This window comes from Bufo bufo, chromosome 2 (assembly GCF_905171765.1).
Source record: "Bufo bufo chromosome 2, aBufBuf1.1, whole genome shotgun sequence".
Classification (NCBI taxonomy): domain Eukaryota; kingdom Metazoa; phylum Chordata; class Amphibia; order Anura; family Bufonidae; genus Bufo; species Bufo bufo.
Genome location: NC_053390.1, coordinates 633,658,610 through 633,802,788, shown reverse-complemented (window position 1 = coordinate 633,802,788; position 144,179 = coordinate 633,658,610). Strand labels below are relative to the sequence as shown.

At 45.1% G+C, this 144,179-nt stretch overlaps 1 protein-coding gene and 2 long non-coding RNA genes across 4 annotated transcripts in view; 1 reads left to right on the top strand and 2 right to left on the bottom strand.

Annotated features, from left to right (window-relative positions):
* NOCT (nocturnin) overlaps positions 1–15,426 on the bottom strand; it is a 17,742-nt gene extending 2,316 nt beyond the window's left edge. Inside the window, exons 1-3 of one of the 2 annotated variants that reach the window (XM_040418453.1) lie at positions 15,025–15,426; positions 4,591–4,854; positions 1–599 (exon numbers count right to left, since the gene is read on the bottom strand). The exon at positions 1–599 is cut by the window's left edge and continues 263 nt beyond it. In XM_040418453.1, coding sequence (XP_040274387.1) covers positions 1–599; positions 4,591–4,854; positions 15,025–15,301 — 1,140 coding nt within the window. In that variant the 5' untranslated portion in view covers positions 15,302–15,426. Of the gene's footprint in view, positions 600–4,590; positions 4,855–11,742; positions 11,870–15,024 lie in introns of those variants that run through there. The other variant, XM_040418454.1, reaches the window with a different exon arrangement.
* A 41,659-nt stretch (positions 15,427–57,085) lies between these two features.
* On the top strand, positions 57,086–72,358 carry LOC120989973. The gene is made up of 3 exons (XR_005776348.1): positions 57,086–57,098; positions 64,399–64,404; positions 72,235–72,358. It is a non-coding gene; the product is annotated as an uncharacterized LOC120989973 (long non-coding RNA).
* On the bottom strand, positions 72,267–95,915 carry LOC120989974. Its single transcript, XR_005776349.1, has 3 exons — positions 95,904–95,915; positions 81,151–81,161; positions 72,267–72,388 (listed from the first exon to the last, which is right to left on the bottom strand). It is a non-coding gene; the product is annotated as an uncharacterized LOC120989974 (long non-coding RNA).
* Between the last annotated feature and the right edge of the window lie 48,264 nt (positions 95,916–144,179).

Here is a 144,179-nt window from a genome sequence, read left to right as displayed (position 1 = left end):
ATCACTAAGCACCTTATAGGCACTGTTGAGATTAAGACTGGACGAGGCAAAGCGCTTGTACACTTCCTCAGTAGGCTCTGCATTGAAGTCCCCACAAACAACTAGAGGAATCTTGGCACCTTGGGTGACGGACTCAAGATTCCGCAGAAGATCTGTGCCCTGTGCAAGTCTGAACCTCTCCCATCCAGTGCGGGCCTTTAGGTGGGTGACAGCAAAGCACAGCAACCTGCCAGTTTTCTTACACTGCAGCACCTCAGCAATGGCTACTTGGTTGGTTTTTAATGTCCGAGCTGACAGCCTGAATTTGGCACTGCTGACAAACTGAAAGCGGTCCTGAAGGAAAAAGAAGGCGCAGCCATCTGGCCCATTATTATGTTCCACATCTAAGCAGGGAGACCACGGCTTAGCCAAAAAAGTGCAGTGATAGCCCAACCTACTAAGGATTGGTTGGAACGTATCAAAGTAGTGATCTACCTCTTGCAGGCACAAGACATCAGGACGATACATGAGGATCTCTTCAAGGATCAAGTACTTTCGTTCATCCCATTTCAGTGCCTCCATTGGACAATTAATGAAATTGTCTTTTCCTTCTCCGAGAGCTGCAAACAGAGACAAACCATGATGTAGACACCAATGTTAAAATGGATAACAGGCAAATATAAGCGGCCCATCACTCTGACGCTCAATCTACGGAAGCTCTTGGAAGGTACTAGTTGTCCTTGACTAGATCCAGCTGGTGTAGGTGGTCTTACAGGCAATACTCCACTCTTTCAGGATGCCTACAACTATATATAGTGCTACCTATAGGTAGTTACCTTGCAAGTAAAAGCCTGGCCCATGGACTCATTCCCTGCCAATGATGTATTTCATACGGCCTAGCAAGATGGCAATTCATTAGCCGAGGACATACCTGGTACATCCTGGCTACTGATGGCTGGATTTCTGTCTGTGGAAGGCTACTTTTACATCTGCGTTTTGCTGAACCATTTTGAGATCGGTCACAGGATCTCAAAACCGCAGCAAAATTCATTTGTTTTCTCCCCATTCATTTTCAATGGGGACAAAACTGAAAGCACTTGAATAGAGTGCATCAGAATGAACTCTGTTCCGTTTTGTAGCGTTCACATGTCGCACACAAAAATACTACAAGCAGCGTCTTTGTGTGCCATCATAGGATACCGAGCAAGACAGATGAAACACAATGTAAGTCAATAGAGACAGATCTGTCTTTTCGGACACAAATGTTTCCCCCCCCTGTTATGGCGTTCACCGGAGATATTTTAATAGTACGTACTTTTTCGGACGTGGCAATACCTAATATATTCTTTTTTTTTTTGTGTTTATATTTTTAAATGTAAAATTGGGAAAGTGGAAGATTTAAACTTAATTGGGGGGGGGGGGGGGGGGGGGCGGGGGGGTGGGGGGGTGTCACCAATGAAAATAATTAACCCCTTAATACAAATGTTGGCAGCAGGTGTATCACAGCTGGCACCCGGCCTCAATGACAGGGAACGGCAATCCCACTGAACCCAGTCAATTAACCCATCAGGTGCAGTACCTGAGGGATTGGCGCAGTTCAGCAGTACCCCTGGCATTGAGGCAGGATGCGTACTTTTGTATTTAGGGGTTAATTATATTCATTGGTGGCGCAGTGGCCAACAGGCCCTCCTCAGTATCATCTTCAACGGCAGCTTCACAGCCATTCCCCTTAATCTTTTCATTGGTGGCAGTGGCGGCCACGTCACAGTGTGGAGGGAAAGACTCCTTCACTGTGCCGCCTCAGTAGAACATGCTTACGTGCTGAGGGCACCATGCATGTTCTCTAAAAGATACTAAGCTGCGCAGTAGCGCAAGCCTAGTATCAGATAATAGCAAATCCCAGTATCATATCGATCCGGGTGCAAAAGTATCAATTGGGTATTGACCGTTCGATACCCGGTGCAACCCTAGTATCTACAGACTGTTGCTTACTGCCTCAAAGTGCATCTGTGAGAGCTCAGACGGGTTAACCTGTAGCCATTATCTGTACTTTCCTAATAGCTCAAAAACATTTATCTGTCTGAGCTATAATGTGTTCATAAGCAGTCAGGAGTTCAGAGATAAAGGCTACATATCAAGCCATCAGAGCAGCTCTGACAGACTCAGAGATGGGGATGCAATATTCTGTAGATAAAGCTTTCATTTTCAGTATCTGTAGACTATTGCCTTCCACAATTTCAGTGAATCTGACAAAGCTGCTCTGACAGCTTGATATGTAGCCCTCATCTCTGAACTCCTCACAGCACATACACACCTATTAAAGTGATAAGAGTTTCAAGGGAATCTGTTTTTGTTGATCTGAGGCTCCTTTCCTGAGTCATGACACTTTTTCTTAACATGCAAATTAGACCATGGGTGCAATTAGGGCGTCACCATTGCTCATGTTGCACCTAAGCTCCACTGATTTCTGTGGCCAGCCCTCCCTGGCTGCTTTGATTGACAGGGCCAGGCAGTGATGGAGGTGCTGACCACAGAAAGGCAAACAGTTGGTGAGATTCCCTATAACTATAATGAGGGTTTATGAGTCATTAGGAATGTACAGACAGTCAACAGATCAATCTGTGAAGCAGAAAGCAAGAGGAGTCAGATACACAAAGTGAAAGCTGGAGAGAAACTATTTTTTGAATGGGCATCTGTCAGCAGATCTGTACCTATGAATCTGACTGACCTGTTACATGTGCACTTGGCAACTGAAGGCATCTATGTTGGTCCCATGTTCTTATGTGCCCGCATTTCTGGGAACAATTATGTTTTAATATATGCAAATTAACCTCTAGGAGCAATGAGGGCCTTGCTGTTACACCTGGAGGCTCAGCTCTCTGCAAATGCGGCGTCCTCTGCACTTTGACTTTAGGAAACGTCAGGGCCAGGTGTGATCACATTTTCACTGTATGACCCTGTCAAAGAGCAGAAGGTGTGACAGTTGCAAAGAGCAGAGCCTCTAGGTGTAAATAGGGATAGAAAGAGTTAATGTTAGGCACAATAACAGTAGGGGCTCATGCACACGAACGTATGTATTTTGCAGTCTGTAAAACACAGATCCGCAAAAAATATGGAGGACGTCTGTGTGACATCAGTATTGCATCAGTTTTTTTTGCAGATCTATTGTAAGGCTACATTCACACGTCAGTATTTTTCTATATCCCGATTTTCAGTCCGTTTTTTGTGGATCAGTTGTTCCTGAAAATGTTTCCGTATGTCATCCGTTTTTTGCGGATCGGCAAAAAACTGAAACATGTATAAATTTCAATAAGCAAATAAAGTTGTTTGGATTTCTTTGAAAAAAAAAAATTGAAAAAAAAAAAAAAAGTGAATAAAAGTTTAAGAAAAATTTAATTTCCAGGAACGGAATCCGCATAAAACGGATGACATACGTAATGACATACGAATGTCTTCCGTTTTTTGCGGATCCATTGACTTTGTATTGTACCAGGATTCGATTTTTGCGGAAAAGAATAGGACAAGTTTAATATTTTTTCGGACATGCGGAACGGAACAACGGAAACGGACAGCACACATTGTGCTGTCCGATTTTTTTTCCAGGACCCATTGAAAATGAATGGGTACAGAACTGGTCCAGATCTGTTCCGCATAAAACGGAACAGATTAGGAAAGAAAAAACGGACATGTGAATGGACCCTAACACTGCCTATCCTTTTCCTCAAAACGGACAAGAGTAGGACATGTTCTTTTTTTGTGGAACGGCCACAAGGACATACAGCAACTGAATGAACACCATTTTTTTGCGGACCCATTGAAGTGAATGGTTCCGCATACAAACCGCAAAAAATAAATAAATAAACGGACACAGGGAAAAAAAAAAAAAAAAAAAAAAAAAGTTTGTGTGCACGAGCCCTAAGTGATACGATAGTTTTCTATGGACAATACTGAGCCTCGTGGGACTTCTGGAGGTAGGACTGAAATATCCAACACCTAAATAGATGCAGGTCTGAACACAATTCCTACTAAAATTGCTGTAAACACCTAAGGCTACTTTCACACTGGCGTTTTGGTCTCAGTTTGCGATATCTGTTCAGGGCTGTTCACAAGCGGTCCAAAACGGATCAGTTTTGCCCTAATGCTCAGAATGCATCAGTTTGCCTCTGTTCAGTCTCCATTCCGCTTTGGAGCGTTTTGGTGTCCGTTGGATGAAACTGAGCCAAACGGATCCGTCCTGGCACACAACATAAGTCAGTGGGGACGGATCCGTTTTCTCTGACACAATCTGGCAGAATAGAAAACGTATCCATCCCCCCATTGACTTTCAGTAGAGTTCATGACGGACCCGTGTTGGCTAGGTTACAGATAATACAAATGGATCTGTTAATGACGGATGCATGCGGTTGTATTATTGTAACGGATCTGTTTTTGCAGATCCATGACGGATCCACCCAAAACGCGAGTGTAAAAGTAGCCTAACTCTTCACTTGGAGACTGTAAAAAAATTCAGTTTCATTTTAGGCAATAAAAGTAATACTCTGGATGCAAGATGTGGTAAATCTTTGGGGCAGTAAACAAAACCATGCTGGACTAGTAGTAAAGTAAGTATACCTTGAGCCAAGATATTCCACTGCATCACTCGGAAGGTGTGTGGGCTGCTGAGATCATCTGTCCGGCCAACAAACAGCCTATGGAGCCTGGCGGGCCGGTCCTGCAGAGCCACCTGGCATTCTTCCAGAAGATCTTTGGGGTCCAGCGGATCCAGCTGTTCAGATTCTTCAGGGTAATCCTGGTGCTGGGAAATGGCAGCTGTACTGCTGAGCGTCTTGGCAAGAGCACTGTACAAGCGGCTGGTGCTGTTTCCCATGGAACACACTATAGGGGATTAACACACAAATTAAAGCTTTTCAACTTCTGTAACTGGGAAGAGTTGTATACATGTGACACCGAATTATCGGCCAGCAAGGCCTGCACTAGGTGTAACATGGGGGTTAGGTGGGTGCTACATAACACCAAACACTGGCGACCTTCTTATATGGAAAAATACCATAGACATGTCATCTCAGGAGAGAACCACTTGGTAGAAATTGACACCTTTCTATTCAGATGGTAGGTTACACAGATAAGTACAGGAATGTGAGTAGGGGGTATCAGTGATGAATGAATTAATTTATACACATCAAATTCGTTCAACAATGAACCACCTTGAGCAGTGAAGGTCCAGTCCCGCTGCCTAAGAGACTCACCCCACCCCCTTGACAGGGCCCGACATCTCAACCGGCCCTGTCAATCTTGCAGTTGTGCCATTGCTACAAGTAGTGGCGCAAGCCTTGAGGATCTGCTGCTACTACCCGATGTCTACTGTGCATGGGCTGCTCCACTTCTCGGTGTGCCCACCATGCACAGTGGCCATTGCTTCTTTATCTGGCGGTTTAATAGACGAGTCTGTGTTTGGCAGATGCCAGGAGAATGTTACCTGCCTGACTGCACTTAATACGATGGGGTTGATTTTCAGAGGTTGGGCTAGGCCCCGTAGTTCGAGTGAATGGAAATATTAAAGTTTCCGCATATCAAGACATTTTGGACAACTTTATGCTTCCAACTTTTTGGTAACAGTTGGGGGAAGGCCCTTTTCTGTTCCAGTGCCACTGTACCCCAGTGCACAAAGCAAGGTCCGTAAAGGCACTGTTGGACGAGTTTGACCTCAACCCCTTTAAACGCCTTTGAGATTAACTAGACTGCAGTTTGCAAGCCCAGCCAAATGTTCTTCTGGATAAACAGTCAAAAATTACCACAGGCACACTTCAAAACCTTACAGAAAGTCTTTTCAGAAGACTGGAAGCTGTTTTAGCTTCAAGGAGGAGACCAAGTCCATATTAATGCCTATGGATTTGGAATGGAAGGTTATAAAAGTTCCTGAAGATGCTCTATATAGTATAAATTAGTTCACCGACGCCACAGAAGAAAACTTCACAGTCCAGTAGAAAACAAATCTAAAGTAATCTGCAAGGGCAATGGACTACAAGTGTGGTAGAGGTGTCCTACCTTGCACGGACAGGCCGTGATATCCTTGCGTGGCGGGCATGGTGACTGAGAAGCGTACATCCATCCTGTCTGAAAGGGTCTTCTCGACTGCACGGGACCAGAGCTCTGTCTGATCCACATAAAGCAGGGCTTATATCACCTTGCTCACTTAGTCTGTCTAAACCCATCAGTAGATAAGAGATGTTAAGCAAGTCAGACAATAAGCCACGTCACTGACATTCAAGGGCAGCTGCGGCAGAGAGTACAGACAGACTTCCTGAGGAGCGGTCAAGGCTTACACAAGAATACTTCACCCCACAAGAAACTCTCCTTCAAGTGAGCCTATCTTCTTATTAACCATTTAGCTCCTGTCCATTCCCTACATCAAGGTCATCACATCCAGCCAGTGACCAAAGATCCAGTTTGATGTCACTTTTTAACACATATTCGTTCCTGGCTTTGGCTTCAAAAACTGCATTTTACAAAATTGGAGTGTAGAAGCATAGCCTAAGGTCCAAGTTGTCACAAGGACCGAATGTCAAGAATCTAAAGTAAATTCCATCCAACAACTAAAAAGCAGTTGTGAAGGTTATGGAAATTGGGGAAAATTCATCATAACTGACAAGTGCAGCATGTGCTATATTCATCAACAGGGTGCACATACTTATTCCCGAATATGGCTCAAAGTCAGGGAAGTTCACATTACATTTTTGGCCCATCTTTAACATATACGTTGGGGAATAGAAAATAAAGGATGCAAGAACCTTAAGGTGACGGATGCCACTGTATGTAATGTATGGGACAGCCTAACTCATTTACCTAGATCATGGCAGCTCATCTATGTTTGCTGCCCCTTTAAGATTTGACGTTCAGTCTTTGAAGTAACATCTTGTACACAATGTAAGGAACATTGAGCTTGGAGGAGACCGTGTCCCAGTGACACTCCCCGTTCTGGTACATTACAGAACAATCTGTACAGGGTTACAAAATACACGATAAAACGGCGAACAGAACGTCCGGCATCAATGTGTGCATTACAGACAAATCTCCGCTGGTCATAATCGGTAGTAATGAAGGTCATCTTCTCTACTTCCAGGGCCGACGGCAGCATCATTACACACCAGCTTCATTTACCTCAAAGGACTGCTCTCTGTAGTTCTACTCTACACATACATTTTTCTGGTCCCTATACTTGAAAGGCCATGACCACCTTTTTTATCATTGCATTTTACTCATTTAGGCTAAAAATAATTTTTACAATTGGTCTTTATTAACCTCGTGCCAATTTCAAGAAGCGTAACTTTTTAAACTTTCCACACACACACACACACCACTTAAGGTTTTTTTTTTTGTGGGATAAGTTGTATTTTTTAATAGCACCATTCAATTCAACATATGTTGTATTGACAAAAAACAAAAAGTGAAATTAAAAAAAGAAAAAAAAAAAAATTCTGCCATGGTTTTTCAGGTATTGTTTATAAGGCATTCACTATACGGTAAAAATGACTCGACAAGCTTAGGCTACATGCACACCAACATTAGGGCTCCGTGCCCGTGCTGCGGACCGCAAATTGCGGTCCGCAATGCATGGGCACAGACCTTGGGGCAGCCGCATGCAGATCGATTCACTTGAATGGGGTCCACGATCCACATCAGACAGTCCGCACCGCAAAAAAATAAAATGAAAATAGCGCATGCACTACTTTTTTGCCATGCGGAGGCACGGCCAGAAACACCACGGAAGCACTCCGTATTGCTTCCGTGGGCTTCCGATCCGTGCCTCATCTCCGTGATGCAGAATGCACACGGCCGGTGCCCGTGTATTGCAGACACGCTGTATGCGGGCCGCAATACGGCCACGGGGGCACACGGTCGTGTGCATGTAGCCTTATTCTGTGGATCAGTACAATTACAGTGATAACACATTTATATTGTTTCTATTATGTTTTACCACTTTAACCCTTTCAGGACCTCAAGTTTAACCCCTGACCTTCCCGTAGCAATAACTTTTTCTTATTTTTCCGCTCATATAGCTGTATAAGGGCTTGTTTTACACAGGACAAGTTGTACTTTCTAATGACACAATTTACTGTTGCATACAATGTAGTGTGAACCTGGGAAAAAAAAAAAAATATATATATCCAAATCGGGTGAAATTTGAAAACAAAAAGAAAAACAGTTTTATGGGTTTTGTTAACCTGTGCCCTTTGTTCTATGGGTCAGTAAGATTACAATGATAACATATTTATGTATTTTTTTGTGTGTTTTATTACTGAAGAAAAAACTTTGGGAAAAATACATTTTCTTTGCATCGCTATATTCTGACCTCCATAACTTTAGTTAGGTCTACAGAGCTGTGCGAGATCTTTTTTGTGTGGAGCAATTGGTACTTTTAATTGATAACAATTTGGAGTGTGTGTGAAGTTTTGATAACTTTTAATTGCATTTGGGGGGGGGGGGGGGGGGGAATGGGAAATAAAAAAAAAGTGAATTAGCCATTTAGATTTTTTTTTCTGTTATGCTTTTTGCCGTATGGGATAATTATTTTATTTTAATAATATGAGCATTACAGGATGAGGCAATGTCGATGATGTTTATATTCCAATGAAGTGCCAGGCCAGCATTGGAATATACTAGCAATCGGCCTAGAAGCCTTTTATGGGCTCAGGCCTAATACTACCGTCCTTCCCCGATCTCAGCCAGGGGAATGTGTCCGGGGCTGGGAATAGATTGGTTCCCGGTTTTAGCACATTTGACTCCTGTAACATTTTTAAAAATCTGATCTATACAGCTTATTTTTGGTCAGTTGTAGCTTTTATTGGTACAAATTTAGGGTTACATACAACTTTCAAATCACTTTTTATAAAAAAAATTTGGGAGGGGCAAGGTGACCCAAAAAAAAAAAAATATACAGAAACTGGATTTTTTTTCCCTCCCATTACACCGTTCACTGCAAAGGAAAAAACTTTTTTTTATGTTACTAGATCGCACATTTTCTGACAGTGATACTGTTACGGGGGCTCTGATAAGAGGACCGAGGGAGCCTTCTCCCCCTGTCTAACCGCTCAGATGCTACGGTTGCTGCTGACTGTGGCATCTGAGGGGTTAAATGACAGGGAATAGAGTCATCTCCGATCCTGGGCATCGTGACCAGGTGCCATCCGTAATATACAGCTGGCACCTACCATGTATGGAATAAGGATCAGCTGAGGACACCACTTCATACACCTCTTGCGCCCCACTGACATTACATATTCAGGCGCAAGGCGTTAACATTTTTCAAGTTTTTGTTCTACAGCCTTCACTTTCAATGTACCTGCAGACTACCAATTTCCACAGAATCCATGAAGGCGCTGCTTTGAGGCCCGAATCCCTCTGCATCTTCACTTTCCTGATAGTTTATAAACATTCATTATGGCCAACTTCTTAAACTGAAAATACACAGTAGCTTAAAGAGCGTTCATGAGCTGTCAGGAGTTCAGATAAGGGCCGCACATTGAGCCGTCAGAGCAGCTACCTGACAGACTCAGTATTAGGCCTCATGTGCACGACAGTGTTTTTTCACTGTCAGTGATTTGGCTTCAGTGGTCCGTGTCTGATTTTGCCTCAGTTGTGTTTCCTTGTGTCTTCCTGTTTTTTGTCTGACAGGGAAAAAAAAAGGAAGGGTAATGAAAAGTGTAATTTTATTGCACCAAGGTCTTGTAGAAAAAACGGACACGGACAACATACCAGTTGTGCATCAGTTTTTTTTTTGGACAGACCTATTGACTTGAATGGGTCCATCCTCAGTTTTCCACTGACAAGAATAGGACAGGTTATATTTTTTTTGACGGACTGGAATCACGGATGCGGAGAAAAAAAACCGGAGGACTATCACAGCTCCATAGAAATGAATGGGACCTCCGTTAAACTGTAAAAATGACGGAACGGACGCACACAACAGTTGCGTGCATGAGGCCTAAGGCCTAGTTCACACGATCGTTTTTTTTGCGAGTGTACAAGCTGTTTTTTTGCGTTCCGTATACGGTACCATTCATTTCAATGGTTCCGTATTAAAAACGGAATGTGTTCCGTAAGCATTCCGTTTCTGTATTTCCGTTTTTCCGCTCCGTTGAAAGATAGAACATGTACTATTATTGCCCGCAAATCACGTTTCGTGGCTCCATTCAAGTCAATGGGTCAGCAAAAAAAAAAAAAAAAACGGAACACATACGGAAATGCATCCGTATGTCTTCCGTATCAGTTCCGTTTTTGCAGAACCATCTATTGAAAATGTTATGCCCAGCCCAATTTTTTCTATGTAATTACTGTATACGCCATACGGAAAAACGGAACAGAAACACAACGGAAACAAAACACGGAACGGATCCGTGAAAAACGGACCGCAAAAAAACTATAAAAGCCATACGTTCGTGTGAACTAGGCCTAAGGCCTCTTGCACATGACTATGTATTTTGCGGTCTACAAAAAATATGGATGACATCCGTGTGCATTCCGTATTTTGCAGAACAGAACAGCTGGCCCCTAATAGAACAGTCCTATCCTTGTCTGTAATGCGGACTATTTTTGTGCGGAACGGAAATACGGAAACTGAAAGCACACTGTCTCCTGTTTTTTTTGCGGACCCATTGAAATGAATGGTTCCGTATACGGTCCGCAAAAACACAATGAAAGGGCTGTAGAACAAAAACTGCTGAAAATTTGATCTATTTAAAAAATTATTTTTTAACCAAAAGAGTAAGACTTTCAAACTCGCGTTTGGTGCGGATCCATTCAGATATTACAACCGTCTGCATCCGTTCAGAACGTATCCGTTTGTATCATCTTTAACATAACCAAGACGGATCCATCTTGAACACCACTGAAAGTCAATGGCGGACGGATCCGTTTTCTATTGTGCCAGATTGTGTCATAGATAACAGATCCATCCCCATTGACTTACATTGTGTGCCAGGACGGATCCGTTTGGCTCAGTTTCGTCAAGCAGTGTTTTGGTGTCCGCCTCCAAAGCGGAATGGAGACAGAACGGAGGCAAACTGATGCATCCCGAGCGGATCCTTTTCCATTCAGAATGCATTAGGGCAAAACTGATCCGTTTTGGACCGCTTGTGAGAGCCCTGAACGGATCTCACAAACGGAAACCAAAACGCCAGTGTGAAAGTAGCCTAAAATGCAATGCTAGGAGGTATGCATAGCCTGATATCTCCAGCCACACACGGCTGACCACAGGGTTCAATACATTGAATTACACTGAAGATCAAATGGAAACAGGACAGAGAGCTTTGTGTAGCGTCCCTTTAATGCACATGGTCACATCTTCCGTACCGAGTGTAGAACTGAGGGGGGGGAAGTAGCAGTCAGAAGGGACAGATATCAGCAGCTAGAGCACTGATGATACTATTCTGCCCCATGAGTCCATGGCTTAGTATTAAGTGCAAGTGTGGAAACCGTGTCAGCAAGACAGTCAGGGGTTACATTACATGAGTCAGCGCCAAGGCCCCTCCGAGAGTCTGCTCCGAGTGACCTCTCTGACCTTGGGTCCACTGGTAAAGCAGACATTTCCATTACACAGGGACAACGTGGATGTAGCTCTTGGAAGAAGAACTCCGTCCCCCATATTACCAAAAGAAAAAGCAAGATCCGGCACTCACTGTTCAGTCGGGCAGCTGCCGTCACCCCTGCTGTAAATGAGCCAAGGGAAGCGAATCATGACGGGAAGGAAGAGGCCGCAATACGCACCTAAGAGAAGCTGTACAATTACGAAACCACACAGCTCTGGCCGTTCACACCAGGGACATCCGAACTTCACCGTCACACGGGCAGGACAAAAAGGGGAAGTGCACAGCGACATCTAGTGGATGTCACTGGAAAGTACAAGAATAGCTGTGCCATGCTTCTGTCATGTGTTAGATCCATGCAGGTTTTTTAGATTGTGACAGACCTGAGGCTTGGATCAGAGCTTAGGCTACTTTCACACTGGCGTTTTGGTTTCCGTTTGCGAGATCCATCATGGCCTCTAACAAGCGGTCCAAAACAGAACAGTTTTGCCCTAATGCATTCTGATTGGAAAAGGATCCGCTCAGAATGCATCAATTTTCCTCCGTTCCGTCTCCATTCCGCTCTGGTGGCGGACACCAAAACGCCGCCTGCATCGTTTTGTTCTCCGCCTGACGAAGAGGAGCCAAACTGATCCGTTCTGACACACAATTTGAGTCAATGGGGATGGATTTTCTCGGACACAATAGAAAACAAATCGGTCCCCCGTTGACTTTCAATGGAGTTCAAGATGGATCCGTCATGGCTATATAAGACATAATACAACCGGATCCGTGCAGTTGTATTATTGTAATGGAAGCGTTTTTTCGGATCCGCAAAAAACGCTAGTGTGAAAGTAGCCTTAGAGACGCTCTCTTATCACTAAAACCACCTGGATGTGGAAAATACAGCAGTGCCTTTTAAAAAGAGCCAACCAGTGTTACCCCTAACAGAAGCAGCACCCCCAAATTGTGAGCCTTACAGCAGCTCCGTGTGTATGACTGATGGCATAGTGAAGACTATGGGTTAACTCAATCAGCAAATGTAAAAAAAAGAAATAATAAATCAGCTGTAAATTAGAATCAGGTTTAGGTTGCGCCCTGCTCCTCCATTGTTATTACAGGGGTTGTCTATAGTGTCGAGCGAACTTCTGAATAGGTCTGCATCCTGTCCGCAAAAAAAACAGAACGGACACGGAAACAAACAACGTCCGTGTGCATGTAGCCTAATAGTGATCTATCAGGGTAAATAGGACGTCCCACTCCCTGCTGCCCTGTGCTTTGTGCACACGGCAGCGGGGAGCTTACCATGGCAACCAGGGCTTCAGCAGCATCCTGGCTGCCATGGTAACCAATCGGAGCCCCAGGATTACACTGCTGGGGCTCCAATCGGAACTGCCACTGCCACCAATGAGGAGGGGACCCCCTGTGGCCACTGCCACCAATGATTTAAATACTGGGGGGGTGCATTGCACCACCATTGTTTTTAATACACTCCGCCACCAATGAAGATATGTAGGTTGTGCAGCGGGTGGCAGTGGCATACAGTCCTATAGACGTCACCGCTGTAGGTTGTGCAGTGGCATACAGTCCTATAGACGTCAGCGATGTAGGTTGTGCAGTGGCATACAGTCCTATAGACGTCACCGCTGTAGGTTGTGCAGTGGCATACAGTCCTATAGACGTCACCGCTGTAGGTTGTGCAGTGGCATACAGTCCTATAGACGTCACCGCTGTAGGTTGAGCAGTGGCATACAGTCCTATAGACGTCACCGCTGTAGGTTGTGCAGTGGCATACAGTCCTATAGACGTCACCGCTGTAAGTTGTACCGTGGCATACAGTCCTATAGACGTCACGGCTGTAGGTTGTGCTGTGGGTGGCAGTGGCATACAGTCCTATAGACGTCACCGCTGTAGGTTGTGCAGTGGCATACAGTCCTATAGACGTCACCGCTGTAGGTTGTGCAGAGGCATACAGTCCTATAGACGTCACCGCTGTAGGTTGTGCAGAGGCACACAGTCCTATAGACGTCACCGCTGTAGGTTGTGCAGAGGCATACAGTCCTATAGAAGTCACCGCTGTAGGTTGTGCAGTGGCATACAGTCCTATAGCCGTCCCCGCTGTAGGTTGTGCAGTGGGTGGCAGACATACAGTCCTATAGACGTCACCGCTGTAGGTTGTGCAGTGGGTGGCAGAGGCATACAGTCCTATAGATGTTACTGCTGTAGGTTGTGCAGTGGGTGGCAGAGGCATACAGTCCTATAGAAGTCACCGCTGTAGGTTGTGCAGTGGGTGGCAGTGGCATACAGTCCTATAGCCGTCACCGCTGTAGGTTGTGCAGTGGGTGGCAGACATACAGTCCTATAGACGTCACCGCTGTAGGTTGTGCAGTGGCATACAGTCCTATAGACGTCACCGCTGTAGGTTGTGCAGTGGCATACAGTCCTATAGACGTCACCGCTGTAGGTTGTGCAGTGGGTGGCAGAGGCATACAGTCCTATAGATGTTACTGCTGTAGGTTGTGCAGTGGGTGGCAGAGGCATACAGTCCTATAGACGTCACCGCTGTAGGTTGTGCAGTGGCATACAGTCCTATAGACGTCACCGCTGTAGGTTGTGCAGTGGCATACAGTCCTATAGACGTCACCGCTGTAGGTTGTGCTGTGGGTGGCAGACATACAGTCCTATAGACGTCACCGCTGTAGGTTGTGCAGTGGCATACAGTCCTATAGACGTCACCGCTGTAGGTTGTGCAGTGGCATACAGTCCTATAGATGTTACTGCTGTAGGTTGTGCAGTGGGTGGCAGAGGCATACAGCCCTATAGAAGTCACCGCTGTAGGTTGTGCAGTGGGTGGCAGTGGCATACAGTCCTATAGCCGTCACCGCTGTAGGTTGTGCAGTGGGTGGCAGACATACAGTCCTATAGCCGTCACCGCTGTAGGTTGTGCAGTGGGTGGCAGACATACAGTCCTATAGACGTCACCGCTGTAGGTTGTGCTGTGGGTGGCAGTGGCATACAGTCCTATAGACGTCACCGCTGTAGGTTGTGCTGTGGGTGGCAGTGGCATACAGTCCTATAGACGTCACCGCTGTAGGTTGTGCAGTGGGTGGCAGTGGCATACAGTCCTATAGACGTCACCGCTGTAGGTTGTGCTGTGGGTGGCAGTGGCATACAGTCCTATAGACGTCACTGCCACACGAGGACACACATACATGAAACAAGCTCAGGTATGTACTTCTGGCCATATACCCTCATACACAGCAGTGACTGCTGTCAGACAACCAGGGAAGGAGGTCACCCGCTGGTGACCCATGTGGCATCGCCGCACTACATGATGGAGGAGAGGGCAGTACCAACCATCACACAGTGCCATGCTGTAGTAACCATGGCCTCTTCTTGGCACAGGATGGGCCCCAGACACCGCACACAGCCGCACTATTACATAACGCCGCACAGCGCCCCCTACCGTCACACTGACACTCACCTGATCGAGAAGCTGCCCGGCCAGAGCTCCCGGCCGCTCCGCCTGCCGGCACTGGAGGGGATGATGTGCCCGCGGTAGACGCTGCTTTCACCGGTCCGTCTCCGATCCAGCCGGCCAGACTATGACAGCAACCAAAGCCGGCCAGGGAACCCAGGACGGGCGGCGAGAGGGCTCGCTTCACCGGGGAGTGCTGTGGCTGCTGCCGCAGAGAGGAGGCGCACAGCGCAGGCACGTCTCTCAGCGCCGAGCACAGCCGACCTGCCGGACTCTGATACATCCCGTGCCCCGGACTCTCTGGAGCTCGCTGTCCCCGCGTCTCTGCCTCACAATGGGAAGCCTGGTGCTCCCCGTGACAGACAGATACCGGCTTCTCAGCATGTGGGCCACGCCCTGGTGTGACGTCAGACTAGCGCACGTCATCCTGGACTGCTTCACTCTCTGTTGGGGGGGTGCTGTCCTCTTCCTATAGTTCATACTAGTGGCAACAGGAAGAGCCCTTTGTACATTTCCATTGAGAGGTTATATGTTCTCTGGCAGATTCATAAGACCACCAAACAAATGCTGACAGAGCTGTGTGTTGACATTCCCCTCCGATGATGCAGAGTGGTACAGCCCATTCCAGGGTTTCCCTGAATTGAGGGAGGGGGAGGTAAGCGGCTCTCAGCGACTATTGGGAAGTGGGTGAAAGGTTGTACCAGAATGGAGACCTGCAGTGCCAAGTCTGCAGCTCGTATAAACAAATACAAACAGCCCGTGAGGGGAAAGGTGCATGTCATGGACGGGCGGTCACCACACAGGCTCCCTATAAAGTGCAACTTTGTTTTATCACCTTTCCGAAATTCACAGTTCAAACAACTCTCTGGACAAAAAACCACTCCCTAGCCTAGAGGCATGATTATGCGTGTGGTAACAACTGAATGCATTGCCTAAACACATCATGACCACATTACGACCGCGCTTTGTGGTCGCGCCCTGTTAAAAAAATCAGTCTAGGTGTAGCCGCAGCCTTAGGGCTCGGTAACACGACTGTTGCCCCTCCGTGCCCGTGCTGTGGACCGCAAATTGGGGTCCGCAGTGCACGGGCACCGACCGCGGGCCAGCCGCATGCCGATCGCTAACCCATTCACTTGAATAGGTACGCAATCCGTCTGTTCCGCAAAAAGATAGAGCAAGTTCTATCTTTTTGCGGTGCGGAGGCATGGAACGGAACCCCAGGAAGCACTCCGTGGGGTTCCGTTCTGTGCTTTCGTTCCGTACCGCACGTCCGGATTTGCGGACCCGTTGAAATGAATGGGTGCACTGTGTATTGAGAACCCGCCGTACGCGGGCCGCAATACGGCAACGGTCGTGTGAACGAGCCCCTAGGGTTACATGGCTGTCATCTGAGCTCCCTTAATGCCCTGCTGTCTGGGGGAAACCTACAGAATTCTGAGTCTGGGCACTTAGCCTATGGTCTCATGCACGCAGCATGTCCGTATTTCAGCCCACAAAAAAAATCGAATCTACAAAGTACAGATAACTTCAGTATGTATTCCAGATTTTTCCCACACCCTTCAATACAAAGGGCTATTCTCATCTGCAAGTACGGACAAGAACAGGACCTGCGGTGAGATTTGCATCTCAGGCATATGAATCCATACAAGAAAGGATGCGTGCATAGCCCACAGAAATGCAAAGGTCAAAAAAGGAAAAAAACGGATAATGCGAGACAAATCCAGTCATGTTCATGAGCCCTAGCATGTACTGTAGGTGGGGGCATTTCCATGGACCTCCATTCACCAGACTGGCATGGCCAGTGGGCAGATCCACGCTTAAAATCTAGCTTAAAGTGGTTGTCCACCATAAATAAAACATAAATGGCAGGCAGGAGAGTTAAAAAAAATGTAAAAAAAACAAAAACCTCTCCTTTCCAACACCACCGGTGGTCTCTGGAATGGAAGTGATGTTCTTGGCCTCCACAGTGACGTGCCGTTCTTCCACATGTTGCGATTTTCACGCAACGCACAAGTGATGCGTGAAAACCAACGCTCATGTACACAGACCCATTAAAATGAATGGGTCCGGATTCCGTGCGGGTGCAATGTGTTCACCTCACGCATTGTACCCGCACGGAATACTCGCTCGTCTGAAGGGGCCTAAGTCTCTCTCTATGTAATATTTCTTTTTGTTCCGCTGTAACCCCATGCTCATCAATAATAATACTGAAATATCAATTTTCCACACTATACAATATATCTTTTTTTAATATGTTCACTCTTGTGTCTCATTTATTGCACCCAACCTCGAATCAGACCCAGTAAGAGGTGTATTGTATATCGTATATATTTATATGTAATAATTTCTTACAACGTCACTTCTGGTCCAGCGATAACCACTGTACAGAGGGCATTTTAAAAGGTTGAGGTTTTTTTAATAACATTTTTCTAACACACTCATGCCTGCCATTTATATTTGACTTACATTATGTTGGACAACACTGCATACAACTCCATTGACATGCAACATCCTAGTTTCCAGCTCCTTAGAGGTCACATGCTATGTCAATGACTACTTCACATGAACATTTCAGCCAGTCAGTGGCCCTAGCGCAGTGAGGAAGCTTTCTTTTTTATTCTAATACTTTCCCAGCATTTAGCAGCATTATTGGGGGTTATAAAGAGGTTGTGCACTTTTTTTTTTTTTTGGGGGGGGGGGGGAGGTGGCAAAACCCCCTCTTGGACAGACCTGAGGAAGGAAGCATACTTACCTGCTTCCTGGAGCTGGCTCCTGGCTCCTTCTCTTCCCGGCCTAAGCTCCTCCCCTTCCCGGCCTAAGCTCCTCCCCTTGGCTCACTGGACGTAAACTTCAGTTTTGACGTTGCTGCAGCCAATCGCTGACTGTATCAATGACTTGCTATCTTTGCGTCATGTCAAATGGTCACATGACATGATGCCAAACCCCCTCCCCAGAGGTGCACAACCCCTTTAAAAAAAAAAAGCGCCAGTTATATGATTGCAGTGTCAGTACACCCTAAGTTATATAAACCGTTAAACCTACAACAACCCACAATTGCAACACATCAATCCTCAGAAAAAAACATAAATAAACACCAAAAAAGGAGGCTGCTGTTTATATAAAAATAAATACTTTTATTGAATTACATAGAACAATAAATATCACTGTTAGTCAAAAGGGATAGGACATGAAGAAGCGAGCCTCTAAAAAATGGGCTCAACAATGCGGAGAATCGCATTTGAGGAAAATTGCACCTTGAGCAGCCACAGTTGCCAAAATAATGAAGAGTCAGGTGACAGTGAAATAAGTGATGGATAGCAATAACATCTCACATCTAACATAACTATCCAAAATGTCCTTACACCCTCCTCAATCTAGGACTCAGATTGAATGTCAGACTGCGGCATTGTATAATAATATAACTGATGGATAATAACTGCTAAACACTGAATAGTTCCGTCAGTCCAAACAACAAATGAGTCTCACATTACATACCCATATTGCTGCTGCTCGCGGTGACAATGGATTGCCAAATGCCTCAACCTCGACACGTATTTCGCCACGTAGGCTTCGTCAGGAGGTACATTTAACACTAAGACACATTGGGCATATATAGACCAAAGAGGAGGGATCAATTATTTAGCTATCGCAATCACCTGCATTGGGGGAAGTTCTGGCGCGGTCCCGTCCATGATGTGGGACTGCTTCCTTCAGCGCCTCCCCGTCGCCCAAACCAAGCGACATGATTGGAGCACGTCCGGACAGCAGCCACACTTATCACTGAACAACAGAACGCTTGTGTATTTGTATACTTAAAATGTTGAACTTTATTAGTATACCTTAAAAAATTGGAACGAGAGTGAATTCCTATGTAAACTAATGTTCACAATAGGGGTTATCCCTTGTATAGCAATATATGCAAAAATTAGCACAAATTCTGGCCATCACTTTGTATGGGGTACATAAAGGGAATATCTCTGCCATAAATAAGCTTGCAAGGTGATAAACCCCTATCAATTGCGGAGCATCCACCAATTTGGTGATGTGATGCTTCCACAAATAAAGAAAGAAAAACCGAGCACAGAGGGGACACCACTATTTACAGGGAGAGGAGTGGGCAAAAATGCTATGTACAGTGTTCAAATGAAAGCGTTATTGCACGCTCACACTGCATAGCCTCTAAATAGCCCCCAAATCCTCCTATTGACTCCCCCAGTAATGTCACCCTCACAAAGGTAATTTAGTGCCCGGGACGGCACAGCGCCCTACACCTAGCAGCTACAGTCTGTATATGCCTATATACCGCCCATTATCTGCTCAACGCGTTTCTTAAGATAAATCATCAGGAGCTGGGGCTTATCAGACAACACTGACAAACAGACAAACAGCGCTGCCCCTCTCACATGTGGAGGCGGCAACGTCGGCGCTAGGATGGCCGTGGCTCGCTAGACGTGAATATACATGGAATGATTGATGTTATATTACATTACACTGACACCCCTGCACCCACAGACCAAATGGCAGTGGGAGGGCCGTCAGAGATTGTATATATGATAAAAGGGGGGACATGTTAAGATAAATCAATAAACCCTATACAGGTTGGTGTTTATTCAAATTTATGGATTAGACGAAACTACACAGAAGCACTTCCCAGATATCCATCTATAAAGCGCACCCTTCACAGTGGGTCTATTATAACCATATCAAATAAAGCAGGCAAAATAAATAAATTCATTGAGCCCCTTAGGACGCACTGTCCGTAGTCGGAAGGTCCATTGTGCTTTCTTCTGTAGTACTCTTTTATCAAAGTCGCCACCTCTCACAGATCTCCTCACTACTTCAATCCCCTGAAAGTGAATTGAATTCAAATCACTGTCATGGGTTGAGGCAACGTGACGTGCAATGGGAGTATCTGCACCCTTTCGAATGTCATTTAAGTGCTCACCGATCCGTCTCCGAAATTCTTGGATCGTTTTTCCCACATACTGCGGTCCGATTGCAAAATTCCCCAAAATTGGGTAAGAGTAGCCCGAACTGCCTCATGGGCATCATCAAAAGTTGCAATGATGCGAATTTTCTCATCATTCATTGATTTTGTCCGTGGAACCAGTAAGGTGCTGATGTGCCCTTGCCAGCACATGTCGTGGGTATCCTCTCCTCCGAAATCTCTGTTGTAAATCTTTGGCTGCCACCAAATAGTCCGAGAGCCTGGAACAATTGCGCCGTAACCGCAAATATTGTCCCTTAGGGATGCCTTTTTTAAGGGGCCCCGGATGGTGACTGTCCCATTGGAGCAGACTATTTGTGGCAGTCTTCTTACGGAAGAGACGGGTCCCCAAACAGCCCTCCTGGTCTTTGAAAACTGTCAGGTCCAGGAAATCAATCTTATCATGGATCTCAGAGGTGAAGAAAAGTCCCATCTCGTTTTTGTTTAATACCTGTACAAAATCGTCAAACTCTGACTTAGTCCCTGACCATAAGATGAACACGTTGTCAATGAAACGTAGCCATAAATTGACGTATCGTGTCCATCTGCCATTATCATCCGTGAAAACAACCTCTCGCTCCCACCAGCCCAGGTAGAGGTTAGCGAACGTGGGGGCACAAGGGCTCCCCATCACCACCCCCCTGAGCTGGTGGTAGATCCGGCGATCAAAGAGAAATATATTGTTTTCAAGGATGAACTGGAGTAGCTGTAAAATGAACTCATTGTGTGGCCACAGATGTATTCCTCGCTGTTTGAGGAAATCACCCACAGCTCTACAGCCCTTATCATGGGGTATAGAGCTGTAGAGTGCCTCCACATCCAAGCTGGCCAACAGAATATGCCCATCAGTTTGAATACCCTCCATTGAGTCACGTATGTAAGATGGAAGAGAGAGTGCAAACGGACGCAAGACCATATCAACATATGTGCTGATGCCATGTGTCAGGCTGTCAATGCCTTACACTATAGGTCTTCCTTTTAGGGGGGAGCACCCTTTATGGACCTTTGGGAGGCTGTAGAAACAGGGCATCTGTGGATGTTTAGGGAGCAAATACGCAAATTCAGTTTTACTGATTAGCCTCTCTTCATATGCTTTCAGCAGAATGTGTTTCAACTTTATATGGAGAACCTCCATGGGGTTCTCATCCAATACACGATAACAGTACTTATCCTTTAAGATCTTTAAACACATCTCGCTGTATTGCTCCGCCCCCAAAACAACCACATTTCCCCCCTTATCCGAGGGTTTAATCACTATAGAAGGATCCCCCTCTAAGGATAATAATGCCTCTGTCTCTGCCTTGGATAGATTATGATTCATCCTTCTCCCCCCCTCAATTGAACTAAGTTGGTCCGTCACTATCTTCAAAAATATATCCATCGCTGTGTGATCTCCCAATGGAAGATTCTTTGTAGATGGAGATTTTAGTTCTGTAAAAGGGCCCTCCCCCATTTGTCTATCACCCTCCTCCATCATTGTCGCTAACAGACGCACGTTGGGTAGTTCGTCAATATCAATCCCTAACTCGACGCATTGTTGTCTGTCATGGGTGGAGAAGAATTTTTTCCATTTCCGTTTCCTGACAAATAGGGTCAGGTACTTCACCCATCTAAATTCATCAAAGGAGCATGTAGGGACAAATGAAAGGCCCCTTTTAAGCACCTGCATCTCAGTTGCACTAAGGGGTCGCTGTGAGAGTTTTATAATTTGTAAATCATCCGTATGACTGACAGATTGAGTTGTCACCGGACATATACCAGAGACTTTTATCATGGGAGATTGCCTTATTTGTTTTTTCTCTATTGTTTTTTTCTGTCGCTTAGACCATAAGATGGTGGTCCCTGAGGGGTCCCTAAAAAATTCCCTCGATTACGGAGTCTCCTACTCCTACCTTCTCTTCCCCTACTCCTTCCTCTACCTAATGAAAAAATAGGGAACTGTTGAGGGGGATATGGGATACTTTCACCCTCGGCTTCACCCTCTGAGGATGACGGCTCAGTCTCCACCTCTAATGTTCTCGTTGTTCTAGCCCCAAATTCCAGAATACGACCCTCCTTGAAGTCTGCAGTGTCTCTAAGGAATTGAGTATGTTTCCTCTCCTTGAGCTGCGCCGTGAAGCGCTCAATATTCTGTTGGAGGATCAGTTCCTTACGAGCAAAGTCCGTGTTTCCTGAGAATTTGTTGGTCGCCACTATCTGCTCCTGGAGGGCCTGTGTATTTTTATTGTACACTGTTTTTTCACCTTCCAGTAGTAATGTCATCAGACGCAGTGAGCTTTCGATAGATTCTGTTTCCCACTTTTTATAAAATTCTGGTAGTAAAGGGATCCTAAGGCCTCTGGGCACTATTTTGTTTCTGATATATGTCTCTAACGTCTGGATCTCCCACCACCCTCTAACATGATCCTTGTATATCCTTGTAAGTTGCTTGAACGATCCTGATATACTCAATGTGCTAGTCTCTAGTGGTAAATCTGCATCTGAAAAAACTAGTTTGGCTTCATCACTCCACTTATCAGTACTGATGCCTCCTGCCAGAAAACCTGCCATTCCTGAATGCACGTGCTTAATTAACAATTCACTGATTGAGATATGATTGGATTACGTTCACCTCTAAACACTTATCACTGAACAACAGAACGTTTGTGTATTTGTATACTTAAAATGTTGAACTTTATTAGTACACCTTAAAAAATTGGAACAAGAGTGAATTCCTATGTAAACTAATGTTCACAATAAAGGTTAGCAAAAATGCTATGTACAGTGTTCAAATGATGGGCGGTATATAAGCATATACAGACTGTAGCTGCTAGGTGTAGGGCGCTGTGCCATCCCGTGTACTAAATTACCTTTGTGAGGGTGACATTACTGGGGGAGTCAATATGAGGATTTGGGGGCTATTTAGAGGCTATGCAGTGTGAGCGTGCAATAACGCTTTCATTTGAACACTGTACATAGCATTTTTGCCCACTCCTCTCCCTGTAAATAGTGGTGTCCCCTCTGTGCTCGGTTTTTCTTTCTTTATTTGTGGAAGCATCACATCACCAAATTGGTGGATGCTCCGCAATTGATAGGGGTTTATCACCTTGCAAGCTTATTTATGGCAGAGATATTCCCTTTATGTACCCCATACAAAGTGAAAGGGGTGGTAGTATTTACTGTCCAGAATTAGTGCTAATTTTTGCATATATTGCTATACAAGGGATAACCCCTATTGTGAACATCAGTTTACATAGGAATTCACTCTCGTTCCAATTTTTTAAGGTGTACTAATAAAGTTCAACATTTTAAGTATACAAATACACAAACGTTCTGTTGTTTAGTGATAAGTGTTTAGAGGTGAATGTAATCCAATCATATCTCAATCAGTGAATTGTTAATTAAGCACGTGCATTCAGGAATGGCAGGTTTTCTGGCAGGAGGCATCAGTACTGATAAGTGGAGTGATGAAGCCAAACTAGTTTTTTCAGATGCAGATTTACCACTAGAGACTAGCACATTGAGTATATCAGGATCGTTCAAGCAACTTACAAGGATATACAAGGATCATGTTAGAGGGTGGTGGGAGATCCAGACGTTAGAGACATATATCAGAAACAAAATAGTGCCCAGAGGCCTTAGGATCCCTTTCCTACCAGCAGTTAGGATTAGAACCCCAGAATTTTATAAAAAGTGGGAAACAGAATCTATCGAAAGCTCACTGCGTCTGATGACATTACTACTGGAAGGTGAAAAAACTGTGTACAATAAAAATACACAGGCCCTCCAGGAGCAGATAGTGGTGACCAACAAATTCTAAGGAAACACGGACTTTGCTCGTAAGGAACTGATCCTCCAACAGAATATTGAGCGCTTCACGGCGCAGCTCAAGGAGAGGAAACATACTCAGTTCCTTAGAGACACTGCAGACTTCAAGGAGGGTCGTATTCTGGAATTTGGGGCTAGAACAACCAGAACATTAGAGGTGGAGACTGAGCCGTCATCCTGAGAGGGTGAAGCTGAGGGTGAAAGTATCCCATATCCCCCTCAACAGTTCCCTATTTTTTCATCAGGTAGAGGAAGGAGTAGGGGAAGAGGAGGTAGGAGTAGGAGACCCCGTAATCGAGGGAATTTTTTAGGGACCCCTCAGGGACCACCATCTTATGGTCTAAGGGACAGAAAAAAACTATAGAGAAAAAACGAAAAAGGCAATCTCCCATAATAAAAGTCTCTGGTATATGTCCGGTGACAACTCAATCTGTCAGTCATACGGATGATTTACAAATTATGAATCTCTCACAGCGACCCCTTAGTGCAACTGAGATGCAGGTGCTTAAAAGGGGCCTTTCATTTGTCCCTACATGCTCCTTTAATGAATTTAGATGGGTGAAGTACCTGACCCTATTTGTCAGGAAACGGAAATGGAAAAAATTCTTCTCCACCCATGACAGACAGCAATGCGTCGAGTTAGGGATTGATATTGACGAACTACCCGACGTGCGTCTGTTAGCGACAATGATGGAGGAGGGTGATAGACAAATGGGGGAGGGCCCTTTTACAGACCTAAAATCTCTATCTACAAAGAATCCTCCATTGGGAAATCACACAGCGATGGATATATTTTTGAAGATAGTGACGGACCAACCTAGTTCAATTGAGTGGGGGAGAAGGATGAATCATAATCTATCCAAGGCAGAGACGTTGGCATTATTATCCTTAGAGGGGGATCCTTCTATAGTGATTAAACCCTCGGATAAGGGGGGAAATGTGGTTGTTTTAGGGGCGGAGCAATACAGCGAGATGTGTTTAAAGATCTTAAAGGATAAGCACTGTTATCGTGTATTGGATGAGAACCCCATGGAGGTTCTCCATATAAAGTTGAAACACATTCTGCTGAAAGCATATGAAGAGAGGCTAATCAGTAAAAATGAATTTGCGTATTTGCTCCCTAAACATCCACAGATGCCCTGTTTCTACAGCTTCCCAAAGGTCCATAAAGGGTGCTCCCCCCTAAAAGGAAGACCCATAGTGTCAGGCATTGACAGCCTGACACATGGCATCAGCACATATGTTGATATGGTCTTGCGTCCGTTTGCACTCTCTCTTCCATCTTACATACGTGACTCAATGGAGGTGATTCAGAAACTGGAGGGTATTCAAACTGATGGACATATTCTGTTGGCCAGCTTGGATGTGGAGGCACTCTACAGCTCTATACCCCATGATAAGGGGTGTAGAGCTGTGGGTGATTTCCTCAAACAGCGAGGAATACATCTGTGGCCACACAATGAGTTCATTTTACAGCTACTCCAGTTCATCCTTGAAAACAATATATTTCTCTTTGATCGCCGGATCTACCACCAGCTCAGGGGGGTGGTGATGGGGAGCCCTTGTGCCCCCACTTTCGCTAACCTCTACCTGGGCTGGTGGGAGCGAGAGGTTGTTTTCACGGATGATAATGGCAGATGGACACGATACGTCAATTTATGGCTACGTTTCATTGACGACGTGTTCATCTTATGGTCAGGGACTAAGTCAGAGTTTGACGATTTTGTACAGGTATTAAACAAAAACGAGATGGGACTTTTCTTCACCTCTGAGATCCATGATAAGATTGATTTCCTGGACCTGACAGTTTTCAAAGACCAGGAGGGCTGTTTGGGGACCCGTCTCTTCCGTAAGAAGACTGCCACAAATAGTCTGCTCCAATGGGACAGTCACCATCCGGGGCCCCTTAAAAAAGGCATCCCTAAGGGACAATATTTGCAGTTACGGCACAATTGTTCCAGGGTGTCGGACTATTTGGTGGCAGCCAAAGATATACAACAGAGATTTCGGAGGAGAGGATACCCACGACATGTGCTGGCAAGGGCACATCAGCACTCGCTGGCGGCTGACCGTAACACCTTACTGGTTCCACGGACTAAATCAATGGATGATGAGAAAATTCGCATCATTTCAACTTTTGATGATGCCCATGAGGCAGTTCGGGCTACTCTTACCCAATTTTGGGGAATTTTGCAATCGGACCTGGATGTGGGTCACCTGGTGGGTGATGAGCCAAGTATCACATATCGCAGGGGGAGGAACCTGCGTGATAGGTTGGTGCATGGTCTATATCAATCCCCTGTTGCATCTACCTGGCTAGGGACTAGACCTATTGGCACATTTTGTTGCAGTGGTTGCGTTGCGTGTAATGCCATTCAGACTGGGAGCAGTTTTACCAGTACGGTCACGCAAAAAACAATATATGATCAGGTCATTTATCAATTGCAAGACCCGAGGCATCGTGTATTTGGCAACCTGTAAATGCGGGATGCAGTATGTGGGAAAAACGATCCGAGAATTTCGGAGACGGATCGGTGAGCACTTAAATGACATTCGAAAAGGTGCAGATACTCCCATTGCACGTCACGTTGCCTCAACACATGACAGTGATTTGAATTCAATTCACTTTCAGGGGATTGAAGTAGTGAGGAGATCTGTGAGAGGTGGCGACTTTGATAAAAGAGTACTACAGAAGGAAGCACAATGGACCTTCCGACTACGGACAGTGCGTCCTAAGGGGCTCAATGAATTTATTTATTTTGCCTGCTTTATTTGATATGGTCATAATAGACCCACTGTGAAGGGTGCGCTTTATAGATGGATATCAGGGAAGTGCTTCTGTGTAGTTTTGTCTAATCCATAAATTTGAATAAACACCAACCTGTATAGGGTTTATTGATTTTATCATATATACAATCTCTGACGGCCCTCCCACTGCCGTTTGGTCTGTGGGTGCAGGGGTGTCAGTGTAATGACATCCTCCATTGTATGCATATTTTGCAGGGGATAGTCGATTACTGCGGTCTACATGCGGTCGGGCTGCTCCCCCAATAAAAGACACGCCACAGTGTTAGGGGCTGAGCAGCTCCTCCAGAATTGCCACTATATTTCTGTGTTTTTGTCTTGTTAGATTTGAGTGTGTTTCAACACTCTTCTGCACCTGGTAACCTCTATCACATGGTCTGGTATGGGTGTGGCTCACAGTCTGGCCTCATTCACATTTTACTACCGCAGTATTCATGCTGGGCTTTTGTGTGGAAGCTTGGCTGTGAGATGAATTATATCACCCCCAGACCCTGTTCACACCATAGTTAGAGCAGCGGTTAGGACCCTCTGCCATGCTGAGTGACCGTGACGTGGTGCATGATGGGCTCCGATATTTTCCTGACTGGAATATATTGGCGAAAGTCTCAGCTTTTAATACCTGCATTTATGACTTCCCAGTATAGTCAGTAGCATTTCTGTTTGGTGCATTCGCTCTCTGTGTTTTATGTAATGTAATATAACATCAATCATTCCATGTATATTCACGTCTAGTGAGTTTAGATTCAGTATCTGATGCTTACCTGCTTTGTTATTAATCGCCGATATATTCCTGTTTATCTTCACTGTTTTGACACTCAGTATGGTCCGTCCCTGGAGTGGGCGGCTGTCATAGGGGCGGTGGTTTGCTATGCAACCGCATGTCTAGCCCCTTGATTGGCCGCCTGGGGGATGAGCTCCACCTTTGATGAGAGTGGCCTAAGTGACTTAATTAGCTGTTCCTGGCGCCCGCGTCACGGCCATCGTAGCGCCGACGTTGCCGCCTCCACATGTGAGAGGGGAAGCGCTGTTTGTCTGTGTTGTCTGTCTAAGCCCCAGCTCCTGATGATTTATCTTAAGAAACGCGTTGAGCAGATAATGGGCGGTATATAGGCATATACAGACTGTAGCTGCTAGGTGTAGGGCGCGGTGCCGTCCCGGGCACTAAATTACCTTTGTGAGGGTGACATTACTGGGGGAGTCAATAGGAGGATTTGGGGGCTATTTAGAGGCTATGCAGTGTGAGCGTGCAATAACGCTTTCATTTGAACACTGTACATAGCATTTTTGCCCACTCCTCTCCCTGTAAATAGTGGTGTCCCCTCTGTGCTCGGTTTTTCTTTCTTTATTTGTGGAAGCATCACATCACCAAATTGGTGGATGCTCCGCAATTGATAGGGGTTTATCACCTTGCAAGCTTATTTATGGCAGAGATATTCCCTTTATGTACCCCATACAAAGTGATAGAGGTGGGAGTATTTACTGGCCAGAATTTGTGCTAATTTTTGCATATATTGCTATACAAGGGATAACCCCTATTGTGAACATTAGTTTACATAGGAATTCACTCTCGTTCCAATTTTTTAAGGTATACTAATAAAGTTCAACATTTTAAGTATACAAATACACAAACGTTCTGTTGTTCAGTGATAAGTACATAATCCTTTGACCCCATACATTTTCGATATAATATCACCAGACATGCCCCAAGGATCAAAAACATCACATAATACAATCTTCAAGAGGAAAATTCATAATAAAAAATATAAAAAGATATTGTTGTATATAAAAAGCTCATACAAAAACTTATATCCCTTTATCCCTTATCTCTTACACCCCCTTTGTAGCTCTTATCATTCTACTTTGCTAGTCTATTTGATAAGACATTAAATTGAAGACCCTCATTATACAAGGGACAAAGTGCATAGACTAAAAAAAAACACAATTCATGAATCAATGTGCAATCAGTTGTGCCCAATTCTATCACATAAAAGTGCCATCAGTGAAAGAAAGAAATAACTAATTCCGGCAACCCCGCCCGCCAGTGACAGGTAGCAGAGACACCATCCACGGTAATTACACAGATATCAGCCCTCCGCTGCTGCCAATGGCAAGTCGGCGCCGCACAAAGACAAAAATAGAAAAAAGATCCGCTGTCCAAGCAAACGGTAGCATGGGAAACCACATGCGCGATTATCCAGTCCACCGGCGCAAGGACAAGCATGCCCCACAATCTAGTGTATGTAGTATACAATTAAGTACATAAATAATTAGGTGACCACCGATAACACACTATTTTATAATTAATTAGGTGACCACCGATAACACACTATTTTCCCCCCTAGGTCCCTATGTCCAGTGGTGGATATCTTTACTAAATTGGTGAAGCAAGATTTTAAGAAAATTATATCGAGAAAAAATAGAGATAATCTGACTTCATCACAAAGGAAAGCATTGAGGGAATAAAAATCTCTCAAAAATGTGGTAATAAAACAAGCGGACAAGGGGGGTAACGTGGTGATCTGGCCGGTGCAATTATATGAGCAGGAGGCGTTCAGGCAACTTAATGACAGATCCTGTTATAGGCGCCTGGATGGGAACCCTTCGGTCAAGTTCAAGGTAGAACTACAAATACTGCTGCATGAGGCAGTGGAAAAAAACATCATTAGCCCCAAAATGATGGAGGGATTGATGGTGGAGTCTCCAGTCAGCCCTACACTGTATTTGTTGCCAAAGGTACACAAAAATTCCACCAATCATCCGGGACGACCCATCGTCTCGGGGATTGGTGGATTGTGTGCCAATATTGGCAAGTTTATTGATTTTTATCTCAAGGGCTGTGTGGAGACGCTGCCATCATTTGTGCAAGATACGTCAGATATGTTAAGGCGATTGAATGGATTGCACTTGGAGAATGACATGCTTTTGGTCACCTGCGACGTGGAGTCCCTGTACACGTCGATATGCCACGACCAGGGTTTGAGAGCGTCAAGACATTTTCTTTCCATGACGAATCTGGACGACGAGCTTATTGAACTGATCCTGATATTATTCGAATTTTTGTTAACCCATAATTATTTTCTTTTCAAGGATCGCTTCTTCCTACAGCTCCGGGGAACTGCTATGGAGGCGCCATGTGCGCCCTCATATGCTAATTTGTTCCTGGGGCTGTGGGAGGGAGACATCGTCCAGAATTCGGTGGGATTCTACGCTGCTCTGCTCTGGTCGAGGTATATCGACAATGTGTTTTTCATCTGGCAGGGCTCCACGTCGCAGTTGGATGACTTTTTAGTGGGCCTTAATTCCAAAGATTGTAATATCAAATTAACCTGGAAGTACAGTCCATTGGAGGTGGATTTTTTGGATATAATGATCAAGAAGGATAGAGGGGGTATGATCATGACGGACGTACACAGGAAGCCCACGTCGGTGAATGCATTATTGCATGCCACTTCATCACATTATCCCAAGGTAATTCAAGCCATACCTAAGGGTCAATTTATGAGGATGAGGCGTATCTGTTCTGAAGATGAGAGGTTTGAACAACAATCCTTGGACTTGACCGAACGATTCCTGGACAGAGGGTATCAGATGGGAGTCGTCCAAAGAGGCTATGAGATGGCTAAAACTAAGACGAGAGATGCACTTCTATCTAGGAAAAAACAATCACAACAACACAAAGATAGTACGGTAAGATTCATTACCCCATTTAATAGTGAATGGCGTACAATGCAGGAGATAATGAAGAGACATTGGTCGGTGCTGTTGACAGATAAGGATCTGCGGTCGTCTCTACCCAACTATCCACAAATTACATGGAGGAAGTCGAAAACGTTACGGGACATTTTGACTAGAAGTCATTATGTAGCGGATATTCCAAGAGGAATTTTTGGGAGTAAGGGCCCCCCGTGGGGTTCGAGAGCTTGTGGCAAGTGTGCTGCGTGTATCTATATGGAACGTTCCACCACTTTCTATGACGCCTCCGGGGAGACGGAGTTTAAGAATGTACACCATATAACCTGTACCACAGAAAGAGTTGTGTATTGGTTGACTTGTCTATGCCGATTGATTTATATCGGCATGAAAACTAGAACCTTGAAAACTCGGATATTGGAACATGCTAGCAAAATCCGTACAGCCTCACAATGTGAAGATCAGGACGTGGAAGAGTTACAATCTGTGCCACGACACTTTTTTAAGTGCCATAATAGTGATCCCAGCGTCCTGAGGGTAAGAGGGATAGATAAAGTGAGGTTCGGAGTGAGAGGAGGTGATGTAAAAAGAGCATTTCTACAAAAAGAAACTAAGTGGATTACTTTGCTAGATACTATGGTTCAGGGTGGATTAAACGAATATAGTAGCTTCAAACCCTTTTTTATAAGACGTGAATTTTATGTGTGGGCATATAGGATTTTTAATATATGTGTTTCATTTGTATTTTGTTTAGGCCTTAGATGGAGGGGGATATGACTGTATGGCAGGCATAAGAGAACCTGTCAAATTACGTGAATCGAGATGAAGACATGGACTGTGCCCCTATGATGGATTTCACCAGAAACCAGTGATTCAAGAATTGATGTAATTGGAGAAGAGGAAGGCCTAAATGCCTTTAATATCTTATGAAATTTTGCAATGAAATGTTGTTTTGTTTTTGTTTTTTTCTCTCACAGCGCCGCTGTCCACCGGTGGTGGCGGAGTGCTGATATTATATCAGGATTTCTGCCTCCGGCCGCTGGACGGCGACTCTGTCAAAATAGTGTGTTATCGGTGGTCACCTAATTAATTATGTACTTAATTGTATACTACATGCACTGTATACACTAGATTGTGGGGCATGCTTGTCCTTGCGCCGGTGGACTGGGTAATTGCGCATGTGGTTTCCCATGCTACCGTTTGCTTGGACAGCGGATCTTTTTTCTATTTTTGTCTTTGTGCGGCGCCGACTTGCCATTGGCAGCAGCGGAGGGCTGACATCTGTGTAATTACGGTGGTCGGTGTCTCTGCTGCCTGTCACTGGCGGGCGGGGTTGCCGGAATTAGTTATTTCTTTCTTTCACTGATGGCACTTTTATGTGATAGAATTGGGCACAACTGATTGCACATTGATTCATGAGTTGTGTTTTTTTTAGTCTATGCATGTATGCACTTTGTGCCTTGTATAATGAGGGTCTTCAATTTAATGTCTTATCAAATAGACTAGCAAAGTAGAATGATAAGAGCTACAAAGGGGGTGTAAGAGATAAAGGGATATAAGTTTTTGTATGCACTTTTTATATACAACAAAATCTTATTATATTTTTTATTATGAATTTTCCTCTTGAAGATTGTATTATGTGATGTTTTTGATCCTTGGGGCATGTCTGGTGATATTATATCGAAAATGTATGGGGTCAAAGGATTATGTACCTGAGGGTCTTGTAATAGGGACTGAAGGACCTCTCGAAATGATCGCGTGATGTTGACGTCATGATCAGCTGACTAGCTGATGATCACATGGTCTTCCTATGATTGTACAAGGTCCTAGGATGTATGATTTGAGGATATTTAAAATGGGGATTGAAGGACCTTCAAGGCGATCATGTGATGGCGACGTCAAGATCAGGTGATTATCTTGTGATCACGTGGTTGGGGGTGACGCGGCCGGCGCATGCGCTGTGTGGCTGCCGTCCGGACGTGCTCCAATCATGTCGCTTGGTTTGGGCGACGGGGAGGCGCTGAAGGAAGCAGTCACACATCATGGACGGGACCGCGCCAGAACTTCCCCCAATGCAGGTGATTGCGATAGCTAAATAATTGATCCCTCCTCTTTGGCCTATATATGCCCAATGTGTCTTAGTGTTAAATGTACCTCCTGACGAAGCCTACGTGGCGAAATACGTGTCGAGGTTGAGGCATTTGGCAATCCATTGTCACCGCGAGCAGCAGCAATATGGGTATGTAATGTGAGACTCATTTGTTGTTTGGACTGACGGAACTATTCAGTGTTTAGTAGTTATTATCCATCAGTTATATTATTATACAATGCCGCAGTCTGACATTCAATCTGAGTCCTAGATTGAGGAGGGTGTAAGGACATTTTGGATAGTTATGTTAGATGTGAGATGTTATTGCTATTACTATCCATCACTTATTTCACTGTCACCTGACTTCATTATTTTGGCAACTGTGGCTGCTCAAGGTGCAATTTTCCTCAAATGCGATTCTCCGCATTGTTGAGCCCATTTTTTAGAGGCTCGCTTCTTCATGTCCTATCCCTTTTGAATAACAGTGATATTTATTGTTCTATGTAATTCAATAAAAGTATTTATTTTTATATAAACAGCATCCTCGTTTTTTGGTGTTCACCCTAAGTTATATGACATAATAGGCATTGTGCCTTCTTTTCAATCACTGATGGATAGGCAAAAATTAAAGACAATAAGGTCCTAATTGTAAATGCTTACTGAGTAAATATTTTGCAGTATGGACGAATGAGAGAATGAATGGGCAGTGCGCTTGGCTGGAATAACGTTTAATTCTTGGGATTACGATTAAATCACAATTCTTTTAACTTCTTTAGCGTAAGGTCTCACTGCAGCGGGGCAGATTGGCCATAGACCCTACAGGGAGATTTCACGTTGGGCTGATGCCCAAGGGGCCTTCTTAGCCTTTTTCATTGCCTCCAGCATTAACTGGCATCAGGTACTTATCTACTTGCCCGGCATCCACAGGTGCCCTCCTGAATTAAACTGTATTGCCGTCCTCAGGACAGTGATTCAGTTAAATACTGTATTTTGTGCTGCACTGTGGTATATGGTTCTGCTGGGGCAGTATTTTGTGCTGTACTACAGTCATGTGAAAAAATTAGGACACCCTTTGAAAGCATGTGGTTTTTTGTAACATTTTTAATAAATGGTTATTTCATCTCCGTTTCAACAATACAGAGAGATTAAAGTAATCCAACTAAACAAAGAAAACTGAAGAAAAGTCTTTTCAAGATCTTCTGTAAATGTCATTCTACAAAAATGCCTATTCTAACTGAGGAAAAAGATAGGACACCCTCACATGTATTCCCTCTTAAATTGGCTCAGATCTCACACAGGTATATCACACCAGGTGCACATAATTAGTAGATCGTTACTCTGCATGTTGAATGAGGCTTGCCCTATTTAAACCTCAGACATTTAGTTTGGTGTGCTCCTGACTGTTGAAGTGAGAGTGAGCACCATGGTGAGAGCAAAAGAGCTGTCAGAGGACTTCAGAAAAAAGATTGTAGCAGCCTATGAGTCTGGGAAGGGATTTAAAAAGATCTCAAAAGATTTTGAAATCAGCCATTCCACTGTCCGGAAGATAGTCTACAAGTGGAGGGCTTTCAAAACAACTGCCAACATGCCCAGGACTGGTCGCCCCAGCAAGTTCACCCCAAGAGCAGACCGCAAGATGCTAAAAGAGGTATCCAAAAACCCTAAAGTGTCATCTCGAGAACTACAGCAGGCTCTGGCTACTGTTGATGTAGAAGTACATGCCTCTACAATCAGAAAGAGACTGTACAAGTTTAACTTGCATGGGAGGTGTGCAAGGAGGAAACCTTTGCTTTCCAAGAGAAACATCGAGGCCAGACTGACATTTGCCAGCGATAAAGTTGACAAAGACCAGGACTTCTGGAATAATGTTCTTTGGACAGATGAGTCCAAAATTGAATTATTTGGACACAACAGCAGAGGACATGTTTGGCGTAAACCAAACACAGCATTCCAAGAAAAGAACCTCATACCAACTGTGAAGCATGGAGGTGGAAGTGTCATGGTTTGGGGCTGCTTTGCTGCAGCAGGACCTGGTCAGCTCACCATCATAGAATCCACGATGAATTCTACTGTGTATCAGAAGGTGCTTGAAGAACATGTGAGACCATCAGTTAGAAAATTAAAGCTGAAGCGGAACTGGACCATGCAACATGACAATGACCCAAAACATACTAGTAAATCAACCAAAGATTGGCTGAAAAAGAAGAAATGGAGAGTCCTGGAATGGCCAAGTCAAAGTCCAGATTTGAATCCCATTGAGATGCTGTGGGGTGACTTGAAAAGGGCTGTACGTGCAAGAAACCCCTCAAACATCTCACAGCTGAAAAAGTTCTGCATTGAGGAGTGGGGTAAAATTTCCTCAGACCGATGTCGAAGACTGGTAGATGGCTACAAGAACCGTCTCACTGCAGTTATTTCAGCCAAAGGAGGTAACACTCGCTATTAGGGGCAAGGGTGTCCTATCTTTTTCCTCAGTTAGAATAGGCATTTTTGTAGAATGACATTTACAGAAGATCTTGAAAAGACTTTTCTTCAGTTTTCTTTGTTTAGTCGGATTACTTTAATCTCTCTGTATTGTTGAAACGGAGATGAAATAACCATTTATTAAAAATGTTACAAAAAACCACATGCTTTCAAAGGGTGTCCTAATTTTTTCACATGACTGTACATTATTGCAGGCCCCGCCTACTTCTGTTACCCTGCCTATGCCTGTTGCCCCACTTTCTGTCAATTTGAACCTACCTACAACATGGGGTCACTTTTAGTTTTTTTCCAGGGCCACTTTAAAGGGATTCTGTCATGACATTTTAGGCCTATAACCTAAACATATGGGCACACTGTATGAAGCGACGTCCCCTTGGGCACCTTAGGTAGGTGAATGACAGGTAATAAAAACCTGTTTTATGTGCTAATAAAGCCATAGGCAGATTTAATAAGGACAGTTTCGGATTCAGGTTATTAGTTCGGACCTGGCGATAGGTTATAGGCCTAAAATGTCATGACAGAATCCCTTTAAGTTCCCAATCCGTTCCTGCCCAGCATGTCAGTGCTAGGTGTGCGGAAGATTCCTAAAGTGTGTTGTTTACCCCACTGTGGAACCAGAAATCAAAATGTCCAAATTGCCTATTTTTGGTCTCTTTACTTCCCCCCAAAAATTTAATGAAAAGTGGTCAAAAGTCATCCATACTCCAAAATGGAATGATATCAATAAAAACTACGTGCCACATAAAAGAGCCCCAGCACAGCTGCTTGACAGAAAAATCAAAAGGTTACAGGTGTCAGAATATGATCATGCAAAGAAAAAAAAAGGGTGAACACATTAGAAAACTGATACAAATTTGGTATCACTGTACTCAGCTATCTCTGGCAGTCCCATAGATGAGATAGCAGGGCACATGCCCGACCTGCTGCTCCATCAGATCGGGGGAACGGGATCCCAGCTTTCGGACTCCCAGCGATCAGTTAGTTATCACTAATCCTGTGGATAGGGGATAACTTCAAAACTTGCCACAGTTTATTATTTATAGTATCACATTCTGTTAGGCGCTGTACACATGCCGACTGAAATCTTTTAGGATCCGTTCTTGTCAATGGTGAAAGAAATGCTTTCAGTTAGGTATGTTTTTTTTTGTTGCAGTGAACAAAAGTGCAGGAGGCTGAACATTTCTTTCCGGCAAAATGGCAGCTTCTACCTGAACAGATGCAAACTGCTGATTTTATACTATACATTGAAATAAATGGCCACTTTATCGGATCCTTCAAATAAATTTTTTCTGTTTTGCAAACAGTACATTTACATATATTATAGGACTGCAACGATTAATCGATGTTATCGATAATATTTGATAACGGGATTCGTTGTCGACGAATCCCGTTATCGAATAATCGGCCGATTCTTTGCTATGCTGGCGGGAGCGGGCGGTCAAGCGCTATGCCTGCGGGTCCCGTAAATCCTGCACGCTCCCGCACCGCCGCAGTCACGCCCCCTGTGACGGAGCCCAGCACCGCCTGCATCCAGGAATCTCTTCCTTGCTCACAAAGTTACAGTGCCGTAATCTCGCTATGCGGGAGCTAGCGCATGCACAGTGCAGGCAAAGTGTTCGTTCCCTTTGCTGGCATCAGCCTCAGCTCCTTTTTTTTATAAAACCACACAGAGCTATGGGACAGGTATATTGCGGACATGCTAGCGGAGATCTATCCGTGCATGTCTGCAGCTCTATAGGGTAAAACTATACAGTTGCCCGCTGTATAATGTGCCCTGCTCAGGGCTCATGCTGCCACTGTTACTGCCGCATTGCCACAGTGTCCCAGGCCTTTGCACATTGCTATACACATGGGGGTATGTGCAAAGCATTGCACCCTAGTGTCTGTAGTACAGACACTATGATGCAATGCTCTTCCCAGTCTGCACATACCTCCATGTGTATAGTAGGAGTGTACATACTAGGGTATACAGACAGACTAGTTTTATTAAAATGTAAATAAGCCCCTCCCTCAATAAAAATTAGTCCCCCTTTTCTTATTGTATTTCTATATAATTAATGTAATTTTTATAATTATGTAACTCCTGAAATTGTTTTAATATGGCCTTTGTACATAATTTTTCAAGTAAAATCATATAAACCCCTTTTTTTGTCATTTTGGTGTTTTTCCCGATTAATCGTTTATTCAAATAATCGTTAGCTGCAGCCTTAATATATTATATATTCTAAATATATAATAATATATGTAAATATATTATGGCTAAAAACTTATATATATGTTTAAATTTAATTTAGCCTCTATTTCTGAAAAGTTTCTGCCGGGATTTGAACTCACAGCCTTGTACATTAGAGCCAAGAACCTTAACCACTACACTATACAGCTACATGTTAACCTGCAGTGAAATATGAAATGATACTTCTGCTGTATAGGAATACATACTATATGACAAACTACTAGGATGTTTTTCTGACAGTTTATCATTCAGCTTTATAGCTGAGTGGTTAAAGTCCTTGCCTCTAATGTAGAAGGTTGTGAGTTCAAATCCCAGTAAAAACTTTTCAGAAATAGAGGCTAAATTGGATTTAAATACACTGACTCGCACATGAGGTATTTGGCCGAGCATCGCGATGTTCGAGCCAAACTAGTGTTCGGCCGAGCATGCTCGCTCAACACTACTGATTGCTAATTTAATCCAGATTGAACTTAAAAATTAACTGGATCCTTATACTCCCCAGTCCATTTTTGGGTGCCACCGCACACAGGGTCCTGACACTTAGAGCAGAAAAGGAGAGGTTTGAGTAACAGTGTTAGGCCTCATGCACACGACCGTTTTTTTTTTTTGCGGTCCGCAAAAACGGGGTCCGTAGGTCCGTGATCCGTGTCCGTTTTTTCTTCCGTGGGTCTTCCTTGATTTTTGGAGGATCCACGGACATGAAGGAAAAAGTCGTTTTGGTGTCCGCCTGGCCATGCGGAGCCAAACGGATCCGTCCTGACTTACAATGCAAGTCAATGGGAACGGATCTGTTTGACGTTGACACAGTATGGTGCAATTGCAAACGGATCCGTCCCCCATTGACTTTCAATGTAAAGTCAGGAGTCCCTATTATACCATCGGATCGGAGTTTTCTCCAATCCGATAGTATATTTTAACTTGAAGCGTCCCCATCACCATGGGAACGCCTCTATGTTAAAATATACCATCGGATTTGAGTTATATCGTGAAAACTCATATCCGACAGTATATTTTAACACAGAGGCGTTCCCATAGTGATGGGGACGCTTCAAGTTAGAATATACTAAGAACTTTGTACATGACTGCCCCCTGCTGCCTGGCAGCACCCGATCTCTTACAGGGGGCTGTGATCCGCACAATTAACCCCTCAGGTGCCAGGAAAGCCGAATTATATAGACTTTTAATCACCGAGTCTACAGCTTCAGCCGGGGAACAAGTATCAATGTCCACAATCCAGCTCTCCCTGATGCAATTGCATGCCACGATAAATAATATCTACACTACAGTTTTGGATATGCAGTCTAGGCTGCTTGAGGTGGAATCCCGAGTTTCCACAACCAGCCAACCAGGCCCACAGTTGTCAGTTCCCTCCACTCCTCGTGGCCTTCACCAGGTAGGGTTGTAAGTTCACCTGACATAGCGCCTTCTCAGTTTGTTCCCGATAACATCAAAAAGGACATCCTGGTTGGGAAGGATGTCAATTTGGCCTCCATTCTTATTGCCACACATGATTCCCTAGAAAATAAGACAATCGCCCGCGGCGACATAGCCATCATCCTAAAATCCAAAGATGCCCGCCTCAATAAGAAATTGTCCATTTCAGAGTTTGTCCTGGGTTTCAGCCTATTCAGGGACATTATATGCTCTGCTCAGCCAGGGAGACGCGAGGAATTAGACACGTACCTCTACAGGGTTACCGATCTGGGGCACAAATACGGTGGTTTCGCATTCTATGATTATCATCGTTCCTTTTCAACGAATGCAGCTGCTTCCCTAGCCCAGTTCCAGTATGTGACAAATTGGGCTGTTCTTGACATGGAACTCTTTTGCCGTCATATTGCAGGGCTTAAGGCTCTAACCTGCGCTTCATGCTAATCCATTCTTCACTCCTCTGAATGGTGCCCTAATCCAGCTCCCATTCCCCACGACAGGTATCTTTCCGGTCTATCCGGCATACAAAAACAGGTCCCGACGGTAGATAAATTATGTAGGCCCATAGTTCTCTTGGGTAAGAGCCAAGTTTGCAAAAATTACTACATGGCTGTTTGCAATTATAATAAGTGCAGAGCTCTTCACATTTGCTCGTTATGCTTCAGAGCCCACCCTCGGTCCACTTGCCCTCAAAGGTCGTCAAAACACTCCTGACTAGCCGGGATCAACGCTGATCTACTGGCTACCCTTCTGCAAGATCATCACCAACGCCAGTTCGTTCAGTTTCTAATCTCCGGGTTCACAGAGGGTTTCCATACAGGTCTAGTTGCCCTACCACAGTCCACCTGGGAGGGCAAAAATCTCCTGTCAGCTCTCAGGGATCCTGATTTGGTCGATGCTCTGATTTGTCCGAGTGTCATAAGGGTTTTTTAATTGGTCCTTTTGTTACAGTTCCTTTTGATTCCTGGAGAGTTAGTCTCATTTTGATTCCTGGAGTGGGGTCCAAAAATGTTTCTAATAAAAAACGTCTAATCTATGATCTTTCAGCTCCTCATGGTTCATGCTTACCTAGTTTAAACTCCTTGATTCCCTCCGAAGAGTTTTCCATGCGCTATTCTTCGGTAGATGAAGCTATTCAGCTCATCCTTCGGGCAGGTACAGGGGCATGGTTGGCTAAAGCTGACATTGCAGATGCTTTTAAGCTGTTGCCGTTTCAGGCACAGCTTTGGAAATCTTACGTGATCAAATGGAGGGATGTGTATTATTTCGCGAATAGACTAACATTCGGATCTAAAAGCAGTCCCTGGCTGTTTGATCAATTCGCACAAGCACTACATTGGATCTTGGTCAACCATTGTGCCTGCCGGATGGTCATCCATTATCTGGATCATTTCCTCTTAATAGAAGAACCAGGTTGTAAACCTGAAAAGCTTGCAAATCTCCTTGCAACGTTTGCAGCACTCAACGTTCCTGTCGCAACTTCAAAAACAGAAGGGCCTTCAACTACGGTCACTTTTTTGGGCATAGTACTAGATTCTGTCAGAATGGAAGCCAGACTTCCAGAAGAAAAATTGGCAAAGATCAAAGAGACCATCTCCAAGACAGTGACCTCCAGTGTAATTACCAAGGTAGAGCTCCAGTCCCTACTAGGAATGCTAAATTTTGCCAAGAGGGTTATGCCTCAGGGCCGGGCCTTCATATCCAGATTGCTCCAGCTACTTCCCGCGGCTCCCGAACAGGATTCTCTCATCCATTTGGATTCCCAGGCCATTGCTGACCTCGTGATGTGGAAGGTGTTAGGTCTTATCCAAGGGGAATGGTATTTCCTTGTTCGTTCCTCAATGGAGCCCCGCATCACCTACAGTTATTTCTGATGCGGCCGCTACAGGTGGGCTTGCGGCAATTTTCGATAAACAATGGTTCGCGGGTCCGTGGCCACCAGAAATCTCTTTGGCCAGAGAAGCTCTGAAATCTTCTCCCCTGTTAGAAATGTATCCAATTGTAGCAGCCGCCCAAGTCTGGGGTAGGCACTGGGTTAACTCCCCAGTGGCCTTTATCACCGACAATCAGTCAGTAGTCGAGATACTCGAGAAGGGCAGATCAAAATCCCCCCAAATCATGTCTCTCCTTCGCAAGTTGGTTTTGCTTTCCATGCATTTTAATTTTCACTTTTTCTGCAGTCACATCCAGGGTTCTAAGAACCTCGTGGCTGACGCCCTGTCACATTTTTACTGCCCTGCTTTTTTTCAGATTATGCCAGATGCAGACCACATAGGAGTTGCTCCGCCTGTCTTTCGCTCCCTGATAATAGATTCAAATCGCACATTGCCTATGCCAAATCTCTCATTCGCAAGTCGTTATCTACAAATACGGCCAGAAACTACAAAACCGGCTGGAACACCTTCAAAATTTTTCGCGCTTGCATCCCAGGGACGGCACCGACAAAATCACATACATGATGACCTTCCTAGCCTACTGTCATACGAAGCTTGAACTTTCCTATAACACCATAAGGTTGTATTTAGCGGGGGTCCAGCATTTTTTCATGCTAAAACATTCAGATTCCAAATCAATTTTTGACTCCCCTATAGGTTTACAATAATAGTGATAATGTGGTGCATTGTAACAAACATAAATTGTGATAATGTTACTGTGTAAAGTTGCTGAGGAGACCGGCCTATGGTACATCAGTAGGGATGCACTTGCTTAACCCCAAAAAGAATGACACCCGAGACTATGACCCCAACTCTACCAAGCCTCACCCATCTCAGCCAAGCCACGTTCTCTCTCCACGTAACGGTGCCCGGCAAGAAAAATAAAAGAGGGAGACCTTAACCACTTCCAGACCGGGCCATTTACCCCCTTCCTGACCAGGCTTAAATTTGCAAATCTGACATGTGTCACTTTATGTGGTAATAACTTTGGAACGCTTTTAGTTATCCAAAGCCATTCAGAGATTGTTTTCTCGTGACACATTGTACTTCACATACATGATGGTATTCCTAGCCTACTATCATACGAAGCTTGAACTTTCCTATAACACCATTAGGTTGTACTCAGCGGGGGTCCAGAATTTTTTCATGCTAAAACGTTCAAATTCCAAATAAATGTTTGCGTCCCAGGCGATCAAAGCAACCCTTAGTGGCATTCAAAAGAGTGGCAAAGGGTCTACCTCAACCAGGCAGCCGGTTTCAGGAGAAACTATCCAGCTCGTTAGACGGGAATCCTTTTGGGCCCTATGATAGCACTACCATCAAACCTGCCATGTATCTGAGTTTTTACGTCTTTCTCAGGCCCGGAGAATTCACCAGCACCTCTCCCAAGAATATAGGCTTAAATAAGGGACAACTAGAGTGGCACGTGGATCATTTTATTCTATCCCTGACATCCACCAAAACTTCCCAAATGGGACCTCCGGTAACAGTCAGCTACTACCAGACTTTTAACGACTGGTGCCCGGATCAGGTGCTAAATAATCTTTTACTAGCTCTAGGTGATGCTCCACCAGATAGCATACATCGTCTTACATCGTCTCAATTCATCACATATATCCGCACTCTAGCTTCCGGTCTAGGTTTCGATCCTAGGTTTATTTCAGGACATTTATTCCGCATTGGAGCAGCTTCCTCAGCCTCTCCACATGGAGTACCTGGTCATATCATCAAGAAGATGGGTCGGTGGTGTTCCTCATGCTTTGTTCACTACATCCCTAACCCTCACGCAGAGATCTCCAATGCTTTCTGTAATTTGGCAGTTTGAAACGTACTTATCTAATAAAAAAATAAAATAAAAAGTTCCTATGGCAGCTTTTGCCCCCTTATAGGCCTAACCACGTTCATGGCTAAGGGCACTCTGCTAGCCTTTTAAATAGGTAGTTTCTGGCCATTCAGGTAAGCTGGTCATTCCACCCATCAGGTCAGGTCGGTATCTCCGCAGCAAAGACCACAAATTCAGCAGGCTGAGAATTCAGCCTGCATTTGTGGGAGGGGCGTAGGGTTAATATACTTCTCGGAGTGCAATCGTGTCTCACGTGCACTTCCGGTGCCCCTCCCTCCCTTCTTTCAGCACCTCACCTAGGGTATGCCCCCTTATAGGCCTACCCACGTTCATAGCTAAGGGCACTCTGCTAGCCTTTTAAATAGGTATTTCCTGGCCATTCAGGTAAGCTGGTCATTCCACCCATCAGGTCAGGTCGGTATCTCCACAGCCATGACCACAAATATATATATATATATATATATATATGGGACACATTGGTCTTGGAGCATGGACCCCTGGGGAAGCCAGCACTGACTGGCGATACGCGTGGGGATATTTCCTTACCTACACATCATGTCCACCTATCCTTATATCTGAAAAGTAGTGCATATTTTTGTTGCCCTATTCATGTGTCCTTCATACTATTTTGGCGGTGCATATATGTTTATATGACATGTGTTATTTGTAGGTTCGTGTGTTGGACAGATTTGTAGTCCACACATGGGTATGTAATTGTATACAATTAATTTTAAATGTCTATGACTTTGTGTTTCTTGAATAAATTATATATTTCTTAAGAGGTGTGGCCTTTGCATGCAGTATTTCTTGCTCTTCTTCTTTTGATATACATGTTTTATATTGATGCTACGGTTTGCACTCTGCTGTATATATTAGGTGTGCCCCCATTATTTGTTTTTTTAACCATATCAGTTCATATTTGATGTACTTTGTTTTCCTTGACGTGTTAATAAATCACAAACTTTGCGCCTTGAACTGTACTGTATGCATGGACTCTATCTATTAAATAAATCTGTAGTGGTCTTACTAACTGGTGCTTCGAGGGCTCTGGCCAGCCACTCAGTGCCCCAGTAGGCTCATTTATATATCAATAAAAACTTGTGTTTCAGGGGAACGGGACCACAGAAATACATAATCAGGGTATCATTTTTGTCAGCATGATCAACCCTACCAGGGTTAATCATGCTAATAGATTGTCACTAAGTGCTTTAAAGCTTTACAGTAATCATCTTCTAATTTTCAAGATGTTCTAGAACTATGGAACTCAATGTTCCAGTTTATTTTTGAATTATTTGCAGTATTTCCCATAAACTTATGAGAACTGCACCACTATCTGAAATTAAAAAAAAAACTAAACTCTGTTTACCTGAACCAAGATCCGGTAAGTTTGAAGTGTTTCTTTTATTGGTCTTTATCATCTCATTTTGTTAAATGTTTTTATATTGTAAATTATTTTAGTTACATGGAATTACACTGCTCAAAAAAATAAAGGGAACACTTAAACAACACAATGTAACGCCAAGTCAATCACACTTCTGTGAAATCAAACTGTCCACTTAGGAAGCAACACTGAGTGACAATCAATTTCACATGCTGTTGTGCAAATGGGATAGACAACAGGTGGAAATTATAGGCAATTAGCAAGACACCCCCAATAAAGGAGTGGTTCTGCAGGTGGTAACCACAGACCACTTCTCAGTTCCTACGCTTCCTGGCTGATGTTTTGGTCACTTTTGAATGCTGGCGGTGCTTTCACTCTAGTGGTAGCATGAGACGGAGTCTACAACCCATACAAGTGGCTCAAGTAGTGCAGCTTATCCAGGATGGCACATCACTTGCGAGCTGTGGCAAGAAGGTTTGCTGTGTCTGTCAGCGTAGTGTCCAGAGCATGGAGGCGCTACCAGGAGACAGGCCAGTACATCAGGAGACGTGGAGGAGGCCGTAGGAGGGCAACAACCAAGCAGCAGGACCGCTACCACCGCCTTTGTGCAAGGAGGAACAGGAGGAGCACTGCCAGAGCCCTGCAAAATGACCTCCAGCAGGCCACAAATGTGTATGTGTCTGCTCAAACGGTCAGAAACAGACTCCATGAGGGTGATATGAGGGCCTGACGTCCACAGGTGGGGGTTGTGCTTACAGCCCAACACCGTGCAGGATGTTTGGCATTTACCAGAGAACACCAAGATTGGCAAATTCGCCACTGGCGCCCTGTGCTCTTCACAGATGAAAGCAGGTTCACACTGAGCACATGTGACAGACGTGACAGAGTCTGGAGATGCCGTGGAGAATGTTCTGCTGCCTGCAACATCCTCCAGCATGACCAGTTTGGCATTGGGTCAGTAATGGTGTGGGGTGGCATTTCTTTGGAGGGCCGCACAGCCCTCCATGTGCTCGCCAGAGGTAGCCTGACTGCCATTAGGTACCGAGATGAGATCCTCAGCCCCCTTGTGAGACCATATGCTGGTGCGGTTGCCCCTGGGTTCCTCCTAATGCAAGACAATGCTAGACCTCATGTGGCTGGAGTGTGTCAGCAGTTCCTGCAAGATGAAGGCATTGATGCTATGGACTGGCCCCGTCCGTTCCCCAGACCTGAATCCAATTGAGCACATCTGGGACATCATGTCTCGCTCTATCCACCAATGTCACGTTGCACCACAGACTGTCCAGGAGTTGGCAGATTCTTTAGTCCAGGTCTGGGAGGAGATCCCTCAGGAGACCATCCGCCACCTCATCAGGAGCATGCACAGGTGTTGTAGGGAGGTCATACAGGCACGTGGAGGCCACACACACTACTGAGCCTCATTTTGACTTGTTTTAAGGACATTACATCAAAGTTGGATCAGCCTGTAGTGTGTTTTTCCACTTTAATTTTGAGTGTGATTCCAAATCCAGACCTCCATGGGTTAAAAAATTTGATTTCCATTTTTTAATTTTTGTGTGATTTTGTTGTCAGCACATTCAACTATGTAAAGAACAAAGTATTTCAGAAGAATATTTAATTAATTCAGATCTAGGATGTGTTATTTTTGTGTTCCCTTTATTTTTTTGAGCAGTGTATTTATTCTAGGATCTGACTACAACAAGATATCTAAGTCAATTATAAATCAAGAGTGCATAAAACAGCATGTACACAAATTAATTTGACTCCTCTACAGGTTTACAATAATAGTGATAATGTGGTGCATTGTAACAAACATAAATTGTAAAAATGTTACTGTGTAAAGTTGCTGAGGAGACCGGCCTATAGTACATCAGTAGGGATGCTACTTGCTTAACCCCAAAAAGAATGACACCCGAGACTATGACCCCAACATTACCAAGCCCCACCCATCTCAGCCAAGCCACGTTCTCTCTCCACGTAACGATGCCCGGCAAGAAAAATAAAAGGTGGAGACCTTAAAGGGTTTCTGTCACCCCACAAAACTCATTTTTTTTTTTTGGGATAGTTAGATTCCTTATAGGGCGATATAGGAGAATATAATAGTCTTACTTACTTTCATGCGGCCGATTCTTTATAAAACGAAGTTTTATAATATGTAAATGAGGGCTCTACCAGCAAGTAGGGCCTCTACTTGCTGGTAGCCGCAGCAGCAATCCGCCCCCTCGCTGTGTTGATTGACAGGGCCAGCCGTGATCTCCTCCTCCGGCCGGCCCTGTCAGTAATTCAAAAATCGCGCGCCTCTGGTCATTCGGCGCAGGCGCTCTGAGATGAGGAGGCTCGTCTCCTCAGCACTCCCTCAGTGCGCCTGCGCCGATGACGTCTTCTCTTTCGGTGATGTCATCGGCGCAGGCGCACTGAGGAGACGAGCCTCCTCATCTCAGAGCGCCTGCGCCGAATGACCAGAGGCGCGCGATTTTTGAATTACTGACAGGGCCGGCCGGAGGAGGAGATCCCGGCTGGCCCTGTCAATCAACACGGCGAGGGGGCGGATTGCTGCTGCGGCTACCAGCAAGTAGACGCCCTACTTGCTGGTAGAGCCCTCATTTACATATTATAAAACTTCGTTTTATAAAGAATCGGCCACATGAAAGTAAGTAAGACTATTATATTCTCCTATATCGCCCTATAAGGAATCTAACTATCCAAAAAAAAAAAAAAGAGTTTTGTGGGGTGACAGAAACCCTTTAACCACTACCAGACCGGGCCATTTATGAATGAAAAGATGGCAGCGCGCATGGACGCAGCAGCCTGGAGCTCTCCATTTAGATGCCAATTTCTTATTTTTTACATAGTTATTACCTTAATTTTAAGCACAGCGAGTATTCAGTTTGCTACAGCACACACAGCGTATAGTGTGCAAGAGCTACTGGACATCAGAATGAAGGTCCTGTTCCACCACCACCCCCTAATATCCCGGATGAGATTCTAAGGACATCGGTGCCCGACTGGATGATTATACCGTCGAAGCGACGGCACAGGAGGAGACGGGAAAGAAAGCAGAAGCGGGGCAAGAGGGGCGGCATCAATACTCGATTAAAGAACCCCCCAAACAAGCAAACACTACCCAGCCTGTTCGTCGCAAATACCCAGTCTATAGTGAACAAGATCGATGAGCTGAGACTGAGGATCTCATCTGATAGGATGAACACTTGCGCCTCACCTGGCTAAATACTAACATCCCGGACGAGGCTATTGAACTTGCGGATCGGACTGTCTACCGAATGGATCGAACCACTGAGTCCGGTAAGAATAAGGGAGCTGGAGTGTGTATTTATGTCAATAAGGCTTGGTGTACCTCCACAGTCATTGCTGAACAATATTGCTCTGCTGATTTAGAACTTATGACACTTAAATGCAGACCGTTCTACTTACCTAGGGAATTCACAGTCGTGTATCTCACCGTAGTTTATATTCCTCCACAAGCTAATGTTAAGCTGGCACTGTCCAAATTGCATGATATTACGAACAGTCTGCAAAATATCCATCCAGATGGAGTGTTCATCTTAGCGGGTGATTTTAACCAAGCCAATCTCAAAACTGTGCTCCCCAAATTCTACCAGTTTGTTAAATTCCCAACTAGGGGGAGAAATACATTGGACCGTGTTTATTGCAACATAGCAAATGCTTATACAGCATCACCTGCCCCCCATCTTGGCAGGTCGGATCACATTTCTTTGTTTTTAGCTCCAGCATACAAACCTCTTATCACCAGGATTAAGCCTACTTTGCATACAATCAGAGTTTGGCCTGTAGGAGCCACAATGAGACTACAGGATTGTTTTGAGGACACAGATTGGGAATTGTTTAAACAGGCAGCTACAAAGGAAAATCACACAGACTTAAACATATATGCCTCCTCTGTCCTTTCCTATATAAAATTTTGCATGGACAATGTCACTGATACCAAAATCATTCGGACCTTCCCAAATAGGAAACCATGGATAAACAAAAATGTCCAAAACCTTTTGAAGGCACGTGACATTGCTTTCCGAAAGGGAGACCCAGAGGAGTACAAAACAGCCAGGTCCAATCTGAAGAGGGGCATTAGGGAGGCAAAGCACTGCTACAAAACAAAAATACAACATAATTTTACAAGCTCTGATTCCCGACGCATGTGGCAGGGTATCAAGTCCATTACGAATTATAAGAGCAACACCTGTTCTATCAACACTGGAAATTCTTTCTCTCTTGATGACCTAAATCATTTTTTTGCACGATTTGACAAAGACAATGAGCTGCCTATCATCAAATTAGCCCAGCAAGAGGCTCCATCATGTTCCCTGATGCTGAGAGCACATGAGGTAGAATGGGCCTTAAACCACATTAATCCCCACAAAGCAGCTGGCCCTGATGAAGTTCCTGGAAAAGTCCTAAAAAACTGTGCTAAACAGCTGAAAACAGTGTTTACCAGTATGTTTAACAGCTCACTAGAGCAGGTCATTGTCCCCACTTGCCTGAAGTCCTCCACAATTGTCCCAATTCCAAAACAGGCAGGGGTGAAGACCTTAAGTGATTATCGCCCGGTGGCTCTCACTCCTATTGCTATGAAGTGCTTTGAACAACTTGTCCTCAGGCACATGAAGAGCAAGATCTGCACCTCCATGGACCAATACCAGTTTGCTTACAGAGCACATAGGTCAACTGAGGATGCTGTCTCACTTACCCTTCACAATGCGCTGTCACACTGGAGCAGAGAGACAGCTATGTGCGGATGCTGTTCATTGATTACAGCTCGGCCTTTAACACCATCCCTCCCAACAAGTTGGCAACGAAACTGAACAACTTGGGTCTCAGCTCACACCTGTGCAACTGGATACTGGATTTTCTTACAAAAAGACCACAAATCGTACGCATGGGCAAGCACTTTTCTTCATCCTTAACACTAAACACTGGGGTACCGCAAGGCTGTGTGTTGAGCCCTCTCCTTTACTCCCTCTTCACAAATGACTGTAAACCTATTCACAATACCAATACCATTATAAAATTTGCAGATGACACGACCGTGATAGGCCTAATTTCCAACAATGATGAAACAGCCTATAGGAAAGAGGTGGAGAACCTAGAGAGATAGAGTAAGAACAGCAACCTCATACTCAATACCAAGAAAACAAAGGAGCTAATTCTGGATTTTAGGAAGAAGAAACAAAATGGACACCATCCCATTAGCATTAATGGTGGAAACGTGGAGATAGTTCAAAGTTTCAGATTCTTGGGAGTTCATATTAGTCAGGACCTGTCATGGATAGAAAAAACACAACAGAAATGACCAAAAAGGCCTTCAGAGGCTTTATTTTCTGAGGAGTCTGAAGAAAGCACAACTCCCAAAACAGCTGCTAGTCAATTTTTACATGTGCACCATAGAATCTGTTATCACATACTGCATTACAGTGTGGTACTCCGGCTGCTCTTCTGAGGACAAGAAGACCCTCAAGCGCATCATCAGAATGGCTGGCAGAATCACTGGTACTCAGTTACCATCACTGGAGGACATCTTCACTGCTCACTGCAGCAACAGGGCAAAAATTATCTGCGGGGATCCAACTCACCCCGGCCACAGCCTTTTCATTCCCCTACCCTCTGGTAGGCGTCTTAGAGCCCTACATGCCCGCACCACTAGGCTGAAGAACAGCTTTTACCCCAAAACAATCAGTCTCCTAAATGCTCAGAGATTATTGCCCCTTCCTAGGATAGAAACTACCACAGACTGAAAGTGACTGTGCATTCATGAACCCATGATGATCTCTTGTCTGCAGTGGTGTCTGAATCAGTGTGTATATATACTCATAAGCACTTCCTACTTTGCTCTTGCTATATACACTCACCTAAAGAATTATTAGGAACACCTGTTCTATTTCTCATTAATGCAATTATCTAGTCAACCAATCACATGGCAGTTGCTTCAATGCATTTAGGGGTGTGGTCCTGGTCAAGACAATCTCCTGAACTCCAAACTGAATGTCAGAATGGGAAAGAAAGGTGATTTAAGCAATTTTGAGCGTGGCATGGTTGTTGGTGCCAGACGGGACAGTCTGAGTATTTCACAATCTGCTCAGTTACTGGGATTTTCACTCACAACCATTTCTAGGGTTTACAAAGAATGGTGTGAAAAGGGAAAAACATCCAGTCTGCGGCAGTCCTGTGGGCAAAAATGCCTTGTGGATTCTAGAGGTCAGAGGAGAATGGGCCGACTGATTCAAGCTGATAGAAGAGCAACGTTGACTGAAATAACCACTCGTTACAACCGAGGTATGCAGCAAAGCATTTTTGAAGCCACAACACGCACAACCTTGAGGCGGATGGGCTACAACAGCAGAAGACCCCACCGGGTACCACTCATCTCCACTACAAATAGGAAAAAGAGGCTACAATTTGCACGAGCTCACCAAAATTGGACTGTTGAAGACTGGAAAATTGTTGCCTGGTCTGATGAGTCTCGATTTCTGTTGAGACATTCAAATGGTAGAGTCCGAATTTGGCGTAAACAGAATGAGAACATGTATCCATCCTCTGATGGCTACTTCCAGCAGGATAATGCACCATGTCACAAAGCTCAAATCATTTCAAATTGGTTTCTTGAACATGACAATGAGTTCACTGTACTCAAATGGCCCCCACAGTCACCAGATCTCAACCCAATAGAGCATCTTTGGAATGTGGTGGAACGGGAGCTTCGTGCCCTGGATGTGCATCCCTCAAATCTCCATCAACTGCAAGATGCTATCCTATCAATATGGGCCAACATTTCTAAAGAATGCTATCAGCACCTTGTTGAATCAATGCCACGTAGAATTAAGGCAGTTCTGAAGGCAAAAGGGGGTCAAACACCGTATTAGTATGGTGTTCCTAATAATTCTTTAGGTGAGTGTATATGCTGTGAACTGTGAATAGTAATGCTTTCTAGTGCAATGTTTTTTTTTTTCTAGTGTAATGCTTTAGTTTAAATGTCAGTTCTTGTTCCTCTGTCCATGGCATCTAGGATTGCTCCAAACAACATTTCATTGTATTGTACATTGTATTACATTGTATTGTACAGTGACAATAAAGGCATCTTATTATTTACCCCCTTCTTGACCAGGCTTAAAGAGGACCTTTCACCGATTATTACACTATGAACTAACTATACAGACATGTAGAGCGGCGCCCAGGGATCTCACTGCACTTACTATTATCCCTGGGCGCCGCTCCGTTCTCCCTTTATGCCCTCCGGTATCTTCGCTCAGTAAGTTATAGTAGGCGGAGATTCCAGTCACTAAGTTATGGTAGGCGGAGTCTGCCCTTGTTCTGCTCTAGCGCTGGCCAATCGCAGCGCAGAGCTCACAGCCTGGGAGGTTATTTTCTCCCAGGCTGTGAGCTCTGCAATGCGATTGGCCAGCGCTACAGAAGAACAAGGGCGGACTCCGCCTACCATAACTTAGGGAACGGAGATACCGGGGGGCATAGCAGGAGAACGGAGCGGTGCCCAGGGATAATAGTAAGTGCAGTGAGATCCCCGGGCGCCGCTCTACATGTCTGTATAGTTAGTTCATAGTGTAATAATCGGTGAAAGGTCCTCTTTAATTTTGCAATTCTGACATGTGTCACTTTATGTGGTAATAACTTTGGAACGCTTTTAGTTATCCAAGCCATTCAGAGATTGTTTTCTCGTGACACATTGTACTTCATGTTAATGGTAAATTTGAGTCAATATTTTTAACTTTATTTATAAAAAAAATCTAAAAGTTAACGAAAATTTGAAAAAATTCACAGTTTCCTAAATTTGAATCTCTCTGCTTTCAAGACAGATAGTGATACCTCATAAATTATTAATCTACTTTATGTTGGCATAATTTTGGTAATGTAATTTTATTTTTTTAGGACGCTATAAGGTTTAGAGTTTTAGAAGCAATTTTTGAAATTTTTAAGAAAATTTCCAAAGTCAGCTTTTTTAACCGCCTCCGGACCGCCTAACGCAGGATCGCCTTCCGGAGGCGGCAGCGCTGCGCAGAGTCACGCATATACGCGTCATCTCGCGAGACGCGAGATTTCGCTCAAAGCCGGCCTGCGCATGCGCATCGCGGGCCGGCATGATTTAAAGAACAATTTCGTCACCAGCCTGCCAGCATTGATCATCGGCTGGCAGGCTGGCGATTTTCAAAAAATCCAATCACAAGCTATATAACAGATCATATTAGTAAATATGATCTGTTATATGGCTTCTCTGCTCCTCTGCTGGTCCTTTTCGTCGGTTGGATCCAGCAGAGGAGCAGACTTCACAGTGAGTAGCACCAACACTACACCTTAGCCCCAGATCACCCCCCTGCACCCCAATTAACCCTTTGATCACCCCTGTCAATCACTAGTGAAAGACAAAAAGTGATCAGTGTAAACTGTCACTTTTTTTTTTCACTAGTATTGGCTGTTAGGTTTTAGGGATAGTTTAGGCCCCTTGGTTAGGTAGTTTAGCGTCAGTTAGCGCCCACCCCACCGCACCGCAGTCACTTATTCGCTGATTAGCGTATCGCTAATCAGCATTTGTACTTTTATAGTATCTGTAAGTGATCAAAACTGATCACGGTCAGATCTATAATAGTATTAGTGTCACTTTAGTTCGCCCTCCACCCAAAACGCAGTGTTTGCCCGATCAGGCCTGATTGGTCGCCCACACGTGCGTTCACCCACGCCCGCCCCACCGTAGTGACAAAAAATATATATTTTTTGATCACTGCACATTCACTTTACACGCACTGCGGCGATAAAAAAAATCCGTTTTGATATTTTTTATCAACCGCAGCGGCCTCCGGTACTTCGCTAGCCTCCCCTTTGTAAGACAGGTTTGCTTTTTTTCTTGGGTAGTCTCAGGGAATACCCCTAAATTTAGTAGTCCAAAATGTCAAACAAGGGGGTATTCTTCTGAAGAGGCCTACAGGATTCTGACCCAGTCGGATGAGGAATGGGAACCCTCATCTGACGAATCTAGCGGGTCAGAATATGAACCTGTGGAAAGCAGTGGCTCTCTGACCCAAAGTTCGGACGAGGAGGTGGAGGTCCCTGATAGAACCAGGCGTACCCGGCCCCGTGTCGCTAGACCACAGGTTATGCAGGATCCGCTTCAAGAGCAGCAGAGTGGGGCTGTCGCTGCCAGATCACGTGGTGAGGCATACACCAGCAGCGCAGCCCTACCTGGACCTAGTACCAGCACTGCCGTACAACATGGTGACGTGGCGAGCACCAGAAGGGCAGTTGAAGCTGATACGGTGGCATGTGCAATAGATACCCCGTCGCAGCCACCACACAGACAGGCCCGTAGAGCCCCTAGAATCCCTGAGGTGCTGGCAAACCCTGATTGGCAGTCGCCAACTTCAGCCGCACCTGTAGTTCCCCCTTTCACCGCCCAGTCTGGAGTTCGGGTTGAGACGGCTCATATCGGTTCGGCCCTGGGATTTTTTGAGCTGTTCTTGACTGCGAAGCTCTTGGACTTAGTCGTGGCAGAGACAAACCGGTATGCCACACAATTTATATCCGCCAACCCGGGAAGCTATTATGCCCAGCCTTTCCGGTGGAAACCAGTCCAAGTTTCCGAAATTAAAATTTTTCTGGGCCTTCTCCTCAACATGGGTCTAACTAAAAAGCATGAATTGCGGTCATATTGGTCCACGCACCCGATTCACCACATGCCCATGTTCTCTGCTGCTATGTCCAGGGCACGATTTGAGGCCATCCTCCGTTTCCTGCATTTTAGCGACAACACCACCTCCCGTCCCAGAGGCCACCCAGCTTTTGACCGGCTCCACAAAATTCGGCCCCTCATAGACCACTTCAACCAGAAATTTGCAGATTTGTATACCCCCGAGCAAAACATCTGCATAGACGAGTCCCTAATACATTTTACCGGGCGCCTTGGCTTCAAACAATACATCCCAAGCAAGCGTGCCCGGTATGGGGTCAAATTGTATAAGCTCTGTGAAAGGGCCACAGGCTATACCCACAAATTTCAGATCTATGAGGGAAAAGATCAGACCCTGGTGCCGGTCGGTTGCCCTGACTACCTGGGGAGCAGTGGGAAGACAGTCTGGGACTTGGTGTCACCCTTATTTGGCAAGGGGTACCATCTTTATGTGGACAATTTCTACACAAGTGTGGGCCTCTTTAGGCATTTGTTTCTAGAACGGATTTGCGCCTGTGGCACCGCGCGAACTAGTCGCGTGGGCTTCCCCCAACGGCTCGTTACCACCCGTCTTGCAAGGGGGGAGAGGGCTGCCTTGTGTAACGAAGAACTGCTCGCGGTGAAATGGAGAGACAAGCGTGACGTTTACATGCTCTCCTCCATTCACGCAGACACGACAATCCAAATTGAGCGAGCAACCCGTGTCATTGAAAAGCCCCTCTCAGTCCACGACTATAATTTGCTCATGGGAGGGGTGGACTTCAATGACCAGATGTTGTCTCCGTATTTAGTTTCCCGACGCACCAGACGCTGGTATAAGAAGGTGTCTGTATATTTGATTCAATTGGCTCTGTACAATAGTTTTGTTCTCTACAGTAAGGCTGGGAGAACAGGATCCTTCCTCAAATTCCAGGAAGAGATCTTCGAGAACCTCCTGTATCCAGAAGGTTCCGTGGCCCCATCCACCAGTGTAGTTAGCCGTCTACACAAGCGGCATTTCCCCAGTGTCGTTCCTGGTACCTCAACCCAACCGTCACCTCGAAAAAGATGTCGTGTCTGTAGCAGGAGTGGAATAAGGCGTGACACCCGCTATTTCTGTCCTGACTGTCCTGACCACCCTGCCCTATGCTTTGGTGAGTGTTTCCGGAAGTACCACACACAGGTACACCTAGCATAGGGATTGCATCTCACAGGACAGGCACACAGGGCTATTAGGGCCCTTTTACTCACAGCTGCTGCAAACCTCTCCTTTCACCTGGGATAAAGTGCATAACGTACTTCGCCACATATTTGGGCGATTTGCGCTTTGCACATTGTCCCATGGGGAAGGAGAGGTTTGTTCTATAAAAGGTAAAAAAAAACTAAACAAAAAAAAAAAATACCGGTAAGTAAAAAAGTTAACGTTCAGTTAAAAAAGTTAAAAAAAGTTTATATGTTTGGTTCAAAAGTTAATAAATTTATTGCGTTGCGGCCTGGTTTTTTCTTTTTTGTTTTGTTTCTTTTACCTTCCAGGTGGACCAACCGATCGACTAGCTGCAGCCCTGATGTGCATTCTGACAGAAGCATTGCGCTGCTGTCAGATTAGACGCAAGTCGGTGTATGCGGCGCTGCAAGACGAGATTTCTCCTCTGCAGTAAAAGATACGTTTGCCGAGGCATATGAGCTGAGGAGGTGGCGGTGTTCATATACTTTGGCAAACACTTTGTATATATATAAAAAAAAAAATCCTGGCAAGGATTTATTCATCCACATCGATTGATGTGAATGGAGAAATCTGGTTTGCCATGGCATACGAGCTAAGCGGAGCTCCTATGTCCTGGCAGACGCCTTTCCCCTCCTTTTTCTTTTTTTGGCAGAGATTTTTTCATCCACATTGATCGATGCGAATGCAGAAATCTGTGCCGTTCATTTTTTTCTTTCAGCCCAGAGGCTGAACGGAAAAAAAAATCTCATTACCCGTATGCTCAATATAAGGAGAATAGCAGAAACTCCTAATGCTGGGCATACATGTAATGATTGCGGAGACCCTCAAATGCCAGGGCAGTACAAACACTAGGGATCGACCGATATTGATTTTTTAGGGCCGATACCGATACCGATAATTTGTGAACTTTCAGGCCGATAGCCGATAATTTATACCGATATTCTGGGAATTTTCATTTTTGAGAAAAAAAAAAAATTCCTACACAAATCTGCTGAAAATTAATATGTTTATTGTTAATGTGTATTTTTTTTGTTTATTGTTAATGTGTATTTTTTTTTTATAAATCTTTTTCATTTATACTTAATATTTTTGTGTTTTTTTTTTACTAACTTTTAACCCCCTTAGGGACTAGAACCCTTGTCCTATTCCCCCTGATAGATCTCTATCAGGGTGAATAGGATCTCACACTGTCCCTGCTGCTCTGTGCATAGTGCACACAGCAGCATGGAGCTGAACATGGCAGCCAGGGCTTCAATAGCGTCCTGGCTGCCATGGCAACCGATCGGAGCCCCAGGCTTACACAGCTGGGGCTCCGATCGGAGGAGCAGGGGAGAGGGGATCCTGTGGCCACTGCCACCAATGATTAATACTGGGTGGGGGGGGGGGCGCACTGCGCCACCAATGATTAATACTGGGGGGCTTGGGGGGGCGCACTGCGCCACCAATGAAGATAAGTCTATCGATCATTCATATACAGGAGGCGGGAGCTGGCTGCAGAATCACATAGCCGGCTCCCGACCTCTATCAGCGGTAGCTGCGATCCGCGGCACCTGAGGAGTTAACTACCGCGGACCGCAGCTAGTACCGCTCATAGAGGTCGGGAGCCGGCTATGTGATTCTGCAGCCAGCTCCCGCCTCCTCTATATGAATGAATGAAAGGCTTATCTTCATTGGTGGCGCAGCGGCCACAGCCCCTCCCCTCCTCTTATGTTCTATCCCCTCATTGGCGGCAGCGGCAGCAGCAGCACAGGGGGAGGAGACACTGCTTCCTTCTCCCCTGTGCTGCGGAGGGAACACAGAGAGCGCTGTCAGCAGCGCGTTCTGTGTTCCCCATACGTTATCGGTATATCGGCAAAATAGATGCCGATACCGATAACGTTCAAAATCCTCAATATCGGCCGATAATATCGGCCAAACCGATAATCGGTCGATCCCTAACAAACACCCCACAAATGACCCCAATTTGGAAAGAAGACACCCCAAGGTATTTGTTGAGAGGCTTATTGAGTCCATGAAAGATTGAAATTTTTGTCCCAAGTTAGCGGAAAGGGAGACTTTGTGAGAAAAAAAAATAAAAAAAATCAATTTCCGCTAACTTGTGCCAAAAATTTTTTTTTTCTATGAACTCGCCATGCCCCTCATTGAATACCTTGGGGTGTCTTCTTTCCAAAATGGGGTCACATGTGGGGTATTTATACTGCCCTGGCATTTTAGGGGCCCCAAAGCGTGAGAAGAAGTCTGGTATCCAAATGTCTAAAAATGCCCTCCTAAAAGGAATTTGGGCCCCTTTGCCCACCTAGGCTGCAAAAAAGTGTCACACATGTGGTATCTCCGTATTCAGGAGAAGTTGGGGAATGTGTTTTGGGGTGTCATTTTACATATACCCATGCTGGGTGAGATAAATATCTTGGTCAAATGCCAACTTTGTATAAAAAAATGGGAAAAGTTGTCTTTTGCCAAGATATTTCTCTCACCCAGCATGGGTATATGTAAAATGACACCCCAAAACACATTCCCCAACTTCTCCTGAATACGGAGATACCACATGTGTGACACTTTTTTGCAGCCTAGGTGGGCAAAGGGGCCCACACTCCAAAGAGCACCTTTCGGATTTCACAGGTCATTTACCTACTTACCACACATTTGGGCCCCTAGAATGCCAGGGCAGTATAACTACCCCACAAGTGACCCCATTTTGGAAAGAAGACACCCCAAGGTATTCCGTGAGGGGCATGGCGAGTTCCTAGAATTTTTTATTTTCTGTCACAAGTTAGTGGAAAATGATGATTTTTTTTTTTTCTTACAAAGTCTCATATTCCACTAACTTGTGACAAAAAATAAAAACTTCCATGAACTCACTATGCCCATCAGCGAATACCTTGGGGTGTCTTCTTTCCAAAATGGGGTCACTTGTGGGGTAGTTATACTGCCCTGGCATTCTAGGGGCCCAAATGTGTGGTAAGGAGTTTGAAATCAAATTCTGTAAAAAATGACCAGTGAAATCCGAAAGGTGCTCTTTGGAATATGGGCCCCTTTGCCCACCTAGGCTGCAAAAAAGTGTCACACATCTGGTATCTCCGTTTTCAGGAGAAGTTGGGGAATGTGTTTTGGGGTGTCATTTTACATATACCCATGCTGGGTGAGAGAAATATCTTGGCAAAAGACAACTTTTCCCATTTTTTTTATACAAAGTTGGCATTTGACCAAGATATTTATCTACTTTCCGAAATGGGGTCATTTGTGGGGTGTTTGTACTGTCTGGGCATTGTAGAACCTCAGGAAACATGACAGGTGCTCAGAAAGTCAGAGCTGCTTCAAAAAGCGGAAATTCACATTTTTGTACCATAATTTGTAAACGCTATAACTTTTACCCAAACCATTTTTTTTTTTTACCCAAACATTTTTTTTTTATCAAAGACATGTAGAACAATATATTTAGAGCAAAATTTATATATGGATCTCGTTTTTTTTGCAAAATTTTACAACTGAAAGTGAAAAATGTCATTTTTTTGCAAAAAAATCGTTAAATTTCGATTAATAACAAAAAAAGTTAAAATGTCAGCAGCAATGAAATACCACCAAATGAAAGCTCTATTAGTGAGAAGAAAAGGAGGTAAAATTCATTTGGGTGGTAAGTTGCATGACCGAGCAATAAACGGTGAAAGTAGTGTAGGTCAGAAGTGTAAAAAGTGGCCTGGTCTTTCAGGGTGTTTAAGCCATGGGGGCTGAGGTGGTTAAGTTCAGTTCTGAAGTCACTTTGTGGGGCTTACATAATAGAACCAACCCATAAATTACCCCATGGAAGACCCAACAGCTCCTGAACTCCCCCGGCCCCGGCGGTCACTTGATCACCAGGCCGGGACAGGAAGCGGAACATCGCTTCCTTGCTGTATACACAGCGCTCATTGAGGGCTGTGTATACAGCAATCTAGAAAGCAGGGACACCTAGGAATGGTCCCTGCCTTCTCCCTGGAGTGCCCTGCTGTCACTGACAGCGGGCCCCCCACTCGGCAGCTGCACAATTAGCGTGCAGCTGCCATCTCTGAAAAGACGTTCCAGAACGTCCATTCAGAGATAAACCTGACCGCCCAGGACCCTTATAGTCAATGGGTGGTTGGGAAGTGGTTAAAGTGGGCTGCGAGGGGCCCGGAATGCTTGTCTTACCCTCAGTCAGTCACAGAGTGACATGTCGGCCAGCTCTCGTGACTGACTGGGGGTAAGAGAAGCCTCAGTCAGTCAGTTTGTAGCTGCAGCTGACCCTCAGACAGCACAGTGCTGGGTCTGACTGTGGAGCCACAGAAAAGGAAGACACCCCAGCGTCCATCCAGGCCCTATGCCAGCTGGAGGACAGGGTGCCAGGAAACCGGACTGTCTGGCCTAAAGCCAGACGTCTGGCCACCTCATAATGCCCTCTGATTACCCCTCCTATAAGGTGGTATTAGAGGGCATTACAGGCAGAGGAGGTGTAAAAGGACAGAAGAAGAACTCTCAGCAGGTCCAGACTATTATGTGATATCAGAGGACATTACAGGAGGAGAAGGTATAAGAGGTGGGAACTACAACTCTCAGCAGGTCCAGTCTATTATTTGATATCAGAGGACATTACAGGAGGAGGAGATATAAGAAAAGAGAGCTAGAACTCTCAGCATGTTGTCACGGACGTTCCCGCGACATGCGGAAGGAGATCGGTGAGACTGGCAACACGTGGTTTGATCTGACGTGTTTTCCGTTTAGATCAAATGACGTCTGTGTTGTTTCTGGTGCTTGCCACACCTTCCTTCCCCAGGTGTGGCTATTATGGTCATTTAACCGTCTCTATTTATTGTTGTTTCTCCCACTATGCTATGTGGTTTATAGCTTCAGTTTAAGGCTACTTTCACACTTGCGTTCGGAGCGGATCCGTCTGGTGTCTGTACAGACGGATCCGCTCCTATAATGCAAACGATGGGATCCGTTCAGAACGGATCCGTCTGCATTATATTTCATAAAAAAATCTAAGTGTGAAAGTTAGTCAGACGGATCCGTCCAGACTTTACATTGAAAGTCAATGGGGGATGGATCCGTTTGAAAATTGCACCATATTGTGTCAACTTCAAACGGATCCGTCCCCATTGACTTACATTGTAAGTCTGGACGGATCCGTTTGGCTCTGCACGGCCAGGCGGACACCCGAACGCTGCAAGCTGCGTTCGGGTGTCCGCCTGCTGAGCGGAACGGAGGCCAAGCGGAGCCAGACTGAGGCATTCTGAGCGGATCCGCATCCACTCAGAATGCATTGGGGCCGTACGGATCAGTTCGGGGCCGCTTGTGAGAGCCTTTAAACGGAACTCACAAGCGGAACCCCGAACGCTAGTGTGAAAGAAGCCTGAGTTGTGGATAGCTAGTGTGTGGATCTCGGCTGAGTTCTTGGTGCTGCCATAGCCACTTGAAGTTAAGTGTTTTCTTTCCCTTTTGTATTTTGTTTGGGTTATTTTGTGTGTTGCAGTTCCCTGTCATTTGTATTAAGGTCTGAGGGAGACTCCTGTTCGTCCTTCCTTTTGGAGGAACAGGTTGTCTCAGTCCTGACATTAGTACCAGGGTCCTATAGGGTGAGTTAGGACATTAGGTATTCCTGTGTATGAACTCACCTACCTCTGGGGTCTGTTCATACTGGTAGTCAGTCAGGACTTTGATTAGGGTATTACTAGGAGGTGTCCATCTCTTTTCCCTAGTTACCAGGTCTTATTTCCTCACCCCTTTCCTTCCTTCCTATGTTCGGTTTGGTGTTTCCCTCCCACACCCGAATGTGACACATGTCCAGACTATTATGTGATATCAGTGGACATTACAGGCAGAGGAGGTATAAAAGGAGGGAACTACCATATCCTGTCTATAAAGTGGACATTTGCTTCACCCCAAAAGCTGGACATTGTAGGCCATGCCCCCATCCTGCTAAGCCATGCCCCAAATCCCCCAAGCCATGCCCCTGCTTACCAGCAAAATAAAAAAAAGGACTGGAAGACCTGAAGGTGGGCTGCGTGGGGCCCGGAGTGCTTCTCTCACCCTCAGTCATTGACAGAGTGACATGTCGGCCGGCTCTAGTGACTGATTGGGGGGTAAGAGAAGCCTCGGTCAGTCAGTTTGTAGCTGCAGCTCATGCTCAGACAGCACAGTGCTGGGTCTGACTGTGGAACCACCGAAAAGGATACACCCCAGCATCTATCCAGGCCCTATGCCAGATGGAGGACAAGGAGTCGGGAAACAGTACTATCTGTCTGTCCTTCTACTTTCTGATTCTTGTATAGCCCCTTCTTGGTGTACCACAGAAACATTATTTAGGCTTTCCTTAGGTCATATTAGTTGAACACCATAGGGTTGTATTTTGTAAGCTCTGTAAGGCGGTATTATTTGGCTTTGTATTATTTTATTTTTTTTGTATTATGGGCCTGACCAACAGGCTGCTTGTCAGCATAATGCACTACAAATAACCTTATCAGGGGAGCGTGGCTTGCTCATGTCGGCATAGGACACTTGGAAGACTAGCTCTCCCGACATCCCTGTGAAAACCGCTATTCCAGCGCTTCAGCTCACTCACCTTCCCTTTAGATGGGGCGCAAAACGATCAGAGGTCCCCCCGAGAGTGACCAGCAGCCGGAAAACACTGGAACGCTCCTCTCCCTCGGATAGAGAATCGGGGAGTCTGTCTTCAGGTACCTCCACAGGGGAGTGGGATCTCCGCTCCTGATTGCTAGCCCTCCCACAAAGGATGACCTGGAAAGGTCTGTCTATCGGAACTTAGAACAGACTTAGCGCTCCGAAATGGAGACACTCAAAGGGGAGATAAAGCATCTGGGAAACCGAGTGGAGGCCTCTGAGAGGGTTCAGGAGGCTATTCAGGGTCACTTAAAGGACCATCACGCGGTTTTGACGGCTCATACGCAACAAATCTCTCATCTGCTGATGATATAGAGAACAGTTACCGCAGGAACAACCTGCGCATACGAGGGGTTGCAGAGTCGGTTGCTACCACTGACCTGGAGGCCACGATACAATCCTTATTTGGCTCCATCTTAGGGAATTCGACCCCAGTGCCCATTGAGCTAGACTGCGTTCACAGAACACTAGGCCCCAGATCTAATGATGCGGCCAGGCCAAGAGATATTGTTTGCCGCGTACATTTTTTCAAGATCAAAGTGGACATTCTGAGCACTGCCAGGCGAGCGGCACAGGCTGGAGGTGGGGGCTCTCCCGTACAAATCCTCCCGGACCTCTCAAGATGGACCCCTCATTACTGAAGGAAAAGCTGCAAAAAAAGGGGGTTAGTCAGCACCTCCCAGTGCGCAGGTGCACGCTGCCATGGCAAAGACCTAGAAGAAAAAAGACAATGCAGCAGCACCCTGCAAATCAGATAAAGTACAACAATGCCATAGTCACAAAAATAATGATTACAAAAATTATGGTGCTAATGCTACGCTTATTTATAAAGTGAGATGCTTGGCCAATGCATTTTGTACAAAACCATCTGAGCCCGTCTGCCGTACGTCAAGGCGATCTCTGTTTGACGTATAAAGTATAAAGCTGTAGCCTGCTCTCACTACAATCATTGGAAGCTGTCTAGCACCAGGAAAGGTATAGAGTGGGCTCGGCATGCATGTTGGTACCTGCATCCCTTGTAATGGAGGCCATTATGGCACAAAAAATGGAAAAAGGCAGAGTGGATCCAACATGCATGTGGATCCAACACTCCCTGAATTTTATGGCGGCCATTTACTATGCTGGAGATGTGGCACTCCAGCGAGTCGTGCACTCCTGATTAGCCTGTCTGCCCCATAGGCTGATTTTAATTACTTTCAGTATAAAGCTGTAGCCTGCTCTCACTACATTCGTTGGAAGCTGTCTAGCACCAGGAAAGGTATAGAGTGGGCTCGGCATGCATGTTGGTACCTGCATCCCTTGTAGTGGAGGCCATTATGGCACAAAAAATGGAAAAAGGCAGAGTGGATCCAACATGCATGTGGATCCAACAATCTCTGAATTTTATGGCGGCCATTATGGCGCATAACAGGTAGTATTTAGTGTTAGGACCCGTCTAACAGAGATCGCCTTGACGTACGGCAGACGGGCTCAGATGGTTTTGTACAAAATGCATTGGCCAAGCATCTCACTTTATAAATAAGCGTAGCATTAGCACCATAATTTTTGTAATCATTATTTTTGTGACTATGGCATTGTACTTTATCTGATTTGCAGGGTGCCTTTGCATTGTCTTTTTTTCTTCTACTGAAAGAAAAGGACATCATCTATAGATGAGGGTACCCATTCCAGCTTAATGCCAAGAAGGATGGCCGGTCGGCGACGTTTAGAGATCCGGAGGACTTACCTACGTTTCTGGAGACTTTCTCGCTGCCAACGGTTTTATTGCCCGAGTGGCCAACAATACCACTTCCAGCTCCTCTTCCTTCCAGGGAACGTTGGTCCCAGGTGTCGCCCAGGGCCTCCAAGCAGAAGAAGGCACCGTGACTGTTGTCCCTCTATACTCTAGGCTTGAGTTTGCAAGCTTGGCTCCTGCTCGCAATCTTTGGTGGGCTGAGCCAGTTTCCCAATAATATTGTTATTTTATGAGGTCTCTGCCATCCTAGTGTACCTCCGTTAGGTTCAGTGAGTCTTTGTATGTAGGGACTCTGCGGTGGAAGAGGGGGGTCATGCTCTCATTATATCAGGTTTTTGATAGCGAAGGGATGGGGGCCCTTCGCATACACGGGGCTTCCTTTTCTCCCACGGTTATATTAGGTAGCAGGTGGTTTTTTTTTCCCCCCTCACTGGCTGCTAGCTTGTGTACACCTATACCACAGTACCATTGGTACACCATGGTATTTTTCTTGTTCATTTGTGTGTCTTGTCTCCCCTGGTATGTGGTGTCCTCCCTCATGTGTCATCCACCCTCCCATATTCCTTGGTGTCTATGCCCTTTGCCTGTTCGCTCGCTAACAGTGCTATGACTTCTATCAAGACGTGCTCGTACAATACGAATGGCCTGAATGATCCGGCCAAAAGGAACCAGATTTTGTATAGCCTCCACAAGCAGAAGGTGGGTATTGCCCTCCTGCAGGAGACGCATTTTAAGTCAGGACACATTACTGCATGTAAAAACAGGTACTTCTCGATGTGGGCTCATAGCACTTATGATGATTCCAAATCCAGAGGAGTGTCTATTGCAATACATGAAACAGTTCCTTGCACCATTCTGAATACTGTACATGATTGTCGAGGTAGATATTTATTCTTGAAAGTATCCATATCCTCAAGAGTTCTTGTGATTGCTAATGTATACTTCCCCAATACAGGTCAGCTGACTTTTGCATCTGAGGCCTTTGCAGCTCTGGAAGATTTTGCGGATGGTCTCCCAATCATTATGGGCGGGGATATTAATCTCCCCCTTAAATTACATTAAGAAAGACTGGCTCGTCACCTAGATTGGGGATGCGCTTTTTAACAAGATCCAAGCTAAGAGGGGGAATGGGAGTTCCGGATATACAACTATACCATAGAGCGGCGATCCTCTCCTATGTGTTGGACTGGTTCCACAGTAATTCCTCCAAGAGGTTGGTCCAGTTTGAAAGGCAAGAGTTGGGTTTCCCGTTTCAGGATCTATTGTGGATTTCCAAATCACACAGACCTGATTACCTTCTATTTCTCACCAATGGGGTGCTGCAGATTTGGGACAAATGCGCTGTACCTCCTAGGGTGCACTTCCTTACCAGGTCCCATGACACCTATTTTCAACAACCCTAGCTTCCCAATGGGAATGAGCCAATAGTCGTTGTTGGGCATTCGTAGGGAGGAGAATATAAGGGTACACTAGTTAGTACTGAAAACAGTAATACTACGCCTAGACTCCTTCTCTGGGCAGACTGACAGGGGGGCCTGGTTCCAGTAAATTTGCATTAGGAAGTTCATATCCTCTCTAGGGCCCATTTCCACCCTATCTAGAGACCTTACGGCCTTTGAATCTTTGTGTCTCCAGGAGTCTCCACCTACCCATTTGGTGTCTCTGGTCTATGGGCTGCTGCAGGAGAGTGGGGGACCTCCATCTTCTTTGCCATATGTAAAGGCTTGGGAGAAGGAACTGGGGAAAAATTTCTTTGCGGAACAGTGGATAAAAGCATTCACCCTGTCCCAGTCTTCTGTCAGCTGTGGTTTGAAAGAAACAAAATTCAAGATTATGTCCAGATGTTATAGGACGCCAGCTGTCTTGGATTCCTTCTACCCGACCTGCTCGGACTTATGTTGGAGATGTGGAAGAGAGAGGGGTACTATGTCTCACATTTGGTGGTAGTGTTCTAAAGTGTCCCCATTTTGGGAGGCATTGAACGACCTATACAATCAGGTTACAGGTACTTCAACACAATGGACCCTGGAGGGGAGCCTGCTATCCATACTTCCCGGGCCCATTCAAACGTTAAAGAAGGGCCTTTCTGAGATTTTTTGTGCAGGCCGCGAGTTTGGTTGTGCCTGGACACTGGAAGTCTCGGGACGTCCCACACGTTAAAGAATGGTTAGACACTTTTGAAAAAATACGTAGGATGGAAGAAATATTGGCTGCAGATGAAGGTACCGATAGGAAGTATCTTAAAATGTGGACCCCTTGGATTCTATTCAAGGATGCTCAGACATTCCTTAGTTGGTTAGCTCAAGCTGATAGTAGCGGGTAACTCTGACAGATTCCCACCTTCACACAGTGATACCTTCCCTTTTGTGTTCCCCTTCCCCCTTCCGTCTATTTGGGTGTTGTCAACGTCTTAAGCGTTTTTGCTTTGTGTACTATGCTTTATTATCATTATCTGCTCCATAAGAAGTTATTATAGATTAATGCTGTTCACTTTCAGTATCACGTGCAGTGGCTTCTATGTATTCTGATCCTAATATGATGGAATTATTGTATGTCAGCTGTACCGCTGTTTTCAATATCACTTCCTTATTAAAAGTAATTGAACAACAAATAACCTTAGCAAGAACCTTATTTGTGTGCACCCTCCTCTTGAATGGTTCCTATGAGTGGCTCAGTATCGACCTCCGTCATATAACATTGGTACTTGCCTGCAACCTGCTGGGAGCTGGTATTTTAATGATGATGATTGACCCAAGACGTACATTATTTCCTGTTTGTCTGTACATGATTCACTAGTGAACATTGCCATGATGTGCTATTACTAAGCTAACCATTAAGTCCTCATGCCTGACAACTTGTCTGCTTGCCGCTGACCCTTTTCTTGATTCTGCTATGCCTGTGCTAACATTTGATGCCGCCAGCTATCATATATCCTGTTTTCTATCCTTCTTGTGTCTGACCATGTGTGACTGCTTGCTGATGGATGTGGTGCTATTGTCTGGTGGTGCTGTATTTTTTCCAGAACATGAAAAAAATCTGTCACCAAATACCTGAGTAGTATATCAAATGTAGTTTGGTAGATTTTTTTTAATATAGTCTCCATATCTTTTGTCCCCATTCATTGAAATGCATTCCGTTCCATTTGTTGCGTTCCCATGCTGGACAGAAAAACCCTGCAAGCAGCGTTTTTGAGTGCGTCATGAGATGTGGAGCAAGAGGGATCTGGCATGAAACACAATGTAAGTCAATGGTGCTGGATCCGTTTTCTTGGACACAAAGGAAAACTTACAATCGTGTTAGTGCCGGATCCGTCATGGCTATTTTAGAGATAATACAACCAGATCCGTTCATAACGGATGCAGATGGTTGTATTATCCTAACGGAGGCATTTTTGCTGATCCATGACAGATCCAGCAAAAACGCAGATGTGGAAGTAGCCTATGGGCTTCCTTTGCTGAGAAATCAAGCCTGTTGTGTTATACAAATGAGTTTGGTGCAACAAAGGTGTCACTGTTGCACCTTGAAACACCAAAAGCTCCACTCCCTATCATGGTTAGCCCCACTCCTCAACTTTGAGTGTCAGGGCCAGGCGGTGGCAATGTAATCTCGCCTTCAGGAATCAGTGCATGCACAGTACAGCCCTGATGCTTGCCAGGGCTGAAGTCGTCTGTACTATACAGCCCTGGCAAGCCCTACACAGAGCCAGGTGAGAACACATAGCCACTTCCTGGCCCTGTGACTCAGACCTGGGGAGTGGGGCTAACTGCGATAGGGAGTAGAGCTTTTAGTGCGACGAGGTGCAACGGTGATGCCCTAGTTGCACCGTACTACTCATCTGCATAACAGAAAAGGCCCTGATTTACATGGGGACAACAACATTAGAGAACGACTCTAGCACTTGGTTTACTACTCAGGTATGTGGTGACAGATTTCATTTAAGTCTTGGGGCCAACATAGTAACGAAGAAAAGGAGTGAATAGTCCCCTTGACTTTTTTTTTTATCTATAGGCATCAGCAGCATAAAAGTGCTTATTTTGCCTCATTTTTCAGATTTTACTGGTTGATATAGGATATGAACTGACCCCAAGACACAGGGGATATTTATCAAGACTGGTGCTTTCTGTGCCTGTCTCGATATCTCCTGTGCTGCCAGAGGATGCACCTAATTTATGACGAGGCGCACACCTCATCATAAATTAGGCTACTTTCACACTCAGGTTTTGGGCGGATCCATCATGGATTTGCAAAAACGGATACGTTACAATAATACAACTGCATGCATCCGCCATGAACGGATCCGTTTGTATTTTATGTAACATAGCCAAGACGGATCCGTCATGAACTCCATTGAAAGTCTGGCTCAGTTTCGTCAGGCGGACAGCAAAACGCTACAGCCAGTATTTTGGAGTCCGGCTACAGAGCAGAACGGAGACTGATCGGAGGCAAACGGATGAATTCTGAGTGGATCCTTTTTCATTCAGAATGCATTAGGGCAAAACTGATCCATTTTGGACTGATTGTGAGAGCCCTGAACGGATCTCACAAACGGAAAGCCAAAGCGCTAGTGTGAAAATAGCTTTAGGCGCATCCTCCTGCAGTGTGTGCGCCTAACCAGAAATCTACAACAGCTCAAAGCTGACATAGATTTCTGGCTTCCTTTAGGCTATAAAACTGGCGTGAATGAAGATAAATTTGTTGTGGTGTCTGATTGTGTTCCCTTCCCCACCCCTGCCAGGCCTCTTTTAGAAAAGTGTCAAGGGAGGCGAAAAAGGGGAGATTCCACAATTTTTTTTAAAAGTTGCAGTTCAAATAAAGTCTCACCTGCGAAAAGTCTCACCTCCACTTTTCTGGAGCACAGAGAATGATAAATCTCCCCCAAATTATTACATGAGCTCTATTATTGTTCTAGGTACACCAATTATATACACCCTCTAATGTTTGTAGCAAATGCCTCCATAATAGTATACCTGGCACTCTTGTCCCCGTAACACTGTCAGCCTGCCCCACATGCATTGGCTTCAACGATGCTTACGTGTGACACTGGCTGGGACACTTCGACATTAAATGTCCCAACATTTTGATGACACTGATATTTAGGAACCTTTAACATTAATTTTTTTTTTCAATGTAGAAATTCTAAGGCAAAATCATCTGACCAAAACGTAGATCAAACCTAGACCAAAATGGTGCCCTTTGGTTTATATTGTGTCTGAATCCGGACCGGCAACACCACTGTACTGAGCATATGACTGCTCTTTTTATTGTTTATAAGAAAATGTATATATAGTTGTACATGTCTGGCCATATATTTGACAAAACCACTTTAAACCCAATTCTACCTGATAATGTAGTACCTTGCTGCAGAAGAACACTGGGAGAGGAGGCATTATTTGCAGAAAACCTCTCATTGTCCTACTGCACAAAGATCTTCTTGAGTGATCTTATCTTCAGTTAACTAGTATCACCTAAAGCTACTTTGCAAACACATAAAACAAAGAAAGAATTAAACTGTCCACATTCAAACACCAGAGAGCGCTTCCTTTTAGCAGCAGTTCAAATTCCTGCACACCATCTCCTTATGTAATGGAAAGTAAAGAGTAACTGGGGGCAGAGGTAAAGGGGTAGAAAGTCCACTCTAGTTGTATGGTGTTATTGTGATGAAATTGCTGATACTTCACCGTTATTAGACTAAAGGTCAAACCCGAGTACCCAAACAAACTTTACCTTCCAAATCAGCAACTTTCAGAATAAGCTCAATGTCCTTTCTTTGGTATCTTATTAACAGTACTACTTTAATGCTCTCATTAAGAGAAACAAAATAACAGTTATGCAGGTTTGATACCTTTTAATGGCTAACAAAAATAGAAGTAATGATGTTACATAGAGAGCTTTCGAGACATCACCAGTCCCTTCATCAGGCCTAATACAAGAATTATGTAAAGAAACAGCAATATACAGTTGCAAGAAAAAGTATGTGAACCCTTTGGAATGATATGGATTTCTGCACAAATTGGTCATAAAATGTGATCTGATCTTCATCTAAGTCACAACAATAGACAATTACAGTTTGCTTAACCCCTTAAGGACTTGAGACGTACCGGTACGGCATGGTTCCCGAGTCCTTAACCCCTTAAGGACTTAGGGCGTACGTCCTAAGTTTAAATCGTGATTGTGGCGCCGCGGGGGTTAATTCGAACAGGATGTCCGCTGAAATCATTCAGCCAGTGTCCTGTCACAACGCCCGGGGGGTCATGTGACCCCCCCCCCCCCTGTGTTGGCGATCGATGCAAACCGCAGGTCAATTCAGACCTGCGGTTTGCGGCTTTTACCTGCGGTTGTGGCGGGTGTCGGCGGTGCCATCGGGTCCCCATGCGGCTGTGGGGGGGACCCAATGGCATGAAAGGCAGCGCGATGTCTAAGGAAGGCATCGCGCTGCCTTCCGTTGACGAGCCTGTGAGATCCAGCCCCCTGGATCTCACAGGCAGGAAGCTGTATGAGTAATACACACAGTATTACTCATACAGCCAATGCATTCCAATACAGAAGTATTGGAATGCATTGTAAAGGAATATACCCCCCAAAGTTCAAGTCCCAAAGTGGGACAAAAAATAAAGTGAAAAAAAAAGTTAAAAAAATAGTTTTCCCCCCCAAAAAATTAAAGTTTCAAGTAAAAATAAACAAAAACGTAATATCATATTAGGCATCGCCGCAGCCATATCGACCGGCTCTATAAACATATCACATGACCTAACCCCTCAGATGAACACCGTAAAAAATAAAAAATAAAAACTGTGCTAAATAAACCATTTTTTTGTCACCTTACATCACAAAAAGTACAACAGCAAGCGATCAAAAAGGCATTTGCCCACCAAACTAGTACCAATCTAACCGTCACCTCATCCCACAAAAAATGAGCCCCTACCTGAGACAATCGCCCAAAAAATAAAAAAACTATGGCTCAGAATATGGAGACACTAAAACATCATTTTGTTTGTTTGAAAAAAGCTGTTATAGTGTAAAACTTACAAAATAAAAAAAAGTATACATATTAGGTATCGCCGTGTCCGTATCGACCGGCTCTATAAAATTATCACATGACCTAACCCCTCAGATGAACCCCATCACAAAAAGTGTAATAGCAAGCGATCAAAAAGTCACACGCACCCCAAAATAGTGCCAATAAAACCGTCATCTCATCTTGCAAAAATCATACCCTACCCAAGTTAATCGCCCAGAAACTGAAAAAATGATGGCTCTCAGACTATGGAAACACTAAAACATTATTTTTTTTGCTTCAAAAATGAAATCATTGTGTAAAACTTACATAAATAAAAAAAAAGTATACATATTAGGTATCGCCGCGTCCGTATCGACCGGCTCTATAAAATTATCACATGACCTAACCCCTCAGATGAACACCGTAAAAATAAAAAATAAAAACTGTGCTAAATAAAAAAAAATTGTCACCTTACATCACAAAAAGTGTAATAGCAAGCGATCAAAAAGTCACACGCACCCCAAAATAGTGCCATACCCTACCCAAGGTAATCGCCCAAAAACTGAAAAAACTATGGTTCTCAGCTAGGGGCTGGTGAGAGGCAATGGGGGCTGAAGAGAGGCTTTTGGGGGCTGGTGAGAGGCATTGGGCTCTTATCTGAGGTCTGATTGGGGTCACTGACATTGGAGTCTGAGCTGAGGTCTGATTGGGTTTCTGATCTGAGGTCTTATTAACATTGGGGGTCTTATTGGGGCTGCCAGCTGAGGTCTGATTAACATTGGGGGTCTGATTGGTGGTCTGACCAGAGGTGCGTCTTATAGGTCGAAAAATATGGTAGTTTTCTTCCTCTGCTACCCACTGTGTTCCCTCATAAATTACCATGGCATCGACCTGTAGTTCTGAGCCTTTGTTAGGTCGAGCATGCTCAGTGTGTCGCTATCAATTCTCTAGCTAAATGTCTTGTGAAACAAAGGGAGTGTTAGTGTGCTGGTGATGACTGGACTGTATATCAGGCAGCCAATCAATAAACATTAACACTCACGACAGGAAAGCTAGGGATTGTGGGGATTGTAGTTTTGTGAGGGACGATCAGGCGCCATCACACTCTGTGTGTTGCAGGCTTACACAGGAGCTAGACAAATGGATTGCAAGGTAAAATTAAACTCTGGTTATATGTATAGGTATGGGTTCTGGTTGGGTCACAGCTTGCCGCCTTAATGCAGTTTTTAAAAAATTAAGTTACTTTACCGGAATACCCCTTAAAGGGAACCTGTCACCAGTTTTATGGTGTCCTAACTAAGGGCAACATAAATAAGTGACTGATTCTCTTAGCAAAATGCTGGGTCACTTTCTTTAGTTGACCCAGTCAATCTGCCAACATCTTGTATTGAAAATCTCCAGCTGATAATGATGAATCCTGAATATTCATGAGCTCCTGACTCTCCCCGCCCACCTGCTGCTGAATGACAGTTATTTTCCATATGAATCAGCAGCAGGTGGGCAGGGGAGTGGCTATAGCTCTGAATTAAATATACGCTGGACTCAATGACATCACGCTGGACTCAAATCAGCTCATTAGCATGCAGCATCTTTGTGTGTATATTATGAGGTAACCATCTGTCACACCAGTAAGTGAATATATCTAAGGTACTTTTTAGTAGTTAATGATTGTATATAATTAGTTAGATTATAATCAAATATCCACATGACAGGTTCCCTTTAAAGGGAAGTGTCTTTTCTGCTGCAGCTAAGGGTGCGTGCCCATGCTCTCCCTATCACAACTCAGAAGGCAGTTGAAAATTGAAACTGAGCATGTATGGCCATCTCAGTGAGCCGGACAAGAAGAAAACAAACAGCAGATGGCGCTATACAGATATATTTTATTAAATAACTCAGTGGGTATGATACAGTTTTAATTACATGCATTTACAAAAGAATTCAGATCCATGTGCTGGTTTGAAAACTGTTGAATATTTTTTATGGGACAACCCCTTTAAGTATATCTGTACTTTGTCTCATTCAGCTTTCCCTCAATTCTGTCTTCCCTCAGTCTCCCTGTCCCAGCCTCTGAAAAACACTCCCACAGCATGAGGCTGCCACCTCCATGCTTCATTGTAGGGATGGTATTGGGCGGCGCCTGGTTTTCTCCAAACATGGCTCTTAGAATTGAGGCTAAAAAGTTCAATCTTGGTTTAATCAGACCGGACAATCTTGTTTCTCACAGTCACAGTCTTACAGAGAGTCCTTTTGGTGCTTTCAGGGGCGGATTAGCCATAGACCTTACAGGGAAATTTCCTTGTGGGCCGATGACCAGGGGACCACCTGAGTCCTCCTCACGGCTGGCCAGTGGAAGTTTTTGGGGATGTATTTTGTACTACTGGCAGCAGTATTTTGTGATGGACTGTGGTATTTAGCTTTTTTGGGGTGGTATAATGTGGCCCTGCCTTCCATCACCTTGGACCTGACTACAAAATGTGGGCCACTTTTAGTATTTTTCCAGGGCCACTTTAAGTTCCCAGTCTACCCCTGGGTGCTTGTTTTTTTTTTTGCCAACGTTCATGTGTCTTTTCCTGAGGAGACTCTTCCTTCTGCTCACTGTGCCATAAAGCCCAGATTGGTGGAGTTCTGCAATGATGGTTGATCTTCTGGAAGTTTCTTCCATCTGCACACAGGATCTTTGGAGCTCAGTTAGGGTGATCATTGGGTTTTTGGTCACTTCTCTTACCAAGGCCTTTTTTGCCTGATTACTTAGTTTAGTTGGATGTCCAGCGCTATGAAGAGTCCTGATTGTTTCAAACCTCTACCATTTAAGAAGTTACAGCCGATTGTCGGGAAGGAAGCGTATCTTCCTGACAGCTGGCTGCTTGTTCAGTGTAGGAGAGTACTGTATTTACATGCAGCGATCTCCTTCACAGTATGAGGATGAGGGATCACATACAGAATCATTGTTTCTGGGCAGCAGATCGCTGTTTATACCGCACTGCTGCCCAGAAACGATGATCAATGGTGCCTACACGAACGACAGAATCACCCGATGAAAGAGCGCTTCACTCGTTTCACCCTTTAATCTGAATATACCTGAAATATACCCTATGCCTGAAAATCGGGCAGTCTAAATCCACCTTTAGTTTGGCTACATCTGTATTTGGGAGACTTGTTTCATCGAGCCTTTTTTCATCGAAATATGGCACTAAAAATGAGCCAGTTAAAACCAACCCAAAATTAAAAATAACATCCTCCAATTTTTTTTTTATTATGTTAAACATAAAAACATGGGCATGGAGAGACGTGCTTGAGCGCAGCTCTGAATCTCACTGTTACACTCCATCCTGCTCATAATCCTGCTGCAGACATTGCACATTCGATGAGAAAAAGGAAAATGCACCTGCAGTACCGGAATATGAGCCCACACAGCAGCTGAGAGGCTAAGAGAATATGTTCAGGAGGAAACCCAACATGGTGCAGGTTCCTCTACCACACAACACGTCACTCTTGCATGAGGCCAACTCTCTACTATACCTGCAACTCCGGAAGAGCCATCGAAACCGGAGTTCTCCCCTGAAACAAGCATATGATAAGCTGATGCTGGGGATAAATACTTGTCAATCCTCCCTTACTGTGAAGCTTGAGGAGGTACGAGTGGACTTGGGCCTACTACGCCTGATCCTGCTACTTTTCTTGAAGTATTGTTTAAGACTTTTTTCAATGTGCCCATTTCAATAGCGTACTCGATGGAGCGGGCACACCGTGTAGTGGCAAGTCAACCTCCACCAGGAGCCACTCCTCAGGCACTATTAGCCAGGCTTCTCAATTGGAAAGATAGATATCTAATTCTCCAGCCTGCTTGAAAGGAGCAAGAAATCAAGTGTTAAAATACCTCTATTTCTTTTTTCGCAGATTTCTTTGCGGATTTGCCGAGGCACTTTTGTATCCATAAAGAGGAGGCTGCGGGACCTCATCCTACCGTATTCTATGGCATACCGAGCGCATTTGAAATTCGTGGATGGAGGCAAGACCGTGTTCTTCATAGACCCTAAAGAAGCGGATGACTGGATTTCATTAGGTGCTCAAGACATATGGGACCTAAGTTCAGCTGTTTATTATCCCGACTGCAACTAGCCTTATGTTGGCTTTCTCTATTATTTACTGAACTCTTTGCTGCTGCCTTTGTGTTCACTATCATGGGCCAATATTTAGCCTCATGATGCAGTGACTCTAGTTAGGTGGCTGTTAGGGCCCTTTTTTCATTATTCAAAATGGGTTTGCAGCACGCCAGACCTGCAGGGTATTGCGATAGTGAGGTCACGGTTATGGGCAATCGAGGGTTACTCACTGTATTGGAGGAGAACCCTGGGCAGGCATGCGGCAGTGAAGGAGAGGTAGACACAAGTTCCCCTGGGGCACACTCTGGATGTAGGGACCAGACCTGATGGTGGATGAGGTGCCCTGGATGTTGCAGGTATTTTGACTGCCTGAGGCAAGGTCCCTTTAAGGATCATGACGCCAGTGCCTGTAACGGTGGCACACCGGTTTCTAGGTTTCTAGTAGCAGTAATTGAGGTACACAGATGATATGATGAACCAAACATTGCTTTACTTGGAAAACAGTCCAACTTTGTACAGAGAGTTGGTTATGCAGTCCCTTAAATCATATCATTCACAAGCAGGTTTACTTCTTAATATGGCAGGTAACAATCTTGCAAGATACTTGGAGGGTAAACAGTTAATGCTTCACAGTCAAGGCTGCTCTATCCCCTCAGCTATTCTAGCTGGCTGAATCCCAAGGCCCGGATGCCTAAATGCTGGCTTTAATCCTTGGTAATAAATCTTCCTCCCGTATTGACCCTTGCTTTTATCTTATAGTACCTCTGCCCATCAGCTTACTTCTCTGAGCTGGTTGTATTGTTCCTGTTGTGAGGGAAGCTGCAGGTTCTCCCAGGAGGTTCATTCCTACTACTGGGGTAATCTTCTGAGCTAACTGAGGCTCACTTTATCTACAGGCAGGCTAGGGTTCTTCACTAGCCTCCTGGTGGCAACTAGCAGCCTGGACTATCCAGCTGCATGTCAGGAGGAGGCCCTCAGCATATCTCTGGCTAAGATGCCTTCTCACTTCTGTGTCCACAGACTCCTGACTACAGACTAACTCCTCCCTGTCTGGGCCTGAACATTTATACTAGGGGCTCCCTATCTCCCTCTATGTCTAGGATGCCTAACTACACCCTAATAGGCCTGCTATGCATGACACAGGGGAACCAACACATGTAATAACACATAGAAAAATACATTAAATGCATAGTTAAATATAATATCACTGTCCCTTGTGAACAGAAGTAACACGTGACCCAATTGACCCTTGTGTAGTGCCCACTCCTACCTAGTGGGACACTACAGGTTGAGGTCAGCACCAAAATGGATCATAAACCACCAGCAGTACCCTATGTCTGTATATACTTATCCCGCTCCCTGCGCTGCTTCTGGTCCTTGCACCGCCGCTGCTTCTCCCAGTGCGCTGATGAAAACATTCGGTGTGGAGGGGAGGGGGGGGGGTAGCCGTCCCCCCAATGGCAGGTGGGGAAGGGGACGAGCCTCCCTAGCATCTCAGATGACGCTAGGGAGGCTTGTCCCCGCCTTCCATTGGCTACCCCCCCGACAGCGGATGTTTTTATCGGCGCACGGGGAGAAGAAGCAGCTATCTCCTGGAAGTGTCCCTGTCTTCTCTAAATAGATCTCTATTTTATATAAACATCCTAAGGCTCGATAACGGCAATCATTCGCCTGTTTTTGATCTAAGGAGGGGTATCCGTCAGGGTTGCCCTTTGTCCCCCCTGTTGTTCTAGCAATGGAGCCTTTGGCACTTAGACTGCGTCAGGACACACAGTATAAAGGGGTGAGAGTTGGCGAGAGGGAAGACAGATTTGGACTATACAGTATGTGGATGATCTAATATTGTTCATGTCTGAGGCAGACAGAACCCTCCCATATGCCAAAGAACTGATTGACGGGTTTGGGACCTTTTCTGGTTTGCAGATTAATTAGTCCAAATCAGTCAGCATGCCCTTATGAGATCCACACTGGCCCCCCATTTATATCTTACCTGTAGCCGAATTCTTTAAAGGGAATTTGTCATCAGAAAATGACCTATTGTTTAAATCACATTTCTATCTTTAACATATTTATCAAGAATTTTTGGTGGTTAATTAAAAATTTTCTATTTAAATATATTTAAACAAAAAACATAAAATCCTGCAGTTTTCGTACTGGCCACTAAGTCTAATAATAGGACCACTTCTTGGTCTGTGCAGATCACTTTACTGTGGTTATCTGCTTATCTATCATTCTAATCCTGCCTATAATGATTAGGAGATATCCCCTCTGTGTATAGATAAGAAAGGATCCACCATTCACAATAGGTGATTGTCAAAGCTTATCTATTCTTTGTACAATGACTTCTGCACAGGTCAACTCTCGCATACCAGTTGTCATAGCTGTGGTACCTCACACACAGAGTTTTGGCATGTATTATGGGCATGTAGTTATGTGAGTTCATTCTAGAAAGAGCTTGTGGACACCCTTTCGAGAGTCTTACTGCGCCCAATTCCTTATGACCCAGCAGTTTGTGTTTTGGGCATTCTATCAGAAGAATTATAGTCACATCATGACAGAGTCTTTTTGAGGGAAACGTTATTTATGGCTTGCAAGGCATTAGCTTTGCGATTGATGGGGGATCGCCCTCCCAGTCTTAAACAATAGAAAGCCTTGGTAAACCAGACTGTTATGTTTGAAAATGTTGTATTTAAAAATAAAGGAAGTCAGCAAAAATTTCAGAAAGTGTGGGGTTCTTGGTGCGCATCTTTTCTCTCAGTGCCTTCTCTTCGTGTCTTAAAGGGAACCTGTCACCGGGATTTTGTGTATAGAGCTGAGGACATGGGTTGCTAGATGGCCGCTAGCACATCCACAATACCCAGTCCCCATAGCTCTGTGTGCTTTTATTGTGTAAAAAAAAAGATTTGATACAGATGCAATTGAACCTGAGATGAGTCCTGTCCCTGACTCATCTCACATACAGGACTCATCTCAGGTTAATTTGCATATGTATGAAATCGTTTTTTTTTTACACAATAAAAGCACACAGAGCTATGGGGACTGGGTATTGCGGATGTGCTAGCGGCCATCTAGCAACCCATGTCCTCAGTTCTATACCCAAAATCCCGGTGGCAGGTTCCCTTTAAGCACCCATTGCTCCACCATCAACCATGAGCTCTATAATTACAGTTTGGGAATGAGATACTGCTCTGTATACTTTTAACACTATATGTGTCTCTTTTATTGTAATTCTTGCTTGTTAGTGTGATGCTTACTGTATCCTTCATGTATATGCCATACCGTTTTATTCATATTTAATAAAATGAGTTAAAAAAACAACAACCTATAGGTCATTTTCTGATGACAAACTTAAATTAATCAAAGGCCAATACTTCTATAATATCAACACTCATGTATTAAACCATATGACAGGGTACTCATTAATATGTCACCCAAAAAGAAACCCCCCAAAAATGAACACTACTAGTCAACAGCAAGAAAAAACAATATATTTATTGAATAGAAAAATATATTTAAAGCACCAGCTATAACAGCCCCACAAATACAAATAGCACAAAGAACATTTAAAACATAGCACCAATAATAAGTGCTGGGGGACGCAGCATTAATGTATATTTTACATTTCTTTTGGACTTATTCCTGATATGATTATAAACATATGCAGAAAAGAAGCATCAATAGAGCACAGTGTGAACAGGAGTAAGGTTCTCAGATACACTTTTGTCCTATTAGCCAGCATTTTGTTTCCTTTAAGCACAGAAGACCTTGAGCTCAATATGCTTAACCCCTTCACGCATCGTCACGTACATGTACGTGAGGGAATGCGGCTTCTTGCCGCATCCTCACATGCATGTACGTGATGGGATCGGGCAGGTGGAGGAGCTGCACCCGCCCGATCCGCAGCACGGGCCTTGCTGTTACTGATTAACCATTTCACATGCTGCGGCCAGTGCTGACCGCTGCACGTGCGAGGTTTACATAGGGAGGGGGCTCCTTCTGACTCCATCGGCCCCCCGCGCTGCGCTGACAAGGGGCCGATGGTTGCCATGGCAGCCCCGATGCCTTGCACAGTTACGGAAGCCCAGGATATCCTGCCTGAGGGCTGGGTCTCCTAGGCAACTGTCAGCGTCTTACTGTGTTAGACGCTGACAGTTCAATTAAGTACAATACAGAATTTATTGTACTGAATTGAAACAGGGATCAAACCCTGAAAAGGTGAAGTCCCACAGTGAGACAAATATAAAAAGTAAAAAATAGTGAAAAAAGTGTTTTTTTTATAATAAAAATTTTTTAGTTTCAAGTAAAAAAAAAAAAAAAAACGTCCTCACCATAAGGCTACATGCACACGAACGTTGTTTGTCTCCGTGTCCATTCCGTTTTTTTGCGGATAGGATGCGGACCCTTTCATTTCAATGGGTCCGCAAAAAATGCGGACAGCACACCGTGTGCTGTCCGCATCAGTATGTCAGTTCTGTAGCCCCGCAAAAAAAAATAGAACATGTCCTATTCTTGTCCGTTTTAGGCATTGTTACAATGGATCCGCAAAAAAAAAAACAGATGGCATACGGATGTCATGTTTTTTTTTGCGGATCCGCAATTTGCGGACTGCAAAACACATATGGTCGTGTGCATCTAGCCTAAAATAATGTTTAAAAAAAAACAAAAACAGACATATTAGGTATCTCCGCATCCGTAACGACGTGCTCTATAAAAAATTTACATAATCTACCACCTCAGGTGAACGCCGTAAAAAATAAAAATAAAAACTGAGCAAAAAATGCCATTTTTTTTGTCACCTTACATCACAATAAGTGTCATTCCAAGGGATCAAAAAGTCATACATACCCCAAAATGATACCAATTAATCCGTGATCTCTTCCCGCAAGAAACGAGACCCTACCTAATACAATCGTCCAAAAAAATAATAATATATGGCTTTCAGAAAATGGAGACACTAAAACATGATTTTTTTTCTTATAAAAATGCTTTTATAGTGTAAAACTGAAATAAATTTTAAAAAAAGTATACATATTAGGTATTGCCATGTCCATAACAACCAGCTCTATAAAAATATCACATGGCCTAACCCCTCAGATGAACATAATAATAAAAAAAAAAAACTGTACCAAAAATGCAATTTTTTGTCATCATACATCACAAAAAGTGTAATTCCAACGAACAAAAAGACATATGTACCCCAATATAGTACCAATCAAACCGTCATCTCTTCCCGTAAAACATGAGCCCCTACATAGGACAATCGCCCAAACGATAAAAAAAATAAAAATATGGCTTTCAGAAAATGGAGACACTAAAACATGATTTTCTTTCTTCAAAAATGCTTTTGTAGTACAAAACTAAAATAAATTTTAAAAAGTAAATATATTAGGTATCTCCACATCCATAATGACTTGCTTTATAAAAATATTATATGACTTACCCCCTAAGGTGAGCACCATAAAAAAAATAAAAACTGTGCAAAAAATGCTATTTTTTGTCACCTTTTTATCACAAAAAGTGTAATACCAAGCGATCAAAAAGTCATATGTAACCCAAAATAGTAAAAATCAAAACGTCATCTCTTCCTGCAAAAAAATTAGCCCCTACATAAGACAATCACCCAAAAAATAAAAAACAAATTTTATTGTGTAACACTGAAATGCATAAAAAAGTAGACATATTAGTTATCGCCGCACCCGTAAAAACCTGCTCTATAAAAATATAACATGATCAACCCCCACAGTTGAACTGTGCCAAAATAGCCATTTTTTGGTCACCTTGCCACCAAAATCATATGTACCCAAAAATGGTACCAATAAAAATTTCAACTCTTCCTGCAAAAAAAGAGCCCCTGCACAAGACGATCAGCAGAAAAATAAAATAAATGTAGCTTTCAGAAAATGAAGACACAAAAACATTATTTTTGTTTTTAAAAATGCTTTATTATGTAAAACTGAAACAACAAAAAAAAAATACACATATTTGGTATTGTCGCGTCCGTATCAACCTGCTCTATAAAAGCAACACATGATCTATCCTGTCAGGAGAACTCTGTAAAAAAAACAAAAAATTAAAACTGTGCAGCAACAGCCATTTTTTGTTTACCTTGCCTCACAAAAACGTAATATCGAGCAATCAAAAATCATATGTACCCCAAAATAGTACCAACAAAACTGTAACTTCATCCCGTAGTTTACAAAATGGGGTCACTTTTTGGGAGTTTCTCTAGGGGTTCATAAGGGGGTCTTCAAATGTGAATATGGCAAATGGCAAATTTTGAAATTTCACCTCCATTTTCCTTTCATTCTTGTGGAACACCTAAAGGCTGGGTTCACACGGGCATTGCGGGAAAATGTGCGGGTGCGTTGTGGGAACACCCGCGATTTTTCTGCGCGAGTGCAAAACATTGTAATGCGTTTTGCACTCGCGTGAGAAAAATCGCGCATGTTTTCACAGAAGTTCGGGCTTGGGATCGGTGTTCTGTAAGATTGTATTATTTCCCCTTATAACATAGTTACAAGGGAAAATAATAGCATTCTGAATACAGAATGCATAGTAAATTAGCGCTGGAGGGGTTAAAAAAATAATAATTTAACTCACCTTAGTCCACTTGATCGCGGCCCGGCATCTCCTTCTGTCTCCTTTGTTGAATAGGACCTGTGGTGAGCATTCATTACAGGAACAGGACCTTTGATGACGTCAAACCGGTCATCACATGGTGAGTCACCATGGTAAAAGATCATGTGACGTACCATGTGATGACCGGAGTGACGTCATCAAAGGTCCTGTTCCTGTAATTAATGCTCACCACAGGTCCTATTCAACAAAGGAGACAGAAGGAGATGCCGGGCTACGCGATCAAGTGGACTAAGGTGAGTTAAATTTTTTATTTTATTTTTTTAACCCCTCTAGCGCTGTTTTACTATGCATTCTGTATTCAGAATGCTATTATTTTCCCTTATAACCATGTTATAAGGGAAAATAATAATAATCGGGTCTCCATCCCGATCGTCTCCTAGCAACCGTGCGCGAAAATCGCACCGCATCCGCACTTTTCACGCAACCCCATTCACTTCTATGGGGCCTGCGTTGCGTGAAAAACTAGAATATAGAGCATGCTGCAATTTTCACGCAACGCACAAGTAATGTGTGAAAATCACCGCTCATGTGAACAGCCCCATAGAAATGAGTGGGTCGGTATTCAGTGCGGGTGCAATGTGCAATTCACCTCACGCATCGCATCCGCGCGGAATACTCGCCCGTGTGAAAGGGGCCAAAGGGTTAACAAAGTTTGTAAAATCAGTTTTGAATAACTTGAAGGGTACAAGTTTCTAAAATGGGGTCATTTATGGGTGGTTTCTACTATGTAAGCCCCACAAAGTCACTTCATAACTGAACTGGTCCTTAAAAAAGTGGGTTTTTGAATTGCTTCTAAAATTCTAAGCCTTCTAACGTCCTAAATAACTAAATGACGTTTAAAAAATGATGCCAACATGAAGTAGACATCTGGGAAGTGTACAGTAACAACTATTTTATGAGGTATCAAAATCTGCTTTAAAAGCAGAGACATTCAAATTTCAAAAATGGTGAATGTTTCCAAATTTTCTGTAAATTTGGGATTTTTTTTTATAAATAAAGGTGAAACATATTGACTCAAATTTACCACTAACATGAAGTACAACAAGTCTTAGAATCGCTTATACAGGGAGTGCAGAATTATTAGGCAAGTTGTATTTTTGAGGATTAATTTTATTATTGAACAACAACCATGTTCTCAATGAACCCAAAAAACTCATTAATATCAAAGCTGAATATTTTTGGAAGTAGTTTTTAGTTTGTTTTTAGTTTTAGCTATTTTAGGGGGATATCTGTGTGTGCAGGTGACTATTACTGTGCATAATTATTAGGCAAATTAACAAAAAACAAATATATACCCATTTCAATTATTTATTTTTACCAGTGAAACCAATATAACATCTCAACATTCACAAATATACATTTCTGACATTCAAAAACAAATCAGTGACCAATATAGCCACCTTTCTTTGCAAGGACACTCAAAAGCCTGCCATCCATGGATTCTGTCAGTGTTTTGATCTGTTCACCATCAACATTGCGTGCAGCAGCAACCACAGCCTCCCAGACACTGTTCAGAGAGGTGTACTGTTTTCCCTCCTTGTAAATCTCACATTTGATGATGGACCACAGGTTCTCAATGGGGTTCAGATCAGGTGAACAAGGAGGCCATGTCATTAGATTTTCTTCTTTTATACCCTTTCTTGCCAGCCACGCTGTGGAGTACTTGGACGCGTGTGATGGAGCATTGTCCTGCATGAAAATCATGTTTTTCTTGAAGGATGCAGACTTCTTCCTGTACCACTGCTTGAAGAAGGTGTCTTCCAGAAACTGGCAGTAGGACTGGGAGTTGAGCTTGACTCCATCCTCAACCCGAAAAGGCCCCACAAGCTCATCTTTGATGATACCAGCCCAAACCAGTACTCCACCTCCACCTTGCTGGCGTCTGAGTCGGACTGGAGCTCTCTGCCCTTTACCAATCCAGCCACGGGCCCATCCATCTGGCCCATCAAGACTCACTCTCATTTCATCAGTCCATAAAACCTTAGAAAAATCAGTCTTGAGATATTTCTTGGCCCAGTCTTGACGTTTCAGCTTGTGTGTCTTGTTCAGTGGTGGTCGTCTTTCAGCCTTTCTTACCTTGGCCATGTCTCTGAGTATTGCACACCTTGTGCTTTTGGGCACTCCAGTGATGTTGCAGCTCTGAAATATGGCCAAACTGGTGGCAAGTGGCATCTTGGCAGCTGCACGCTTGACTTTTCTCAGTTCATGGGCAGTTATTTTGCGCCTTGGTTTTTCCACACGCTTCTTGCGACCCTGTTGACTATTTTGAATGAAACTCTTGATTGTTCGATGATCACGCTTCAGAAGCTTTGCAATTTTAAGAGTGCTGCATCCCTCTGCAAGATATCTCACTATTTTTGACTTTTCTGAGCCTGTCAAGTCCTTCTTTTGACCCATTTTGCCAAAGGAAAGGAAGTTGCCTAATAATTATGCACACCTAATATAGGGTGTTGATGTCATTAGACCACACCCCTTCTCATTACAGAGATGCACATAACCTAATATGCTTAATTGGTAGTAGGCTTTCGAGCCTATACAGCTTGGAGTAAGACAACATGCATAAAGAGGATGATGTGGTCAAAATACTCATTTGCCTAATAATTCTGCACGCAGTGTACAGTCCTGATCAAAAGTTTAAGACCACTTGAAAAATAGAAAAAAAATCATTTTTAGCATGGCTAGATCTTAACAAGGTTCCAAGTAGAGCTTCAACATGCAACAAGAAGAAATGGGAGTGAGACAAAACATTTTTTGAGCATTCAATTTAATGAAAACAACGAATAAACTTAAACAGGCTGTTTTTCAGCTGATCAAAAGTTTAGGACGACACCTCCAAAAAAAAAATAAACCCCCCCAAAACAGAAATCCAACTTCCAAACATGAACTCAGTAATGAGTAGCTCCGCCGTTATTGTTTATAACTTCAAAAATTTGTTTCGGCATGCGTGATGAAAGCGTTTCCATGAGGTGAGTGGGAACATTTCTCCAAGTGGTGAAGACGGCCGCACGAAGGCCATCTACTGTCTGGAACTGTTGTCCATTTTTGTAAACTTCCCTTGCCATCCATCCCCAAAGGTTCTCAATTGGATTTAGATTAGGGGAACACGCAGGATGGGCCAAAAGAGTGATGTTATTCTCCTGGAAGAAGTCCCTTGTCCTGCGGGCATTGTGTACTGTAGCGTTGTCCTGTTGAAGAACCCAGTCGTTACCACACAGACGAGGGCCCTCAGTCATGAGGAATGCTCTCTGCATCATCTGGACATAGCCAGCTGCCGTTTGACGCCCCTGCACTTCCTGAAGCTCCATTGTTCCACTGAAGGAAAAAGCACCCTAGACCATTATGGCGCCCTCTCCACTGTGGCACGTAGAAAACATCTCAGGTGGGATCTGCTTGTCATGCCAGTAACGTTGAAAGCCATGAGGACCATCAAGGTTAAATTTTTTCTCATGAGAGAATAAAACTTTCTTCCACCTTTGAATGTCCCGTGTTTGGTGCTCTCTTGCAAACTTCAAACGAGCAGTTCTGTGGCTTTCAAGGAGATGAGGTCTTTGAAGACGTTTTTTGTTTTTGAAGCCCTTCAGTCTCAGATGCCGTCTGATAAGATAAGATGCCTTTATTGTCACTGTACAATACAATGTAATACAATGTACCAGTGCTTTAAGTGGGCCAAAAGAGGTGCCGGTACTCTATTAGGCGCCGGTGCTCCCCCCCCCAATACTGAATTAATGTGTGTGTGTGTGTGATGAGGGGGGGGTCTGATGTGCAGGGGGGTACTGGTTCAGAGAGGAACGAATGTGCGGTGGTGGGGGGGGGGGGGGTCCTGGTACATAGAGGAACTAATATATATATGTGTGTGATGGGGGGGTCTGATGTGCAGGGGGCCCCTGCACATCAGACCCCCCCATCACACACATATATATTAGTTCCTCTATGTACCAGGACCCCCCCCCCCCACCACCGCACATTCGTTCCTCTCTGAACCAGTACCCCCCTGCACATCAGACCCCCCCCTCATCACACACACACACACATTAATTCCTCTCTGTACCAGTACCCCCCCTGCCAGGGGGGTACTGGTACAGAGAGGAATTAATGTGTGTGTGTGTGTGATGAGGGGGGGGTCTGATGTGCAGGGGGGTACTGGTTCAGAGAGGAACGAATGTGCGGTGGTGGTGGGAGGGGGGGGTACTGGTACATAGAGGAACTAATATATATGTGTGTGATGGGGGGTCTGATGTGCAGAGGGGTACTGGTACAGAGAGGCACTAATGTGTGGTGGTGGGGGGGGGGGTACTGGTAAAGAGAGGAACTAATGTGTGTGATGAGGGGGGGGGGGTCTGATGTGCAGGGGGGTACTGGTACAGAGAGGAACGAATGTGCGGTGGTGGGGGGGGGGGTCCTGGTACATAGAGGAACTAATATATATGTGTGTGATGGGGGGGTCTGATGTGCAGGGGCCCCCTACACATCAGACCCACCCATCAGACACATATATATTAGTTCCTCTATGTACCAGTACCCCCCCCCCCGCACATTCGTTCCTCTCTGTACCAGTACCCCCCTGCACATCAGACCCCCCCCCCCCCCTCATCACACACATTAATTCCTCTCTGTACCAGTACCCCCCTGCCAGGGGGGGGGGGGGTACTGGTACAGAGAGGAACTAATGTGTGTGGGGGGAGGGGGGGTGCCTGTCACTCACCAGTACTCTTCAGAAGTTGGATTCCAAAGCAAAGTCGATGTTCTTTGCTGCACCGTCCGACTCCTGACTCCAAGGAGGACCAGTCACTGGTCGCCGCACTGATCGCTCCACACAGGCGCGCGGGAAGGAGTTGACGTCACCTAACGTGAGGTCAACTCCCTGCCTGCGCCAGCCTGAGCCGTACTCTGCAACGACCCGCCCCCCTCCACTAGCTGCCCAGCCAACGACATTAGGGAGGAGATACTGCCAGCTCTCCGCTGCGCTCCGGTACCGGAAACCCACGTACTGGGCGCACGGAGAGGTGCTGGTACTCTCCAGGGCAATTTTTGGAAGTGGCGGTACTGAGTACCGCCGCGTTCCGGCCCACTTCAAGCACTGCAATGTACAATATAATGAAATGTTGTTTGGAGCAATCCTAGATGCCATGGACAGAGGAACAAGAACTGACATTTAAACTAAAGCATTACACTAGAAAAAAAAAAAACATTGCCCTAGAAAGCATTACTATTCACAGTTCACAGCATATATATAGCAAGAGCAAAGTAGGAAGTGCTTATGAGTATATATACTCACTGATTCAGACACCACTACCACTGCAGACAAGAGATCATCATGGGGTCATGAATGCACAGTCACTTTCAGTCTGTGGTAGTTTCTATCCTAGGAAGGGGCAATAATCTCTGAGCATTTAGGAGACTGATTGCTTTGGGGGTAAAAGCTGTTCTTCAGCCTAGTGGTGCGGGCATGTAGGGCTCTAAGACGCCTACCAGAGGGTAGGGGAATGAAAAGGCTGTGGCCGGGGTGAGTTGGATCCCCGCAGATAATTTTTGCCCTGTTGCTGCAGCGAGCAGTGAAGATGTCCTCCAGTGATGGTAGCTGAGTACCAGTGATTCTGCCAGCCATTCTGATGATGCGCTTGAGGGTCTTCTTGTCCTCAGAAGATCAGCCGGAGTACCACACTGTAATGCAGTATGTGATAACAGATTCTATGGTGCACCTGTAAAAATTTACTAGCAGCTGTTTTGGGAGTTGTGCTTTCTTCAGACTCCTCAGAAAATAAAGCCTCTGAAGGCCTTTTTTGGTAATTTCTGTTGTGTTTTTTATCCATGACAGGTCCTGACTAATATGAACTCCCAAGAATCTGAAACTTTGAACTATCTCCACGTTTCCACCATTAATGCTAATGGGATGGTGTCCATTTCGTTTCTTCTTCCTAAAATCCAGAATTAGCTCCTTTGTTTTCTTGGTATTGAGTATGAGGTTGTTGTTCTTACTCCATCTCTCTAGGTTCTCAACCTTTTTCCTATAGGCTGTTTCATCATTGTTGGAGATCAGGCCTATCACGGTCGTGTCATCTGCAAATTTTATAATGGTATTGGTATTGTGAATAGGTTTACAGTCATTTGTGAAGAGGGAGTAAAGGAGAGGGCTCAACACACAGCCTTGCGGTACCCCAGTGTTTAGTGTTAAGGATGAAGAGAAGTGCAGGCCCATGCGTACGACTTGTGGTCTTTTTGTAAGAAAATCCAGTATCCAGTTGCACAGGTGTGAGCTGAGACCCAAGTTGTTCAGTTTCGTTGCCAACTTGTTGGGAGGGATGGTGTTAAAGGCCGAGCTGTAATCAATAAACAGCATCCGCACATAGCTGTCTCTCTGCTCCAGGTGTGACAGCGCAGTGTGAAGGGTAAGTGAGACAGCATCCTCAGTTGACCTATGTGCTCTGTAAGCAAACTGGTATTCGTCCATGGAGGTGCAGATCTTGCTCTTCATGTGCCTGAGGACAAGTTGTTCAAAGCACTTCATAGCAATAGGAGTGAGAGCCACCGGGCAATAATCACTTAAGGTCTTCACCCCTGCCTGTTTTGGAATTGGGACAATTGTGGAGGACTTCAGGCAAGTGGGGACAATGGCCTGCTCTAGTGAGCTGTTAAACATACTGGTAAATACTGTTTTCAGCTGTTTAGCACAGTTTTTTAGGACTTTTCCAGGAACTTCATCAGGGCCAGCTACTTTATGGGGATTAATGTGGTTTATGGGGCTGCAGTCAGCACCAGTAAGGGCCTTAATTTGGGTCGAGGATCATCCAGTGTCCTGATGGACAGCCAATTGGATCCTCCGGCTCAGTGCTGATGATTTTTGTTGGGGTCTTCCACTTGCCTTTTTTGTTCCATAACCCTCAGGATCATTTAAGAAATTCCAAATGACTGTCTTACTGCGTCCCACCTCAGCAGCGAAGGCGCGCTGTGAGAGACCCTGCTTATACAGTTCAACAACCCGACCACGTTCAAAAAGGGAGAGTTTTTTTGCCTTTGCCATCACAACGTGTGACTACCTGACAGAAAATGACAATGAATCCACATCTTTGCACAGATTTGGCCTTTTAAAGGCATGTGGTCCTAAAATTTGGATCAGCTGAAAAACAGCCTGTTTCAGTTTAATCGTTATTTTCAATTAATTGAATGCTCAAAAAATGTTTTGTCTCACTCTCATTTCTTCTTGTTGCATGTTGAAGCTCTACTTGGAACCTTGTTTAGATCCAACAATGTAAAATATGATTTTTTGCCATTTTCAAGGGGTCAGGACTGTATAAGTAAAAGCATTGCAGAGTTATTACCACAAAATGTGGCTTGGTCCTTATGGTGAAAACTGGCTTGGTCTTAAAGGGTTTAAAGGGGTTTTCTCATCTGAGACAATGGGGGCATATCGCTAGGATATGCCCCCATTGTCTTATAGGTGCGGGTTCCTCCATTTATTTCTATGGGCTATTTGCATCGGGCCCATAGAAGCGAATGGGCAGTGGCCGGTCATGTGCAGTTCGCTCCTATTCACTTCTATGGGGGGAGCGCTTGGTGATGGCCAGACCGGAGTCCTCCAGCCACCACTTTGCCGCCATTGTCTCAGATGAGACAACCCCTTTAAAGTCTAATTAGCTATACCCGAGCAATGTTCAATCTGGGTTTTCCTCATGTTAAAGACTCATGCACACAACCTTATCCATTTAGCAGTCCGCAAATCGTGGATCCACAAAACACAGATACTGGCTGCGTGCATCTCGCATTTCCCCCTTTCACATGTCCCAGCCTATGTTAGAAATGCCTATTCTTGCCTGCAAAATGGACAAGAATAGGACAAGTTTTATTTTTTTTGCAGTGCTGTGGAACGGACATATGGATGTGGACAGAACACCATGTGAAATTAAAATGAATGGGTTAGCATCCGATCCACAAAAAATGCGGATCGAATACGGATTGAAAATACAGTCGTGTGCATGAGGCCTAAGGCTACTATTTTTCGCGTTTAGTGCGGATCCGTCATGGATTTGCACAGACGGATCCGTTCAGATAATACAACCGTATTATCTTTAACCGTTTGTATTATCTTTAACATAGCCATGATGGATCTGGAAGTAGAAAAATAGCCAGCAGCACTCTAGGAAGTCAAAGGCAAACGGTGGTTTATTAGACCCAAAGTCAAGCATTGACTTTGGGTCTAATAAACCACCGTTTGCCTTTGACTTCCTGGAGTGCTGCTGGCTATTTTTCTACTTCTAGCTTATTGGACCTAGGTGCTGGTCCACATCAGCCGTACGTGCACCCAGGGCCGGCCTTTGGGGTGTGCGGGCTGTGCGGCCGCACAGGGCGCCATAGTAACAGGGGCGCTGGGCGGCCGACAGCTCGCAATGTAATATGCGGCAGGCGAGGCTGAACTTGTGTTCTCCCTCGGGGCGCCCCCTCCATCTAGCCCTCCCCTGTCTGACCTGATTCGTTCCTCCTCCCCTGTGCCTGACCTGCCTGCTGCCCCCGCCGCTGCCAATAAGAAGAGACAGGAGGAGGAGGAGGGGCTGTGGCCACTGCGCCACCAATGAAGATAACTGACCTGAAATACAAATACAGGAGGCGGGTGCCGGAATCAAATAGCCGACACCCGACCTCTGTGACAGGGAGCTGCGATCAGCTGCAGTTGAGTTAACCCTTCAGGTGCAATACCTGAGGGGTTAACTGCCGCTGATCGCAGCTCCCTGTCACAGAGGTCGGGTGTCGGCTATTTGATTCCGGCACCCGCCTCCTGTATTTGTATAAGAAACGTTGGTGGCACAGTGCGCCCCCCCCCCCCCCAACACCCCAGTATAAGAAACGGTGGCACAGTGCGGCCCCCCCCCCCCCAACACCCCAGTATAAGAAACGGTGGCACAGTGCGGCCCCCCCCCAACACCCCAGTATAAGAAACATTGGTGGCACAGTGGGAAGTGCCAGTGAGGGTTAAAAAATAATAAAAAAAAAAATTAACTCACCTCCTCCAGTTGATCGCATAGCTGCCGGTCTCCTGTTTTCTTCAGGACCTGTGGTGACGTCACTGAGCTCATCACATGACCCATTACCATGGTGATGGATCATGTGATGAGCACAGTGATGTCACCACAGGTCCTTTGACAGGTCATGAAGAAAGAACAGAAGACGATCAATTGGAGGAGGTGAGTTAATTATTTTTTAACCCTCATTGGCACTGCCCACTGCGCCACCAATGTTTATTATATTGAGGGGGGGCGCACTGCGCCACCAATGTTTATTATATTGGGGGGGGGGGCGCACTGCGCCACCAATGTTTATTATACTGGGGTGTTGGGGGGGGGGCGCACTGCACCACCAATGTTTATTATACTGGGGTGTTGGGGGGGCGCACTGCGCCACCAATGTTTATTATACTGGGGTGTTGGGGGGGGCGCACTGCACCACCAATGTTTATTATACTGGGGTGTTGGGGGGGGCGCACTGCGCCACCAATGTTTATTATACTGGGGTGTTGGGGGGGGGCGCACTGCACCACCAATGTTTATTATATTGGGGGGGCGCACTGCGCCAATGTTTATTATATTGGGGGGGCGCACTGCGCACAACGATGGGTTAGGGAAATTTCACAGCAGAGTGCGCATGCGCTGGGAGCCTCGCCGGCGGTTAGGGTAGGGAAAAATTATGGGCCAGTGCACAGGTGCGGTGATCGGATGGATGTTCTCAGCTGGACACCGGCCGACACTGCGCATGCGCTGGGAGCCTCACCAGCAGGGATGGACTGGGACAATAAAGTGGCCCTGGACTTCAGCCAGACCGGCCCACTTTATTTTTCCCAAACACACTCAAAAAAAAACATAAGTAAAAACATTCCACTGTAAGTATAAACAGGTTTTTTATTTTTACTCTTAATTTAGAAAAAAAAAATCCCCCTCCATAATGGTGCCATCCACAGATCCCCCCCATAAGTGTCATCCACAGACCCCCCCCCATAAGTGTCATCCACAGACCCCCCCCCATAACAGTGCCATCCACGGATCCCCCTCCCTATAACAGTGCCGTCATCCATAGATCCCCCTCCCCGCCACTCACAGTAGTATACATTAATAAATCGGTATCCTGCAGGCTGCAGACAGTAACTTTAATTTTAACACAGCGCTCATCTCTTTACTACCTTACATTCAGCTCCCTCCAGCCTCCAGTAACAAGTGCGGGCGGCAGCGCTCACTCACTGACGTCACGCGCCTGCGCCGCCTAGTGGGAGGAGCAGGCGTGTGACGTCAGTGAGTGAGCGCCGCCCCCACACTGCCTGCTGTTACTGGAGCTGAGTCAGTGTAAGATAGTAAAGAGATGAGCGCTGATTTTAAAGTTAACACACTGACAGCAAAAAAATTAAAATGGCTCGGGACCGGCCGGGCCCCCCCGGGGTCCGGCCCCTTACTGGGGTATCGGCTTTACCCCCCTGATGGCGGCCCTGGCCGGCCCATAATTCGATCGGCCCACCGGGATTCTCCCGGTACTCCCGATGGCCAGTCCATCGCTGCTCACCAGCGGTTAGGGTAGGGAAAAAGCACTGGACCGTACGTAATTTTTCCCTTCCCTAACCGCTGGTGAGGCTCCTGGCGCATGCGCACTCTGCTGTGAAACTTCCCTAACCTGTCGTTGTGCGCCTGCGCGGCGCTGCACACCTCCTCACGTCATGTCCGGTGCGACTGGAAGTGACGAGGGTAGGGAAATCTCACGAAGTAGGGAAGTATAACATTACACCGGCCTTTGGGGTGTGTGGGCTGGTAACTACTTGGTTGGATAGTCAGCCAGCCTATGCCATGATGCCAGCAACAAGCAGTGTTTTTTTTTTTTTTTTTTTGGGGGGGGGGGGGGGCGCCACAAGGTTAGCTCGCACAGGGCGCCTGAACACCTAAGGCCGGCCCTGCGTGCACCCCTCGTTCACACAGTGTGCTGCCTCCTCATTTTTCCATGATGGATCTGTCTTGAACACCATTGAAAGTCAATGGGGGACGGATCCGTTTTCTATTGTGCCAGATTGTGTCATAGAAAACGAATCCGTCCCCATTGACTTACATTGCGTGCCAGGACGGATCAGTTTGGCTCAGTTTCGTCAAGCGACAGCAAAACGCTACAGGCAGCGTTTTGGTGTCCGCCTCCAGAGCGTAATGGAGACTGAACGGAGGCAAACTGATGCATTCTGAGCTGATCCGTTTTAGACCGCTTGTGAGAGCCCTGAACGGATCTCACAAACGGAAACCAAAACGCCAGTGTGAAAGTAGCCTAAGGTTGTAAGAAACTCTGTTGATTCCATGCAGCAGTTGCAATAGCAGTCATAGTGGTTTCCAATGAAAAGATACATAAAAAAAGGACCAAAGACTTCGCTCTGATACCTGTATGTCCTTCACATTACAATTGTAACAACTGGAAGTATCAACGAAGGTTCCTATTTAAGGACATGGAGATCTGTAATAAATTGATACAGAAAGTCCATTAGATAGATTTTTATTATATATAGAATACCCTTTATTAGCTGAAATCTGAATACCCCTTTAACATTGCATCAGAATTTGCAGCATGACGATAGGTGTTATTGCAGCACGCCAGACCTGCAGGGTACAGCGACAGTGAGGTCACGGTATGGGCAATCGAGGGTTACTCACTTTTCTGAGGCGAACCCTGGGCAGGCATGCAACAGTGAAAGGAGAGGCAGACACTAGTTCCTCTGGGGCACACTCTGTAGATAGGGACCAGGCTTGATGTTGGGTGAGGTGCCCTGGATGTTGTAGGTGTTTTGAGTGCCCTAGGCAAGGTCCCTTTAAGGATCGTGACGCCAGTGCCTGTAACGGTGGCACACAAATTTGTAGGAGGATTAATAGAGTACACAGTTGGTAAACCAAACGTTGCTTTACTTGGTGAAACAGTCCAACATTTTACAATCAGTTGCAGCGGTATATAATGCAGTCCTTTACAATACAAGATGCACAGCAGGTTTACTTCACAGCAGGTTTCAATCTTGCAAGATACTTGGAGGGCAAACAGTTAATGCTTTGCAGTGCAATGCTGCTCTATCCCCTTCAGCTATTCTAGCTGGCTGGATCCCAAGGCCCGGATGCCTAAGTGCTGGCTTAAATCCTTGGTATAAAAATCCTTCCTCCAGTATTGGCACTTGCTTAAGGTTACAATACCTTCTTTTCCTAGCTGTCTTCAGTGCTGCATTTGAAAGGTGGCTGCTAGGGATGAGCGAACCCGAACTGTATAGTTCGGGTTCGTACCGAATTTTGGGATGTCCGTGACACGGACCCGAACCCGAACATTTTCGTAAAAGTCTGGGTTCGGGTTCGGTGTTCGGCTCTTTCTTGGCGCTTTTTGAAAGGCTGCAAAGCAGCCAATCAACAAGCGTCATACTACTTGCCCCAAGAGGCCATCACAGCCATGCCTACTATTGGCATGGCTGTGATTGGCCAGTGCACCATGTGACCCAGCCTCTATTTAAGCTGGAGTCACGTAGCGCCGCACGTCACTCTGCTATGATCAGTATAGGGAGAGGTTGCAGCTGCGACGTTAGGGCGAGATTAGGCAGATTAACTCCTCCAAAAGACTTCATTCTGTGATCGATCTGCAGCTGTGGATCATTGAAGTGCTTTTATTGACTTGCTCACTTTTTTGAGGCTGCCCAGAGCGTTTTTAGATCACTTTTTTTCTGGGGTGATCGGCGGCCATTTTGTGACTTGTGTTGCGCCAGCACAAGCTATCACCAAGTGTATTTAACCATCGATAGTGTGGTTATTTTGTGCTATATCCTACATCAGCTGCAGGCTGAGCCTGTGTCACCGAAGTGCATTTAACCATCAACAGTCTGGTTATTTTTTGGCCATATACTACATCAGCTGCAGGCTGAGCCTGTGTCACCGAAGTGCATTTAACCATCGACAGTCTGATTATTTTTTGGCCATATACTACATCTGGTGCAGGCTGAGCCTGTGTCACCCAAGTGCATTTAACCATCAACAGTGTGGTTATTTTTTGGCCATATATTACATCAGGGGCAAGTTGAGCCTGTCACCCAGCGCCTAAAAAATAGACCTGACATTTCTATTCAACCAAATCTGTACTGTTTTAGCTGGTCAAGTTATTTGTAGTGACCGTAAAAGCACACTTTTTTTTCTGGGTTGAAAAACCATTCCCAAATTTGCCATTCTCAAAATAACTAGTTTCTGGTATTTGAGGCCTACTTGAAATCTATCCCAAACAGAATATCTTACATTGAAGCTAGTGATAGTGTCATTCAGAAAAACCTAAGACACACGCTAGCGTGCTGATAGAAATCTGATTCTGTGATTAAACCTATACCTGTCACACAGCGCAAAAAAAAACAGGCCTCACATCTCTATTTAACCAAATCTCTACTGTTTTAGCTGGTCAAGTTATTTGTAGTGACCGTAAAAGCAGACTTTTTTTTCTGGGTTGAAAAACCATTCCCAAATTTGCCATTCGCAAAATAACTAGTTTCTGGTATTTGAGGCCTACTTGAAATCTATCCCAAAAAGAATATCTTACATTGAAGCTAGTGATAGTGTCATTCAGAAAAACCTAAGACACACGCTACCGTGCAGATAGAAGTCTGATTCTGTGATTAAACCTATACCTGTCACACAGCGCAAAAAAAAACAGGCCTCACATCTCTATTTAACCAAATCTCTACTGTTTTAGCTGGTCAAGTTATTTGTAGTGACCGTAAAAGCACACTTTTTTTTCTGGGTTGAAAAACCATTCCCAAATTTGCCATTCTCAAAATTGTGGTGAACGGGAACAATGAGGAAAACATCTAATAAGGGACGCGGACGTGGACATGGTCGTGGTGGTGTTAGTGGACCCTCTGGTGCTGGGAGAGGACGTGGCCGTTCTGCAACAGCCACACGTCCTAGTGAACCAACTACCTCAGGTCCCAGTAGCCAGCAGAATTTACAGCGATATTTGGTGGGGCCCAATGCCGTTCTAAGGATGGTAAGGCCTGAGCAGGTGCAGGCATTAGTCAATTGGGTGGCCGACAGTGGATCCAGCACCTTCACATTATCTTCCACCCAGTCTTCTGCAGAAAGCGCACAGATGGCGCATGAAAACCAAGCCCATCAGTCTGTCACATCACCCCCATGCATATCAGGGAAACTGTCTGAGCCTCAAGTTATGCAGCAGTCTCTTATGCTGTTTGAAGACTCTGCTGCCAGGGTTTCCCAAGGGCATCCACCTAGCCCTTCCCCAGGGGTGGAAGAGATAGAATGCACTAACGCACAACCACTTATTTTTCCTGATGATGAGGACATAGGAATACCACCTCAGCACGTCTCTGATGATGACGAAACACAGGTGCCAACTGCTGCGTCTTTCTGCAGTGTGCAGACTGAACAGGAGGTCAGGGATCAAGACTGGGTGGAAGACGATGCAGGGGACGATGAGGTCCTAGACCCCACATGGAATGAAGGTCGTGCCACTGACTTTCACAGTTCGGAGGAAGAGGCAGTGGTGAGACCGAGCCAACAGCGTAGCAAAAGAGGGAGCAGTGGGCAAAATCAGAACACCCGCCGCCAAGAGACTCCGCCTGCTACTGACCGCCGCCATCTGGGACCGAGCACCCCAAAGGCAGCTTCAAGGAGTTCCCTGGCATGGCACTTCTTCAAACAATGTGCTGACGACAAGACCCGAGTGGTTTGCACGCTGTGCCATCAGAGCCTGAAGCGAGGCATTAACGTTCTGAACCTTAGCACAACCTGCATGACCAGGCACCTGCATGCAAAGCATGAACTGCAGTGGAGTAAACACCTTAAAAACAAAGAAGTCACTCAGGCTCCCCCTGCTACCTCTTCTGCTGCTGCTGCCTCGGCCTCTTCTGCTGCTGCCGCCGCCTCGGCCTCTTCCTCCGCCTCTGGAGGAACGTTGGCACCTGCCGCCCAGCAAACATGGGATGTACCACCAACACCACCACCTGCGTCACCAAGCATCTCAACCATGTCACACGGCAGCGTTCAGCTCTCCATCTCACAAACATTTGAGAGAAAGCGTAAATTCCCACCTAGCCACCCTCGATCCCTGGCCCTGAATGCCAGCATTTCTAAACTACTGGCCTATGAAATGCTGTCATTTAGGCTGGTGGACACACACAGCTTCAAACAGCTCATGTCACTTGCTGTCCCACAGTATGTTGTTCCCAGCCGCCACTACTTCTCCAAGAGAGCCGTGCCTTCCCTGCACAAACAAGTGTCCGATAAAATCAAGTGTGCACTGCGCAACGCCATCTGTGGCAAGGTCCACCTAACCACAGATACGTGGACCAGTAAGCACGGCCAGGGACGCTATATCTCCCTAACTGCACACTGGGTAAATGTAGTGGCGGCTGGGCCCCAGGCGGAGAGCTGTTTGGCGCACGTCCTTCCGCCGCCAAGGATCGCAGGGCAACATTCTTTGCCTCCTGTCTCCTCCTCCTCCTACTCAGCTTCCTCCTCCTCTTCTTCCACCTGCTCATCCTGTAGTGTACGGGAACTGTAATACCCGTCACTACCAAAGGTCACTTGGTGTGCTGTCGTCCCTCCTTAGTTATGGAGAAGTTGGTATATGTCAGTTTTATAAAATGTCATATAATGCAATGCTATGTGTTTCCCTGTTGCTGTGAAACTTGCATGTACAGGCTTGCAGGGGTGTCATTCCAGCTCTTAGGCATTAGAGGGAGCTAGGGAGCCCTAGTTTATATAAGACCCAGACAAGGAAGGGAAAGTCAGTGTAACCTGATCTAGTGTGGAGTGCAGAAGTCAGTCTAGACCACAGCTCAGAAGTTTCTAGAGCCTGAGGAAGTGTCCAGAAGTTGAGAGAGACAGAGGCAAAGATCAGGAAAGCAGGTACTCAGAAAGACAGAGGAGGTACTTATTAAAGCTATAGCCAAGGAGATAAAGCCAGAACTAGGTTAATGGGCCTTGGTGAAGATATGCTATATTCCAGGATCAGACAGAAATAGAGTGCTAGCTCCTGTGCTGCAAGTCCTGTGTTCAACACTCTGTAATTACCTTGCTGTAACTGAATTGCCTGCATCGACCGAATTGCAAAATCGACTGTATGCCAAGGAACTGCGATTCCACTATTGTCTCTGCTGGAAAACTACTAAAGTTGGAGTTCTGTTTTAATACGTTTCCTCAATTTATTCCTGCATCCGCAAACGGCGTGCCACCGTTTACTTGGCACTGGTGTCACGAACTATTTCTACCTATACCTGCCCTTGCAGAGAGTCAGCTGTACCAGGTTAGTGTATATTGCACTACATCACCCAGAAACACCTACTGCACACAACTTGAGTACGCTGCACTTCTCTTTTGGCGTTCCACGAACAGGATACGCACGCTTTCTAGTGCAAGAAGCGTGAACTTTGTGCCTTATACCGTTGCCCTGTGACCAAAGTGACAATTTTCCTGTTTTATTCAAGTGGACTTTGTGGACTGAAAATCATACCCAAAGTGTACCAAAAACTTCAAAAAAGCGCTGTGCAGTATTGCGCTACCCAGAGGAAGAAAATCGCCGCATTGGAGTGTGGTTTTGTGGACTTTTTACAATCCTGCTTGCTGTCAGTGAATAGACAGCGTTTGTACCTAAAGATGGCCGCTGAGCTTGCTGAATTTACTGCTGCGTCACCTTCATCCCGAAAAGGCGGGAAAAATTGGCGCCTTTCTGAGGAAAAAGCGGGAAGAAGGTCAAGGGCAGGCGCCACGGCTTATCTGGACATTTGCATGTCTGCCAGCATGGACACCGCCTTCCATATACTGGAATACCTGGGGGGCGGCTCCCCAGTGCAATGGGAGGAGCTGGCTACTCTAATTGACGCGACCCTATCGCTCTCCTCAGAAGGATCGAGCATGTTGGATTGTGAGCAGAGTGTTGCTGCAGCGTCCGCACCTGAAATTGAAAAGATGACTGACATCGGTGTAGAGCCAGAAGAGGCTCCACCGGCCTACGCTCCGGGACCGGAGCAACCCGCCTGCCGCCCAAGGGAGAAAGAACCAGAGTCCTACTATGGCTCGTGGAGGGACTTTTTCCAGCCATCTTTCAAATGGTCCTCCCTGATGGCGGAGATCCGAGAGGCCGCTATAAAGCGGAATACAAAGACTAAAATCGTCTATGAGGAACTAACCAAGACCATACATGAGAAACATACGCACACCCAACCCCGCCTGGAAAGGAGAAAGGGAGTGGTGCTTTCATTTGACAAATCCCGTGGCTACGGGTTTATTCAGGACTATCTAACTGGCAGAGACCTCTATGTTAACCGAAGGTCTGTCAAAAGAGACTACCTCCCTTCGTACCAACACAGCCTCCGCGAGGGAGAGGAAGTGGAGTACACCCCTGCCGAGAGCCTACGAGGCCCTTATGCAACTGCCGTGACCCGTCCCAAGCGAGCGCCTGAGGATTGGGAGGCAGAAGAAGGAGAAGACTACTCTGGCTGCGAGCGAGAACCGGAACGCTCTCCAGAGCCGGCCCATCACGCCTTTCAGGAGCGGAGCTCCTTCATTGGGCCAAACGTCTTCTGGCAGCCAACCGTGTTGGAGAAATGGGTGAGCCCCTATCCTTCCCCCGAGCTGCCTCGTCGGGAGAAGACCATATCGGAGCTGGAGCAGTTAAAAGGACTTAGTGCTACCTTTCAGAACATCCGGATGGGACGGAGACCAGACGCATCGCCAGAACCTGCAGAGGCCGAGTCCGCGTCATCGGTGACTGTACCTGCGCCGGCGGCGTCAGCAGAGGACAGCGACTCCGACACAGACAACATCGGTGAGCAGATCGTCCGGCTGGAGGAGAAGTTGCGGGAGTTGCGCAAGACATACACCGCCAGGATCCAGACACCGCCAAGGAAGGATGAGGTAAGGGTGCCTGTCACCACCCGTAGACCGCCTTCTGTTGCCACCGCTCCGTCAGTGCCCCAGACCGGACCCGCGATTGCCGTAAACTGCTGCACCCAGAGCACCGGACCGCTTGCTGCGGCGGTGCCAAACCCGTCACACCCTGCAGTGATCATGCCAGGGCCGGCACGGTCCATCAGAGGGTTCACCCCTAGGCCTAATGGGCCAATACCTATTAGGGGCCCCTTTACCTTACAGCTGCTCCCTGATACAGTTATGTGGGCACATCCTCCTGTAGAGGACTACTACAGACGATACTTGCCAGCGGAGCCAAGTGGATATGATAGGCCACTGTGAATCAGCCTGCTAGGCCTTTGATTTATTTCACTGAAGAAATATGTGTTAACCCTTCCAGGACAGGAGTCCTATGTTTCCTGGTCCTTTGTTGCGGCTGCCAGTTCATCCACGGCTCAGTGGTAGGTGTTGACCACTGAAATTACAAAGTCAGCATGGCCACGTTTGTTTCCAGGACCTCCTGCCTGCTTTTGCTACCCACGCCAAGTTGTGCCTGTTCCTTTGTTGCACCTTTTATCCTTCACCCCCTTTTCAGGTTGATCAGGGGTTTTACAGCACTTTTCTTGCTGTCCGTTATTGTGCAACTTCATACTAAGGAACCGTGCCCGGAGACAGACTCAAAAGGACCTGAGCCTCTGAGATTCTTACTCTTTTAAAAGTAATGTGCCCAGAGATGGACTCCACCGCATGAGAGCCTCTGTGATTAATAAGAAATAACCTGGGTACGGACTCATGTTTGTTATTTGAGCCTCCAAGAACTTTTATACTGTTTTATCCATTTTGCTGTTTTATCATGGACTTATTCATTGTCATGGACTATCCTGGTTATAATGTTACGCTGTGCCAGGTCAGCGCCCCCGTTCCATTCACTATCCTGAGAGAAGAGAACGACGCCCCTTGTCACCACACTTCACCTTTGCCAATTGGACCTGATGTAAATGTAAATGCAGATGAATTACATGTATGTATGCCTGCATGTCTCTATTTTCTATTTCAGGTAGAGATTCCAGTTGGGCGACCCATGATGGAGTACGAGGTCGTACTCAGCTTAAAGCAGTGGGGTATGTAGTGTACGGGAACTGTAATACCCGTCACTACCAAAGGTCACTTGGTGTGCTGTCGTCCCTCCTTAGTTATGGAGAAGTTGGTATATGTCAGTTTTATAAAATGTCATGTAATGCAATGCTATGTGTTTCCCTGTTGCTGTGAAACTTGCATGTACAGGCTTGCAGGGGTGTCATTCCAGCTCTTAGGCATTAGAGGGAGCTAGGGAGCCCTAGTTTATATAAGACCCAGACAAGGAAGGGAAAGTCAGTGTAACCTGATCTAGTGTGGAGTGCAGAAGTCAGTCTAGACCACAGCTCAGAAGTTTCTAGAGCCTGAGGAAGTGTCCAGAAGTTGAGAGAGACAGAGGCAAAGATCAGGAAAGCAAGAGGTACTCAGAAAGACAGAGGAGGTACTTATTAAAGCTATAGCCAAGGAGATAAAGCCAGAACTAGGTTAATGGGCCTTGGTGAAGATATGCTATATTCCAGGATCAGACAGAAATAGAGTGCTAGCTCCTGTGCTGCAAGTCCTGTGTTCAACACTCTGTAATTACCTTGCTGTAACTGAATTGCCTGCATCGACCGAATTGCAAAATCGACTGTATGCCAAGGAACTGCGATTCCACTATTGTCTCTGCTGGAAAACTACTAAAGTTGGAGTTCTGTTTTAATACTACGTTTCCTCAATTTATTCCTGCATCCGCAAACGGCGTGCCACCGTTTACTTGGCACTGGCGTCACGAACTATTTCTACCTATACCTGCCCTTGCAGAGAGTCAGCTGTACCAGGTTAGTGTATATTGCACTACATCACCCAGAAACACCTACTGCACACAACTTGAGAAAGCTGCAATCCAGTCAGCCACACACCTTCACCACTAACTTCAGCACAGCACGGGGTAAACGTCAGCAGGCCATTCTGAAACTCATATGTTTGGGGGACAGGCCCCACACCGCACAGGAGTTGTGGCGGGGTATAGAACAACAGACCGACGAGTGGTTGCTGCCGGTGAGCCTCAAGCCCGGCCTGGTGGTGTGCGATAATGGGCGAAATCTCGTTGCAGCTCTGGGACTAGCCGGTTTGACGCACATCCCTTGCCTGGCGCATGTGCTGAATTTGGTGGTGCAGAAGTTCATTCGCAACTACCCCGACATGTCAGAGCTGCTGCATAAAGTGCGGGCCGTCTGTTCGCGCTTCCGGCGTTCACACCCTGCCGCTGCTCGCCTGTCTGCGCTACAGCGTAACTTCGGCCTTCCCGCTCACCGCCTCATATGCGACGTACCCACCAGGTGGAACTCCACCTTGCATATGCTGGACAGACTGTGCGAGCAGCAGCAGGCCATAGTGGAGTTTCAGCTGCAGCACGCACGGGTCAGTCGCACTGCGGATCAGACACACTTCACCACCAATGACTGGGCCTCCATGCGAGACCTGTGTGCCCTGTTGCGCTGTTTCGAGTACTCCACCAACATGGCCAGTGGCGATGACGCCGTTATCAGCGCTACAATACCACTTCTATGTCTCCTTGAGAAAACACTTAGGGCGATGATGGAAGAGGAGGTGGCCCAGGAGGAAGAGGAGGAAGAGGGGTCATTTTTAGCACTTTCAGGCCAGTCTCTTCAAAGTGACTCAGAGGGAGGTTTTTTGCAACACCAGAGGCCAGGTACAAATGTGGCCAGACAGGGCCCACTACTGGAGGACGAGGAGGACGAGGAGGAGGTGGAGGAGGATGAGGATGAAGCATGTTCACAGCGGGGTGGCACCCAAAGCAGCTCGGGCCCATCACTGGTGCGTGGCTGGGGGGAAACACAGGACGATGACGATACGCCTCCCACAGAGGACAGCTTGTCCTTACCTCTGGGCAGCCTGGCACACATGAGCGACTACATGCTGCAGTGCCTGCGCAACGACAGCAGAGTTGCCCACATTTTAACGTGTGCGGAATACTGGGTTGCCACCCTGCTGGATCCCCGGTACAAAGACAATGTGCCCACCTTACTTCCTACACTGGAGCGTGATAGGAAGATGCGCGAGTACAAGCGCATGTTGGTAGACGCGCTACTGAGAGCATTCCCAAATGTCACAGGGGAACCAGTGGAAGCCCAAGGCGAAGGCAGAGGAGGAGCAAGAGGTCGCCAACAAAGCTGTGTCACGGCCAGCTCCTCTGAGGGCAGGGTTAGCATGGCAGAGATGTGGAAAAGTTTTGTCACCACGCCACAGCTAACTGCACCACCACCTGATACGGAACGCGTTAGCAGGAGGCAACATTTCACTAACATGGTGGAACAGTACCTGTGCACACCCCTCCACGTACTGACTGATGGTTCGGCCCCATTCAACTTCTGGGTCTCCAAATTGTCCACGTGGCCAGAGCTAGCCTTTTATGCCTTGGAGGTGCTGGCCTGCCCGGCGGCCAGCGTTTTGTCTGAACGTGTATTCAGCACGGCAGGGGGCGTCATTACAGACAAACGCAGCCGCCTGTCTACAGCCAATGTGGACAAGCTGACGTTCATAAAAATGAACCAGGCATGGATCCCACAGGACCTGTCCATCCCTTGTGCAGATTAGATATTAACTACCTCCCCTTAACAATATATTATTCTACTCCAGGGTACTTCCTCATTCAATACTATTTTTAATTTCATTTTACCATTATATTGCGGGGCAACCCAAAGTTGAATGAACCTCTCCTCTGTCTGGGTGCCGGGGCCTAAATGTGTGACAGTGGCCTGTTCCAGTGGTGGGTGACGTGAAGCCTGATTCTCTGCTATGACATGAAGACTGATTCTGCGCTGACATAAGGCCAGATTCTCTGTTACGGGACCGCTCTCCTCTGTCTGGGTGCCGGGGCCTAAATGTGTGACAGTGGCCTGTTCCAGTGGTGGGTGACGTGAAGCCTGATTCTCTGCTATGACATGAATACAGATTCTGCGCTGACATAAGGCCAGATTCTCTGTTACGGGACCTCTCTCCTCTGCCTGGGTGCCTGGGCCTAAATGTGTGACAGTGGCCTGTTCCAGTGGTGGGTGACGTGAAGCCTGATTCTCTGCTATGACATGAAGACAGATTCTGCGCTGACATAAGGCCAGATTCTCTGTTACGGGACCTCTCTCCTCTGCCTGGGTGCCTGGGCCTAAATGTGTGACAGTGGCCTGTTCCAGTGGTGGGTGACGTGAAGCCTGATTCTCTGCTATGACATGAAGACAGATTCTGCGCTGACATAAGGCCAGATTCTTTGTTACGGGACCTCTCTCCTCTGCCTGGGTGCCTGGGCCTAAATGTGTGACAGTGGCCTGTTCCAGTGGTGGGTGACGTGAAGCCTGATTCTCTGCTATGACATGAAGACAGATTCTGCGCTGACATAAGGCCAGATTCTCTGTTACGGGACCTCTCTCCTCTGCCTGGGTGCCTGGGCCTAAATGTGTGACAGTGGCCTGTTCCAGTGGTGGGTGACGTGAAGCCTGATTCTCTGCTATGACATGAAGACAGATTCTGCGCTGACATAAGGCCAGATTCTCTGTTACGGGACCTCTCTCTTCTGCCTGGGTGCCTGGGCCTAAATGTGTGACAGTGGCCTGTTCCAGTGGTGGGTGACGTGAAGCCTGATTCTCTGCTATGACATGAAGACAGATTCTGCGCTGACATAAGGCCAGATTCTCTGTTACGGGACCGCTCTCCTCTGTCTGGGTGCCGGGGCCTAAATGTGTGACAGTGGCCTGTTCCAGTGGTGGGTGACGTGAAGCCTGATTCTCTGCTATGGCATGAAGAGACTGATTCTCTGCTGACATGAAGCCAGATTCTTTGCTATGGCATGAAGAGACTGATTCTCTGCTGACGTGAAGCCAGATTCTCTGCTATGGGACCTCTGTCCAATTGATATTGGTTCATTTTTATTTTTTTTATTTTAATTTTAATTCATTTACCTATCCACATTTGTTTGCAGGGGATTTACCTACATGTTGCTGCCTTTTGCACCCCTCTAGCTCTTTCCTGGGCTGTTTTACAACCTTTTTAGTGCCCAAAAGTTCGGGTCCCCATTGACTTCAATGGGGTTCGGGTTCGGGACGAAGTTCGGATCAGGTTCGGATCCCGAACCCGAACATTTCCAGGAAGTTCGGCCGAACTTCTCGAACCCGAACATCCAGGTGTTCGCTCAACTCTAGTGGCTGCAGGTTGCTCCCAGGAGGTGCTGTCCTACTACTGGGGTATCTCATCTGTGTTGGGTGGATGACTGGTCTCCAGGCAGGCTGTACTCATCCTAGCCTCCTAGGGCAGCTAGAACCCAGGACTATCTAGCTGCATGTCAGGAGGAGGCTCTCAGCATATCTCGGGCTGGTGCCTTCTCACTTCTGCCTCCACAGACTCCTGACTATGACCTAACTCTTCCCTGTCTGGGCCTGGACATTTATACTGGGGGCTCCCTATCTCCCTCTAGTGTCTAGGATGCCTAACTACACCCTAATAGGCCTGCTATGCATGACAGGGGAAATATTGCATACAAAAACACATAGAAAATACATAAAAGTACATAGTTAAATGTAGTATTATGGTGTGCTGTCCGCATTTTTTGCGGACCCATTGAAATAAAACAAACAACGTTCGTGTGCATGTAGCCTTAAAGTATGAACAGTATACATATCAAACCTCGGTTTCTGCGGTGTGTGCTTCTGGAGGATATTTGACTAACAAATATAGACTTTTGACACACACGAGTACTAAGTGGATGGTCACACTGCTTTGGACTATGATAAGTAAATAACCTACGGTATATTTGCTAAAGGGAAAACCAAATAAGAACATCTGGAAGCTGGCATGCTTTGGTTTATTTATATAGTATACTCAATACCTACTTGCTCCTGTGTATTATGATTATATGCTTCTGAATGGCAGTGATTTTAACCCTGTTCATGGTCACTATTAGTGTTGAGGGAATCGAGCTTTGGATTATAGATCCGAAGTCAATTCGTTCTAAGGGCTCTTTTACACGAGCAGATCCCGTGCGTGGAATCGACTGCGTGAAAGAGAGCTAAGCCGCGCTCTCTTTGGCTCTCTTTCAGGCAGCGGATTCCACGCACGGGATCCGCTCGTGTAAAAGTGCCCTAACACTTTGTTTTAATTCTGTCTGGAGACCTGTTTCCGTACAGTATTAAAATGTATTGCCTCTGTGGAGGCAAAATTCATTTGTGTGAGACTTCAATGAATGAATTTGGTGATCATTTCTGTGTCTTTAAAAACATTTCAAGGCCTAGTTCACATGAACGTATGACTTTTATAGTTTTTTGCGGTCCGTTTTTCCGTTCCGTTTTTCCATATGCCATGTACAGTATACAGTAATTACATAGAAAAAATTGGGCTGGGCATAACATTTTCAATAGATGGCTCAGAAAAAACGGAACGGATACGGAAGACATACGGATGCATTTCCGTATGTGTTCCGTTTTTTTTGCGGACCCATTGACTTGAATGGAGCCACGGAACGTGATTTGCGGGCAATAAGGCCTAGTTCACACGATCATTTTTTTTGCGAGTGTACGGGCCGTTTTTTTGTGTTCCGTATACGGTCCATATACGGAACCATTAATTTCAATGGTTCCGCATTAAAAAACGGAATGTGTTCCGTAAGCATTCCGTTTCCGTATTTCCGTTTTTCCGTTCCGTTGAAAGATAGAACATGTCCTATTATTGCCCGCAAATCACATTCCGTGGCTCCATTCAAGTCAATGGGTCCGCAAAAAAAACACAATGCATCCGTATGTTTTCCGTATCCGTTCTGTTTTTTCTGAACTATCTATTGAAAATGTTATGCCCAGCCCAATTTTTTCTATGTAATTACTGTATACTGTATATCAGGGCTCGACAAATCCCAGGCGCCAGGTCGCCATGGCGACCAGGAATTTAGTCCTGGCGCTTGGTTATATGTCAGCCCGTTTTCAAAGGTGCCCGGGCGATGGGTGCGGAGCTGCCGTTCTGTCCGGAGGCAGCACCGTTTGAAACAGCTCCGTCACAGCACACAATAGCAGAGACGCTGGCAGCAGGGAGGGGAGGGGCTCGGAAGGAGTGTAATCTGATCCTAGAGTGGAAGCTGCTTCTGCCAGCCCCTCCCCTCCCCGCCCACCAACCAATCAGAGCTGAGGCAAGGCAAGCACTAGCAGCTCTGAGTCCGAGTCACTGACACAAGTACAGGGAATCGAATGAGTCACAGGTTAAGAATCTAAAGATCCGACTCAGTTAGTGACTCATTCGATTCTTTGAGTTAAAAGAACAGTCAGTCAGACTCTAGAACAGTTTACACTGAGGCTGTTGTAGGCTGATGCTTTCGCAGCAGTGATAAGATTAAGGGACAGGAGCAGAGATATGAGAGAAGTGACAGGACACAGTTTAGATTACAGTTTGAATTAACCCTTTAGGATCAAATTGGCTTCTCAAGGAGATCTATATGTTAAAGGCATCCCTTCTTCTGTCTCATTCAGTAGCTATAGAACTAAGGGTACTTTCACACTTGCGGCAGGACGGATCCGGCAGGCTGTTCCCCCTGTCGGATCCGTCCTTCCGCTGTTTCGCCGGACCGCAGCTCTGTCCCCATTGACTATAATGGGGGCAGAGCTCTGGCGCAGCACGGCAGTGCATGGTGAAAGGCCGCCGGACTAAAAGTACTGCATGTCCAACTTTAGTCCGGCGGCCTCTCACCGCGAACTGCCGTGCTGCGCCGAAGCTCCACCCCCGTCCCCATTATAGTCAATAGGGTCCGGGGACGGAGCGGCGGTATATGTAACATGGTATACAGCATTATTGGGGGGGGGGGGGGCTCTATGGAGAAGTGGGGGTGGGGGGCACTATGGGGGCACCTACTAGGGGCTTTATGATGCGGCTCCGCCTGGCTCCTAACTTTTTTAGCTGGCTCCTAGATTCCAAGGAAATTTGTCAAGCCCTGCTGTATATGCCATACGGAAAAACGGAACGGAAAAACGGAACAGAAACGGAAACACAACAGAACTCAAAAACGGAACAACGGATCCGTGAAAAACGGACTGCAAAAAACTATAAAAGCCATACTAGGCCTAATAGGACATGTTCTATCTTTCAACGGAACGAAAAAATGGAAATACGGAAACGGAATGCATACGGAGTACATTCCGTTTTTTTTGCGGAACCATTGAAATTAATGGTTCCGTATACGGACCATATACGGAACACAAAAAACGGCCCGTGCACTCGCAAAAAAAACGTTTGTGTGAACAAGGCCTAAAACAGGTCTCCGTACAGCATTAAAATGAAGTGTTTGAACGAATCGACTTTGGATCTATGATCCAAAGCTCAAATCGCTCAAGCCTAGTCACTATGCTTTATCTGTTTCCAGCACAAGTATAACTTAAAGAGTACCTGAGTTTTCAAAAAAAGTTCCTAACCTGAAGTTCCTAATTGGCTCCTAACCTGAAAAATTTAGTCGCCAAACTTAAAATACATATAATTACGGTATAATAAAAAAAACAAAAAAACACATGTCTTACCTAGTCAAAATTTTGACTCGATTTCGATACCATAAAAATGTATTGCGATACTCGATACCACGTGAAAAAAATAAAACACCAAAAAAGCAGCGTGCATTCCACATTTTATGGAATGTCTGGATCATAATAAAACAGTCCTAACCTAATTTTTGTTGGGACAAGGTGACTAAAAAATTGCAAATTGCACGTTTTTTTTTTCTGTTACGTGGTTCACCGCATAGGAGATATTTTAAAATATTTTAATAGTTCACACTTTTTTGGGCGTGGCGATATGTAATTTTTTTTATTGTTTATATATTTTATATGTAAAATTGGGCAAGGGGGTGATTTAAACTTAATATTTTGGTGTGTTTTTTTTTAACCTTTTTTTTTTTACTTTTTATTTAATACCTATTTACCCCCTTAGGGGCTAGAACCTGGGATCTTTCATCCCTTGTCCTATTCACCCTGATAGAACTCTATCAGGGTGAATAGGACATTACACTCTCCCTGTTGCTCTGTGCTTTGTGCACACAGCAGCAGGGAGCTGACCATGGCAGCCAGATCTTCAGTAGTGTCCTGACTGCCATGGTAACCGATCGGAGCCACATGCTTACACTGCTGGGGCTCCGATCGGAACTGCCACTGCCACCAATGATAATACTTAGAAGGGGGGGGGGGCGCTCTGCACCACCAATGATCATAATACTTTGGGGGGTGGGTTGGTGGCGCCACCAATGATTTTACTTTATAATACTGGGGTTGGAGGGGTGTTCGGTGCACTGCACCACCAATGAATTTCATTTATGCTTAATACAAACGCAGGCTGCCATGCGGGTGCCGGACATATCCCATACCTGGCACCCAGCCTCAATGATTGCGCGCTGCGATCCGCCGCTATTAACCCCTCAGATGCCGCACCTGGGGGGTTAATAGCGGCGGATCACAGCGCGAAGTCATAGAGGCTGGGTGCCAGGTATGGGATATGTCCGGCACCCGCATGGCAGCCTGCGTTTGTATTAAGCATAAACGATATTCATTGGTGGCGCAGCAGCCATAGCCCCTCCCCTCCTCCCTGCTATCAGCCCATTGGTGGCAGAGGCAGCAGCAGTACAGGGGGGAGGGACAGCAGCGTGTGCCATGTCGGTAATGTGAAAGCGGCAAAGGTCTAGGCGCAAATGGCGACAAGACTACAAAGTCTTGTCGCCATTTAGCAATTCTAGGTCGCATTTATGACCATTTTGGTCGCCATCTGGAGCCCTGATAATGGCTGTGCTTCTTTGTACAATTATATACCGTATTTTACGCCCTATAAGACAGTTGCACTTCCCCCCCCCCAAAAGTGGGGGAAAAATAGCAGTGCGTCTAATGAGGTGAATGCTGCAATTTACAATGATACACGGCCGCCGCGATGCCGCACAGCGCGGTCGGTGGGTGTATCAACTGAGAGGGAGGAGGGGCTGGGGGCCGGCATCTGGATTAGGAATGACAGCGGGGAATGGTGCAGTCCCTGTATTTTATTACACCGGCCCCGCTCACTGTTATATATTATTATCTAACCTGTAGGCATTGTTAAGATATAATAATCATGTGTAATCCAGCTGTATTACTTACAACTAAGTTCCGTAGCAGGGAGGAGGGAGGAGGCAGGCCGGGCGGGCTGGCGGGGACGGCGTGTCACTCACTACGTCATGCGCCTGCGCCACCCACTTTATGAATGAAGCAGGCAGCACGGGCACGTGACGTAGTGAGTGACGCGCCGCCCGCCCTCCCTCCCGGCCTGCCTCCTCCCTCCTCTCTGCTACGGAACTTAGTTGTAAGTAATACAGCTGGATTACACAGGATTATTATAGCTTAACAATGCAGGTTAGATAAGATTATACAACAGTGAGTGGGGCATTAGAATACAGGGACTGCACCGGTCCCCGCTGTCATTCCTAATCCAGATGCCGGTCCGCAGCCCCTGTATTGGGGGTGATTCACACTGCAGAGACACTGTTATGGGGGGGATCTGTGGATGGCACATAGCATAAGATGCTATATATGTGTCATCCACAGATCCCCCCATAGCAGTGTCATCCACAGATACCCCCATAGCAGTGTCATCCACAGATCCCCCTATAGCAGTGTCATCCACAGATGTCCCCATAGCAGTGTCCTCCACAGATGTCCCCATAACAGTGCCATCCAGATATCCCCCATAACAGTGCCATCCAGATATCCCCCATAACAGTGCCATCCAGAGATCCCCATAACAGTGTGTCATCTACAGATCCCAAATAACAGTGTCCTCTACAGATATCCCATAAAAGTGTGTCATCCACAGATCCCCCATAATAGTGTCATCCACAGACCACCATTAGTTCAAAACCCACCAAAAGCACACCTTTTGGTTCAAAATATATTTTTTCTTATATTCCTCCTCAAAAACCTAGGTGCGTCTTATGGGCAGGTGCGTCTTATAGGGCGAAAAATACGGTACCAAAACCCTATTATACATTACCGATTACGGGCCTTTCCAGCCTTCTGATCAGATATATCAGATCTGGCCTGCCACTACAACACACAAACTCAGTATTATATAAGCTTCTCTTAATAGATGAGGACCAACCCACGTATGTTCAGCAATGGGATAAAGAGCTAAATAGATCTTTTAGCCAGCACGAGTCGGAATGTATACTTAGGGGTTATAATAACATCTCAACTAGCTCCAACTTGTTAGAGATGAATTTCAAATTACTGACTAGATGATACAGAACTCCGGTCATTCTGAATAAGATAGACCCTACTATTTCTGACGTGCTGGAGATGCAATTTGGAAAGAGGCACTCTATCCCATATTTGGGTAGACTGTCCACTCATTAAGCCCTTTTAGGATAGTTTTGTTAAAATTACCCAAAAAATTTATGAGCTCCCAATTGAGGTTTCCAAGGGGGTTATATTTAACATCCATAACTGCATGCTAAAAGACAGTCTCTTCCCACATATGTTAAACACGGCGAAAATCTTGATCCCAAGACGGTGGTTAGATCCTTGCCCACCTTCAGTTGGAGAATGGTATGCTGAGATGTGCAAAACCCACAGTATGGAGAGGTTAAAATGGAATAGCCGCAGACGATTTGACAGATACATTTCTATCTGGGATACATGGATAAAGGTGATCAACCAGATCCTGGATTTCCTATAATCAACATTCATTTTGCTACAACTGAGTGAAAGCCTTTTATACCTTTTTGATTAGAAACATTCTGAGCGAAGACCTTTAGTTTGACCTTTTTATTTCTTTGACTACTCTTTCAGTTATTTGTTTTCTCATATTTCTTTACTACCGCATCTTTGACTATGTAAAAATAAAATACAAAACACCTTAATGAGGGTGCTTCTATAGAAGAATAACCCTCTCAACTATATACTCTTATTCCCACTTTTATAAAAGTGCTCTGATGTGATGATAATAAAAGTATGTTCATGTTCATATGTTCTTTTTAAGAAATGAAGCTACAAGTATACTTTTTATGTATGCTTACAAGACAACTTTGATTGTATTATTTTTGTTGTGCCTTTAACAAAACATTCTTGAAAACTGAAAGAATTTACAAGGAATAGTTATGTTTGGGCTTCCCCAATGTTTTCCTTTGAACTACATTATTCCCTGTTTCAGCTGCACAGCAAGATGCATGTCACTCAAAAGCAGGTGGCGCCTGCCTTTTACTGTGACATCCTTTCCCTTACTTCCCACTATGTTTGTTTTCAGCTACAAAGCCCACAGAACAGATAAGGAGGGAGAAATCACACTTACAGACCCATAGGAGTTGCTGTGATCTTCAGAAGCTGTGTAGAAGCAGTTGCTTTATCAGGCACACAGTCACAACTAGATCAGACAAGCCCCCACTTCCTCACTGTTACCAGGGATAGATCTTTCCTGACAACAGGCAGTAGACTGCAACTTAGGTGGAAGTGAGGCCCCCTAGTGGCCATGACTTTACAGCTTTTTTTGGGTGGTTACAGACATTTGCTAGTTATACAATTCTCTATTAAACAAAATGACATTGTGTACAGTGACTCTTTAAAATGTGTCCTATTTATTGTTACTGTTTACTGTTCATTAAAGGGGTTGTCCAAGACTAGAAAAAGATGTCTAGTTTCTTTCAAAAACAGCACCACACCTGTCCATATGTTGCGTGCGGTATTATAGCTCAGCCCCTTTCAATTTAGGGAAGTTGAGCTGCAATACCAGGCACAGTCCATGGACAGATGTGGTGCTGTTTTTGGAATGAAGCAGCCATCTTTTTCTAATCCTGGACAACCTCTTAAATTGTTTACTTTGTGTGACAATAAACTGTACCCTTGTTCACACTTCCATCAGGAGCCATGGTCAGGAGATTCTGTTGTATGTGACTGGAAGCTTAGTTCACCATCACTATGCAATGCTGTTCTTTTGGTCAAAATGAGGGACACTGCGTAGGAGCTCTTGAGAGAGCCCTCCATTAGGCTTTGTGTAGTAGGGCCCATAGGAGAAACAGCAGAGGGATTAATGTAGTAGAAGATCATGCCTCCCAGGGGACAGTCCTCTTTTTGACACAGGCCTCTTTCCTCTTTGCTCTCTTTGCTCCCTAAATGTCCCTCTTTTTGACCTTAGAAATTAATTTACTAAATTGCTCCTTACTAAACTACCTGTTTGGTTTCTACCTGTATATGTGTGTGCAAGTTAAAAAAGAAAAAATGCCATTGATTCAAAAAATTTGACTCGAGTGTTAAAAACCGCCACTTCAAAAAAAAATGCATGTTTGTACTTTGTTTAATAATTCTCCTAGACTTCTAACATAACAAGCTAATGTTTTTTTTGCCAAAAAATGCTGAAAAAAAGGTGTGTAATGTACCAAAAAAAAAACAAACTCCTATAAAAAATACCTAATGTGTAATACCACCCTAAAGGAATTGTCTGACCATGTACATTTTTCTAAAATAAATCATTTAATGAGTCTGCTTTACATTTCACATGTCAGTATTTTGCACTAGCGGCAGCCTTCTCCGACATGTAGTAGTTTTATTCCGGCCGCCTCTCGGCGTGTTTGCCGTGCTGCCGCCGGAACTCCGGCCCGCCCCCATTATAGTCAATGGGGCCGGAGCGGACCTCCGGCGGCACGCTTGCACTAGCGGCAGCACTGATCCAGCAGGCTGTTCACCCGCCAGAACAGCCTGCCGGAGAAGGCTGCCGCTAGTGTGAAAGTAGCCTTAAAATTCAAAATGGTGCTGGATGTGCCGAAGTTATGGTGAGGCCTGCGCATCTTCATAACTTCAGCAGATCCACCCCCAGCTATGGTACTTTATTAAGTTATTAAGACTGGTGCCTAAAACGCCGGTCTTAATAAATGTATCCCTTTGTTTTCATTTTGCCAATTATTTGTAATAAGACACAGATTAAAATGTAGTCCCCAAGACCTTGGCATTGTACGAGCTGCGGGTGTATTGTTGTATATACAGTCGTGGCCAAAAGTTTTGAGAATTACATAAATATTGGAAATTGGAAAAGTTGCTGCTTAAGTTTTTATAATAGCAATTTGCATATACTCCAGAATGTTATGAAGAGTGATCAGATGAATTGCATAGTCCTTCTTTGCCATGAAAATTAACTTAATCCCAAAAAAAACTTTCCACTGCATTTCATTGCTGTCATTAAAGGACCTGCTGAGATCATTTCAGTAATTGTCTTGTTAACTCAGGTGAGAATGTTGACGAGCACAAGGCTGGAGATCATTATGTCAGGCTGATTGGGTTAAAATGGCAGACTTGACATGTTAAAAGGAGGGTGATGCTTGAAATCATTGTTCTTCCATTGTTAACCATGGTGACCTGCAAAGAAACGCGTGCAGCCATCATTGTGTTGCATAAAAATGGCTTCACAGGCAAGGATATTGTGGCTACTAAGATTGCACCTCAATCAACAATTTATAGGATCATCAAGAACTTCAAGGAAAGAGGTTCAATTCTTGTTAAGAAGGCTTCAGGGCGTCCAAGAAAGTCCAGCAAGCGCCAGGATCGTCTCCTAAAGAGGATTCAGCTGCGCGATCGGAGTGCCACCAGTGCAGAGCTTGCTCAGGAATGGCAGCAGGCAGGTGTGAGCGCATCTGCACGCACAGTGAGGCGAAGACTTTTGGAAGATGGCCTGGTGTCAAGAAGGGCAGCAAAGAAGCCACTTCTCTCCAAAAAAACCATCAGGGACAGATTGATCTTCTGCAGAAAGTATGGTGAATGGACTGCTGAGGACTGGGGCAAAGTCATATTCTCCGATGAAGCCTCTTTCCGATTGTAGGGGGCATCTGGAAAAAGGCTTGTCCAGAGAAGAAAAGGTGAGCACTACCATCAGTCCTGTGTCATGCCAACAGTAAAGCATCCTGAGACCATTCATGTGTGGGGTTGCTTCTCATCCAAGGGAGTGGGCTCACTCACAATTGTGCCCAAAAACACAGCCATGAATAAAGAATGGTACCAAAACACCCTCCAACAGCAACTTCTTCCAACAATCCAACAACAGTTTGGTGAAGAATAATGCATTTTCCAGCACGATGGAGCACCGTGCCATAAGGCAAAAGTGATAACTAAGTGGCTCGGGGACCAAAACGTTGACATTTTGGGTCCATGGCCTGGAAACTCCCCAGATCTTAATCCCATTGAGAACTTGTGGTCAATCCTCAAGAGGCGGGTGGACAAACAAAAACCCACTAATTCTGACAAACTCCAAGAAGTGATTATGAAAGAATGGGTTGCTATCAGTCAGGAATTGACCCAGAAGTTGATTAAGAGCATGCCTAGTCGAATTGCAGAGGTCCTGAAAAAGAAGGGCCAACACTGCAAATACTGACTCTTTGCATAAATGTCATGTAATTGTCGATAAAAGCCTTTGAAACGTATGAAGTGCGTGTAATTATATTTCACTACATCACAGAAACAACTGAAACAAAGATCTAAAAGCAGTTTAGCAGCAAACTTTGTGAAAACTAATATTTGTGTCATTCTCAAAACTTTTGGCCACGACTGTACACTCAGTCATCCAGATTTCTTTTTAACCCCTTAGTGGACAGACTGTTTTGGGCCTTACTGACCAAGCATTTTTTCTTCCTTTTTTTATTGTTGCGTTCCAAGAGCTATAACGTTTTAATTTTTCCGTCTATATAGCTTTATGAGGGCTTGTTTTTAATGGCGCCATTTTGGGGTACACATAACTTTCTGATTAACTTTTATTAACTCTTTCTGGGAGGGAGATGGGAAAAACAGCAATACTGCCACTGCGTGTTTACGTTATAAATTTTTCGGCGTTAATTTTTCGGTATAAATAACATAATATCTTTATTCTCTGGGTCAGTATGATTACAGTGATACCAAATACATGTCTTTTTTTTTTTTTTACGTTTTACAACTTTTTTGCAATAAAACCCTCTTTTTTTTTAAAGAAAAAATGTTTTTGCATTGCCACTTCTCAAGACCAATAACTTTTTTCTTTTTCTTTTTATGGAGTTGTGTGAGTGCTTGATTTTTGGGGGACGACTTGTATTTTTCATTGGTAACATTTTGGAGTAAATGGTGCTTTTTGATCTCTTGTTATTAAGTTTTTTTCGGTGGCAACTAAGAATAAATTAGCAATTCTGTCTTTTTTTTTAATTTTATTCACCATGGGGGATAATTTACATGATATTTATGTAGTCCAGGTCATTATAGATGCGGCAATACCAAACATATGGGGAAGATTTTTTTTTTTGCAATGTTTTTGATTTAAAAGCATATTTTCAATGGAAAAAAAGCGTGATTTTTTTAATGGGATTTTTTAAATTCAATAAATTAGTTTTTTTAAAACTTTTTTTACCACTTTATAGTCCCACAAGGGGACTATAACTGACAGCTTTTTTGATTTCTTTTAAAATGCAATGCACTATCCCGTGCAGAGTTTAGACTGGGCCACCGTAAAAAAGCGGTGGCCCAGCCTAAGGCCCCTTAGTGACCGCCGTAAAAAGCCGTATGGGTGGTCACTAAGGGGTTAAAGGGGTTGTCCTGTGAAGACAACTTATTCCTTATACACAGGTGAGGGTCCGACTGCTAGGGAGCCCATTCTCCCCAATTGGTTCATCAGTTCTTTGGGACTGCCAGAGATAAGCGAGTGCTTCTACTCCACATAGTTGAAAGGATCAGCGGATGCGCATGTGTTTCTGCAATTCCATTCAAATGGGGAACACGGGGCCCCCTAGCAGTCAGACCGTCATCAATCAGACACATCACCTATCCTGTGTACACTGCGTGCAGAATTATTAGGCAAATGAGTATTTTGACCACATCATCCTCTTTATGCATGTTGTCTTACTCCAAGATGTATAGGCTCGAAAGCCTACTACCAATTAAGCATATTAGGTGATGTGCATCTCTGTAATGAGAAGGGGTGTGGTCTAATGACATCAACACCCTATATTAGGTGTGCATAATTATTAGGCAACTTCCTTTCCTTTGGCAAAATGGGTCAAAAGAAGGACTTGACAGGCTCAGAAAAGTCAAAAATAGTGAGATATCTTGCAGAGGGATGCAGCACTCTTAAAATTGCAAAGCTTCTGAAGCGTGATCATCGAACAATCAAGCGTTTCATTCAAAATAGTCAACAGGGTCGCAAGAAGCGTGTGGAAAAACCAAGGCGCAAAATAACTGCCCATGAACTGAGAAAAGTCAAGCGTGCAGCTGCCAAGATGCCACTTGCCACCAGTTAGAAACATAGAAACATAGAAACATAGAAACATAGAATGTGTCGGCAGATAAGAACCATTTGGCCCATCTAGTCTGCCCAATATACTGAATACTATGGATAGCCCCCGGCCCTATCTTATATGAAGGATGGCCTTATGCCTATCCCATGCATGCTTAAACCCCTTCACTGTATTTGCAGCTACCACTTCTGCAGGAAGGCTATTCCATGCATCCACTACTCTCTCAGTAAAGTAATACTTCCTTATATTACTTTTAAACCTTTGCCCCTCTAATTTAAAACTGTGTCCTCTTGTGGTAGTTTTTCTTCTTTTAAATATGCTCTCTTCCTTTACCGAGTTGATTCCCTTTATGTATTTAAAAGTTTCTATCATATCCCCTCTGTCTCTTCTTTCTTCCAAGCTATACATATTAAGGTCCTTTAACCTTTCCTGGTAAGTTTTATCCTGCAATCCATGTACTAGTTTAGTAGCTCTTCTCTGAACTCTCTCTAGAGTATCTATATCCTTCTGGAGATATGGCCTCCAGTACTGCGCACAATACTCCAAGTGAGGTCTCACCAGTGTTCTGTACAGCGGCATAAGCACTTCACTCTTTCTACTGCTTATACCTCTCCCTATACATCCAAGCATTCTGCTGGCATTTCGTGCTGCTCTATTACATTGTCTTCCCACCTTTAAGTCTTCTGAAATAATTACTCCTAAATCCCTTTCCTCAGATACTGAGGTCAGGACTGTGTCAAATATTCTATATTCTGCCCTTGGGTTTTTACGCCCCAGGTGCATTATCTTGCACTTATCCACATTAAATTTCAGTTTCCAGAGTTCTGACCATTCCTCTAGTTTTCCTAAATCCTTTTCCATTTGGCGTTTCCCTCCAGGAACATCAACCCTGTTACATATCTTTGTGTCATCAGCAAAAAGACAAACCTTACCAGCGAGGCCTTTTGCAATATCACTTATGAAGATATTAAACAAAATCGGTCCCAGTACAGATCCCTGTGGAACCCCACTGGTAACATTACCTTGTTTTGAATGTTCTCCATTGACTACAACCCTCTGTTGTCTGTCACTCAGCCACTGCCTAATCCACTCAACAATATGGGAGTCCATGCTCAATGACTGCAGTTTATTGATAAGTCTTCTATGTGGGACAGTGTCAAAAGCCTTACTAAAATCTAGATATGCGATGTCTACTGCACCTCCACCGTCTATTATTTTATTCACCCAGTCAAAAAAATCTATAAGATTTGTTTGACATGATCTCCCTGAAGTAAACCCATGTTGTTTTTCATCTTGCAATCCATGGGATTTTAGATGTTCCACAATCCTATCCTTTAATAGGGTTTCCATTAATTTGCCTACTATTGATGTCAGACTCACTGGTCTATAGTTGCTCGATTCCTCCCTACTACCTTTCTTGTGAATGGGCACGACATTTGCCAATTTCCAATCTTCCGGGACGACTCCTGTTACTAATGATTGGTTAAATAAATCTGTTAACGGTTTTGCCAGCTCACCACTAAGCTCTTTTAATAATTTTGGGTGTATCTCATCAGGCCCCTGTGACTTATCTGTCTTCACCTTAGACAGCAAACTTAGAACATCTTCCTCTGTAAAGATACATGCATCAAACGATTTAATAGTCATTCTTTCTAGTGGAGGTCCTTCTCCTTTTTCTTTTGTAAAAACTGAACAGAAGTATTCATTAAGGCAGTCGGCTAGCCCTTTATTCTCTTCTACATACCTTCCGTCCTTTGTTTTTAATTTAGTTATTCCTTGTTTTAATTTCCTTTTTTCATTTATATATCTGAAGAATGTCTTATCCCCTTTTTTCATAGACTGAGCTAGTTTTTCTTCTGCCTGCGCTTTAGAAGTTCTTATAACTTGCTTGGCCTCTCTCTGCCTAATCTTGTAGATTTCCTTATCTTCATTGCTCTGGGTTTTTTTATAATTACAAAATGCTAGCTTTTTATTTTTAATGATTTGGGCCACTTCTGCTGAGTACCACATTGGTCTCCTCCTTTTTTTGCTTTTACTGACAAGTCTAATGCAATTTTCTGTTGCCTTCAATAATGCACCTTTTAAGTAGTCCCATTTCTCCTGGACTCCATGTAATCCGTTCCAGTCTGATAAGGACTCATTTATGACTAATTTCATTTTTGAAAAGTCTGTTTTTCTAAAATCTAAAACTTTTGTTTTTGTGTGGTGGGACTCTTTCACAGTTCTTATATTAAACCACACTGACTGGTGATCACTAGATCCCAAGGTTTCGCCTACAATGACATCATATACCGAATCCCCGTTTGTGAATACCAAATCCAAAATGGCCTCCCTCCGGGTTGGCTCCTCAACCACTTGTTGTAGAGATAACCCCAGTAGGGAATTTAGAATATCTGTACTCCTGGTAGAACTTGCTATTTTGGTTTTCCAGTTTATATCTGGAAGATTGAAATCTCCCATAATGATAACTTCTCCTTTCATTGTCATTTTAGCTATTTCTTCAACTAGTAGATCATCTAGTTCTTTAACTTGACCAGGTGGTCTATATATCACACCTACACGAGTTACTGCATGGTTAGCAAACTGCAACGTAACCCAAACTGACTCTATGTTGGCCTCACCAACTTGTATTAGGTTAGATTTAATGCTATCTTTCACATACAGGGCCACTCCTCCTCCTTTCTTGCCTTCTCTGTCTCTTCTGTATAAAGAGTACCCTGGTATGGTTATGTCCCAGTCATTTCTTTCATTAAACCATGTCTCCGTAACAGCCACTAAATCTACATTCTCAGATGCCATTATTGACCCAAGTTCATTGATTTTTTTACCTAAACTGCGAGCATTTGTAGACAGGACTCTGAGCTTATCATTTCTTAACCTCAGTGCTTCTGGCCTGTTCTGGCATTGTTTCGGGGGGCAATTGGACTCTTTTATTTTCACTCTTTTGCCCCCCCTTCCTAGTTTAAATACTCTTTCGCAAATTCTTGGAGTTGTTCACTAAGTACATTTGTTCCTTTGAGAGAAAGATGCAAACCATCTTTTTTGTACAGTTCCTTTCTATTCCAAGTAGAGCTATCATGAGAAACAGTTTGGCCATATTTCAGAGCTGCAACATCACTGGAGTGCCCAAAAGCACAAGGTGTGCAATACTCAGAGACATTGCCAAGGTAAGAAAGGCTGAAAGACGACCACCACTGAACAAGACACACAAGCTTGAAACGTCAAGACTGGGCCAAGAAATATCTCAAGACTGATTTTTCTAAGGTTTTATGGACTGATGAAATGAGAGTGAGTCTTGATGGGCCAGATGGATGGGCCCGTGGCTGGATTGGTAAAGGGCAGAGAGCTCCAGTCCGACTCAGACGCCAGCAAGGTGGAGGTGGAGTACTGGTTTGGGCTGGTATCATCAAAGATGAGCTTGTGGGGCCTTTTCGGGTTGAGGATGGAGTCAAGCTCAACTCCCAGTCCTACTGCCAGTTTCTGGAAGACACCTTCTTCAAGCAGTGGTACAGGAAGAAGTCTGCATCCTTCAAGAAAAACATGATTTTCATGCAGGACAATGCTCCATCACACGCGTCCAAGTACTCCACAGCGTGGCTGGCAAGAAAGGGTATAAAATAAGAAAATCTAATGACATGGCCTCCTTGTTCACCTGATCTGAACCCCATTGAGAACCTGTGGTCCATCATCAAATGTGAGATTTACAAGGAGGGAAAACAGTACACCTCTCTGAACAGTGTCTGGGAGGCTGTGGTTGCTGCTGCACGCAATGTTGATGGTGAACAGATCAAAACACTGACAGAATCCATGGATGGCAGGCTTTTGAGTGTCCTTGCAAAGAAAGGTGGCTATATTGGTCACTGATTTGTTTTTGTTTTGTTTTTGAATGTCAGAAATGTATATTTGTGAATGTTGAGATGTTATATTGGTTTCACTGGTAAAAATAAATAATTGAAATGGGTATATATTTGTTTTTTGTTAAGTTGCCTAATAATTATGCACAGTAATAGTCACCTGCACACACAGATATCCCCCTAAAATAGCTAAAACTAAAAACAAACTAAAAACTACTTCCAAAAATATTCAGCTTTGATATTAATGAGTTTTTTGGGTTCATTGAGAACATGGTTGTTGTTTAATAATAAAATTAATCCTCAAAAATACAACTTGCCTAATAATTCTGCACTCCCTGTATAGGGGATGAGTTGTCTTCATGGGACAACCCCTTTAAAGATCAGCTGCATACTAAGGGCTCATGCTGTCCGCAAATTGTGGATCTGTAAAACACGGATGCCGCCCGTATGCGTTCCGCAATTAGCGGAACAGGGTGGGTGGCCCATTATAGAAATGCCTATTGTTATCTGCAATACGGACAAGAATAGGACATGAGCTATAATTTTTGCGGGGCCTCGGAACGGAGCAACGGATGCGGACTGCACACGGAGTGCTGTCCGCATCTTTTGCGGCCCCATTGAAGTGAATGGGTCTGCATCCGAGCCGCAAAAAATGCGTCTCGGATGCAGAACCAAACCACGTTCGTGTGAATGCGCCCTAAGGGCTCATGCCCACAAACAGTAAGAGCTCCGTGCCTGTGCTGCGGACCACAAACTGCGGTCCACAATGCACTGGCACTGACCGTGAGGCAGCCGCATGCGGATCGTGCACCCATTCACTTTAATGGGGTCTACTATCTGCATCCGACGGTCAGCACCGCCAAAAAGTAGTGCATGCACTACTTTTTTGCGGTGTGGAGGCACGGCCAGAAACACCACAGAAGCACTCCGTAGTACTTCTATGGGGTTCCGATCCGTGCTTCCGCACCGCATCTCTGGACCCATTCAAGTGAATGGGTCCGCATCCGTGATGCGGGGTGCACACGGCCAGTGCCCCGCAATACAGCCACGGCGGGGCAACGGCCGTGTGCATGAGCCCTAAATGTGTAGAGCTCAGCATAAGAGTCCTTCACTGAAACATGTACTGTACATAGTGGTTTGCACTCTCACGTGTGACTGTAGGTAACCATGACACAGTCATAGCATCTCTTTATCCAGCTAATTAAAGGGCAACACTAATTAGTACTGAATGTAAATAAACCAGTCAAACAAGTAACCCCTGTGTATATATATATATATATATATATATATATATATATATAGTACACATTAGCATTGCATAGATGCATTAGTTTCTAGTACAGCTGCTTTCTAATAAAAAGTACACATCACATTTTATTTACTGATTTCTTATTCTTTTTTTAAATTTGGTTAAACAAAAAAGTGGAAATTGATCTCAGAGATGAATGATTACTGATGCCATTTATCATTGCACCTGGGTTAATGAATAATGTTGATCGTCCTACATGCAGACTGAGATACCCCTTTTTGGGGACCACCATCTATATGCTCCAAATGAACTTATAGAAAGAGGTAGTCTTAGTTCTCATCCAGAAACAGTGCCACACCTGTCCTCAGGTTGTGTCTGGTGCTGCAGCTCAGTTCCACTGAAGTGACTAGGGCTGAGCTGTAATACCACAGACAACCAGTGGACACTGAGGTGGCACTGTTTATTGCAAGAAATTAGCCACAGTCTGAAGAGGCCTTTTGGTGCATTTAGTTGAGCTGCCGCAAGGAACACCTTAGGAAAGTTATGTGAAAACATCAAAGACATATACAGTGCATCGCTCTGGACAATTGATTTTAGGTTAATGACTATATTGTTTATTGTCATGACATTTACGGTGAATCATCTAATAATTTACATTTGTGCTGATGACATGTTACTCTGGTGTTAGATGTTATTTCCTTTAGATACTGACAGGTCATCACTAGGATGAATGAGTTGTTTATTGCGTGAAATATCATGCTTGCATTTTGTGGACTATTACGTGGTTTGTCTTGATGTCTACTTAGCTCTGTTTTCATAATAAATTTATATAAAATACTTGATCTTTTATAGGTGTGTTCCTATTTTTTTTTTTTTTTTATAAATTATAGTATATAATCAGGGCCAGACTGGGATTGAAATTCAGCCTTGGCATTTGAAAACAATGCTGTGTGGTGAATGTAATATGTTTGTTTGCCCCGATCCAAACTTCCCCTTCCAACCTTTGGGGTGACATTACATTGAGCACTACCAAACTAACAGACGTGTACAGCACTACATACCTAATGTATCCAGTTATGTCTCCTCTAATGTAGATGTTCTCTTTCCTTATCTTCTCCATTGTGAGCAAACCACTATGATGACATCAGCCATGTCTCGTCTCTGCAGAGTTTGCCACACAAATCTTAGGTTCCTTACTTTTCCATCATTCCCCCAATTCCTGAACCGTGTTATTCTGCTCCAATCCCAATATTGTGCCCACTGTGCTCCCGAATACCCACAAATACTATACTGAAGAAATAGCAGTGCAGTACGCAGCCCTGCAGGGTATTGCGAATGTGAGGTCACGGTTACTTGGGCAAACGAGGGTTGCTCTTGGTTACTCACAGTTTGTAGGTAGACCCTGGGCAGGCGTACAGCAGTGATGGAGAGGCTGGCACAGCAGTCCTCTGGGGCACTCTCAGTGTATAGGGACCAGGCTGGTGGTAGGTGAGGTGCCCTGGGTGTTGCAGGTTTAATGTGCCTGAGGCAAGGTCCCTTTAAGTTTGTGACGCCAGTGCCGGTAACGGTGGCACACCGATTTATAGCAGTAATAAGTGAGGAACACAGTTTGCAGTGAACCAAAACTTTCTTTACTGGAAACCGTTAACTTTGTACAGTCTTTTAGGTTCAGTTCCATATAACAGAAGCAGTGTTAAGCAGGCTTTTACAATTGGCAGGCAACAATGTTCTTGCAAGATACTCAGAGGGTTAAACACACTTACAGACCAGGCTGCACTTTTTCCTCAGAAATCCTGTGCACTATTCCTCAGAACTCCTGTCTGTCTTGATCCCAAGGCCCGTATGCCCTATTGATGGCTTTATCCTTGGTAAAGAGACTTCCTCAGGTATATATCTCCTTGCATTAAATAGACTCCTATGCCCTTCAGCTCACTTGTCTGGCTGGAAACACTTCTGCTCTGCTCTGTACTTGGTTGTGGGAACCTGGTTTCTCAGGAGGCAACTTTTCCCCTGGTAACAATCTTCTGAGCTAACTCTGGCTCAATATCCTCAGGCAGGCTGATCCACACTTACTAGCCTCCTGGTGTCAACTAGAAACCCGGGCTGTCTAGTTGCATGTCAGAGCCTGGACCTCAGCCCCACTCTGGCTAAAGTGTCTTCTGGCCTCTGACTCTACACTCCTCTCCCTGCACAGGACCTGACTATTTATCTTAGGGGTTCCCTAGCTCCCTCTACTGTCTTGGAGGAGGAATTACACCCTAACAGGCCTGATACACATTTAAAGCAGGAAAATGCACATAAATAACATGAATAAAGTGACATTTTGCATATAAAATACAATAGCCCTGTTCCACAGGAGGTGGAGAACAACGTGGCCCAATTGACCCTTGTGTGGTGCCCACATTTACCTAGTGGGACACTACAGCAGTACCATACAGATAGTCCTCCACATACTAATAGTGCTCCCAAAAGTCCTACCAATAATAAATCTCTCCCAGAGGGCCCTCATCACTTAGTGTCCCCTACCATAATAATGCTACCTGAGAGTTACCCCCTTAGTAGTAGAGCCCTCCATATAGTGCCTAATAATAATAATAATAATAATAATGACCACCCACAATACCTCTTAGTGCTTTCAGTAGTGATAAAGCTCTGCAAAATGCCCCCAGTAGTAATAAGGCCCCCTAAAGTTCCTCCAGTAATAGTACTATATAGTGCCCCAGTAGTTATAATACGATCCTGTAGAGGCCCCAATAGTTACAATGCCCACCTGTATTGCCCCAGTACTTATAATGTCCTCCGGTAGTTAGTGTTCCCTTGTAGTGCCCTCAGTAGGTATATTACCACCCGTACTTATAATGTCCCCCTGTAGTGTTTCCAGTAGTAATAAGGCCCCTCTATAGTGCCCCCCGTAGTTATAATGCCCTCTATAGTGCCCCCAGTACTTATAATGCCCTTGTTAGGTATTCAGCAGTAGGGAACACAGCGATAGGGAAAGTGCACCCCTAAACTACCCAGACCCACTTTCCCTGCCTACTTGTATGATCACCTTAGACAGTGACCCACAACTGGACTACAGTCTCTACACTGATTAAGTGTGGGAGAACAAACAGACAAACGAACACAGGAAGACAAGACAAAAACTGAGACGAGCAAGACAGGTCAGACAAAATACGCCAGAGGCAGAACACAGTCATGAGGGATGCAGAGGTCAAAACCAGGAGGTAGCAACAATATCAATGTGCCAGCAGAAGAACGCAGTCAGGAGGGATGCAGAGGTGAAAACCAGGAGGTAGCAGAAATATCAATGTGCCAGTGGCAGAACGCAGTCAGGAGGGATGCAGAAGTCAATTCCCTGGAGGTAGCAACAATACCAATATGCCAGAAGCATAACTCAGTCAGCATGGACACAGAGGTCAAAACCAGGAGGTACAAACAATACCAATATGCCAGCAGCAGAACAGAGTCAGGAGGAATGCCAAGGTCAATTTCCGGAGGTAGCAACAACACCAATATGCCAGAGGCAGAACGCAGTCATGAGTGATGCCAAGGTGAAAACCAAGCGGTAGCAAATAGAGATGAGCGAAGTTTAGAAACATTTGATTCATTCTGAATTATTTTGTCATGAATTGCTATTAATCCCCGTACGTCACGGTGGCTGAGGGAATGTATGGAGAAGGCTGCTGCAGTGAACCCAGTAAATACGCGGCGGATGCCAGCTGTATCATATTTCACTTTGTAACACATGCAGCTGCAATTTTAGGAAAAACGGATTCATTACCACGAAGCACGAGGAAATTTGGATTTGTTGCGAATCGAAGTTTTCCTAAACTTCAGGCCAAATTCCTCTTCACTCAACACTAGTAGCAACAATACCAATATGCTAAAGGCAGAACGCAGTCAGGAGGGATGCCAAGGTCAAAAAGAGGAGGTTGCGACAATACCATTATGCCAGAGGCAGAACGCAGTCACGAGGGATGCCAGGTAGAGTAAACCAAACCAGAACCAGAAGCAGAATAAAAACCAGGCAATAACAATAGTACTGTACCAGAATGGCAGAATGCAGAGCTAGGCACTAATAAATGCAGGTGCTTGGCTTAAGTATCCTGCCAGCTTGGATCGCATGCTGGCTTCTTAGCATGCTGGGCACTCCTATGTGACCATCGTGATGATGTCCTGGAGCCCCGGCGTGCAGCATTCCTACATAATAGACTGGATCGCCAGCTTGGTTTCCCTAGCAACCGAACACCGGAGTGCCCCAATAATTATAATGCCCCCCCCTGTATTCCCCCAGTACTTATGTCCCCCAGTAGTGCCCCAGTAGTTATAGTGTCCAACTGCAGTGTCCCCAGCAAGGGTGTAGATATAGGGGGTGCAGAGGTAGCAGTCGCTACCGGGCCCAGGAACCTGAGGGGGCCCAAAGACCCTTGTGGTGCAGTATTACAGTGCATTCTAGTCAATTTACATCTCCGGCTGGAGGGAAGGGGATAGGTCAAAAATTTGGCATGGGGGTGGTGGTGCTGTTTAAATTTTCGCCTTAGGCAGCACGAAGGCCATGTGCTTCCCTACCCCTGGTCACAAAGCACTAAGGAAAGGGGGGCCCAAGCTGAACTCTTGCATACGGGCCCATGCGCCTTTAGTTACGCCCTTGGTCCCCAGTAGTCAGGGTCATCCCCGATCCTCTATTAAGCCCAAGCTCTGACAATAACGGACCCCTAATAAAACAAGGCCCTTAAGGTCCTATATACTCAGAGAGTGGGTCCTCAGAATCATTTCCTCTGGTTGGCCCAAGAGACTTCGGTCCGACACTGCCAGCAGTTATACTGCTCCCCTGTATTTCCCCAAAAGAAAAAAATACTCACCTTAGTCCCGCTCCATGCTTGAGTCTGCGAAGCAGGCCACAGGCCTCTTCTGGTCTGCATCCTGAGTTACCCATGCCCTGGAACAGGCGATCGCTATGAACTCATTGCGACATCATTGCGACCACCTGAGACCTGGCGCAAGCAGTTGCAATTATGTGATTACTTTGCAACAGTCTGCACTGCCTCATAGGCCTCAGGCCTAGTGACCTATATAAAATTCCAGCAAAAAACAAAAAGACCCTTTAAAATCAATACACTTTATTATGCCTTGCTAAAAATCTATTCCCCAGAATATAACTCAAGTGACGGTCAATAGTCCTTCTTTCATATAGTAAGCTACCAAATACATATATACTCCAAGTCGTGATTAGTGATGTTGAAGGTACGTTTCGAGGTGTAGGGTAGGGAATTATTTCCGTAAGATCACCCTATAATATAGCTTAGCCCAGAGACGACCCCAATGCGTGAACTATACATTAGGTTCCTAACCGAGCCTGTGATGCAAGAAGCATCCGAAATGTTTGAGACATGATTATCAGAGGATAATATTATTCCTCTGGGTGTATTAAATGCTTCACTAACCCCCTGGTATCTTGGGTGATATAGGTGACGATCAATGGTATTTTGGATAAGTAAGAGGATTATCTACCTCTTCTCCTGTGCGCATAAGGTTTTATTAGTACCGTTGTGTCCCTTTGACATCTGTATTTGCCGTCTTATGGAATGCGCGGTACGGCGTAAATGGCGGCGGTTTATGAACAGCGCCTGATATAGTGGCAACTGGGATTATTATTTGATTAATCGACTGTTGCCCGTTATATAACTATGACACAGTGTCCGCACTTTCCTCCAGATCTCGAATATCTAAGTAGATGATGGAATAAAGAGCACTACATCTTCTATGCTGGCTTAAGAATTACTTGTTGTACTATCAGATATCGGATGGCATGCATATGCGTTCCACTGACCGTGAGCATGCATGAGAGACTTGCTTTTCCTACCTTTGCGTTCCATTTACCAGAAAGTTGGAGCGCATCACGTGGTAGGAAAGCTCCTGGCCAGCGTCCTCGCTGTATTCGCGGGCGCTGGTTGTGGGAAAACACGTACTTATCAGGCCTTATTTAGTCAGAATAAATTTTTATTGGTCTTTTCTTCATTGGTATAGAAGACAGTTCTTACATACTTATTCAGTAGTACAGTAAAATAAGCAAAATGGGACATGGCCTGTGGCTTTGGCTTTAGGCACAATACACTGTTGGGCTATTTTTGTACTGTGGGGTAGTTTGAGAGTATACCTGTTTCCATATAGGCATCTACAGTGGATATAAAAAGTCTACACACCCCTGTGTCAGGTTTCTGTGATGTAAAAAAATGAGACAAAGATAAATCATTTCAGAACTTTTTCCACCTTTAATGTGACCTATAAACTGTACAACTCAATTGAAAAACAAACGGAAATCTTTTAGGTAGAGGGAAGAAAAAATATAAAAATAAAATAATATGGTTGCATAAGTGTGCACACCCTTAAACTAATACTTTGTTGAAGCACCTTTTGATTTTATTACAGCACTCAGTCTTTTTGGGTATGAGTCTATCAGCATGGCACATTTTGACTTGGCAAGATTTGCCCACTCTTCTTTGCAAAAACACTCCAAATCTGTCAGATTGCGAGGACATCTCCCGTGCACAGCCCTCTTCAGATCACCCCACAGTATTTGGAACTGTTCATAATTCCCTCTAGCTTAACTAAGGCCCAGTTCCAGCTGAAGAAAAACAGTCCCTGATGCTGGCACCACCATGCTTCACGGTGGGTATGGTGTTCTTTTGGTGATGTGCAGTGTTGTTTTTGCACCAAACATATCTTTTGGAATTATGGCCAAAAAGTTCAACCGTTCAACCTTGGTTTCATCAGACCATAACACCTTTTCCCACATGCTTTTGGGAGACTTCAGATGTGTTTTTGCAAAACGTAGCCTGGCTTGGATGTTTTTCTTCGTAAGAAAAGGCTTTCATCTTGCCACTCTACCCCATAGCCCAGACATATGAAGAATACGGGAGATTGTTGTCACATGTACCACACAGCCAGTACTTGCCAGATATTCCTGCAGCTCCTTTACTGTTGCTGTAGGCCTCTTGGTAGCCTCCCAGACCAGTTTTCTTATCGTCTTTTCATAAATTTTGGAGGGATGTCCAGTTCTTGGTAATGTCACTGTTGTGCCATATTTTCTCCACTTGATGATGACCGTCTTCACCGTGTTGCATGGTATATCTAATGCCTTGGAAATTCTTTTGTACCCTTCTCCTGACTGATCCTTTTAACAATGAGATCCCTCTGATGCTTTGGAAGCTCTCTGTGGACCATGGCTTTTGCTGTGGGATGCGACTAAGAAAATTTCAGGAAAGACCAACTAGAGCAGCTGAACTTTATTTGGGGTTAATCAGAGGCACTTTAAATGATGGCAGGTGTATGCTGACTCCTATTTAACATGATTTTGAATGTGATTGCTTAGTTCTGAACACAGCTACATCCCCAGTTATAAGAGGGTGTGCACACTTATGCAACCACATTATTTTAGTTTTTTTTGTTTTCTTCCCTCTACCTAAAATATTTCAGTTTGTTTTTCAATTGAGTGGTACAGTTTATAGGTCACATTAAAGATGGAAAAAGTTCTGAAATTATTTATCTTTTCTCTTTTTTTTTTACAGCACAGAAACCTGACATTTTAACAGGGGTGTGTAGACTTTTTATATCCAATGTATATGACCATAGCTACCAGATGGACCTCCCCCACAGCCCTTTGGCAGGCATCTATCCTGGCCTGATTTAAGACGGATCCTTGCTTCACTTTCTCGTTGATGTGGTAGCATTTGGTCTTAGTCTATATATACATCATGGACATCACTGGCCAACACAAAAGTGAGTAACGCCTATGTAAGTGACATCCTCCTTTTCTTTTTATATGAAGGGTCGCACTGCATCGGATTAGGTTGTTCTGAGGATCTGTCTCTCTGTCTTATTTTCAGATTCGTGTCAAGCCCGGCTTGTCTAGTGGATCTTCTTCTATGGGACTGACGTCACTTCTTGGCACACTGTAGCTATGCTAGATATCATTGTAGATCAGTCTACTGACTTGAATTGACCGCTCCTATACTATCTGCATTATCCATTTTCATCTCTGTTTAACCTTATCTTTATATCTATACGTTTATGTATCTACAAACCGGATTCCAAAAAAGTTGGGACACTATACAAATCGTGAATAAAAACTGAATGCAATGATGTGGAGGTGCCAACTTCTAATATTTTATTCAGAATAGAACATAAATCACGGAACAAAAGTTTAAACTGAGAAAATGTACCATTTTAAGGGAAAAATATGTTGAATCAGAATTTCATGGTGTCAACAAATCCCCAAAAAGTTGGGACAAGGCCATTTTCACCACTGTGTGGCATCTCCCCTTCTTCTTACAACACTCAACAGACGTCTAGGGACCGAGGAGACCAGTTTCTCAAGTTTAGAAATAGGAATGCTCTCCCATTCTTGTCTAATACAGGCCTCTAACTGTTCAATCGTCTTGTGCCTTCTTTGTTGCACCTTCCTCTTTATGATGCGCCAAATGTTCTCTATAGGTGAAAGATCTGGACTGCAGACTGGCCATTTGAGTACCCTGATCCTTCTCCTACGCAGCCATGATGTTGTGATTGATGCAGAATGTGGTCTGGCACAGTGGCGTTGCTAGGGCTGGTGTCACCCAGTGCGGTAGAAAATGGTGTCACCCCCTTCCCCCCCCCCCCCCCCCCCCCCCCCGAAGCAAATTTTTTAGCCATATATGGGGGCTATGGTGGTGCTACTGCCATAGGGGGCATCCGTTAGCTTCAGCAGACCCCCCCCCCTAGCAGTCAGAGCCTGGTCTCGGGAGGGGCACTTCCAGATTATTTTCTGTCCGCCACCACAAAACAATGGTGCTTATAGAACAGACTACACAGTGTAGCGGTATACTGTACATTGTGGGGCACAGTGTAGCGGTATACTGTATATTGTGGGGCACAGTGTAGAGGTATACTGTACATTGTGGGGCACAGTGTATAGGTATACTGTATATTGTGTGGCACAGTGTAGCGGTATACTGTATATTGTGGGGCACAGTGTAGAGGTATACTGTATATTGTGTGGCACAGTGTAGAGGTATACAGTATATTGTGGGGCACAGTGTAGAGGTATACTGTATATTGTGTGGCACAGTGTAGAGGTATACTGTATATTGTGTGGCACAGTGTAGAGGTATACTGTATATTGTGGGGGCACAATGTAGCGGTATACTGTATATTGTGTGGCACAGTGTAGAGGTATACTGTATATTGTGTGGCACAGTGTAGAGGTATACTGTATATTGTGTGGCACAGTGTAGAGGTATACTGTATATTGTGTGGCACAGTGTAGAGGTATACTGTATATTGTGGGGCACAGTGTAGAGGTATACTGTATATTGTGCGGCACAGTGTAGAGGTATACTGTATATTGTGCGGCACAGTGTAGAGGTATACTGTATATTGTGGGGCACAATGTAGCGGTATACTGTATATTGTGTGGCACAGTGTAGAGGTATACTGTATATTGTGTGGCACAGTGTAGAGGTATACTGTATATTGTGTGGCACAGTGTAGAGGTATACTGTATATTGTGCGGCACAGTGTAGAGTTATACTGGCTTGGCCCTTGGGGATCTCGGACGCCACTTCAACACTTTGGCCGGGGGCTCGGTGGAGCTGATGTGCTTTATCCTAATGAGAAAGATTTCATAATAAGGATTTGGAGAAGGGGCAGAGGAATAGCAGAGCAGGGAGAGGCTGGTGCTGCTACTAGGGGGTCATACCATGGAGGAGTAATAAAGCCCACCATAATGCACCCTCCCCCCCCCTAGTAGAAATAATTCTACTTTTAATGTGACAGTGCAAAAAATACCCCCTTGTAATGCCCCCAGTTGAGCTAATGTCCCCATAGTGCCCCCATAATGTCCCAGTATAAAATACCCCTATATAGTGTCCCCAGTGAATTCCCCCATAGTGCTCCTTTCCCCCTTTTTCCTGCTAGTGCCCCCCATAATGTACCAGTATAAAATGCCCCATATATAGTGCCCCTGTAGATGCCCCTCAGTGTCCGGCCTCTGATAGGCTGCCGGCCTAGTGTCCCCCATAATGCCCCCCAATAATGTGCCAGTAAGTGTCCCCATAGATGCCCCCCCATCATGTGCCAGTATCAAATGCCTCTCTCCCCCCCCCCACATGTCCCAGTATCATAGTGCCATCTCCCATCCCCCCAATGTGCCAGTATGAAGTGCCTCTCTCCTCCCCCCCACATGTCCCAGTATCATAGTGCCATCTACCCCCCAATGTGCCAGTATGAAGTGCCTCTCTCCTCCCCCCACATGTCCCAGTATCATAGTGCCATGCCATCTCCCCCCCCCCCCAAAAGTGCCAGTATCACATGCCTCCCCCCCATGTGCCAGTATCATAGTGCCATTCCACCCCCCCCCCCAAAAAGTGCCAGTATAAAGTGCCTCTCCCCCCCCTATGTCCCAGTATCATAGTGCCATGCCATCTCCCCCCCCCCATGTGCCAGTATCAGGTGCCAACCCCCCCTCCCCCCATGTGCCAGTATCAAGTGCCTCCTGCTCCCCCATGGCAGTAACAGTCGGGTATTAAAAAAAATAAAATAAACACTTCTACTTACCTCCATGTCAGCGATGCAATGCAGCCTCTTCCTGTGTCCCGCCCTGTATGTCCATATATGGAGTTAGTGCTTGTGTATTTCAGAAAAGCTTCTGCTGGGATTCGAACCCACGACCTTTTATATCAGAGGCAAAGCATCTAACCACACGGCCATAAGCCTTGCTACAGACTGAAAATATATGAGACTTGTACTGTTATAGCTGTACATCTATACACATGACAGCTGCCCTAACACACCCAGCACTGCTATATCTCTATATGACAGCTGTCCCAGCACACTCAGCTCTGCTATATCTCTATAAATGATAGCTGCCCCAGCAAACCCAGCTCTGCTACATCTATACACATGACAGCTGCCCAAACACACCCAGCACTGCTACATCTAATACACATGATAGCTGCACCAGCACACTCAGCTCTACTATATCTCTATATATGACAGCTGCTCCAGCAAACCCAGCTCTGCTACATCTATACACATGACAGCTGCCCTAACACACCCAGAACTGCTATATCTCTATATGACAGCTGTCCCAGCACACTCAGCTCTGCTATATCTCTATAAATGATAGCTGCCCCAGCACACCCAGCTCTGCTACATATGATACACATGACAGCTGCACCAGCACACTCAACTCTACTATATCTCTATATATGACAGCTGCTCCAGCAAACCCAGCTCTGCTACATCTATACACATGACAGCTGCCCTAACACACCCAGCACTGCTATATCTCTATATGACAGCTGTCCCAGCACACTCAGCTCTGCTATATCTCTATAAATGATAGCTGCCCCAGCACACCCAGCTCTGCTACATATGATACACATGACAGCTGCACCAGCACACTCAGCTCTACTATATCTCTATATATGACAGCTGCTCCAGCAAACCCAGCTCTGCTACATCTATACACATGACAGCTGCCCAAACACACCCAGCACTGCTACATCTAATACACATGATAGCTGCACCAGCACACTCAGCTCTACTATATCTCTATATATGACAGCTGCTCCAGCAAACCCAGCTCTGCTACATCTATACACATGACAGCTGCCCTAACACACCCAGCACTGATATATCTCTATATGACAGCTGTCCCAGCACACTCAGCTCTGCTATATCTCTATAAATGATAGCTGCACCAGCACACCCAGCTCTGCTACATATGATACACATGACAGCTGCACCAGCACACTCAACTCTACTATATCTCTATATATGACAGCTGCTCCAGCAAACCCAGCTCTGCTACCTCTATACACATGACAGCTGCCCTAACACACCCAGCACTGCTATATCTCTATATGACAGCTGTCCCAGCACACTCAGCTCTGCTATATCTCTATAAATGATAGCTGCCCCAGCCCACCCAGCTCTGCTACATATGATACACATGACAGCTGCACCAGCACACTCAGCTCTACTATATCTCTATATATGACAGCTGCTCCAGCTGCCAGCTGCCAGCTGCCCAAACACACCCAGCACTGCTACATCTAATACACATGACAGCTGCACCAGCACACTCAGCTCTACTATATCTCTATATATGACAGCTGCTCCAGCAAACCCAGCTCTGCTACATCTATACACATGACAGCTGCCCTAACACACCCAGCACTGCTATATCTCTATATGACAGCTGTCCCAGCACACTCAGCTCTGCTATATCTCTATAAATGATAGCTGCCCCAACACACCCAGCTCTGCTACATATGATACACATGACAGCTGCACCAGCACACTCAACTCTACTATATCTCTATATATGACAGCTGCTCCAGCAAACCCAGCTCTACTACATCTATACACATGACAGCTGCCCAAACACACCCAGCACTGCTACATCTAATACACATGACAGCTGGAGCAGCTGTCATATATAGAGATATAGTAGAGCTGAGTGTGCTGGTGCAGCTGTCATGTGTATCATATGTAGCAGAGCTGGGTGTGCTGGGGCAGCTATCATTTATAGAGATATAGCCGGGCTGAGTGTGCTGGGACAGCTGTCATATAGAGATATAGCAGTGCTGGGTGTGTTAGGGCAACTGTCATGTGTATAGATGTACAGCTATAACAGTAGAAGTCTCATATATTTTCAGTCAGTAGCAAGGCTTTTCTTATGGCCGTGTGGTTAGATGCTTTGCCTCTGATACAGAAGGTCGTGGGTTCGAATCCCAGCTGAAGCTTTTCTGAAATACACAAGCACTAACTCCATATATGGACATACAGGGCGGGACACAGGAAGAGGCTGCATCGCAGTGCTTTGCCTCTGATACAGAAGGTCGTGGGTTCGAATCCCAGTCACATCTTTCCCTCTCCTGAGGACGGCAATACAAATGGTTCGTAAATGCCGGCCCTGCTGGTGTCACCCCCATCAATGGTGTCACCGGGTGCGGTCCGCACCCCCCCGCACCCCCTTTGCAACGCAACTGGTCTGGCATTATCTTGTTGAAAAAATGCAGGGTCTTCCCTGAAAGAGATGACGTCTGGATGGGAGCATATGTTGTTCTAGAACCTGAATATATTTTTCTGCATTGATGGTGCCTTTCCAGACATGCAAGCTGCCCATGCCACACGCACTCATGCAACCCCATACCATCAGAGATGCAGGCTTCTGAACTGAGCGTTGAAAACAACTTGGGTTGTCCTTGTCCTCTTTGGTCCGGATGACATGGCGTCCCAGATTTCCAAAAAGAACTTCGAATCGTGACTCGTCTGACCACAGAACCAGTCTTCCATTTTGCCACACTCCATTTTAAATGATCCCTGGCCCAGTGAAAACGCCTGAGCTTGTGGATCTTGCTTAGAAATGGCTTCTTCTTTGCACTGTAGAGTTTCAGCTGGCAACGGCGGATGGCACGGTGGATTGTGTTCACTGACAATGGTTTCTGGAAGTATTCCTGAGCCCATTCTGTGATTTCCTTTACAGTAGCATTCCTGTTTGTGGTGCAGTGTCGTTTAAGGGCCCGGAGATCACGGGCATCCAGTATGGTTTTACGGCCTTGACCCTTACGCACAGAGATTGTTCCAGATTCTCTGAATCTTCGGATGATGTTATGCACAGTTGATGATGATAGATGCAAAGTCTTTGCAATTTTTCGCTGGGTAACACCTTTCTGATATTCCTCCACTATCTTTCTGCGCAACATTGTGGGAATTGGTGATCCTCTACCCATCTTGGCTTCTGAGAGACACTGCCACTCTGAGAAGCTCTTTTTATACCCAATCATGTTGCCAATTGACCTAATTAGTGTTAATTGGTCTTCCAGCTCCTCGTTATGCTCAAATTTACTTTTTCCAGCCTCTTATTGCTACTTGTCCCAACTTTTTTGGGATTTGTTGACACCGTGAAAATTGGAATCAACGTATTTTTCCTTTAAAATGATACATTTACTCGGATTAAACGTTTGATCTGTCATCTACGTTCTATTACAAATAAAATATTGACATTTGCCATCTCCACATCATTGCATTCAGTTTTTATTCACAATTTGTTTAGTGTCCCAACTTTTTTGGAATCCGGTTTGTATATGTACTACTTCTTTATTAATATTTTTTGTTTCAGTAGTGATTCACGCATTATACTGACCCCCTGAGGAACCCATTTTCTGGGGGAAACGCGTTGGGGTATGAGGAACCGTTCAGGGCCATTTAGGGTGTGATGTGGTATGAGGACCCGGTAGGGCCATTTAGGGTGTGATAGCCCAGGTACGAGGACAGAGAGTCCCCACCATTAGGTGCCGTCTCTGGGCTGAGCTATATTATAGGGTCATCTTAGGGAAATAATTCCCTAACCTACACCTTGAAACGTACCTTCAACATCACTAATCACGACTTGGAGTATATATGTATTTGGTAGCTTACTATATTAAAGATGGACTATTGACCGTCACTTGAGTTATAGTCTGGGGAATTGATTTTTAGCAAGGCATAATAAAGTGTATTGATTTTAAAGGGTCTTTTTGTTTTTTGCTGGAATTTGCTTTGAGATTTGATGACTCAGTTATAGGATATTGAATATTGGTAATTGCTGGATTTCTAGTGGCCTATATAGCCTATGAGAGTGAACGACAGGGCCAGGAACCATTGTACTCTTCAACTGTATTGCTTTTTTGAATTCACTCCTGGTTTTGGCTACCAAAACTGCATGCAGAAACCTGACCATGTGGCTGTACCCTAAATGTTTGAAAAATTTACTATTTTAGCACATGGACTTTTGTAAATTTGCAATGTCGCAAATCCTGCACCAGATTTATGCTAGAGCATGCTGCGTTTAAAAAAAAAAAGCCACCATATTGAGAAAAATGTCAGGAGCAAAAAAAAAAACCTTGTGTGTCCTGTGTTTCATATTTCTAATTTTGGGGGATACTATTTCTCCTTGTGGAGAGCGCGCCTTCCTTGAAGGGGTTTTCCCATCACAGACAATGGGGACATATTGCTATATCACCACTGGGACCTTCAGCTACGCTGAGATCCGAATGGGGAAAGGGGGTGGAGGGTGCACTGTGCATGCACAGCCACCCTCCATTCATTTCAATGGGGCCGCTGAAAATAACCAAGCACTGGCTCGGCTATTTCCATTGGCCCCATAGAAATGAAGGGAAGCGCATGCACAGTGCACCCTCTACCACCTTTACCCACTCGGTTCTCGGCGTAGCTGCAGGTCCCAGAGGTGATATTCACTTGGATGGGGAGAGCGTTTGGTGGTGGAAACCTGGGGTCCTCCAGCCACCGCTCTCCTTTTTCTGTTCTCGGCGTAGGTGCGGGTCCCAGAGGTGGCACCCGTGCCTATCAGGCAATGGGGAAATTGTATGTGATGGGAAAACCCCTTTAATCGATGTGAGGAGACTTATAGGCCATACATGCTCTTCTGGAATTTAGGGAAGAAAGGGATGCTTGTTAAGAGCTCATTTGCATGCCTCATCTTGAGGTGGTATTTTTACCACAAGAAACGTGTGGAAAAAACACAGCAAAAGAAATGTAAATGTAGAAAAAAGCCACTGGTACAAAAAGCAAAACCTTATTGTAAGGGCTCATTCACACAACCGTAGGCCATCTGTACCCATATTGCAGACTACAAACAGCAAATGGATTCGCAATCATCAAGATACGGCGCGGTACGGAGTGGAGGCACAGATCAGAAGTCCTCAGCTTCCGTGGGCTTTTGGGTCCGTGCCTCCACACGGCAAATAAGACATGTTCTATCTTTTTGCAATATACAGCTTCTGATCTGTGCCTCTGTTTCGCACCACGCCGTATCTTCAGGATTGAGGAACCATTCAAGTCAATGGGTCCGTGCTACAATACGGGATTTACACAGCTGGTACCCGTGCATTGTCGACTGCAATTTGGGGTAAGCAGCATAGGCATGGGCGGCCTGCGGGCCTGTGAATAAGCCCTAAGTGTGGACAGGCCTTTAAAATCTTTATTTTGGTGCTCTATACCTACGGCTTTATACCGCTAGTATTGAGCTCTATGAAGGCTTTAAAAATCCTTATGTGGTGTGCTCCCTCTAGTGGTAACTCAAGGGCTGTGCAAAGACAAACAGACATTTGGAGCATTGTATCAAAGAAGGTGCTGGGGGAGTGTTACACATAGGGGCAGATAATGGAAATTTAGGCTGTCTAGACCTGCACCAGATTTATCACAGGGGCTCAATCTGGATGATAAATCTGGTGCAGGGAAAGATACTTCTCTCTGACCCAATACCAAATGCAGTGTCGGACTAGGGTGCCTAGGGCCCACCAGTAAAATTTATTTTGGGGGCCTACCGTACAGATACATTCAAATATAATAAATAATCTAACAAGTTTTTTATATGAACAAAGGCTGGTGGAGGTGCTGTACACTGAATATATGTATGTAGTGCAGTAAGTCTACTGTGTTATGTGCCACTTGTGCAGGGGGTGGGAGACTAGGGGCCACCTTGCTCCGGGGCCCACCGGGGGATTCCCCTGTGGGCCAGTCTGAGCTTAACTACTAGTTGGCTTCCTTTGACACAGAGTTTTATGCCAAAAATAAGATGTCATTTTGGACAAAGCATAACATCTGAGACTACCTGCACAAGGGTGCGTGTTTATCAACAGATTTGCCTTGTGGTTATTCTTTGTGTTTCTGCACCAAACTCCACACTTGTTACATATGGATTTTTTTTATGGATTTCCATGCAAATTTGCACCGATCTCACTCTTTGTATTGCAAAAAATGAAATCTGTACAAAAAATCCAGCACTGTATTAGGGATCATGCACGCAAATGTATTTTTGGTCCGCATCTGATCCGCATTTTTTGTGGGTCGGATGCAGACACATTCCCTTCAATGGGGAAGCAAAAGATGCTGACAGCACTCAGTGTGCTTTCCACATCCACACGTCCATTCTGTGCTGCCCTCAAAATGATTGAACATGCCCTATTCTTGTCCGCATTACGGATAAGGATAGGACTGTTCTATTAGGGACCATCCGTTCCGCAAAATGCGGAAGGCACGTGGCCAGTATTCATGTTTTGCGGACTGCAAAACCGACAACGGCCGTGTGCATGAGCCCTTATGCTGTGCTTTTTCAACACGAAAATCCTTGCAGAAAAAGCAGCATGTAATCGTAAATGTGTGCAGGTAGCCTTTGGCCACACCCCTTTCCCACAAAGCCATATACCTTTTTTTTTTAATTAAACCACACCCCTTTCCCACAAAGCCATATACCTTTTTTTTTATTAAACCACACCCCTTTTATGGTCTAGGCACTAGGCACTGAAACTTTCTCTAAGCCAAAATGCAGCTTTGGACTGAGGTTTCTTGGACCCACAAGAGAAAAATATTCTTAGATCCAAGGCAAATATACAGTGCCTTGAAAAAGTATTCATACCCCTTGAACTTTCCCACATTTTTTCACTTCACATCCACAAACTTAAATGTATTTTATTGGGATTTTATGTGATAGACCAACAAAGAGTAAGGTCTCATGCACACGGCCGTTGTTTTGGTCCGCATCCGAGCCGCCGTTTTTGCGGCTCGGGTGCGGACCCATTCACTTCAATGGGGCCGCAAAAGATGCGGACAGAACTCTGTGTGCTGTCTGCATCCGTTGCTCCGTTCCGTGGCCCCGCAAAAAAAATATAGCATGTCCTATTCTTGTCTGTTTTGCGGACAAGAATAGGCATGTCTACAATGGGCCGCAAAAAAACGGAACGGTCGTGTGCATGTAGCCTAAGTAGCACGTATGTGTGAAGTAAAAAGAAAATGATACATGGTTTTCAACATTTTTAATAGATAAAAATCTGGAAAGTGTGTTGTGCATTTGTATTCAGCCCCCTGTACTCTGATACCCCTAAATAAAATCCAGTGTGACCAATTGCCTTCAGAAGTCACTAACTAGTAAATAGTGTCCACCTATGTGTAATGTATTCTCAGTATAACTACAGCTGTTCTGTGAAGGCCTCAGAGGTTTGTTAGAGAACATTAGTGATCAAACAGCATCATGAAAACCAGAACAGAACCAGAGCAGAAGTGTAAAGCAGGTTTAGTTTATTAAAAAAAATATCCCGAGTTTATAAAAAAAAATATCTCATGGAGCACTGTTCAATCCAAATGGGTGGAGTAACCTACGAAGACATGGCCGTCCACCTAAACTCACAGCCCAGGGAAGGAGAGCACTACTGAGAGAAGAAGCCAAGAGGCCCATGGTCACTCTGGAGAAGCTGCAGAGATCCACAGGACAGATTTGAATATGAATGCGCGCCACACCAGATTTGTATTTATTAAACATTTTAAAAACAACGTATCATGTTCTTTTCACCTCACACATACTTGGTACTCTGTTATGCTCTATCACATAAAATCCAAAATAAAATACATTTAAGCAGGGGCGGACTGGAAACTTAAAGTGGCCCTGGAAAAAATACTAAAAGTGGCCCTATTTTGTAGTCAGGTCCAAATTGATGGAAGTACTATATTGTGGCACATTATACCACCCCAACAGAGCCAAATACCACAGTCCATCACAAAATACTGCCAACAGCAGCACAAAATACATCCCCAAAAACTTCCACTGGCCTGCTGAGGAGGGCTCAGACGCCCCCTGGACATTGACCCAATGGGAAATTTCCCTGTAAGGTCTATGGCCAATCCGCCCCAGTATTTAAGTTTGTTGGTGTAAAGTGAAATCTGCCGATCAGCTGTTTTGAGAAGGCATCGGCGCTCCTATGAGTGCCGCGGCCTTTTCCATGCGGATCAAGCACAGCGCTGTACATTGTATAGGGCTGTGCTTGGTATTGCACTCAGCCCCATTGAAGTGATTCCTGTGAGCTCCGGTGCCTTCTCAAAACAGCTGTTCGCCAGGGGTACCAGGTGTCGGACCCCCACTAATCAGAAACTGATGCTGTATCCTGAGGATAGGTTATCAGTATCAAACCCCTGGAAAACTCCTTTAATAGACAACGTCCCTGTGTCAGCCGGCTGTGATCAGGGCAAGTTTTCGGTCTCTGGCTGTAAACTTAATTGTTTCCATTCACTGACTGGAAGCAAAGACATTGTAAATTGTGAGTAATTGAAAGGGGTTCTCCAGGCTTTTAATATTGATGACCTATCCTCAGGATAGGTCATCAATATCAGATCGGCGAGGGTCCGACACTCCAGCTGTGGTAAAACTGCAACTCCCAAGATGTAAACTTGCTTGGCTGTTCTCAGAACTCCATAGAAATCAATAGAGCATGCTGGGAGTTGTCGTTTCACCACAGCTGTAGTGCTGGAGGTTAGCCATCCCTGGGACAGGTCATCAATATTAAAAGCTTTGAGAACCCCTTTAAGTTTACATCATCCTTGCAGCTATAGTGGCTCAGTAGTACAAGCTTTAGCTTTGTGCATGTACTTAACACCATCTAGTGGACAAAAGTTTATACTACACATTATTAAAATACATGCCTATTATGCATAGTTTTGCTCACTTCTTTTTGCTACACTTTGTCAAAATTATCATCCAAAAGCAGAACATTTTTAAAGAATCTCATTAAACAGATCCACTAAGTATGTGGTGGAAATGTTATTTGCTCTCTTGTGATATGTTCAAGCAAGTTATCAACAGAACTGGACTAGGTTTACATTAGATGTTTACCTCTACATGCACATTTTTTATTATTATTATTATTATTATTATTATTATAATTTATTATAAGTGACATTTATTCTATGGCGCTGTGTCATATGATAAGGGGTATACTTACATTATAAAAAATGAAAAGAAGTACAGGCATGAACAAGACGAGTTACAAACTTGTACAGAAAGAGAAAGGACACTGCCCGTAAGGGCTTACAATCTGCAAAGGATGGGAGAAGAATATAGTAGGTGAGCGTAAAGCTGGTCATGGTGGTATAGTGACAGGGTTACTTTTGGTTGTTGGCTTGTCTGAAGAGATGGGTTTTCAGGATTATTTTGAAGGTTTTCACTGTAGGTGAGAGTCTGATAAGTTACGGTAGAGAGTTCCAGAGTACAGGGACTGCACGGTAGAAATATTGGAGGTGATTGTAGAAAGAGAAGATAAGAGAAGGAGGTCTTGTGAGGATCAGAGACTGTTTGTAGGAAGGTATCGGGAGATCAGGTCACAGATGTATGGGAAGGGCAGGTTGTGGACAGCCTTGTATGTCATAGTGTTTTGTATTGGATTCTCTGGGCAACAAAGAGCCAGTGAAGGGATTGACAGAGAGGTGACAGGAGACTAACCGGTGGAGGAGGTTGATTAGCCGGGCGGCAGAATTGAGGATAGATTGGAGGGGTGCAAGAGTGCTAGATTGGAGGCTGCAGAGGAGAATGTTACAGTAGTCTAGACGGGAGATGATGAAGGCATGTACAGGCATTTTTGCACACTCTGGATTGAGGAGCGTGCGGATCCGAGAGATACAGTCCTGATCAAAAGTTTAAGACCACTTGAAAAATGGCAAAAAAATCATATTTTACATTGTTGGATCTTAACAAGGTTCCAAGTAGAGCTTCAACATGCAACAAGAAGAAATAAGAGTGAGACAAAACATTTTTTGAGCATTCGATTAATTGAAAATAACGATTAAACTGAAACGGGCTGTTTTTCAGCTGATCCAAATTTTAGGACCACATGCCTTTAAAAGGCCAAATCTGTGCAAAGATGTGGATTCACTGTCATTTTCTGTCAGGTAGTCACACGTTGCGATGGCAAAGGCAAAATAACTCTCCCTTTTTTAATGTGGTCGGGTTGTTCAACTGCATAAGCAGGGTCTCTCACAGCGATCCATCGCTGCTGAGGTGGGACGCAGTAAGACAGTCATTTGGAATTTCTTAAATGATCCTGAGGGTTATGGAACATCCTGGACCTTCTACCAGCACTGCCGTATTCCCTGGTGAAGTGGCGAGCACCAGAAGGGCAGTTCAAGCTGGTACAGTGGCACGTGCAGTAACTCCCTCGTCGCAGCCACCGCGTTCACAGGCCCGTAGAGCCCTTAGTCTCCCAGAGGTGCTGGCAAACCCAAGCTTCCGCCGCACCCGTATTGCCCCCTTTCACCGACCAGTCTGGAGTTCGCGTGGAGACAGCTCATTTAGGATCAAACCTTGAGTTTTTTGAGCTGTTCTTCACCGCGGATCTCTATGACTTTGTTGTGGCAGAAACCAACCGCTACGCCACACAGTATATAACCGCCAATCCGGAAAGCTTCTATGCCCAGCCTTTCCGGTGGAAACCAGTCACAGTTTCCGAATTTAAAATATTTTTGGGCCTTATCCTCAGCATGGGTCTAACTAAAAAAAAAATATTGCGGTCCTATTGGTCTAAAGACCCAATACATTACATGCCCATGTTCTCTGCTGCAATGTCTAGGGCACGTTTTGAGGCCATCATGTGCTTTATGCATTTCACTGACAATAAAACCTGTCATCCAAGAGGCCACCCTGCTTATGACCGGCTCCACAAAATTCGGCCCCTCATAGACCGTTTGTCATCCAGGTTTGCAGATATGTATACCCCCAATCAGAACATCTGCATAGACGAGTCCCTTGTACATTTTACCGGGCGCCTTGGCATCAAACAGTACATCCCCAGCAAGCGCGCCCGGTATGGGGTCAAACTGTATAAGCTCTGTGAAAGGGCCACAGGCTATACATATCGTTTTAGGGTCTATGAGGGAAAAGACTCAAAACTGGAGCCGGTTGGATGCCCTGACTACCTGGGGAGCAGTGGCAAGATTGTCTGGGACTTGGTGTCACCCTTACTCCACAAGGGGTACCACTTATACGTGGACAAATTTTACACAAGCATGGCCCTCTTTCGGCACTTACATATAGTCGGAATTCAATGCTGTGGCACCGCGCGACCTAGTCGCCGGGGGCTTCCCCCAACGGCTCGTTAATACCCGACTTGCACGGGGGGAGAGGGCTGCCTTGTGTGACCAAGAACTGCTCGCGGTGAAGTGGAGGGACAAGAGGGACGTTTACCTTCTGTCCACCATTCACGCAGACACGACAGTACAAATTGAAAGGGCAACTGGAGTCATTGAGAAACCCCTCTCTGTCCACGACTATAACCTTCACATGGGAGGGGTGGACTTCAATGACCAGATGTTGGCTCCCTATTTAGTGTCCCACCGCACCAGACGCTGGTATTAGAAGGTGTCTGTTTATTTAATTCAATTGGCTGTCTATAATAGTTTTGTTCTCTACAGTAAGGCTGGGAGAATAGGATCCTTCCTAAAATTCCAGGAAGAGATCATTTCAGAACTCCTGTATCCAGGAGGGTCCGTGCCCGAGTGTCTGTCCTGGTATCCCAACTCACCGTTCCCCAAGAAAAAGATGTCGTGTCTGTAGCAGGGCTGGAATAAGGCGTGACACCACCGTTTTTTGTCCTGACTGTCCTGACCAGCCTGCCCTATGCATAGGGGAGTGTTTCCGCAAGTACCACACACAGGTACACTATTAGTGTAGGGATCGCGTGACACAGGACAGGCACACAGGGGTCTTGGGGCCCTTTCACATAGAGCTGCTACAAACCTCTCCTTTCACCTGGAACAAAGTGCATAATGTACTTCGCCACATCTCTGGGCGATTTGAGCTTTGCACATTGTCCCATGGGGAAGGAGAGGTTTGTCCTCTAAAGGTAAAAAAAAAAAAAAAAAAAAACACAGGTAAGCAAAAAAGTTAATGTTCTGTTTCAAATGTTATATAAAGTTAATAGAAGTTGATGTTAATAAATTTATTGCGTTGCTGCCTGTTTTTTTTTTTTTTTAGCTTCTAGGTGGACCAAGCGATCGACTAGCTGCAGCACTGATGTGCATTCTGACAGAAGCATTGCGCTGCTGTCAGATTACACAAAGTCGGTGTATGCGGCGCTGCAAGACGAGATTTCTCCTGTGCAGTAAAAAAGAAACGTTTGCCGATGCTTATGAGCTGAGGGGCGGTGTTCATATGCTTTGGCAAACACTTTGTATAAAAAAAATAAAAAATTCTGGCAATGATTTATTCATCCACATCGATTGTTGTGAATGGAGAAATCGGGTTTGCCAGGGCATACGAGCTGAAGTGGGT